The sequence below is a fragment of the Amblyomma americanum genome, chromosome 3, assembly GCF_052857255.1.
Source record: "Amblyomma americanum isolate KBUSLIRL-KWMA chromosome 3, ASM5285725v1, whole genome shotgun sequence".
NCBI classification, from domain to species: domain Eukaryota; kingdom Metazoa; phylum Arthropoda; class Arachnida; order Ixodida; family Ixodidae; genus Amblyomma; species Amblyomma americanum.
In genome coordinates this window covers 120,927,530-121,052,312 of record NC_135499.1, presented here as the reverse complement: position 1 = coordinate 121,052,312, position 124,783 = coordinate 120,927,530, and the positions used below count along the sequence as shown (strand labels likewise).

The 124,783-nt window shown below is 46.5% G+C and overlaps 3 protein-coding genes and 1 pseudogene across 6 annotated transcripts in view; 3 read left to right on the top strand and 1 right to left on the bottom strand.

Annotated features, from left to right (window-relative positions):
• Window positions 1-3,795: 3,795 nt before the first annotated feature.
• On the bottom strand, window positions 3,796-21,702 carry LOC144124068 (cystathionine gamma-lyase-like; annotated as a pseudogene).
• A 13,850-nt stretch (window positions 21,703-35,552) lies between these two features.
• On the top strand, window positions 35,553-47,753 carry LOC144124855 (cystathionine gamma-lyase-like). Its single transcript, XM_077657768.1, has 11 exons — window positions 35,553-35,830; window positions 38,224-38,305; window positions 42,027-42,122; window positions 42,238-42,347; window positions 43,856-43,987; window positions 44,104-44,161; window positions 45,050-45,127; window positions 45,633-45,785; window positions 46,300-46,474; window positions 47,370-47,508; window positions 47,608-47,753. The coding sequence occupies exons 1-11, from the start codon at window positions 35,639-35,641 to the stop codon at window positions 47,617-47,619; spliced, it is 1,227 nt and encodes a 408-aa protein (XP_077513894.1). The 5' UTR covers window positions 35,553-35,638; the 3' UTR covers window positions 47,620-47,753.
• An 11,526-nt stretch (window positions 47,754-59,279) lies between these two features.
• Window positions 59,280-73,786, top strand: LOC144124854 (uncharacterized). 4 transcript variants are annotated; one of them, XM_077657766.1, is made up of 6 exons: window positions 59,286-59,565; window positions 63,268-63,613; window positions 70,491-70,518; window positions 70,575-70,735; window positions 72,028-72,532; window positions 73,455-73,786. In XM_077657766.1, the coding sequence occupies exons 2-6, from the start codon at window positions 63,448-63,450 to the stop codon at window positions 73,687-73,689; spliced, it is 1,095 nt and encodes a 364-aa protein (XP_077513892.1). In that variant the 5' UTR covers window positions 59,286-59,565; window positions 63,268-63,447; the 3' UTR covers window positions 73,690-73,786. The 4 variants fall into 4 exon arrangements, with proteins under 4 accessions (XP_077513890.1, XP_077513892.1, XP_077513891.1 ...); XM_077657764.1 differs by having other exon boundaries at window positions 59,280-59,565; window positions 70,491-70,735; XM_077657765.1 differs by lacking the exon at window positions 70,491-70,518 and having other exon boundaries at window positions 59,289-59,565; window positions 73,455-73,785.
• Window positions 73,787-107,136: 33,350 nt separating this feature from the next.
• LOC144123271 (uncharacterized) overlaps window positions 107,137-124,783 on the top strand; it is an 80,754-nt gene continuing 63,107 nt past the window's right edge. The window contains exon 1 of the mRNA XM_077656126.1: window positions 107,137-107,480. Coding sequence (XP_077512252.1) covers window positions 107,167-107,480 — 314 coding nt within the window. The 5' untranslated portion in view covers window positions 107,137-107,166. The remainder of the gene's footprint in view (window positions 107,481-124,783) is intronic.

Sequence of the window (124,783 nt, the reverse complement as noted above, 5' to 3'; positions counted from 1 at the left end):
CATGTACAAAAAGATGCAACAGCGCGCCGAACCCTACAGACACGTAATGCCCCACAAAAAAAAAAATGAATGGTCCGCAGTTAGTTTTTTTTATTTCATACTTTTTTGGCATTTTGTTAATAGAGTTTGAAGCATAGGTGCTCGAAGGAAAACTTTTAATTCTATAGTTCAGTAGCGTGAAAAGAAACAGATATGCGCGTATTTCCAAAAATGATACTTTATTTTGAATGCTCTTTTCACGCTTTCAACAGCAGCACGTGCCACACTAGACGACAGCCATATACACGTTTTTAGCATGGGCGCCGTTTCTTTCGGTAGCTTGTGCCCTGTAGTGTCTAGTATGAAAACGACCGCCATGCTGGTGTGTGCGATTGGATTCGCGGTGCACGCATTAAACAGGACGCAGATGGCCCAAATCGACAGTTTGGAGCGTCGCATTAATTTTTTTTCGCGTGATAAAATTGCATACTGATAGAAAAAAAAACTTTTAAAGCAGAAGTGGGATCGTTCCGTCAAGAAATGGCCAGAACTCCAGCGAATTATGATGCCGCAGGCGCTTTCACCTTCGTGATGACGACTGACATATTTAAAAAGAAATCGGACGAGTTTGGTGTATCCTGCGTGGTGAAAAACGGCGTAGGCGTAGCGCTGATTGCAAAGCCGGTCGAGGAAGTGATGCAGGGCAACTCTCAAGCAACTTTTCGTGATATTCGAAAGAGTTTGGGAGATTGTTTAGAATAACCAGCTAGGAATATTGCTCTAAGCTAGTGAAACTAGTCATTTCTCGACGACTGTTTTAAGTTGGACGTTAGTCGCATTTAATTTTTCAAGTAGGTCTACTGTGAGACCCAGAGATTACTGTCCGAAAAGTTAACAGCGATAAATTTCTTTCGTGAAGGACGACGTGGATATCTGAGAAGCGAATTTTTCGCCCGTGTCATCACTCTTGCAATGAAACAGGTTGCGTTCACGAATCGATTGTCTCGCCGAATAACGGAAAACTAGACCTAGGCTCTAGGCAGGGAACAAAACTGTTTTCTTTAAAATCCATCAGCGACTGACAATACGGGGCAGTGAGCTCTGGCCCAGTACTTCTGAGATCTGAACACTGTGGCGGAATTTTGAAGTGACGAAAAAACACAATAAAATTTTTCTTGCAGACAATCACTAAGAACACGATGCCTTGACATACGAAAAACAAAACGAGGTCAGGGCATTTCCTTCCTTCTTTTTTTGTCTCCATGTGATCAGCTCTCACGGTACGCCTCCTGCAAATTTTGATCTGTATGAAAGTTGCCTTCATGCACGGTGATTTTTTAGCTCGTTTGATGCGGACAAATTTCTGTGTGCGAACGAGTGACCCCCCCCCCCCCCCCCCCCCATATCCGCATGCGCGCTTATTGTCGGCAGTAATAAACGGGGTGGGTGTTCTTGAAAAAAAAAATGTTCTATCTCTGCCTTGCGACCAAGTCGCTTTGAATTATTAACAGGGGGCAAAGCATGCATGTTCTCATACCTTCATAAATTCAAGGCGATCGGCTTACGTGGCTGCGTTTAAATAATTTTTTCCGCTCACCCTTTTTCCGTAAACTTCTGTTGCCAATAGTGCCTTCCCTGAAATTACGTTCTTTACCATCCGCTCTCACCAACAAAATGTCCGGAGCTCGCATGAGACTCGGCCGACAAGATGAAACCCGTTTGGCTGATGCTTGCAATCCAAAAACGCCCCTCATCTGCGAAGCGGCGCAAATGAAGCAGCCTGCGCCCACACTCATGCCGCGGTTGTCGGTTCTCTTCGCACTGTTCTGCAGGTCATTTTTCATGCTTCCGATAGTTGTTGCTAGAGCCGACAAAAAAAAAAAAAACGATGAAGCCGGATGGTGTAAGGACTCGATTAAGGGTGATATCTAGACGCAAAACGCTTTTCAACTCCGTCGTTGCGCAATGAACCACGCAGCCCACTCGTATACTGTGCACCACGCCTTGGTGCCCCTGCCGCCGGCACATACCTGAGTGGAGGAGCGGCGCTGCCCGTGCCGAGGTCAAGGCTATTTTCCTCCTCGCCGCGATAACGGTCTATAATAGATGCTCGCTGACAATGACAAAGAGTGCTGTGACTGCGCTAACTATTGCGCCCAGCGTACACAGCCACTACTGCAACATTGACAAGCGTTCGAGGCCCAAATCAGCGTTGTGACGTGAAAACTTCTGATTTTGCACTCTTTATTCAGAAGACAGAAAAAAACATTTAATTCTTTTTTTGCTCTACAGCCACCGATACATAACTTATGCGTTTCGCAGTTAGTTTTGAGATCATTCGACTCTTGGAGTCACACTTTGCTCTTTTGGAAGGCGTTGAAATGTTAACGCATTAAATTTGAAAGCGTTAGTGCTCAGAAGTATACATCGGTGCTAGCTGTAGGCTATATAGAACAGCGCTGCTCGATTTTATTTACCACATCTCCTAGTACGCTCCTCAAAACCGTTGTCGCAAGTGCAGTGGTTTTGACTCCCTGCATACCAATCTTATTCAAAGAAGGCGCAAGCGATTTATTCAAGGCTGGAGCGTATTGCTAAAGTTCGTTAGCTTGGAGAGCCTCGCTAACACTTCAAATAGCGTCAAGACCGTTTAATTTTTTATGTACAGCCAGGGGTCGAAATGTCACAGATTACAGTGTTTTCTAATTCTGGCTGGCCTTGAGTGTATCCACGTCTGATGTTCTTAAGCTCGCGGGTAAATGGCTGTGTTAACAAGCGATTGCATAGACATGAAGTCGTGCGTGTTTTTCTTGGAAAGAGAAGCTAGTAGTGATCGCAGTAAATGGCGGTATAAATTATGATCGTTAGTTGGAATAAATGAGCAGCCATTTGGATTTAACTAAGATAAAACCTAGATTTTGAAGCGATGAAATGAAGCTGAAGGAATTTATGTAACGTCTATTTAAACTGTCTGGGGCACTTGCGCATCGTTTGCCGCGACTTAACAGAAGTATCGTCTGATGGGCACAATTCAGTTCCGAAACATACTCACGGCACTTGTACAGCGCTCACGGTGGAGCCCCAATTCCCGGCCAGGGCTTCAATCTTGCAACTTGTGAGGTAAAGGGAGGCCTCTGTGAGGCCATCTTTGATCAGGAACACCACCATGCCGCTGAAGCGTGAACATTCACACTTGGCCACTTCATGCCTCGAGTGGCTGGTTAGAACTACATGTTTCAATGAGAATATAATTCGACAAAGCTTCACTGAGTTGCTTTTCTTCTCTTGTGCCTCAATATCTGACATACTCTGCAACGCCGTTCCTTCTCCAATGTTCTGGAATGGTAAGTTATTTTTTATGTTTTTATCTTTGTTGACTGGACTTCAATGACCGTGGAAAACTGAACTATTGCAAATCTTCCGATTTTAGTTTTACGCTTGAAGCTGTAAATGCTGCTTTTCGTCAAACCAAATCTCCTTTTTGTAAGGATTGTAGGTTACTGTAGGTAATTCATTCGGCTTGGTGCTCGGCTATTCTGGGGTGAGATGCTTGGGAAAAGGTGCTGGACCAAACTGTTCCTTCAGGTCGGGGATTTGTTCGCCATCGAACAAATGAAATATTTATCTGCTCTTACGGTTCATGTACTTTGTAAGAGACTGAACAGGAACATCAACTCCATGAAACAGACGTTTGTGTGAGCAAAGAGCCAAGAAATAAAATTAAGATTCGCTTTTACTTTTTGCAATTTAGACAGAGGCCAAAGCCAATGCGTCGTTTATAATAGGGTTCTGTGGGAGAAGCGCTCCGACCGGAAATTAAGAAGTCATGAAGGTGTTGTCCACGGCCACATTTGCCTTGCATTTCCTCCGTACCGCATCGAATACCGCATTTATGTCGGCCACTTTCAAACCCGGATTGCTAGGCATGTCCAACCGTGCGAACTTTGCAAGAAGGGAACAAGAGAGCTAAAGGCATGGAAGGAGAGAAAGTATGGTCAGCCGCCTGTAATGTTCGGTGGACTGCAATACACGTTCAAAACTAGAAGCGAGAAATGAAGACGAAATAGTGGACACAGCATAAACGTGGAGCCCGTCGTGGCAATCATCATAGGTCCGTCGTTAGTAGAAAATTTAGCCCTAATTCCGTCAACAGGGCAAGCTCAAATTTGAGCTTTCAAATATGGAAGCAGCCTTTAATGTCTTTTGGTGCTACAACTTACAACACAGTGCAGTACTGTTTGGATAGACACTTGTTGAGTGTTTAAACATAGATAGTGGCCGAGTACGTACTCTGTTGTTCTTTCCATGTGCTGGTTTTTCATGCTAGAAAGCTAATAATTCGTATCAAAAGAGTACATGGTATTGATTACCATGCTTAACATGAGGCGACCAAACAGCTGCTTCTCAGTATTGCCTGCAAAATAAGACCTTGCATTATTCTCGCATCGAAAGCACTTTCTCGTACGCGTTACTAATGAATCTCAGATCTTATCCTTATATTCACAATTTACTACGATTTATAAATAATTTTCTTCCTTCGCTTGACTTTATTCAGAGTAATTCTCAATAATATTCATATCTCAATAATTATTTTGTTTTCAAAAAGCTTGGAGTCGTGCATTGAAGTTCTCGTGCAATAACAAGCAGATAACAATTTCTTTATAGGAGCTATTTATATCTAAATTACTGGTTTGCTTGCATCAGGAGAATTTTTTGGTAATCGGGAGTGATGAACAGAAGATGTGAAGTAGATAGAGGCAGGAAACCTCTGTTAGTATTGGTTTCAATTACTGCCGCGCATCCGGTCCCTGCAGAAGAGCTGATGTCTAAGAATGGATAATTATTGCGCTTACACTGTGCACAAGAAGCAGCGGCGGCGACCGTGCTAGCTGAAGCACCGGGAAACTAAGCTGTTCTGTTTTCGCGGTGTTGGTTCGATTGCAGCTCGGTGATGTTTTTTTTATCTGCTAGATACCGCTGCCACAACAAAGATGCGATGCTGCAGTTAGGAGGAATGAGGAGGAATAGAGTTGGGAGGAATTGACGCTGACGTCCGGACTGGCTGGATAATTATTGTACGTAAAATGTGTCAATCAATACGTTTTTTTTACGACAATAAAATATATATAGCTTCCTTAGATGTCAGGACATGTAATACTTTTGAGTATCGGCGACTGCATAAGTGTTTTTTGATCTATTTGTCATCTTGTCGATCGGAAAAGTCGAATTTTTCAAAGGCTTAATTCGCATTTTTCTCAAAATAGTTTTTGGAGCATTATGCACCCGTTTCTCAGGAACTATTGGCACTAAGCGAAGAATCTTTTCCAGAAATGTAAACACTGACTTTTTCAGGATAAAGGCCAGAATAATTAGCTTACGTCTATTTTTGTTCTTATGACGTAGAAAATACAAATCATCGGTAACAGTTCAACTGCACCAAGAAATAAAATCATTAAATTATTTTTTTCAGAGGGTGCAAAATTTGATATCGATTGTGTAGAAAACCAATTTCTACTACCGTATAAAATTTGAACACCGCTTTCAGCAGATTTTTCGAGAACGTAACTTTAATAAAAAGCATATACAAAACAATAATAGAAATATTATAAAGCATTTCAGTCTAAGTTAGAGCTTTGATGCAAGCTGCATCAATTCATATGATTGCTAAGAAATTTGATAGCCATACTTATATTACTACTACTCTAAAGTATTTTTCAAAACCATTTTCGAAGCCTCACCTCACCTAAATGAGCACTCAGCAAAGAGATGTCGCCCTTCCGGTTAATAAATCTCATTTTGTGAAGGCTAAGGCCAGCCTACGTATACAGAAGTTGTACGCTAAACTTGCCCCTCAGATGAATTTGGTAATACAAATTTCTTCTTTTATTCTGCCGCATGCCAAGGATTGCACCAAAAATTTGACAGTGGTAGCCAGTTTTGTGTCAATAAGAAGTATGCGAATTCAAAAATGTGCAATCAAAAACGGCCTTTGATAGCCCAACGCAGACCAACAGCATGGTGCATACACCATCATACTTATCTTTGTATTAGGCTTTAGCGCAGCTCCAACTTTCTTCAGGTCCGTAATGTCGACAAACGTCACATCAAATCCCCGAGAGAGAGAGAATTGAGATTTGTACTTGTCGCATGCGATTTAGGAGCCGTGCTTGTCCAGCAGTTGCAGCAACCACTGCAGTAAAGAAATTGTACTTGATGAATCTCGTTACTTCAGTAAATTAAGTCGATGCTGAGCACGTGGTCGCCTGTATTTAGCAGATGCGTCAAATTGCATATAGCTGCTATCCCTGAAGCGTACGTCGAGGCGGCGAGAAAGAAGGGGTCAGGGAAAGGAAAAAAAGACAGCATCGTGCTGACGAGTAATTCCGCATAGAGAATGGGACATCTCTATCTATGCACATTCAGGACAAGGTCCACCTATGTCATATTATATCGGGATCACGTCAATGCAGCTGCGGAAATTCACCTTGTGGTTGTCAGCGCTTGCGGCGATTATTCCTGGCCATGCAGGGGGCTTTTCGAATAGCAGGGGTAGGACAACGTACCTGTGAGGAGGTCTTCCTGCGTCAGATATGTTCGCGATGAGCCTGGGTATCAGTACTTTTAAACGCGTATTTGCCCGGAGCGAATGTCGGTTACGGCACACGTCTTATCTATCATTACTTCGACATGTCTGCCTTGTGACTTGTGATTGTCTAGAGCAGTGCTTATTCTAAGTCGGTCTTATTCATATAGACGTATAAAGAAGCTTGTTTATCTGGTTCCTTATCACAGGTTTAAAATTAACCTGTAACCGACAACGGCAGCAGGCTTCTTGTACGACATGGCAGTACCCGCACATGTACTGAGCTGGCTTTGAACTTTGAAAGCACGCAAGTTGGCCCCGCGATCGTACTGTCTAACTTGCGTGGTTCAGGCTCTGCGATGATGACGTTATGCACTGTAGATCAGAGTGAAGTACCAACGTGTGGAGAAAAATGAAGTCTAAAGTGAGAGTAACACAAACTGCTTCCTAGCATTTAGTGACAAGACTGGTATATTATGTGCCTGTAGTATTTAATAAGAAAGAAGCTATTCGGACGTAAGCTGCGTATGCCACTCGAATTCTCTCACGGCATCCTCAGTGCGAACACCTTGTGCAAACACTCCTCCATTTGTAGCATGGTTAATTAAATTGCACCCGGCGTAGTCAAGGGTACTCTCTTCTTATTCTTCGTCACCTCCGACCGGCTGCTGTGCATATACATCACAGTGAACACGTTCTAGATGTCCGGACATCACCACATTTTTATACAAACCGGTCAAGTTTTTCACGGAAAATTTACGGCGCTGACCACAAGAAAGATGGCAGTGTTTCAGCTCCGACATGAGAGCCATGTTTAGGGCAGCGAGTTTTATGTTCAGTAAACTTTACGGAACTTGGCTTGCAAGCAAACTAAGTGAAAGAGGTGAATCTTTAAGGCACAAGGCAAATCTACTGTGTCGAAGTTGACAGCTTCACGCTGACAAAAGAAGTCCCCCCCCCCCCCCCCCCCGTTGCTTGATACACATGGTGAGCGCGTCGGTCGCTCTTTAGGACATCGAGCTGGCGTGGATAACTACTCTGCAGTGAAAGTGCTCCAAAAGCGACCACAGACATCAATATGGTCGTTTTGCGAAACAGCTTTTTCCTAGGACTGAGCCAGGCGCCATTGGAAGACTGAAAGAGTGTTCCTTTAGAATGGTTCGCTCGAAAGGGAGCGCCTTATACCCCAGCACCAGGCCTCTTTCTAAGCCCCTGGTCAGACCTAATGGCTCCTTTTTTAACCATACGAAGTGCGGGTCCAAGAGGACGACGCATTTAACAGGCCCGGTACGGTTCGGCCCCTTTAACCCGAGAAGCTTGGTAAGGTGATAAAATTTATTAGTCTGCGAAGCACATAATTACCTGTCAGTTCAGGAGCAAACTGAGTACAGAAGCCCATACGAGCTTCATGCAGCGGTCACTAATGCCTCGAGAATGTCTTTCATAGAAGAGAATATATATAAAATGGTGAGTTATACTGCGCAGAGAACTAATTCAACAAACACAATTTCATGTCTCTATAAAACTAACTGCCAAATATATTGTCACGCGCCTTCGTAGAATTCCACAGAAGTACATCAACGGTTAGACAAATCGGTGGAAGAAAAGGAAGAGGAACAGCAGAAAGACGCTTGTAGGCTTCGTCACGGTCCTGCTTCGATTGATCCCTTTGTAACGAACCTCCGTGCGTGCTAAGCACGTAACAGTTTTGGTGAGCGGTGCCGGGTATCCATCACGGAGCGTTCCATCTATCAACGAAGCCGTAGACTCGCTGGCTTGCCCCCTATGCCATTGGACATAACTGGAGGCTACAATACCGAGCCACATGGACCATCCAACAACTGACCACATAATCGAGAGCCCCGGACATTCTTTGGAAAACTTGAGGAGGACGTTGACGAGTGGCTGAAACACTACGAAAGAGTGAGAAAATATAATCGCTTAAACGCTGCTACTAAACAGGCTAACGTGGTGTTCTTCCTTGCCGCCACTGCCTACGACTGGTTCAACGATCACGAGGATTCGCTCAGTACATGGGCTACATTTACAAGCGGGATCAATTTTGGGGACGAATCGGCAAAGAAGGAGCATATGGAACAGACATTACTTCACCGGGATCAAGTACCCGGAGAAACTTTCACTGCATACATCGAAGCTATCTTAAAGCTGTGCAAGCTAGTGAATTCCAGTATGCTTGAACAAGACAAAGTCAGCCACCTACTAAAAAGAATGGCGGAAGACGTTTATAATTTCGTGATTAGGAAAGACAGCCTGAGCACCACCGCAGACGTTATAAATCATTGTAGAACATTTGAAGCTCTCAAGCTGCGTCGAATCACTCCTGAATTCGGGAGACTGACACCAATGTCACCTCTGTAGCCAGTGTTGAAGCCTGTCCTTCACATTAAATGGCTGATATCATACGGGAGATTGTTCGCGAGGGATTGTCCAGATCCAGGGACACCTTCCGCTGTGCAGAACATCTGCGGCACAGTTGTGCACCGCAGGCAGATGTCGCCGCCCTGTCCACTCCGTGGGCTCAACCTAGCGGCGCTTCGCATATGGACGATCGGAGCAATTATGCCCAACGTTATGCCCACCAGCCGACGGGAAGCCCGCCTACCCTCAAGACGTGGTTTGTCAGCAGCGAGAGCCTGGCTACAACCAACGTCGTGACTTTGTTCGCAAGGACTCTTATGGCGATCCCTGGCGCTCTCAAACTTTTTGTTACTGGTGTGGCATTGCGGGGGCTATCGCTAGATATTGCTGCCGCCGTTTCTCTAGTGCTCAAGACTACCGACCCCCGGCGAATATTCACGGACAACTGGACACCGAACAGCAGCGATCGCCGACTATGTCCGCTTGGGACACGTACCATTCCACACATTTGCGGAGTTCATCACCCGCATTTGATCGCAGTGTGACGCTGCCACCTCAGCGCCAACGGCGGTCACCTTCCCCTCGACGTCGTGCTTCCCCTCCGCCTCCGGGAAACTATGAGGCGCGGCCGAAGAAGGTGAGGCCGCCGGCGAGTCGATGACGTTCATACCTTTACCCGTGTTTATGTTGAAGAACAAATTGAAGGTGTTCATTGATGGTGTGAAAACAATGGCTCTTGAAGACACTTGTGCTACAGTATCCGTTATGAGTTTGAGGTTTAAGAACCATTTAGGCAGAAAAGGAATGTTTAGTGGTGACCGTTCAGCGTTATTCCGTGGTGCCGGTGGTGAACCTTTGGTCCCACTTGCTTGTGTGCTTGAGATGTTGTTATTGGTGGCCCAACGTCTCGAACAGAATTCGCAGTGCTACCTCGGTCAACGCATAATGTGATCCTTGGGATTGATTTTCTGCAAGAGTTTGGCGCAACTTCAGACTGTCATACGGGAGAGATTGCTTTCAATTCGTCACTACTTTCGGCTCTTGTGGATGACTTGGCACCTGATTTTGAAGCATATGCGGTGGAAGAAGACACTATTGTACCAGCTTTATCTGCAGCATTCAGGCGGGCTTCGTCTATTCGCAATCAGTGCGAACCTTTTGAAGCTGTACTAGAATCTATGGCACTCGCCTGCTTTAAGAAGAGCGTCCTCGTGCCTCGTTGCGTCGTTCCCGTGGTCAGAGGCCGCACCGAGCTGTGGACAGTCAACCCCTTTGAAGAGCCAACTGTGTTGCCTCGGGGCCTAAAACTCGCCCGTTTCGAGGAAGGCGTGTCAGGTTTCGTCCCGGCGTTAACCAGCTCTGTCACTGAGCAGCCCGTGCAACGAGATATGAAGACCCAAGTTGAGGCTATGATTAATCAGTCTCTTTCTACAACCGAGTGTCGGATTCTAGTGGACTTACTTCTGAAGCACGTGATCGCGTTCGACTACGCAAAGGACGTCTAAACACCACTGCCTACCGGTCGTATTCATCACACGATCACCTGCGATACGCCAGAAGCCCTACCGAGTCCAAGCAACTAAACGTAAGTTAATAGATGACGAAGTTCAAGAGATGCTGAAGCGCCGCATTAGTCGAGAATATTCTAGTCCTTGGGCAGCTCGGTTATCCTTGTTAGGAAAAAATATGGCACATAGAGGTTTTGTGTTCGCTACCATCGCTTAAATACAGCCTCGAAGAAAGACGTCTACCCACTTCCCCGTATAGATGACGCAATTGGCTGTCGGAACTCAGCTTCATACTTTCCTTCTATTTATCTGACATCAGGCTACAGGAAAATCCCCATGCACACTGCAGATAAAGAAAAACGGCCCCAGGCGGCATTTATGAATTTAACGTTGTGCCTTTTGGCTTATGTAACGCGCCTGCAACATTCGAGCGGCTCATGGATACAATACTGCGTGGAATAAAGTATCAAATTTGGTTATGTTATTCCGACGACGTTGTAATCCTTGGCAAAACATTTAGTGAGCACAACAGCCGTCTGGATATCGTACTTGATTGCATGGAACCAGCTGGTGTTGTCCTGAAGTCAAAGAAAGGTCGTTTTGAGAACCGCGAAACAATTTGGTCACTTAGTTGATAAAGTAGGTGTTCGGCCACATCCCAAGAAAATTGAGGCTGTCAAAAGTTTTACGATGCCCCAATCAGTAAAAGAGCTGGAAAGCTTTTTAGGGCTCTGCTCGTACTTTCGGCGCTTTATACCAAGGTTTGCGGACATCGCTTACCCACTCACGTGTCTGCTGCATAAATATGCACCATTCAATTGGACCAGCGAATGTGACGCAGCTTTCTGTCATATGAAATTTCTTTTGACCTCGGGCCCCATCCTACTCCACTTCTGCCCATCTGCACCAATTCAAGTAAACACTGATGTAAGTGGTATCTTTGTTGGCGCTGTACTTATACAACGCCATGCCACGATCAGCACGTGGTAGCATATGCAAGCCAGTCGTTGAGTATGTGCGAAAGGAATTACACGGTTACCGGGCAAGAATGTCTCGCCTTTGTTTTCGCTGTACAGCGCTTCCGCTCCTATGTGTACGGGAATCCTTTCACCGTCGTAACCGACCACCATTCGCTTTGGTGGCTAGTGAGTCTTCGTGACCCCTGTGGAAGGCTCGCACGATGGGCTTTGAGCTTACAAGAATTCAACTTTACTGTGATGCATAAAAGCGGCCGTAAACACTCAGATGCTCATTGTCTCTCGCATTTGCCGCTTCAAACAGCTGATGACGACAAAGACAACTTCGATGAATACTTGGCTTCACTTTCGCTAGCCTTCCCGATCTTCGAGTTATCCGAACTGAGCAACGCAAAGACCAAGCATTAACCTCTTTGCTTGATGCCGCCAAAGCTTCTCTAAGGAGAACTTTTTCCATTTGCGAGGGACTCCTTTATAAGAAGAATTTCACTTCTGGGGGAGCCTGCATGCTTCTTGTCGTGTCAGAAAGCCTACGCGACAGAGTTCTTGAAAATGCACGACGACGCCACGTCTGGGCACTTGGGCGTGGCCCGAACACTCCACCGCACACAGCAACGATTTTACTGGCCTAAGATGCGTTCAACAATCCAGCGCTATGTGGCCAGCCGTTTCCAATGCCAGCGAACCTGCCGACTTCAAGTCCACCGGGAAAACTGCGGACAGTCACACCTCCAACAGCCCCGTTTGAGCAAGTTGGCATTGACATTGTTGGACCTTCCCCACGGTCCTCCAAAGTAAACAGATGGATTCTTGTGTGCGTAGATTACTCAACCCGTTATTGTGAGACAGCTGCGATACCAGCCGCTACTGCGTCTGAAGTCTAACACTCTCTCCTACTAAATCATATTTCATTTGAATCGGAAATAAAGCCGGCTTACGGAAAGCTCGCCCTTTAAATTTTACGGTACATAATTCTCTGATTCCTCAGGTAGAAACTGTTCGTATTCTTGGTCTTCTCCTCCATACATATGGGAGTGGCACCCCGTGGCTGAAAGCCACCCGTAAATCGGCTCATGCTACTCTAGGTCTGATTCGTCGCATAGCTATGCTCTCTGGTGGTGCACGTGCTCATACGGCCCGCCAGCTTGTGCGCTCTATCCTTCAGCCACGGATAGTATATCAAGCACAATTTCAACGTCTCACCCGCTGACAGTGGGACTCCCTTGAAGCTATGAATCGTGAGGCTATGCGCGTCATTACATATCTGCCTCGTTTAACCCCCATGCCTGTGCTACAGGAGTTCGCCCAACTTAATACACTCAGTGAACTCATCGACCAACGGGTGGCAAATAGAGCTCGAAAACAGTCTCTCCAACTTCATGGTTTAAAGACAGTTCCGCCGTTGTCCTATTGCCAGCTCACTGACAATCACCCCACTGTTTTCCCGTCGGTATCAGCAGCGTATCTGCCTGAACGATGCATATTATACACGGATGCATCACATTCTGCGGAGAGGGGAGTTACTGCTATGTATAGTCCATCTCATCCGCATCTCAACTCTCGCGCGACGTATACTGCGGATACGTGCACTCCCCTGGCATTGGAACTTCAAGCCATTTATAATGCCATTGGTTCTCTTCCGCTCGTTCCAACATTCAATACAGTTCATATTTACACCGACTCCCGCGCCGCCCTTAAACAGCTTAAGGCTGCTCGACGGACATTCCAGATTTCACAATCAATTCATGTGCTCCGCGCAAAGTATCCATGTCCTGTGCGCATACACTGGATTCGCGGCCATGCCCAGGATCCACATAACATTCAAGCGGATGCTATGACTCATCTTCATACATCAGACGATCTACCACCTTCCCCCTCTTTCTCCAGATCCGTTCCTGTCCCATGTTTCCGATTCCGAAGTTCTGCGCCAGCGAACACGCGCTCTAATTCCTCCGTGTTCGCACCCTCTCCCCCGTAGTCTTACTCGGCAGGAGGAGGTATCCGTGCGCCGGATTCAGGCAGGGGCGGCTCTTACACCATCTGTCCGTCATCGGTGGCGTGACAAAGATGTGCCAGCACATGACAGGTGCCCTCACTGTAGCACTGCACCGGACATTTGTGATGTGCGGCACTTGTTGCGGACGTGCCCAGCGACGGCTGCTATCAGAAAACGGCTCCTCAGGGAGGTGAGCCTGCGGTGGAACCGCGAAAGTGACTACGTGAAGTGGACTATGGACAACCGTTTCATTAGCAACCTCTGCGACTACCTCAGCGCAACGGTTCTTCACTCCTTTTAACTTTCAATCCCGTGCATTCCTTCCCCTCTTCCTTTTTCAACTTATGCCTCATGGCACACTTCTAGAATAAAAAAAAGTATCTCATTTCCTACTTCGATTTGGCATTCTTCGCCACGGCCCTCCTGCAGTTCTCATTAGTGGCCGTGGACGCCAATTCACAACGGACATTGTCGAAGAACTTGTCCACCTCAGCGCCTGCAGTTTTTGCTCCTCGACCCCTTATCATCCCCAAACGAGCGGTGTTGTAGAACGTACTAATCGGACGCTCACCGCCATGTTGGCTGTGTACGTCGCTGTAGATCATAAAGACTGGGTTGGTGTACTCCCGTTCATTACTCATGCATACAACACAACGCAATATGAGACAACTGGCTACAGCTCCTTCTACTTGCTCTACGCTCGCTCGCCTCGCTGTGACCTCGACACCAAACTGCCATTTTTTATTCATAATAAACCTTCTCTTGCTACCCCATTATGCAGAGCTGAAGAAGCTCGCCAGCTTGCCCGCGTTCGAATTTTATCTGCGTAAGAGCGTTCTCAGAACCGCTACGACGCCGGGCACCAACAAGTTTTTTATGTTCCTGGTGACATTGTGTGGTTGTGGACACTTCTACGCAAGCGTGGTCTTTGTCAGAAGCTGCTGTCACACTACACTGGACCGTTTGTTGTGTTAGAGTGCATAAGCGACCTCAATTATGCTATATCACGGCTAACTCCAAGTGGTCGATGGCCACGCCAGTCTGAGGTGGTGCACGTAGCCCGCTTCAAGCGATTTCATCCGAGAAGCTCTATTTAACTCGCCCGACGAGAATTGTCTACGCGGAGGGAAATGTCACGCGCCTTCGTAGAAACTCGAAGGAAGAAAATCAGCGGTTGGACGGAACGGTGGAGGGAAAGGAAGAGGAAGGGCAGAGGGACGCTTGTAGGCTTTGTCGCGGTCCTGCTTCGATCGATCCCTCTTTAATAAACCCCCGTGCGCGCCAAGCACGTAACAATATGTTTCGTGGTGTTAGTAGTTTAGCGGCCCCAACTACATGTTGCCTATAAAAAGTTGCGTACTGGAGAACTCCGGATTAATTCCGACTACCAAATGCTCTATAACGCGCACTGCCATCACGAAATTGCTAAATCTGGAGAAGAGCTTAGGAGGCCACTTCTTTTAAGAGCGTTAGCTCTTATCACGTTTCGAGATTTCGTGGGGTCTGCTACCACTCTTGATCACAGCGCCATCTGTGGCAGCAGCTACTCATCACGTTTCGATATTTCGTGGTCTGCTACCACCCTTAGTGTTCCTGTATATGCTCCCGCAGGGAGCAGAGTTGCGCGACTGTTTTCCTCGCGCCGCTCTTGACGCCATTCGCCAAGCGGCCGTCACGTGATTCCGCAGACGACATTTGTTCCATTTTGAAGTGGAAGAGCCGACTTTCCAGGCGCAACGCCGGTTCCTCGCCAGCCCCAGTACCCTCTCGGCTGCCATCGTGATCGGACGCGTCCGGTGCGGTGTGTTCCCGCCTTTTCCGTGCGCTCCAGTTGTATAAATTTTGATAGTGTCAGTGACAGCAGCCTCCAACTATGACGGGGTTCAGTGCGGAAAACTGCAAGAACCGTACCGAAAGCGGCAAAGCTTTTTACGCAGTGCCGTCCGGACGGTCAGTCGTACGTCAGCGATTGCGCTGGCTTTTGCGTATGGGACGCAGGAAAGCAGCTCCGAAAGGAACTCGAATATGCGAGGTAAGAGAATGAGCAGCACAACTTTACCGTATTTGCATGACTCACTTAGCCACATAACCTCCATTGTCTCATACCTCCCTCCGGCGTTGCGACCATCATTTGGCTATGTGCCTAGTCTGATAAAAATTACAGTTCAATATAAATTATAAATTGTTCAGCAGGCACGCTCAAACTCCATGCGGCGACTCATGTTTGCCATCAACAAATCATCTTCATTCTTCCTGCAACGCTACAAGTTCCAAATGAAAATGTGAACAAAGGTTCTGTTCCTAACCTGGCTGCACGTGACAGAGCATTTCTCATGTGCAGCCGCTGCCAGCCCGTCTGCTTATTCTGCTGCCACATCCAACATTTTGCAGAAATGGTTTCTTTTGTGAAATAATGTTTGACAAGCAAACTGTATGTGAAATTTTGTTCTAGTCCCAGTTTACTACACAGAAGTAGGAGGCCAGTCTCTCGCATGACAACAAGCTTTGCCTAGACTTTTTAACTATTTTTATTCTTAAGAATACCCCTAATGTTCCACTGACATGGATGTTAACACTGGAGGAGAGGGGAACAAAAATAGCATTAAACACTTGAAAAAGCAAAATTGGATATTCAGATAATTATTTTTCCTTGAGTAAAAGCATAGAGCAGTCCAAAACCAAGATAATTCAGAATGCAGTGAAGGTACATTTAATTCAAGTAGGTCAAGAGAAAACGCAATAGTGCTTAGGGAAAAACGAGCAATTAAATAACAGCACCAGAAAGAGATATCACGTTTCGAGATCCTTGGAAACTGGTATACCACAATTCAGCTGCAGTGACTTAAGGCAGGCTTCTCTAACTTTTGGATATTAAAGAAGTACGGCACGTGATGTGTTTGGCCTGAAAAAATGACCATGACATAGGAAAAATGCAATGCAGGGCTCGAAGTAAGAGCGACAAATTATACGTATATTTTGTGAAAGATAAGCGCGCGAGTTTGCGATATCTGTGCCTTTGGTGGGTTCGATTTACTTGCGTGCAAAATGCATAGCTTTAGACTGCCCGCATTCACATCGTATGCAGCGTGGTTTCACAAGCTTCGTACCACATCGGCGGTTGAAACCCTATAGAATAATGTATTTCAATGTGGTTCTGCAGGGAGATGCATTACCGCAGTTCTCTTCATCGCACAACTCACGCAGCTTTTTCATTTCCAAGCATTTCTGTGCCATTATTGTCCGTACTGCGAGCTATCGCTGTCATTCCGCGATCTTCCTGTCATGCTCTATGATATTTCCGGAAAATCAGATTATTTTTCGACGTTTTTTTTAACGAAGTATGATGGCCTTAGCATCGATCCCTGAGCACAGAGACAGTAAAACGAAAAAAGGATGCCCGCAATCTAGCGCCGTTTGTAAGCTTCTCAAAAAAAAAAAAAGCGAACTGCTCTACAACGCCAGCCCCGTCATAATCCCAGTGCCTGTGCGCTTGAGGAGCTGCTGTCCCGCACAGCTTGGAACAAAATGGCGGACCTTCGCGCAACTCTGCTCCCTGCGGGAGCATATACAGGAACACTAACCACCCTCAGATCATAGCGCCATCTGTGGCTGCAACTAGGAAACAGCGCATCTCGCATTGAGAGTTGTAGCGCCATCTACAACAGCATTGTAGAAACAACCACCTGCTGCGCGCCAAAAATCACATCACGGTTCAATACCGTTTATAGAGGTGCAACTATGTGATTATGACGACAGGGGACGAAATGGCGGGATATTTTGCTTTCTCGTATCCAAGATGGCGGCCATTAAAATTGGTTGTGCCCTTTCATAGCTCCCCCCCCCCCCCTCTCACCAAACGGGCAGGGAAACTATACATGTGTACATTCGTTCCGATATATTTACTCGGACAACAACGGGCACCCATCCGGGGACAGTTGTATACCGAATTTGGTAGGCAAATAAAACCCTATGGGTTGTGGTATAGAAATAAAACCGCAATTAAATAATAGGTAAATAATGTATACTTGCAATTATTAATCGAAGCGTTACCATATCGCACCGCAAGCCGAATTCAAGGCCCACTTTGACCCCCCAAACAAAGCTAATTTCGCTTGGGACGTATCTTGAGGGGTGGTGGTAGTGGTTTTATTAAAAATAATAGTAAAAAGGAAGGAAAAGATTTTTGCTAGCCCCGGCATCTGCCATCGATACTGAAGCACCTGAGCTGGGGCAGCGGAAATAAAGGACAGCAGGCAGAATGGAGAAATGAAATGAAAGAGGTGAGGGGACAGGAATAGAGGACAGGGGGAGAAGTAATATGTACAAACTATTTACACAATAAGAAATGTGTCCAGGTTGTGCGCGTGATTAGTTCATTTTAGAGGAATTAAATCACACACGCGCACAGCACTGTGTTGGTTACAACTGGAGTGGGGCGTCCAGTTATTAATCGTTCAAGGTAGAACTCGCGGAGCGTTCGGTCACTGCGTGTAACTACCTGACGGAGAACAGACGGGACGTCAAGCCCGTGTGTTCGAGGAATGCACAGAGGCTCACCAAAGTTCGCTCACGAGTGCGCGCACTGCCCTGCGGCCACATTAGCGTCTTGATGGAGTCTGGTAGTATGCCCTGCGCCCTATAGGCCGCGAGCATATCGCGACGAGCATCGGCGAACGCGGAGCAGCGAAGGAGCAGATGTTCTAGTGTTTCCACTGAACCGCATCCGTCACACACATCACTCGTCGCGATTCCGTGACGCACCCGTCGTTCCCCGGGCCACACGCAGCCAATGCGCGCGCGGAGGATCATTGCACGTTGTGACCATGTAAGCGCGCGACAGCCGGTGACACTGTCGATGCTCTCACCTCCCGCGATGCGTGGGTCGGGGTGCTGCTTTCGGAGATGGTCGTGGATGGCCGCACGCATGTCCTCCAGCGCAAGGGGCAGATCGCTGGCAGGTAGTTGGTGTGCAGCGGTCGCGAGGTCGTCAGCTTCTTCGTTGCCGGCGATGCCGCAGTGACCGGGAACCCACTGTGCACGCACGGCACAACCTCTCTGCGCGAGGCGCTCGATGCGCGAGCGAATTTCCCGCACTAGTGGGGTACCGCGGCCGTTAGATTGCAGGCGGCTGAGGGCGGCGCGGGAGTCGCACAGCAGAGCACTCCTGGGCGGCGGAGGGCCGAGAGTGAGCAGCAGGTCCAGCCCGAGCCGGATCCCCATCAACTCCGCCGTGGTGGAGGAGCCCAGGAAGGCTGCGTGTTGCTGGCTGTGCAGTCGCAGGGCGGGGATGGTGGCCGCCGCAGCAAGGGAGCAGCTGTCGCGGGCCACTGAGCCGTCGGTGTAGACGAGGAGATGGTCCTGGAGCAACTCGATAATGGGTAGACGTGCATCGTTATTTCTCTGATATATGGCGCTAGGCGGCAATCGTCCCGCTAGGCGACGCGCGTGCACGCGTAGCCGAGCATGATGGCAATCCACCCCGTTTCAAAGGGTATTACATTCCGTTTCTCGAGAGGAGCGGCGCGTTCGTCTTCACTTTCTTCATCTAGTAAACCAAACAGCTAACGCTCGTTACTTCGTCTTCCAGACGGCGGCTGCCGGTGGCGGCCTTTAGCGCCCGCTCGGAGCGCAACGAACATGGGCGAATATCCATGAACGAGCGATTCGGGGACATCAGGCTGTTTTTAGTTAGAACTTCTCGAAAGAGCTTAAGAAGGATGGCTGCCCGCATTAAGTGCTTCCAACAACGGAGGAAATCTGCGTGCTGTCGGGCAGGCCTAATGTCATGATGTGCTGGGATATGCGTGCGATATGCTTGGCCCTTACACCACATGCACGTACCGTACTTGACCTGCTACAGGCTAATCAGGCATTCTTCGAGGCACTTGCGCGTCCGGTTGCTACATCTTTAGCAGTAGAATCGCTGAAATGAGGAAGCACTGTACATATAAGTTGGCGTCCGCTATATTCACGTGCCCATTGAGCACTTGTGCAACTCTTTTCTATCTATCTGCTTTGTTCAACGGGTTTCATTTAGTTACTGCGCCATGCAGCTCCTAAACAACTTTCTATCGACTCTATATTGTAGAGCACTGTTCTATTATATATAGAAGTGACACCACATTTTTAGGCACTTTGCGCGAAACAACCAGTGTATGTTCTCTATTTAATCTCATGGTGAGATGCTTCGTTACGAGAGTGCCTATTTAGTTTACGTTCTGGTTGTGAGTGAACGATCATCAAGAATCTTTAGAGTGTGGTGATGAACATGATGTGTCATGAGCCTTCGCTTCAAGGTCCAGAGACTCGAGTGCCACGCTTCCATTTTGCTGCACACTTTTGCAGATTTCCCAAAAAGCGCCCAACTGTGCAGCTATGGCGGAAAATGGAGAACGAAACGGCACATGGCACATGAACGCAGCATATCGATTTTAGGTTAAGGCCCTGCGCTCATACCAGTGAAGACAAAGATTAGAGAATGTTAGATGGAAGATAAAAGCAAAAAAAAACGAAAGAAACGCGCGGACAGTGACGGCGATAACCGCACCACACGTTCGGTCACCCGACAGCCCTAAAGCTCAAACACACTGTAGGCGAATGCCCGCATGGATATCAGCAGAGAACGGCACACTGCAGTGCATCTATCCCATGGTATACTTTGTGACGCGCCCATCCGCGGCGGGAGAAACACAGTTTTCATTGCAGACATGCCAAGTCGCTGGCAACGACTCCGGTTTCAAAGGCAAAGGAAAGGCTGTTCTTCTTGCTGAAAGTTCTACAAAGCGGTGTATTTTAAAATATGTTTGAAATCCAAACAGTCAACAGGCCGACTTGAAAACACGCGACACAGAGATCAAGCTGCGCCATCTACTAGTTCAGCAAATAAACGTCAGTACTATGCAGGCGCCTTAGCGCTACTTGTAAAACCGCAGTCTTTGAAAGAGGTGTTACACATCACGAAGAATGTCTGGAAACGCGCCTAGTATCGGAGGGGCTATGATCTACCAACGCAATACTAAATGAAGACGAATACCTCTGTCAATCTTACGGCCGTTTTCTTTGTTTTTTAATTTGTGCTCAATCTCTTTTTAACTTTCTTTCGCTTGTTTTGCCCTCTCCATTTCGCTCTCTCATCGATAGATCTCCTTTTTAAAGAAGCCATGCTATTCAATGTCGAAAGATAGTATTCCATGTTTTGGAAGCTAACAACAGCAGGTAGTTGTAAACCCCTGGCGTATGCAACAGGCAGCTGAAAGGTGATGAAACAAATATGTCTGATGCACATCGTTTGTTTATTTGAACGTTTCGTTTATAGGGCTTAACGCCCCAAAGTGACTCGGCTAAGAGGAAAGCCGTAGTGGAGAAAAAAATTCAAACCTAAAATTGGTTTTTAGGGAAAATAAATGACACAGTATCTGTCTCGCATATCTGCGGACACCTAAACCACGCCGTAAGGGAAGGGATAAAGGAGGGAGTGAAAGAAGAAAGGAAGAGGTGCCGTAGTGGAGGGCTCCGGAATAATTTCGACCACTGGGGACCTTTAACCTGCACTAACATTGCACAGCACACTGGTGCCTATGCGTTTCGCCTCAACCGAAACGCTGCCGCCGCGGTAGGGTTCAAACCCGAGAACTCCGGATCAGTAGCGAAGAGCTTCGGATGCTTTCGACCTATTAGGGTTCTTAACGTCCACTGACATCTCACGCGACACGGGCGTCTAGCATTTCGCTTCCATGGAATTGCAACCGCTGCGGCCGGAATCGAAACCGCGTCTTTTGGGTCAGCAGCCGAGCGCCGCAATCGCTGAGCCACCGCGGCAGCTTATAGAAAGTTTCATTACGCATGCCATATTCAAATAGCGAAGAAACTAATACCAAATTTAGCATTTAACGGATTGTGACCTTTCTCTTTAGTAGCGCAGTGTTAAGAAAGGTACGTTGCGAACCATTTCGGAGTGTGAATTGAGAGTGAATTTTGTTTTTTCTCTATAGCATTTTTCGTGTCGGTTAAGTTTCGCTGAATACGAGAAAGCGACGGATCCCTACCTATGCACATAACCAGACGGCTTAGTTTCGTAGCTGAAACAAGAATTATTCGAATTTCGCTCACAAATGGCTGTGCCGGTTCAGTCCGGTTGAAAGTGGTGGCCAAAGAGATGGGCGGCACGGCGGCTCGGCAGTTCCACTGTTCTGGCTTCTGACCGGTGTGGATGGCGTTGGTGGAGACTTGGAGTTTGGCGTAGTCGACACGGCTCTCATCGAAGCTCTCGGTGGTGCCCATGCCGTTGTATTTTCTACCTACTGCGCACAGTGTAATGAACACGCTCACCAGACTCAATGCTTACTGACTGGTGCGTCTCTCCTCTCACCGTGAACGTTTGCAGGCTGCGTGTTGCGTGCTGCCGGGGTGGTTGCGGTGTTACACCTTATGCTCTCTATGAGACGCCTACGTGCTGGAAGATAAAAAATAACAGAAAGAGCTAACGACGGCGTAGATGATGACGAGAGAAGGGGAGCTTGTATCGCTTGAAATATTGGCACTGTTCTATATGCACACCAATGCCTCGCTAATTTCTGATGCTCTTCTGCTGCCTCGGTGGCTCAGTGGTTATGGCGCTTGGCTACTGACCCGGAAGACGTCGGTTCAATCTGGACCACGGTGGTCGAATTTCGATGGAGGCGAAATTATAGAGGCCCGTGTACTGTGCGATCAGTTCACTCCAGGTGGTCGAAATTTCTGGAGCCGTTCACTACGCCGTCCATCATAGCCTCAGTCGATTTGGAGCGTTAAACCCCATCAACCTAATTCTCTTCTGCGTTAATTCTTACTACGTCGTCCTCAGAAAGCCTGTGCATTACCCTGAATTTCTTTCACTCTTTATTGGTCAGCCGTTTTTTAACCGGTGAAAGTTGTGCGCCAAACTTTTTCTTGTCTTTTATCTTATCTCCGAACACAAACCCCTCTGACGAAGGAACTACAAAAAGCAAATTCTATCATTCAATTTGGGCCCCGCCGCGGTGGCTCAGTGGTTAGGGCGCTCGACTACTGATCCGGAGTTCCCGAGCTCGAACCCGACCGCGGCGGCTGCGTCTTTATGGAGGAAAAACGCTAAGGCGCCCGAGTGCTGTGCGATGTCAGTACACGTTAAAGATCCCCAGGTGGTCGAAATTATTCCGGAGCCCTCCAATACGGCACCTCTGCTCTCCTTTCTTCTTTCACTCCCTCCTTTATCCCTTCCCTTACGGCGCGGTTCAGGTGTCCAACGATATATGAGACAGATACTGCGCCGTTTCCTTTCCCCCCAAGACCAATTATTATTATCATTCAATTTGGCGTCCGAAGCACAAAGCGTGATATTTCATATTTCGTGGAACGCCGATGCAAGTGCTTATGTTGCTGTTTAAACTAAAGGCACGCTCTACCTGTGGTAATGAAAAATTAGTAAATAATACAAACTTTATTGAGTTTCCGTCGTTGCGCAGATAGTTCTCCTTAGTCCAGGATTCCAATGACTTGGGCTGCCTCTTAATAAGATCGACATGCATGCAAGAACCGATCGTGGTATTGACGTGGAGTGTCTATGTTTTTAGTGAAGCAGTTTCCTAAAAACAGTTGACAAAATTTTTCCCAAGAAACTGCGTGCACATGCCACGATATCTACTCATGATGAGCAAAAAAATGTGCGACCTACCCATGACTTAAACTGTATCACCAACGGGTCCGCGCCAAAGCATACCTCGCGCCGTAGCCGTTACGTTAATGTTCGCGCTGTCGACGTGAAGCTAAAAGCAGGTCACATCGGCACGCTGGCACACCGGATCCCAAGAAGAAAAATGAACTGGGCGCATTCTCCAATGACTTTCTTTTGCAAATGCCGATGGGTTGTTATCTTCTTTGCGCGCTTGTGATCCTATTGTTAATGTTAGAAGGCGAAACCCGCTATGACTGCTTTGTATATCCTTAAAAACACTTTTTAGGTAGTTATCACTGACGAACTATGCGACATTTGCCTAAACCTAAAAGAATCTGGTATAATTCTCATTGTAGTAGTCACCGTGTTGCTATGTACCAGGCCACCGTACGATGCTAGTAGACCTTCGTTCGAGCACAGTTTCGCGATGATTTGACAGACTGCTCGAGGAATGTTTCAGCAATGTAGGTTTGAGATACCCAGACAAAGGCGGCAGTGGCTGTAGCTCGGCGGTCAAATCAAATAGACACGTTCGCAATAGGAAGGAAGGCCATCTGGGTACTGTTTCGACATGCTTCTGCTCTTTCTACTTTTCTCGAAGCGCCCTGGCTTTAGCATTGAAGCACCCAACGTTGACTAACCACGTAGTTATATTTAGATAGTGAAAGTGCTCAAATAGACAAGGGCACAGAATGTGACGGATACACAAATGCACTGTTTATCTGTTTCTTTTCGTGTCCTTGTGTATATGAGCACTTTCATGGCAAAACACCGTTCACTATCAATCCCAAATGCTGCCGTTGTTGAATAACCCCCTACGCGTCTGTTCTTTTAAACGCGAATTGGCTTGTCCAACAAAGTCCAACAATTACCCAATAATTTGAGGAAGTGTAAACTGCAAGAGCAAGGTTGAAAAAAAAATTGTGATGACAAATGCATGCACATAACCGGCGCAAAATGGGAGGGGGGAGGCAATTACTGAAAACAATACTTAGCAATGACACAATGAGGTTATGCCAAAAATGGAGCGTGAAATCAAAAGAGCTTCCCAAGATCACCGGTGTTCATTTGTTGGTAAGCAGCAGTCATAATATTGCGGTAGAATTCGCAATCAAAAGTGCAATATTTGCACGCTTTTCGCTCCAGCATGCAACCAGCTGCTGGCCACCACAATTTTAGAACGCGAACAAAGCACAGAGAGCCCATCAATATTAGGAACATGGATCAAGTGGGCTTAATAATCCTCGCAAGGCAAATGAGATCAACATGATTCAAGCAGTTGGCCTCCTTTTCGTTTGATAATTTCTTAAAACAGATTATTTTCCTGAAATAATTCTAGAATGACAGATGAAGGAAAAAGACAGTTATATATTAAGTTTAAGGCAGACTCGTTGCGGAACTTTGCCAAGGATTCATACGCATAATAGAGAGGCAATGCGTTCATTGTGTATTCTAACAATTCCTAATAAGCTACGTCATATTTTCTTAAAATCTAAAAACCCAACATACAGCAGCCGTTCCACAGCTTGATCACGGATGTGGTCCACCGGGACATATATGCTATTTTTTCCGATAGATTATGATTATGGCGATGCCCTTTGTATATTTCACACTGATGCCGAGCGTTGAACAAAAAGCCAGCATAAGGCTTAGATATGCCCGCATATGTATAACGCACACTGAATTCAATGAAGTCACACTATAGATATTGCCCGCTATCTGCTTTGCATAAGATGGGAAATGATTGTCTGCATTGTTCCGACTGAGGCAGCCCAGTTTCCTCACATTGTTTCCTGGTAATTTCATCCAGGAATTTCGCAGGTTGCCTGAAACGTTATCTAATATAGCGAACCGATTTTTGCATGATAGCTTAATGCCCAGAGGCTCTCATCTCCTTCCTACCATCAGAAAAAATCCCATTCATCGAGGGAGGAAAACTACGAATTCTCGCCGCGTCATGTGCTATAAAGAGATCTAGTCTCCCTCGACAGCAATGTTCAAAAAAAGCAAAAGAGCAAGTGAGAAGTTGCCCACACAGCAAGCGACGCATAGCCGCAATCCTCTTCTGTCGCCAGCACGTTCACGGTATAGTCATAGCTGTCGACTAACCCCTTCTCGCGCCCCGCTGTTGACGTCCACGCTATATGTCTACCATCTTTCTGGGCGCAACATCCTCACGTCTGGCTTTTATTTTTAATAAGATTTGACGGGCTAGTTGGTTGAACCGGGCCGGGCCAATTAAAGGACCGTAACCAGCCTTCGCCACATGCTGCCGGCCCTGTCGGCGACTGCGCAGCCCCCTTTGCCATCTAGTTTTGAAGGAAGTTCTTCCTGCTTCGACATCCGCCTTTGTTACTCATGCCACGGGCGACGGCCTATGGAGTGTCTTATCCGACTTTGAACACGCGTACACTGTAATGAACAAGGTAGCAAACACCTGAGTCGGATAACTATGTTATTTGCTCGGTGCCCAACCCCGACCACTCCGACGGCGCCTGTTTTAACATCATGCGTGACGTTTCCTTAAGAATGTGCAGAACGGCGCCAAGACAAGGACCAACTTTAAGATCTCGCTTCCACCGTCCTGCGGTCTTCCAGGGAGCGCGGCCCTAGTCCCTACTACCGTGATTGTTGGCGTCCACCGTGCATCCCCCGCTACAGCTGCTCTCTTTTGCCTTCATTGCGTACCCAATGTCACACAAAGCCTAGTGAGTGCGTTTCTTCGAAGTCATGACTTCGTGACTTCCCCTTTTTGTTATACCTTCTTTTGATGTCACTCTGAGCCTGAGCTGTCAGAACTCTAAACTTACTTGTTCTTCAAATAAACCTCAGTCGTAAGTGTGCGCTCGTCCCGTCTTGTCTTCACTTCTGATTGTCTTTTTTTGCGCGACCTATCTTTCCATGGCCATGAAATAACTTTCTTAACAACATATCCTGCTGAACACAAAGCCTTGTCCCGGCGTGCCGTGCTGCTGGTACCACCGGCGTTTTGGGCCCGTCGCGGAGCGTTGCACATGACCCTGGCTCTGGCAGAAAAAAACGATGAGGGATCACTAATGGCAACTAGTTCTGAATGTGAAACAATAATCGTGCGAAGCATGGATTTCTAATCATTTTTCTTGTTTCTGCTCCGGAAGAATGTGTGCTAATATTGCTTCCTTTATTCATAATGCCGCGAATATTTGCAGTGTTTGTTCGTTTTTCAAATCTGCCGCGACACCGCCTTATCGCTTTGTTTGCGACGCAAGACGCGACTAGATTTATCTCGATTGATCGCAGCCAGGCAAAGCTGATTCTACGTTGTTCCGGAATGTTCTAGTAACTTTGCGCCCTTTATCTCGAATGTTCGCTATTAGCTTTAAATTGAGCACGGCCGACAGCGGCGGGCATTCTGTTCGACGACCGCCGAGCACGCTTGTCGCTTCGCCGCCGCCGAGTGATTCAGTCCATTTTGGGTGCAAGTCAGCCCAATAAACAGTTCTTTTAGAAGACCCTTTCGTCCGTCTTCATCGCTGCTTCGACTGCCGTCACCACTACGTGACATCTGGTGGAGGTGCTGGGTAGCAGCGTCTTTTCGCTGTCTGGTGCGGTCCGGCAGTTTCCCGAACTCAGGCTCCTCTCCCTGGAGACGTCGGCTGGCTCGCTGAGCTGCTGGTTCGTCCTCGGGTGTGAAGCGCTCAGGGCTGGGTTCACGACTTGAAGGGGCCGTCCGGAACATGGAAGTTACCCCGCACCTCCACCAGATGTCACGTAGTGGTGACGGCAGTAAAATTTCACAAGACATGGCTAGGTGGCTTGAGCCAACGCCCGATGTAAAGGGTTCAGCCGTATCCATCCATCCATCCATCCATCCATCCAGTCGAAGCAGCGATGAAGTCGGACGAAAGGGTCTTCTACGCCCAGACCCGCAGAAAACAGCTGCTATTGAACAGTTTCAACCGCCGGCCGATAAGAAAGCAGTGCGCAGATTTCTCGGACTATGCGCATATTACCGACGATTTGTGAAAAACTTTTCGCGCATCGCCGAGCCCCTGACCCAACTGACGAAGGCAGACGTGCCGTTTAAATGGGAAGCGCCGCAAGCAGAAGCCTTCAAGGAACTTCAGCGTCGTTTACAGTCCCCACCGATCCTTGCGCATTTTGATGAAAACGCCGATACTGAAGTTCATACCGACGCAAGCAGCGTGGGACTAGGCGCCGTTCTCGTTCAAAAAAGTGACGGGCTGGAGAAGGTCATCGCATACGCTAGCCGTTCCCTTTCCAAGGCCGAGACTAACTATTCGACCACTGAGAAGGAGTGCCTTGCCATCATCTGGGCTACGTCGAAATTCCGCCCCTACCTCTACGGACGGCCGTTCAAGGTGGTCAGCGACCACCACGCGCTCTGCTGGTTTGCCAATTTGAAGGATCCCTCTGGCCGACTCGCTCGATGGAGTCTGCGTCTCCAGGAGTTTGACGTCACCGTCGTTTACAAGTCCGGACGCAAGCACACTGACGCCGATTGCCTCTCACGAGCCCCTGTAGATGCACCGCCGCTGGACGACGATGAGGACGCCTTCCTGGGACCCATCAACCCCAGCTCTTTTGCACAGCAGCAACGCTCGGACCCCGACCTAAAAAGCCTCATCGAGTATTTGGAAGGCAACGCTTCTCCACCCCCGCCTCATTCAAGCGAGGATTGTCTTCCTCCTCTCCTGTGTACAGACAGATGTCCTCGTGAGACCTTCGCAGCTACCAAACAGCCTATCCCCTTGTGGTACCTGCTTGTCTGCGCGAAGAAGTTCTACACGCTTCACGCGACGAGACGACAGCTGGACATCTCGGGTTTTCTCGCACCCTCCGCCGCATTGAAGACAAGCATTACTGGCCCCGACTGTCTGTCGATGTCGCACATTATATGAAAACCTGACGAGGTTGTCAGCGACGAGAGACCCCTTTTCCACGACCAGCAGGATTTCTGTACCCCATTGGGCCCTTTCAAGAACCTTTCAGCAAATCGGCATGACTTACATGGCCCTTTCCCACAGTCAGCGTCTTCCAACAAGTGGATCATCATACCGACCAACTACCTGACCCGCTACGACGAGGCAAAAGCCATACCGAACGGAACGGCAGCAGATGTCGCGAAATTTTTCGTGGAGTGCATTCTTCTGCGGCATGGTGCCCCCGATGTGGTCATCACGGACAGAGGAACAGCATTCAAGGCGGACCTCACGCAAGCCATCCTGCGTTACAGCCAAAATAGCGACCGGAGGTCAACTGCATACCATCTGCAAATCAACGGACTGACCGAGCCCCTGAACAAAAGTATCGCCGATATGCTAGTCATATATGTCGATACCGAACACATGACCTGGGACGTCATCCTGCCTTACGTCGTCTTCGATTACAAGACCGCCGTGCAGAGGACCACTCAGATGAGGCCTTTTAGGCTTGTCCATGCCAGGGAGGCCACGACCACGCTAGACGTCATGCTGCCCAACGTCACCGAAGAAGAGAACGTCGACGTCGCAGCCTACCTTCAACGCACAGAAGCCCTGCTAGAATCTCACCGACTGCCATGCTAAGTGTCACAAAATTTTCTTTGATGTCAATTATTACATTTTGACTTAATAATTCTGTTTCAGTCCCTCTCTTTATTATTATTACTAATTTTGGAATCAAAACGTTTATCCCTTTTTTGTTCATGAGGAAGAATCCTCCGGTGTTGCTTTCCCGCGTGTTTTTCATTTTAATTACCCGAGTACAATAGCCACCTGATTCTTGGCTGATCCTCCAGTGTGGGTAGGTGCCATCTTTTTATAGGCTAACAACCACAACAAGCCCGAAGACTTGCCCGATTAAAGATCAAAGACCAGCAGCGGACCTACGCCAGACGCACAACGTACGAAGACAGCGCGGAGTACAAGTCAGGAGATTAAGTCTGGGTTTGGACGCCCATTCGCCGCCGTGGATTGAGTGAAAAGCATTTGCGCCTTGCGCTACTATTTCGGCCAGAACAAAGTTTTTCGTAGGCTAGGTGAGCTGGATTATGTAGTCATTCCTGACGCAATGACTGCATCCCAGCGACGCCGCGTACGAACAGAAGTTGTCCATGTCGTCCGTCTAAAGCCCTATTATGCGCGCTAAAGGACGCTGTGTTTCCACACTCCGTGTTTATTTTCGCACGATCCATTTTATTTGTTGCTAGTCGCCTTATTTATAATGCATCGGGTCGATGCTTCTTAAGAGGGGATGAATTCCGCGAGTCTTTGCAGTGTTTGTTCGTTCATTCTTCAAAACTGCCGGCATGCTTCTTTACCGCTTTGTTTGCGATGCAAGACGCGACCACAATTATCTCAATTGATCGCATCCAGGTAGAGCTGATTCTACGCTTTTTTAGAATGTTCTAGTAACTTTGCACACTTTATCTCGACAGTTCGCTATCAGCTTTAAATTTCGCAATGCCGACAGCGGCGGGTATTCTGTTCGACACTGCCGAGCACACTTGTTGCTACGCTTCCGCTGAGTGAATCAGTCCATTGTGAGCGCAAGTCAGCCCAAATAAATAGTTTTGTTTAGACACCATTTTCGCAGCCTTTTTGTTCTCCAGACTGCAGTCACCACTACGTGACACTATTACAGCATTGGAATTATGTGCTATAGCACTGCTTGCATGTAAGGAGGTCCGGCATTGTGTATAACAACGCGGCGCATACCCGCTCTGGTGTTAGAATTTCTTTTGATCGCGCTTTTATTTGTGCGAAAAATATAGTGCATCACGGACGATTCTAGCGTCCTTTTGGTACCGCCGATGCAAAACTGTGATGAAAAAAAAATGTGAACAGTATAGCGCCTACTCTCTGCTATGTTCGAGTTTTTTTTTGCATTGCCCCAGTACATATTTTTCATGTCTATAGTTTGTTAGACATATTCATTATCTGCCTATTTTGCCTGCGTAATATCTGCGTGTTTTTTTTCTCAGTATCTTTGAAACACAGAGAAGTGCTGCTGCACTGTACACAGAGGGACTGGGGCCTTTGCAATGCGTTCTATGAGTCTAGTGGCTGCCTCTCGAATGCCAAGGAACCAAACAAAATCAAATCATATCAAAACTCGGCGGCTCTGCCGTTAACGCGATCGCAAGCCCAAACCGTAAGGTAAAATCAAAAGGACGATCTCTGCTCCGACAAGCAACGCGAAGGTAATCGGGCCTCGACTCTACAGGAATGACAGGGCCACCGCTGTTGCAGCCACTTACACCAGGTACCTTATTACAAGGTACCCGCCGAGCCTTATAGGTGCGCCGTGGGCCCCAAATTACTTAAGCATTTTTCGATACGCTCATTTACGCTCATCGACCTTCAGTGTTTAGTTACGGCGGGAGTCAACGCTGTGTAGTCGATTAATAAATGTGCGGCCTTGATAAGTACTTAAGTACTCGCAGGGTGGTTTCATATATACCATATATGCACTTCAGATTTTCCACTACAGCTTATAGGTTTGGTTTAGCCAGCTAACTTTCCATTCTACCGAGAAATCTCCAGTGTCAGCCGTAAGACCCTGACCCATAATTAATTAATTTATTGGAACGTTATTAAGTTGAATTTTGTGGGTAATTCAATTTATTTTCCACCCGCCATGGCGGGCAGGTGGCAGATTTCTGTATGTCCCTCTCTCCACTTTAAGGGGAGAGGAAGGTGAGGGCAAGTGGGAGATCGGAGAGAGGGTAGGAGGAGGCGCTTAGCCTAAGTGCTTGGGAGTCTATGGCGAGAGGAGAGCAATGCACAACTGCAAGGTGGCTGTCACGAAAAGAAACCCAGAGGTTGGCTACCGTGGTCGGAGAAGCCCATGAAGAGGTCGGATGAATGCGCAACCTGATGGTGGCTCCACGGTAGACTGCTATTCTATATGGTTAAACTAAACCCCTGACAACTGTCTCTTATTTTGGGACTCACCGAGTGGATAAGCTTTCTCTGTTGGGTTCTTTATTCCGCGTGATATACCGGTAAATGCAGCCAAAAGTTCAAACTCATATGAGGCCCAAAGCAACTATATGTTTCAATAAACAGAAAAGCATTAACTCGTCAGAAGCTCTACGGGTGTGAAATGGCAATAACCTAATCAGGGGTAGTTTATTTGACACCCGCGGAACCCTTTTCAGTGCATTCCAAAATTTATATTTCTCCCTTGGACCTCCGGTATGACTCGATGATAGACTTGTCCCAGGCCATCATGGATGCAGGATCAGTTATGAATTCTTGCACTTTGAGTAAGGCTCGCTCAACGTACTTCCTCGACGCAACTTTAAGCCTTTCAGTTTCCTCCTCGCTGAAAAGCCGGTTCGTGTATCTGCCAAACACCTCGGCTAAGGCCCCGATAATGGGAGTAAGTACGTAGGCGTCCATCCGTATGGGAACGGTGAAGTTGAGCTGGGAGTCTTGAATCTTGAGCGTCTTGTCACTCCTGAAAGAAATGCCAGAATCATCATGCACAATACTCAGTCATGAGAGTTTACGAGCTTTCATTTTATGCGACATCTTAAGTTCGAAGAAAAATAACAAACTGTATGCCACAGAAATGATTTTTGTATCCAATAAGGAACATATATCCTGCAGTTCTTCCGCGACTACGCTTCAAGAGATCTGGACATCTTTAATGTCACCGTAGTTACAAGCTAAATGCAATACTGACACCATTCGCGGCTCTCACCAGTGCGTACTGTATACATATCACATGACTAAAGATTCAGTGCGCTTTTCAGAGATAGCGCTCTCTGCTTTGAAACGCCTACCTATTCCATTTTGCTCATCAAAGAAGGAGGACACTGGTAGGCATGCGAGCACCTGTAGAACAGGGCAACCTGATAAGGCGGAAATGAATGGCCAGTAGCATGGCGCTTTGCATAAAACAATCACGCTCTAAACAATTAAAGGGGTCGTATTTTGCTTTTTTGAGCAGCATCTCACACCCATTGGCTGTTTGTGTAAATTACACCTGTTCGTTTTCATATCACCGTATCACTCAAGTGTATTCATTAGGGCACATACATTAACACACAAGTAACTTCGTAATACCTAAATTGAACACTTCCACAGCATCGTCTGTATGGTTGGGATTTAATTAAATGACAAAATGGGGCATCAACTGTATCCGTGATTTTAATTTAAAACCACATGTTTCAGAACTGGTTCGGTGATCGATTCGGGGATGACAGCAGACAGCTCGAAGTGCAGCTCGAAATTCTTGTAGAAGCACCGCAGACTGGGCGAGTTGGTGCTCCATGACATCAGTTATTTTCAACAGCGCTAAACAGCAGGGCCAGACATTGGAAGAGTCAAACACACATAGCTCTGAACTTACAGCTAGTTTATTAGAAGATAGGAAGTCAATTTGCACATGCAAACATGGGCGCATATGCGCGCTGTGATACATTGATGCTCAGATTACAGAAAGCCAAAACACGGTCATTTCTTTCGCACACAACACTAGAGACGTTTTGCTAACACATCCAAAACGCATGCTTTAGCACAATGTCTCTACTTTTGTCTGCAAAAGAAATTACCTTACTACACAAAGCGTAGCATGGAAGGCGGGTACAACACGTGTGGATGTGCGCCAATGTTTGTATGCACAAATGGACTTTCTATCATCTAATAAACAAAATGTAAGTTCAGCGTTATGTTTGTCTCTTCCAATATCTGGTCCTGTTGTCTAGCTCTGTTGAAAATAAATCTTGCCATTGAATTCCTGACAGAGATTGCAATAAATTGGGGGTGGAGGGTGGGAAGGTAAAAGGGGCGAGGTCGCCTGTGCTGAGAAATGATGGAGGGGGCAAAGAGGAGCAACATTGTGGCCTCCTTTATCCGGACTAGCAAAAAAAGACGTCCTCAGACTTTCGCCACCCCCTCCCTCACCTCAGGCTATCCCTCAGCTGGTGTCTCTTACCCTTTTCCCTCGCTAATATCTCCTTTTCTTTACCTTCCTTTCATAAGCAATTAAAGTTGCTCTCAGCTCTTTTGCTCAGCAGCAACGCTCGGACCCCAACCTAAAAGGCCTCATCGAGTACCTGGAAGGCAAGGTTTCTTCACCCCCCGCTTCATTCAAGCGAGGACTGTCTTCTTTCTGTGTGCAGAATGAGGTCCTTGTGAAGAAGAACTTTACAGCGAACAAAACAGCTTACCTCCTTGTTGTACCTACTTGTCTCCGCGAAGAAGTTCTACAGGCTTCACACGACGAGCCGACAGCTGGACATCTCGGGTTTACTCGCACCCTCCGCCGCATTCAAGACAAGTATTACTGGCCCCGACTTTCTGCCAATGTCGCACACTATGTGAAAACATGCCGAGATTGTCAGCGACGAAAGACTCCTCCCACACGACCAGCAGGATTTCTGAACCCCATTGAACCTCCCTCAAGACCCTTTCAGCAGATTGGCATGGACTTGCTTGGCCCTTTTCCAACGTCAACATCTGGAAATAAGTGGATCATCATAGCGACAGACTACCTGACCCGCTACGCCGAGGCGAAAGCCCTACCGAACGGAACAGCAGCAGAAGTGGCCAAATTTTTCGTGGAGTGCATTCTTCTTCGACACGGCTCCCCCGATGTGCTCATCACGGACAGAGGAACAGCATTTACGGCGGAACTCACGCAAGCCGTCCTGCGCTACAGCCAAACCAGCCACCGGAGGACAACTGCATACCATCCGCAGACCAACGGACTGACCGAGCGCCTGAACAAAACCATCGCCGATATGCTCGCTATGTATGTCGATGCCGAACATAAAACCTGGGATGTCATCCTGCCTTACGTCGTCTTCGCCTACAACACCGCAGTGCAGGAGACCACCCAGATGACGCCTTTTAGGCTCGTCCATGGCAGGGATGCCACGACCACGCTAGACGCCATGCTGCCCAACGTTACAGAAGAAGAGAACGTCGACGTTGCCGCCTACCTTCAACGCGCAGAAGCTCGAAGGCTTGCCCGATTACGGATCAAAGATCAGCAGCGGTCCGACGCCAGACGCTACAACCTTCGAAGACGCAACGCGGAATACAAGCCAGGAGACCAAGTCTGGGTGTGGACACCCATTCGCCGCCGTGGATTGAGTGAAAAGCTTTTGCGCCGCTATTTCGGCCCGTACAAGGTTCTTCGTCGGCTGGGTGAACCCAGCGACGCCGCGTACGACCAGAAGTTGTCCATGTAGTCCGTCTGAAGCCGTATTATGCGCGCTAAAGGCCACTGCATTTCCATGCTCTATTTTCGCAAGATCCGTTTTTTTCCTTACTAGTCGCATTATTTGTTTTAATGCATCGGGTCGATGCTTCTTTGAGAGGGGAGTAATGCCGCGAATATTTGCAGTGTTTGTTCGTTTTTCAAATCTGCCGCGACACCACCTTATCGCTTAGTTTGCGACTCAAGACGCGACTAGATTTATCTCTATTGATCGCAGCCAGGCAAAGCTGATTCTACGTTGTTCCGGAATGTTCTAGTAACTTTGCGCCCTTTATCTCGAATGTTCGCTATCAGCTTTAAATTGAGCACGGCCGACAGCGGCGGGCATTCTGTTCGACGACCGCCGAGCACGCTTGTCGCTGTGCCGCCGCCGAGTGATTCAGTTCATTTTGGGTGCAAGTCAGCCCAATAAACAGTTCTTTTAGAAGACCCTTTCGTCCGTCTTCATCGCTGCTTCGACTGCCGTCACCACTACGTGACAATAACTTCTTACTGCCAGCATATGACGTAATGAATCTGACGAGGACGGAACAATTGCATAGTCTTTGTGGTGCATACAAAGCTGCAGTTATGTCTCACACGTTTTATCAAAAGCATCAAAAAGAGTCATGCAATGCATATATATTCCATGAGAGAGATCTCAGCTGCACTTCGCAGAAAACTTTTTTATAATTTTTAGAAAAGGCCTCTGCGCTTCAAAACCTAAATGTCGTCGTCGATATCTGTTACTGTCATAAATGCAGCAACAGCAACGCTATACAACACGGATCTGTTGCAGACATGCGCGAGCCAAGGCAGTTGCAAAAGCGACAAGTGAACGAGTTAATAAAATTTCGCTTTTAGATCTTCTCCAGATGAGTTTTTCCAGACCAAAAATATATCTGCAGATTTTAGCTGTTGTAATTTACTAGAAATAATTGTAATTTACTCTCACGGTACAGGAAGGAAAGAAATGACAAAGAAATGCACAGGCGGCATGCAGATGACACGAAAGCTAAAGCCTAAATGACAGTAGTTGGAGGTATGAGAGGCAAGTTCAAGGGTGAGTGCGCGCCTAGCAATTGTCCACATTCAGCTCAATGCCCTTATCTCATCTGACAACAGCGCCTCTTCCCCCGCACCCCCAACGCGGACTTTATCTTCGTTTTTCTTTTCTGGTATTCTATCACATGGGCGTTTCCAGATAATACAACCTAAGCTCCATAGTCGGCGCGGCAGCACACAGCCTGGAGACGCTTGAGGTTAGAGGGGACAGACAACAAGGAGTCATCGTTGAGAACGGTAATCGTGTCCAGCACTTATTACGCAATGGCTACCGAAGACAGCAGCAAAGACACCATCCAGGGCCTCGACGATTGCCGGCTCGACTATGCCGAGCTGCACTTTGACACCAACGCCATCCACGCTGGTCAGGAGCCGGAACAATGGAACTGCCAAGCCGTTGTGCCGCCCATCTTTTTGGCCTCCACTTACAAGCAGCCAGCGCCAGCTGAGCCTATAGTGAGCGAAATTTTATTGACTCTCGTGTGTACGCAATTAAGCTGAGAAGGTATGTATGGAATAGAAGTCCGCTGTTTCCTAATGTTCGTAAAAAAAATCGTGGCTCCAATCCGCGCCGTGAGGGTGGTTGGACAGTGAAGCTGTAAAACGACACTCAATAACGCATTGCGACGTCGAATGAATATTCACACATGTGGCTCTACAAAGAGTGAAAGCCGGGACAAGTGAAATGTACTTGAGCTCTTTGCTGTATGTTTGATTTCAAAGCAGATAAGCTGTTTGCACTCAGCTTTTAGCCTAATATTTACCCGAACGCCTCGGATGGTGTTCCCATTGTTCACACGCGCCTGATCAACCAGCATGTGGTTTTGACGCTTGTTGTGTGTTTTTTTCTTAATTAAAAAGAGTACTGAGATGTTTGCTGTATGCCTGGTTTCAAAGGAAATTTACCCTTCATATATTTTTTCATTTGATATTTTATTTTTATTCCTATATTCCCCAAGTGAACTTTTTCTGTTTGTTATATATTTTTATACATATCATTGCTTATTTTGTATTTGTTTTTTATTTTATTTCATTTTACGTGCAATTCTTATCTTTATTTTTATTTTTGTATATTTTCTAAAAAATCATATTACGACTGCTTTATGATTAGTATGATGTAAGATTTCTATGATGTTGGGTACATTTACAACTGAAGTAGCATTCAATTTTTAGCCCGGCGTTTTTCGCTGACGACGCCGACGACACGAAAATTTCCTTGGACGGTTGAAGTACGCAGCTTCGGTGTAAAACTTGCCCGAAAGGATAAATGGAACAGATAAAACAAATTTTTCACTGTGACTGCACTATGTGCAATGCTGCAAAACACTATCATCTAAACACTGTCCAAGTTAAGCGAAGTATTGCAATATATGAACGGCAAGCTTTGTGTAATTTTCTGCGCTGCTTTCAAAATTCCATAATGAAACCTCAAAGAAAGTAATGAGGCGCACAATACAATTTCTAACAGCTGCTTTCAGTCTTTTGGAGGTTACGTTACGGCAAAAGTTCCAGACAGTTCTGTGAGCTTCCGGAGTCCGGAATGCGATATGTTTCAAAAACGAATCCTGTAGCTTCTGCAAAAGTAAGATAATGGGGCAAGAGAACAAAGGAATGAATGGAAACAAACGAGGATAGGTAGAAAAAAGTAGATCATAAATCGAAAAGAAAGGAACCTGCCTACGATAGTGGAAGGTGGACCCAGAGGCAGCACCGCTGACTTCACGACATAAAGGTAAGGAGTGTTTTGGGACCGTTTCTGTGACACGTAACAGGTGTCTCTAACGTTGAAACATTTCACCGAGCGCTAATGCCTCTGACGACTTGGCGACTACCAACGGTTGTTTGCGAAGCTACGGTGAATCGGGCAGCTTTACATTTGCGACACGTGTATTCAACTGGGCTTGTTTAGAGTATCGGTTTAAAGTCGTTTCATTAGCGGCGAGAAAAAGCACTGCTATGGGGGGTGGGGTAACTGTAGGCGACGTACGAACGGAAAGTTCACCGGCTTCCGACGGGAGCATTACTCAAGTCTACCAAGAGCTGGGTGCTCTTAAGTGCTCCTCACTGTCCTGCTACCTAGGCCAGCATTCAAAAAGCTTCAAAAAGAAACTGTTTATTGGGCTCGCATAAAGAACAGGATGAATTGGCGGCTCCGATAGGCACAATCGTGCTCGGCGGTCGTCAAGAAGAGAGCCTGCAGTTCTTGGCCGTGCTCGATTTAAATCAGCCAAGAAACCTCCCATATAAAGAACCAAAAGCGACTATAACAATCTGAAAAAATCTCAATGCAGTTGCGGGTGACCGCGATCAATCGAGATAAGTCTCGTGTCATCTGACGTCATAAACAAAGCGATAATCCGAATGCCGGCGGCTTCGAGCGTGAACGAAGAAATAGTAGAAAGACTGCCGGCATTATGTAGCGCTACTTTCCTATGCGAGTAGCACACCACCTCATGTAGAATAGATGGATGTTGTTGACAAAACGAAGGAGGTGGAAAAGCGGGGAGGTTAACTGGTAGATGAAACCAGTTTGCTACCCTGCACTTGGGTGGGGGTGGTGGGGGGAAGAGATGAGGGGATACAAAGGTGACGGAGAAAAGCGAGTGATAAGGAAACGCAGAAAGCGAAAAGGCTTCGGCAAAGTAAGCAAAGTAACAGCCTCTTGTGCAGGCCCGGCACCGTTAAGAACCGCGGGAGGGCCTGACATTAGTAGTTACTAATGTAATCCGTTCGGTGAACAACATGCCGCAGGACAAAGCAGACGCAAGGAGAAGGGTCATGAAAAATGCGAAATGTACTGGAGAATCTGAGAGGTTCCATCGTAAATATACAGCCATTTCACATTTCAGCAATTCTTCTACTCAAGGTGTGGCAACCCGACACGCAAATGCCTTGAAGAATGTCTGGCCAGCCTGGAGCACGCCAAGTACGGTACGTGGAACATTAGCTAATGCCACTGACATTACGTGGGTGCACTTCAGCATATCAAGGTACTTGGCCAGCACGAAAGTACGAATATTTGATCTGGGCTAAGCTTCAGTAAGAACTCTTGCTTGGGCTAGCTGGTTCATGATTCACAAAGAAAACGGCGCGAAATACGGAGACGAAGGAGAAACAATCACGACAGGACCAGCTTCAGTGTCGTCCTGTCAAAGGATTAGTGCGGTATGGTACCCATCCCAAGATCTTTTAGAAAGTTGTAGCTAAAAGCAGCCTTATCCAATATCACTCGTTCATACCTTGTCGCTCATCTTTGTTCAGTTTACAGAGGGCGCTGAAGACATGTAGCCTCCCACGCATTACTCCCCATCTGTCAACGTCGGGGTGCCAGTGAGCATTAAAGGATAGCTGGCAGTCGGAATTATTCCAGAGCTCTCCTCAACGGAGTGCCTCATGAGTCACGTGAAGCTTATGACCGTTAAACACCGCTTACCACACACCGTACCGTCTTTCCGGCTTTTTTATACAGCAGCGTTACTTAAACAACGAAGTGCTTGTTCGCTTATTTATGCGGACAATAGAAGTCGTAATTTTAAATAAATGCGCCGCTATACAAGCCGCTCGAGCAAGGTCGTAGTACCCGCTGCAAAGATCTCGCACACGCTTCGGTACTCAGTTTGTTCTAAACATGACAAAATAGAGGTTGCCACATACTAACCAACTAATTACCTCTGTATCTTTATCCAGCTTCCTGAGCTAACCGCCGAACCAAACCGGGCCTCTGTAGAGTGACCTTCTGTAATACCCGGCCGGCGTCTATTCTATTATGTCACATAGTTTGCTTTGGTTTATGGGGGTTTAACGTCCCAAAGCGACTCAGGCTATGAGGGACGTCGTAGTGAAGGGCTCCGGAAATTTCGACCACCTGGGGTTTTTTAACGTGCACTGACATCGCAAAGTACACGGGCCTCTAGAATTTCGCCTTCATAGAAATTCCGCCACCGCGCCGGGATCGAACCCGCGTCTTTCGGGTCAGCAGCCGAGCGCCATAACTACTAAGCCATTGCGCGTGCCTGGCGTGAAGTTAAAGTCACACTCAGCGGGCCTGGCGTGAAGTTAAAGCCACACTCAGCGGGCCTGGCGTGAAGTTAAAAAAAGAAGGCCCGTCCAGTAGTGTACTCAGGTACCGCACGGAGAGCGAACACACCTAGGCGAACGGCATTTCAATCTCCAATAGGCGTCCCATGACGAAAGCACCTACTCAAACTGAGGAGGGGGCTCTTCTGCAAAACGGCCGCATTCTGATCGGTTCGCTCTGATAGTACGTCCGCCGCAAAGAACATTCGTAGTAGCAATTTACGGCAGCTATATGTCTTTAAGCCCTACAGACGCGCACACCATGTGTGTCGAGAAGCGGGCGGCACATGCTTTCGCGAGCGCCACTAGGGTTAAAGTGCAGGCTAGTTGATGATGCATCACTACAGTAATACGGCGCCGCACAGAAAAAAAATACGATACACAGACAAGTTTACAAACATTCGCTTAGAATGCTTATCAACAATAGCTTGTGAACTTCTCCCCGGATGTCGTTTTTTTGCGTGTGCCATTATATTAGTGTAGACATGTATTTCTCATTTTGAAGCGCTGAACATATAAAAAAATGAATTCACTGTGCGCCTCCACATTCTCCTCACCCCACCAATGCTCTGTACGCATTCTGTACTCAGGTAACACTTTCATTACTTCATCTTATTTCCCTTACCCCCCCCTCTTATTCCAGGTGTGGTTTGCTTAACTTGGGCTTAGAGACTTTTCGTATAGGGGGACCCTATAGGTTAGGGCAATACGGGAATAGCGATCGCCAGTGCGCACAAGCAGGACAATAACGCCCCTCCGGTCATTGTCCTGCGCATACGCACTGGCGCCGTACTATTCCCCTATGCCCCTACCGGATGGGTTCGTTGCATTTTTAAAGTCTCAATTATAAGCGGGCCTAAGCGGTGCAAGAGCTCTTCTTCACTAGGCCTTAGTGCTGACCTTAAATAATTAATTTTTTCTCCTCCTTCTTGCAGTTCACCTCCGCCACTTGTCTTCCCGCAGAAGTATATTACAATCTGGCCCCTTAGCATAAAACGAATGTTTTTTAGCAGCAGGAGCTCATTTTCTGATATCTAGAACGTATCCACACAGCTCTACGTCTGAAGCTGGCAGACTGAGGCGACAAAGATTGTGGCGGGAGAACCCTTGAATACGTGAGGTACACATCTAGTAAGCAAGCTACGAATTACAGAGTGTTTGCAGGACAATTGCACAGGATATGCGGTGACAGATGCAAGTGACAATAGGCAGCTTATTTCCTGGTACCTCATTTCTTTTGAATTCCTACTGGCGCATCATATCGACTGCTGTCATTGTAGCGCGTGTTTCAGGGAAGACTCATTAATTCTGAAAATGGGTTCTTTCTTTTTTTGGTAAAATATGGCTTTTTCAGCCTATTATTACGAGGGTTGGCGGCCACCAGAAAAGCGGTGAGTAGTTTTAAGTAATAAGCTGCTTAGCTAATCTTTATTAATTAGATTTATAACTATTAGATTTAGGCGCCAAGTTGAAAATAGAGACTTGTAGCCATTCGGAAGTAACAGCCATATCAGTTTTCAGAATTTAGAACACGCGATTACCCTTGGAGCTGTGGCTGGACAAAATCTGTATTTTTTACTAGTTACGTGCAACTGTACGGTTGCTTTGATTGCGTGCTTTTCGAAAGCGCATGTATTTTCTCACGACGTAGCCACATTTTGTCGAGCCGCAGTGCCAAGGGTAATAGCGTGTTCAAAAATTCTGAAAACTGATATGACTGTTACTAACGGGCGGCTAGAAATTTCTAATTGCAACTAGGCGCCTAACTCGATAGTTAAAAAACCAATTATTAAAATTAGTTAGCCAGTCTACTAAACGATTCACTGGTTTTCTGGTGTTCATCAAAACTGGTAATAATATGCTGAAAAAGCCATATTTGTAGCTCAAAAAACCCATTTTTGAGAATTACTGAATGTCTTACCGAAACACCAAGTATGCTTGGAAGCAATAAATGTCCTCATTTGCAGAATTTCGTTTTCTCCTGGCGTTGGCATGCGGCCCAGCTTCACGACATAAAGTCACGATCACAGAGCCAGAAGCACGAGTGGTGCGAAATACGATAACAGCGCCAACCTTCAAGCGTTCAAAGCTCAAAGTCGGCTCCGTGCATGCGCAGCTGCTGTCGTACTGTGCCAGTAAGCGTGCTGCGATTCTTGGTTGCACATTAACTGGGAACCGATACTAAGGATTCAGACGAAGTTGTTTGTACGTACACGTGGATAAGACCACCTTATGATAGTGCGTGCTTTAGACAACCACAGCAGCCGAAGGAACGATAGATAAGTTGTGTGTCGTAAGCCACATGAACGCCCGGCCAACACGTCCTTCACAATCGAGCGCTATTTTTGCCACCGCTGTCCTTAAAACAACACCCCTCATGGCCAGAAATAATCGGCGAATGCGCTGTGGATCAGAAGGTCATCTTGTGCATTTCTAGCAGAGTAAACTAGCTCCATAACGACATAGGTGGTTCTTTAACAAAATGTGCATCAGTATGACTGGCCCATTTTCGATACGGAATATTGCTGACATCAGAATGCATTCTTTTCTCTCCCCAACCCCATCTTTCTCACAGCCCTGACGTACGCTTCAGGCCTAGCAGCTATACACAATGTGACGCATCTGGTAAATGCAGGCGACCACGTGGTCACCTGCGACGCCATGTACGGAGGTAATAAGCTTAACCAAGTAATATTTTTCATTGTTGAGCTTTTTGCCACGGCTTGCGCCAAGGACAAACATGATGGCTTTATTGACTTGCGGTAAGTTCATCTTTCATCTTTCAGGCACAGACACGTTGTTTAGGAAGTGGCTCATGCCTCGGGGATATGATGTGACGTTTGTCGACGCTACGGACATCAAGAAAGTTGAGACTGCACTAAAGTCTAGCACGAAAGTAAGCATCATGTTATATGCATCAGACAATTGTTTACTTGGAGCTAATAAATGTCGGTTTTAGTTCGGCACGGTTGTAGTGGACTCAGAACTGGCTACCGCTAACAGACCGATTTCACCGTGAAGGTTGGGACGAGGCATTGTAAACCAGCGTATACAATTGCACAATCAAATTATCGTGAGGTGCAAGTTTCGCGCAGGACTTTTGTAGAGTTACATTGCTCACAGCTATTACAACATCATTTATTTTCACCGAAATGGCCCCATCCCGGCACTCAGCACCCACTTGTTGTTGTTGTTGTTAGCCTATCAAAAGATGGCACATACCCACACTGGGGGATCGGCCAAGAATCGGGTGGCTATTCACCTGAACGCAGTTAACAAAAAGGAAAAGCACGTGGGAGCGTAACACCGGTGAATTTTTCGTCATGAACAGAAAAGGGATGAGTGTTTTGATTTTAAAATTATAAGAATAATAATAAAGAGAGGGATTAAATATTAATAATTTAGTCAAAATGTAATAATTGATAGAAAAGAAAAGGTTGGAACACTTAGCAAGGCAGTCGGTGAGCACCCACTTGCCTTCGGTTCAGCACTTTTTCTTTTCAACCGTTCCGAAAAGCAGCAACGTTGTCCTGATGAAAGCAAAGTATGAATTTGTATATATTTTCCCATAAAAATGTCGTAATGTGCTTATTGTTGCAAGGAGAGCTTCGATGCTTGCGCGCAAGGTTTTAGCAAATAAAATGACGAAGCTGTATGGTTTCGAAGTACGTGAAATTTCTATTTGAATAATTCCTATCAATGCAATGAATATTACAGCGTTTATAAATATTTATGAAAATCTTCGATGTTATAGCGTTTGAAGTTATCACAACTGACCACCCTGAATATAATGTACGAGTAATCATTTTTCTATGCGAGCCTATCTTAAAAACGATAACGAAACGAAAAGAACGACGGCGAGTGAAGTGGTAGGTCTCAGTTTTGCCTGCACTGATCAGAAGCAACTATCTTTGGTCGCCTCATGTTGGAAATGGCGTTCAGTAACCGCTTTTTTTGTCTAATTTGGATGATTTGCTTTCCATCATGCTACTCCTATACCTGGGAAGGAAAAACTGAGCACCTACTTGGCCACCGTCGATGCTTCTTCCTCAAAAAGTCACTTTCAAAGCATCAATAAACTGGTTGGCTTCTGTTACTGAAGAAAGTTAACAGCCTGAATTTCGGCGGCATCAGAGGGAAGCGAAGGCAGCTCTTGTAATCAGGCGCAAAATTAGAGTGCCCCACCCATTGAAGGAATTAAGACTAAATTGTCTGCTAACAAGCGATGAACGACCATGACAACGACGAGTTCAACGTTTATTTTGCTCTCTGCTTTTTCACCCTCTTCATTACTCTTGTTTACTTTAAATATGTAGAGCAACCCACCGAACATTACAGACGGCTGATCTCCCTTTCTCCCTTTTCTTGTCTCTTTCTCTTGCTTCTTTCCGTCTTCTTGCCAAGCTCGTATGGTTGGAAACTCCGAGCAACCCGGCTTTGAAAGTGGTCGACATCAAAGCGGTCTGCGAGGAGGTGCGGAGGAAATGCAACGCAATTGTTGTTGTGGACAACACTTTCATGTCTCCCTATTTTCAGGTAGGTGTGCTTCTCCGACGTAGCTGTAATATAGACTTCGCGTAGGCTTCTGCGTCTTCCTACTTCACAAAAAGTAAAAATGAATGTGCCCTTGATTTCGTTTCCTTTGCTCGCAGAAACCTCTCCTGCTTGGAGCTGATGTTTCTGTTTACTCTCTGACAAAGTATATGAACGGTAAGAACTGTTTTCATATGCTGAGAATTGGGTGCACTGAAGAGCTCAGTGATATTTTTGTTTTCGCCTATGATAACTCCAGCTGCGCGCCCTGACACTGGAGTTTTTTTTTTTCATACATGTATACACTGAAGTATAGATGGCGTATTCTCTGTAAGAGAGGATCAGCGCAAAAAGCTAAAGACAAGAGAAGAAAAGAAAGAGACAACGTCTGCCTCTCTCTTTCTTTACCTCTTCGTTTGTTTTTTGTGCTGTTCCTCTCATCCAGTATGCGTAACCATCTCGCCCACTACGCTACGTTGAAGAAGATTCGTGTTCCGAGCCCGTGTCACCGAGCGAAGTGTGTGCAACCATATGCGTCGACGAAAGATCCGGGCTCGTCAGCTCCCGAAGAAGAGGAAGCCCGGCGCGAAAGCCGGCGCGCCGCTACTCGTGAACGGATGCGACGACTTCGGTCAGATCCCGCATATCGCGCAAGTGTAACGGCGTCGAAACGTCATCGAGTTGCAGAAGATCCCGAGTTACGAGCTCGCGTTAACGAGCAATGTCATGTGCTGTTGTGTGTGTGTGTGTGTGTGGGGGGGGGGGTACTATAGACGACAACAGATAGAAATGAGGAGTATAATCACGGTTAACTTAGTCGAACCAAACTCAAACAGCATCGCCGTGCAATCAGTCTTACACGAGAGTGTAATCTGCCCTACTATATTTTTTTACTCATGATGGCTCTTTGCGATTTTTTAACGTAACGAATCGACCAATGTGATCGCGCGATGCCTAGGGTCGCTGGTGGACATTCTTTACAACTACTAACAACTGCATTCACTGCTTTTTGTATCCAATATATCATTGCTAGAGAGTACAGTGATTTTTCTTTTGAAATTTCAGGACACGCGGACGTGGTCATGGGTGCTATATGCACAAACGACAATGAAATTTACGACAGATTGCATTTCCTTCAAGAAGGTGAGATTTTTATCGTGGCAAAGTATAGCCACTCATAATGTTACTGATGTTGCATCGCTGCATACAATTTATAGAGAAACGGCATCATTATTTGAACTGAATTTTGCTTCAAATCCGGCGCCAGTTCTAGATCGTTGTATCGCTAATAAAGGATGATGAAAAATTCTAATACAAGAGTTCAGGCTTTGTTTTGCACGCAGCAAAAGTAGCTTCATTTCCGAAGCTTTGAATCTGCTATTTCAGGCGGAAATCAGCCTTCTGTTCCAAACGAAAGCAGAAAATAACGAAATATGTTAGCATTAAGGAATCAAGATTGTTTTTCAACGGGTTGTCCTAAAAAGTATGCACGCGCTGGATCAGCTAAAAATCGGATGCATTTTGAAAGACAGTTCATGAGCGCAGGCTCTTTCCTGGGTAAGTAATATGAACAGGTGAAAAATGAGCGGCATGAGGGAAAAGAAGCGAAACGCAGTCACCAAAAAATCTCTGCGCGATTGAAATGCAGCTGTTGGAGCCGTCCCGTCGCCCTTCGACTGTTTCCTTGTGATGCGCGGCCTCAAGACCCTGCATGTTCGCATGGACCGCCACATGGAGAACGGCCTCAAAGTGGCGAAATTCCTTGAAGCCCACCCTCTGGTCGAGAGAGTATTCCATCCAGGTAAGAGGGCTGCATGAATGCCTGGTCCCCTCTTTGCGGGTGCTTGCTCATTCCAGAAATGTTCTGTATGTAGGCAGTCGCTTATTACTGAGAACCACGTAGGCATTGTCGATAAGTATTGGCTGCTCGACCCAACTAGTCAGCACAGCGCCGGCCATGACTTAAGTTAAGGAATCTGATTTTGAAACGCCAACAGGCGGATATCTTACAACAATGTTTTCCGTGTAACCTTGGACCAAACAAATGCATGCGGTATCTTACTTGCAAAATGAAGAATTGTCTTGTATAAAAACGAATTTAAAGCTCGAAGCGAAAGAAAAGAACCTAACACTTACGAAAGTTCAATTTTTTTTCGACTCACTAGAGTGGAGCGAGCAACGACAAAAAAATAAAACCATCACGTATCGTAGCAGAACACTTGAGGAGCAAAAGTGTTGTTGAGTCAGCAAGGAAAGCTCACGTGCGCAAAAGCTGTCTGTGGGACGGTACGTTACATTAACATTATAACGCGCAGGTCTGCCGAGCCACCCGCAGCATGAGGTGGCCAAGCGTCAATGCTCCGGCTTCAGCGGCATGGTGGCGTTCCGGATAAATGGTGGTCTCAAGGAGTCCTCCCTTTTCCTCAAGAGCCTCAAAATTGTCGCCCTGGCCGAGAGCCTCGGTTCCACGGAGAGCATTGCTCAAGTGCCGTGAGTGTTTGCCAGCAGTGTTCTGCTCAACACGCGATTCTCAGGTTCAGTCGAACCGAAAGGCATGGAAGCTCCCCTCGTAGTTTGATATGCAATGGCACGAGATCCTTCATTTTATTTTATTGCTTCAATATCTCTATTTCACGCATGTAAAATTGGCATGGTGCGTTTTCGTTTCTTCCAGCAACGAGTGAACATTTACAGCGCTAACACTTCGATCACTGTTAGCTTCTACTCCTAAAAAACGCCAGGCACTACTTGACGTCTATCGGCACCCTTGTTGACATAGATATTGATCCCCTCACTTCAGAAGCGTCGGACACGTATGCAGCCTACGCCAGCCGTAATTAAACACGGAACCAAATTTTGACGTCAGAAGAATTTGCTGGCACAGGAAAAGATTGTGAGCTTCAAGCTGTTTGGAGAGTTAACGAGGTTCGCCACTGTGAAATTCCTTTTTGCTACGTTTTTGAAGAGAGCGCAGAAAACCTGAAGGGTTCACAGCAAGAGCACGTGATGTGAGTATTGAACGCTTCTCAGCTCACCAGTACTGACCACCGCTGTAGGCAGCACATATTAACGAACGTCTAGAATTGGTAAATGCAACATTTCTGAATTCAGTATAAAAGTTCAACTACCAGCCTACACTGGGCACCAATAAGATCATTGTTCTCTTTGAAGACAGCAGTAACGAAGTCTTTAGAACGAACTGTTCCATTCACTACATATGGGCTTTTAAACGAGTCTGCGTTGCCAGTCATCGGACGCAAAATTCAACAAACGCGTAAATTTTCTGGATAACTCCAGGTATTTTTTAATCCCAATGTGTATGGAAGCAGCCAAAATCCGTGCTAAACAATTGGGCCACTGTATGAAAACACGTTTTTCTTTTTAGTGCACTTATGGCTTCCTCAAATGTGCCAGAGGAGCAGCGAAAGCTACTGGGTATCACGGACAATTTGATAAGGCTCTCCGTTGGCATCGAAAACTGCGACGACCTCATAAACGACCTTGATCAAGCCCTCAAGAAAGCAGTAAGTCATATTTATTCACTGCGAAGTCCTTGTTCTTCAAATGAAATCCGAGTCTACACTATGAGTGCATCCTCTAAGATGTATGTTTTTCTTTTTCAGGTGCGTGCCTAATTCAACAAAATACAATGAATTCCCGCTGGCGTTGCTTTTCTATTCAAACTATTTTTTGCTTCATATTTGCAAATAAAAAACTGTGTATCTGAGCAATTCTTGGCACACCTGAAGAATGCAATATTTTGCCTACTGTGGAAAAAAAATGAATACAAGACGAATGGGCTAAAAATAGTAGCAAAGCACACCCCAGTGATATTGCTAGTTTTCAAGTGCCGTCTTTGCCAAAGTAACCAGACTTAGTGTTTTCCTTCTCAGTTGTTTTGTGTACACCTTACGCCTCCACTCAAGCTATAAATTTCTATAAGCTCAGGAAACCTCGGTCCTCATGTTTGACGAGCGTTTAGTAGGGAAGCCTTAAGGGTTCCATAACACTAAAGGAAGACAAACAATGCTGCTTGGTCACTTATATCAAGAACGAAATATGTTTTCATTTCTCAAAAGCAGAGTGCTTTTAATTTTCGATGTCATCAGTATCAGAAGCATTCTAGAAGGGAGTCGTTTAAATAATAAAATGGAACACAAAAGCAGAAAAATATGCTGTTCAAATGCAAGAATAAGAGATGGGTAAGGAAAAGAAAGCATATGTATAAAAAACCGTTCAGGCCTCATTACAGAATGGCATCAAAATAATTGTCTAAAAAGTGTTATAGATGTTATAGATGATATATCTGTGGAGGCATGGTTGCTATTTGAAGGAACTTAGTAAACAAGAGCAAATAATTACTGCTGAAGTTCTTCAATTCCTATTGGGCACAAAAAAAAAAATCGGTCGGAAAGGAAGCATTGCGCCCTTAAAACAGACACTAAGCCAACACGAAGTGCACCAATAGAACCACCCCAAACTCAAAAAAGTGCTTTGAATATTTACTTTAATAAGACATCAAATTGAGAAGAGTTAGCTGGCATTTGATAAGCCCATACGTGAGGCTGCTACAAACAAAAATGAGTTGACAACGTCAACAAAGGGAAACAAGCGCAAAAAGTGATGTTTGTATAGCGACGCACAATCAGTTTCGCTATAAGCGTACGTCACTGCTCAAGCTGTACAAAACTCTGTGAGGTCTGTAACTGTAAAGACAACTGTAAAGTGTCTTTTTCAACCTAGTGAGCGCCGCGACCAGCGTCGACGTGATTTCATTTTTTCCACGCGTCACTAAATGCATCTCTCAAATAGTAATGAAACCTGTGTACCGGAGCCGTTGACAGAATCATTTCTTCGTTGTTTCAATTCTCTCCTAGTCACCGTTAGCCTGCCGAAGCAGCCGCAGTCATTATGAACGACAAGCTAGCTATTGTCCATATCTCATTGCTGGTACGCCTCAGGGTACCAAACCACCTCACGACACATCCTCTTTCTGGGTTTTGAAGCCGAAAGTACAGGTACCCCATATGTGAAACGGAGCACGCTAGCGCAGAAAAACTTTCATCGCAGCGTTCTTTAGTTGTTTACGCGCATGAATATAGTGACGGCGTACGTGGCGTTTATGGCGGAGTAATGCTCTACTTATGATCTCCTTATCCGCGGCGCAGACGATGCTGCGCAATGTTTAAAAGGCGCACGCTCCATTTCACTTTTCGGGCACCTGTACTTCGAAAAGACATAGAAATAGGTTGATTACCGTACACAAATGAACTAGACATGGTGAACCATGCTCGCTAATGTACCATGCGCACATCAAGACTTTACCACATTCTGCGCACCCGGCTCCAGTTTAAGATACGTGCCCAGCCATCGTCTGCAACGGTTCGCAGCGATCGAAGTAGCTGGAAGTAACCACTGTGAACTAAGTTTTTGCCACCGCTTTTAGAAGGAAGTTTACACGGTGGCCTTATATGCTTAGTATTTAAGCGAATGCCTTTAATGGCTCATGCTCGCGTCCGTCCGTCCGTAACGCTCTTCAACTCGATAAGAAAATAACCCCTGTGCACGATGGGATTCGAACCACCATCCCTCCGTTCCGCAGCCGAGCGTGCTAACGACTACGCTACTTTCTACCAATGCGTATGTAGTTCTCCTTGTCTGGACGCTGGATAGTGTTTGCAGAAAGGCGTAGAATCAGACGGATGCCTTCCAAATGCCCTCCAGTGTCTCCAGCATTTAAGATTCACACAGAATTGTGTGCTTAATTAACATCTTAACCACACACACATCAGTGACACAAGCATCAACACCGCGCTAGAGGCTTTCGCCTCACCACGCTTTTGGTCAACAAAGTGCCCCCTCATTTTTTTTATTTTAGGCTCGTGAATCATTGCTTCTGTTGTTTGCTCCTTAAAAGGGCGAATATCCTTTAAGAAGACTTGCACAGGTGCTTGCAGACCAAACCCAAACTATTGTGTAGAATTTGGCTAAGGTTCAGGTTAATGTTATTTTGCGCCTCGAAGCGATCCATACAACGAATCAGAGAAAACATCGAAAGTATATCTCATGAAGTCTGATGACAAGAAGTCATCCACCGATATTGAACAACTTAAAGATTTAGATGCACATGAACTCAACAATCCACGAACTTAGGACTGAAGAGTTGAGCGCGAGCAGCGAACTTTCTGAGGTAAAGAGCAACACTAAAAGATACCCGAGACATGAACGAGTCAGAATTGCAAGTAAAACGCATGAGGCAGCCAATGGCAGCGCTAAAGGAATATATCCGCGGCGGAACAACCTGTAAATCAAAAGCGTGCCTGCACTTCGGAAGAATCTTTACCCAACATGACGCTGAACAATGTCACATGCCTGAAAAGAGAGCTTCCTGTGGAAGACATTGATATGATGCACCGGGTCCTCAAGGGACAGCTGTGAAGACCCTTTCGAAGTTCTTAAAGGACTCAGCGCCGAGTTCAACGTTATAAACTTTCAGTGTGTGACATCTGTGCCCACGTGAAAAACTGATCTCTCATTCTTCGGTTCCTGTCCTCTCCCTCCGTTCCGCTTCCCACGTGTAGGGTAGCATAGTGGGCGTCGTCTACTTACCTCCCTTCCTTTCTGTTTCTTCTTTCTCTCTCTTTCTTTGTTTTCCGAACAGTACGTAACCTAATATTGCATAGTGCTAAACGAAACACGTTCAATGCATGCTCACATGGGCTTGGAAAGGATAAACCTGTTTATATTATTGAACACATCCATCCGGCGAACAAGTTCTTGCTTGGCAAAACAATACAAACTAAGCGGGATAAGAACTGAAAGTGTGCCTGCGTTCCACAAGCTAAGATCCTGATGGGGAATACTGAAAATACCACAATACTGCATAAAGAATTCATGGAGACCTTGACAACGTTGTCAGTTTTGCTAGCTTAACCTTTTCCACTGCTTTCTCAGTTTAATCGCATACTTTGTTTTGAAGTTAATGCCAAATTTTGTGCAAAGCTGTACATATCTATATCCCACCATCTCACTGCAACAACTGAAGCCTGCGTAGAAATGCGCTATCTCAGGACAGCATCAGTTTTCCTACGATATCATTTGACGTCTTCAACACCTGGCTGAGAGACAGCGGACACATTTCGGGTTTCTGGTTACACTTTTCTATCTAAACCAAGACGTAATCAGTCGCGTGGTGGAGGCATTGCTTTAGATATTCGACAGGACTTAACCTTCGGTGAAATTCCCCGAATGCGATTAAGTTATAATATTGAATCACTTCTATCGCACTGTGTACAGGCATGGTAGTAGGCATATTATACCGACCACCCAGTTCAACTTTCAAAATTTTTTCCTATACTGTGGAGACAGTTCCTCCTGCTTTGAAAGGCAGAAATGCTAATTTTGTAATAATTACCGGCACTTTAACGCAGATGCGTACGGTGACCCATTTATTCATTACACTCTTATATAACAATCAGACAAATACAGATGCACGATCTTAAAACCGATGACGACCGCAACGGCCCCAGCAACCATCATAATATCCTTGCAGGTGTTATTATCTTGTTATTTCTGTCTAGGTCAGTATTTTTAATTTTATCGCTAGCTTTGCCAGCCTGTATGCTACAGGTATTTTAATTGGCCCAATGACCGATTTTGTCCGTTGTTTTTGTTTGTGTCGTGTGTAATGACATCGGCCGATATGTTATAAAGGAACATGCCGTTTTTTCGTACTCACGATAATGAGCAAGCTTACACTGCTTTTCTTGTGTAGGTTTGCAGAACGAATAAATTTAATTATTTCCGTGATTAGGAGTCCACAAGGGCCTGCGAGCGGAGTTCAAGACACGAAAATAATCGTGATAGTACCCCGCACACCGCATAGCATTGAGCGTAATAGAACACGGCTGCGCGACGAGGCACGGCTTCTAGTGAAAAAGAAAGATAACAACCATATTACGTCACACGGCGCACACTTCGCGAACTTGCTATATTTGCGCCTGTTCTATTGTAGCTTTAAAATATCTAATACGATAACTTGAACAGAAGAAGTCTGGGTATGACCATCTAATATAAAAGTATTTTAAGCAGGTAGTGCTAACTAGCTCGAATATAGCTTATGTTAGGGAACTATTTTAATAGTATCGGTAGTCTTTAGACAGTATGAAAAGTTAAAAAAACTGTCAATACTATCCCTAGCCAATTTCTCGATTGTCTAGCATCGTTACAAAAAGAGCATCCTCGATATTCACTCTTATTTATTCACTTATATAACCTCTGGGCCCGAAGCCATTACAAAGAGGAGCAGGAAGACATACATTTCGTAGCATACGGTGCAGCAGGGAGAACAATAGCTGGTGTAAGGCCGCAAAAAAAGAGGAAAGCAAAAAAAGAATATCGATTAACAAGGCAAAAAAAATCACTTTGAGACGAAAAAAATGACAGCGAGAACAAATGAATGGGATGTTAACAAAATTTATAGCGATATTACCTAAAGTAGTCTGAGAAGTATTAAAGTCAGTAATGTCGGCTACAAAACTGGGTAGGTGGTTCTAACTCTCAGAAGTCCTAGGGACAAATGAATGAAAACATTGTTTAGTACAGCATGAAGGAACGCCTACTTTATGGCGATGGTGAATGTGGCCTGACACGTATGTATAGGGAGTTAGTAGCCGGCTCTTTAGGACAGAAGTGTTATTGTAGTTCTTATCAAATAAGTACAAGCGTGAAATTAATCTGCGGCATGAAGGCGCTGGCAATGACAAGGTACTTTTCATAGCAGTGACACTAGAGGTACGTTGATAATTGCAAAATATAAAACCCGACGCTCTTTTCTGAACAGGTTCAAGGAAAGATGATATAGATTCAAGGCCAGGGTTCCAGATAGATGCTGCATATTCCATTTTAAGTGGAATGAGTGTTTTATAAATAAGTAATTTCACGGGACCAGAAGAAAGGCGGAAATTTCGGCAAACCCAGTGTACGGCTTGCATTGTTAGCAATGAATTGAACATGCAGCTTGCAAGGGATATTAGAAGTTATATGCACATCGAAGTATTTGTAAGAAGACGGGGTTTTGTGGCATAAAATCGGGAAACACGCATATGTTTACACATTTTAACGTTGAGTTCCACATGCCAAAACAACACCAATCTGAAAATTAGTTAAAGCGTCAGATTGACTATTAAACTCACGGTAAATTCATCAGCAAAAAGACACACAGAAGTAGCAATAAAATTAAGTAAGTCATTTGCGCAAACGAGAAAAAAAATGCCCTAGAACCGAACTCTGTTGAACGCCAGAACCAACTGGAGAGGAACGAGAGTTAGTACTACTAGTAGTACTACTACTAGTAGTAGTAGTGAGAACGATTAGTAAGGAAATATTCCAGTCATGCAATCACCTTAGAGTCTCGATTATCATTACTCAAAATGAAACGAAGTAATTGGTCAGAAACTTTATTGAAGACTTAAGACAAATCCAAGAATATGCAGTCTGCAAGAGAACACCGGTATAAATGAAATAAACATCTAGCGTAAAACGCAGAAGCTTTGTCTCGCAAGAAAATATTTTACGAAACCCGTGTTGGCAATCACTAAAAAAGAAATCTGACTGAAAAAAATGGCAAAATGTGAGTAGACATGTTCCATGATCTTACACGGGAGGCTAACAAATGAAATGGGGCGATAGTTTTTAGGTGAACGTTTGTCCCCAGACTTCTGCAAAGGAACCACATTGCCCAGTTTCCAGTCATTGGGGACCCAACCGAATTCGAGAGATTGTTGGAATAAATTAGAAACGATAATGCCTCTATACACTTTCGTATTTTTTAATTCTATTGAATTGATGTTTTCAAAGCCATACGATGATGTTATTCTTAGCTGATCAATAACTTTTTCGATGCCAAAAGGATCTATAATAACAGGGACCTTTATAAAGAAGTTGCCGGCTGGGTAATGAGGATCAGAAATATTTATATTTTTAGTAAAAGCAGCCGTGAACACAACGTTTAGAACATCAGCGCACATTGCATTAGGAATTAATTGGTCACCGGAAGTTTTTAGAACAGTGGTTGATGGATTCATTTTCTTCACAACATACAAAAATTGTTTAGGGCTATTTATTATCTTTGAAGGAAGAGTAAGACTAAAAATGACTTCTTAGTTTGTTTTAGGGTTGATTTGAAGCCAGAGGCAGTGGAGTTGTATGCATCCCACCGGGCAGAAGATTGGAAATTTTAGTGGAGCGAAACAGGCGTTTTTTTCTTGTTAGAGAGCCTTTTAATTAATAATTAAGCAAGGTTTAGCGTCGGTTATTATTTTTCTCAGTGGTACTTAAGAAGTAGTCAAGGACGCAATTTTAAACAAAAAATGATTCCAGTTAGTGTTAATTGATCGGTCGTGCAATGAGGGCAAATATTCATCAATAGAAGACGCAAGTTGATGATTTAAGGACTCGAAGTTTGCACTTTTTTAGTTACGGATAAATATGGAAGTATTACTCAGTGGAGTGTCAGGACTTTCAGCGAAAATGAAGCACAGAATAGTCAGTCAAGCCTGGAAAACAAGATATGCCAGCAAAAAGGTAAGGTAAAGTTGTAAGATCAAGGTCTAGCAAGTTGCAGGAAGGTGATGTAATACAGGTAGACTCAGTGACATGTTGTGGTATTAATATCAGCACACATACGCAAAAAGCCATCACACTAAGTAGAAATCTGTTACCAACATGAACAAGCGAAGAAAAAAAAGTGTCAGCAACGGCTATCAATATGCCACCTCCGAATCCTTCACGCCTGCCACGCCGGTAAGTGAGAAAGTGGTTGCAAGCCGCCGCGGTGGCTCAGTGGTTATGGCGCTCGGCTGCTGGCATGAAAGACGCGGGTTCGATCCTGGCCTCGACGGTAGAATTTCGATGGAGACGAAATTTTAGAGGCCCGTGTGCTGTGCGATGTCAGTGCACCCTAAAGAACCCCAGGTGGTCTGAATTTCCGGAGCCCTTCACTACGGCGTTTCTTATACCCTGAGTCGCTTTGGGACGCTAAACCTGCATAAAACCAAAAGAAAAATTTCACAGCTGTGAACTTTCATGGAAAGCCACGTTTTGATAAGGCAAACAATGTCCGCGTCACATGAATCAATAGTCGCACAAAGTTCACCACGTTTAGGCAAAACACTTCAAGTCTTAGTATACTAAAACGACAATGAATTCCGGTGGGCAGATTGGTGCCCACCATCTCTCAAGTATCCCTAAACTGTGGAAGTTTCGGACGAAAGGCTGAAAACACTACGATTTTCAGAAACGCTGCCACTAAGAACGTCTGGTCTATGCCACTTATGGAAGCAACTGCCGCGAGCCCTTGCGCAAGCGCTCTAGCTGGGGTCAAGGCGGCGCTTCATCTTTGTTTAAACATCCTCCCGCTCCCGATAGTGATGGTTATGGGTTCGCCTCCAGGATGTACAGCCACTGAACCGGGCGTTTTATCTCCTGCCGGTGGAAACCAGCAGAGCTCAGGATCGAACTATTCCGTCGCAGCCTCGCGGGCACTCTTCCGAAAATTGGCGGGCATGTGGTGATCGTGGAAGAGGACGACATCCCCCACCAGGAGCCGAGTCGGAGCACAGGAGGCAGCTTGATGGGGGAGCGCGAAAATGCTAAGTAGTTACGCCGCCATCGAGTCGATAAACGGCCGGTGACGGCCTGTCGATGGAGAGCGCAGCTTTCTGGACCTGCTCTTGTGGATGATGGTTAAACTGCACAAAACGGCTGCGGGAGGCATGTAGCACGCATGTGAAGCAAGAAATGAGCCGGAGTAAGGGGGGCCGGCTCGTCTGGGTCGCCGACCAGGGACATCAAAGGCCGGTGGTTGAAGTTGACTTCTACCTCGCACAACTAAATGTACAGCTCCTCGAAATTTAGAGAAATGCTTCCAAGATTACACTTTAGTGTGCACTACGTGAGCCGAATCATCCTCTCCCGCCAACCGCCCCACCAGGGTGCTCGCTCAACGTTAACTTCCATGCGATGTGACACTCTCTGCAGAAGTCTCGCACAAGAGCGTCGGGAAAAGTGCGGAATGCACGGGTGCAGAGATGAAAGGTGAGGGCGTTGTCAGAGGAGATGGTGGAGTGGATTGCACGTCACGCAATGAAGCGCCGAAAGGTCATAAGGAACACGAAGGCAGTCACATTTAACGTCACTCCATAAGGATGGCTCGTGTGGAGCCGCATAAAAACACTGTGATTTAAGCTTTCGAAAATCCTGGTTTTGATAGACGATGATATAGAGGGTCACAGACTTCAACGCTATTTCAAATGGATGCGCTTCGGCTACACGGTCGCGAGGGAGAGGGGCGACAGGGGCTGTTTATGGAGTAAGTCGCGGCCGGCGACAAAGAAGGCAGGAACCCAGAGCGCTCTTCAGTGACTGCCGTCCTCTGAGAACCCAGAACCGCTCCCGAATCTCCGTCAGAGTCGCTTCTATGACCGAGTGCAGTATTCGATTATGAGTGGCCTGAATGAGAAGCCTTACTACGTCGTGGCGAGAGGGAAGGATGATAGGATGCTTGATCTCAGTGGTGCCTGGTAGTTCGTGTACACGGCCACCTACACGATGAATTGCAGCTTCATCAAGAAAAGGGCGCACCTGAACAATGTGGGACGATGGCGTCACACGCTCTACGGCCACCAGGGTCTCTACTTTTCTGTTCGGAGAAACACTGGCGAGGAACCCGCTGGTTGCATTAGCCGCGGACGTCAGGGTAGAGGCGTGGCCACTGGAGTGCATCTCTTGGCATCGTATCCTTGGCGGCTCTGTTCTTGTCCAGTAAGTAGAGAGGCTACCCGCGACGTGAAAGCAAGGTAGCAGAACACTGTTAAATGGTTCCTCGAACAGCGGCTGCACGCAAAGTTCTTTGCAGAGCAGCATACTTTGGCAATATTATTCTGCTAGCCGCACCGAAAACAGCGCCCACAAGCTTGCAGTCTCGTCCGTTTCTGAGCTGGGAAAAGGTCGACTTGCCGTCTGAATGCGAATGGCTAGGGTCAGCCCATGGCGGACATGGACTACCATCACTTAATTGCTGAACAATCGTGGCTTCATGTTTACCGTGATTATTTGTGTAGGTATATTTATAGCACACGATTTTATTTTGTTTGCTCCACTTAACACTGCGTGTAAGAATCTTTGGGCTGCTTGGTTGCTGCTACATTTTTGTATGGTTGTCCCAGGTAACACTCAACTGCCAGAGTTTTTTAGTGCACATAATATTAGGAACAATAAAAGTGAAATAGCCCCGAGTAGAGTTGCTTGTCCATAGGTGTTGCCTGTTCGGTGCCGATCGAGTTATGATACCAGCTGCTATGCAGCTATGCCCTATGGCGAGGTGGCTGACATGGAAGCTTCCACAAAACTCCACTAAACGTACATAAATTACGTGGTCAAGAGCTGGGCACTAATTCCCGAATACTGTGCGTGGTCGTGCTTGGTTTCTCAGTCACTGGTCCATGCCATTGTTTGTCCCGCAGCCCGACATTCCCAGCAGGCGGAATCCTGCGCGACATCAAGAGAAGTGTAGCCCACATAAAGTCCTACATTGTCAGAACAGCATATTTCTCTTCACGCACAAATCTCTCACTTCAAACAAGGACATCACAGGCGCAACACGATGTATGGTTTTCCACGAAGTTGACCCTCAACATGAAAATTTTGCAATCACCTGAAGCGCCCACAACCAGAAATGTGGGTTGCCAACGTCAGGAGCAGAAATCCTCTAAAAAAGAAAGTTGAGCAAGTTGGTGCTTGGTAGTTATGTGCCATTTTGTATGACAAATGTAACAACAAAACAACAAGTGGCATTGTCACTAGCGTGAAGGTAACAGCGCAAGACACAGCAAAGAAAATAGACGGGACACAGCGGGCGCAGTGTGCCGTCAGATCCTTCTCACTGTCTGCGGTGTTTTCTTGCACGCTGGTAACAAAATCGAAGAACATCTCTCTGCCTTCCGGCCTGTATAGCTGACTTCATATCCACAGCTTTACCAGATCATGCAATTTTAGTCAAACATAAGAAATAAGCAAACAAGTAAGCCCTGACAAAAGCTATGGGCCATCGACCTTGCGTACACTGTCGCTTCCAAAGCCTCAACAATATAATAAAATTTTATTCTTCCATACTGTTTGGTCCGATATGCTACGGTCTACGTAGTCGAGCAGACCGGTCGTTGCATTAACGATAGATTAAGACTATATGTCTACATGACTAAGAAATATGTGAATACATGCGGTTCCATTCCTCATTTCGGGCAGTGCAAAGTGCTGCGCACGTATGGCAGCCAGATACAAAGGGAGATCTATGGAGCCTTTATCATCTATCACAGAGGAGGTAATGCTTGAGCGAACCGTCTCTTCAGTTATCAAAGAAAGAAGCAGCTTTCTTAGATACTACCAAAAGATATGAGTAGTGTGTTGTGTTTTTTTTTCTTATGCTTTCTTTCTGTATTTATTGGTTTCTCGCACGAAATAAACCCACTTGTAAGTCACCGCTGTGTCTGTGTTCTTCCTTTCTGTAGTCCTGTTTTCGCGCTGTTTCCTTCCAGTATTACGTATTATTTTTTGTCAGCTTTTCACTCGATGATAATCATTCGTTCCTCCTGTACGTATTATCACGTTGTTTCTGTCCCCAATGTGGTTCTAAGCGCACACATTCTTGGTGTGCATTAAACAAGACTTCTTACACAGCGCGTCGGCATGACCTCCTGAAAACCTAATAAATTCACTCCTACAAAATTGCTTCCAGCGCATGGCTGTTCTTGCCATCCATCTGGTAGTACAGAGATCTGTAAGTTTACTGTGAAGTACATTAGAAGCGTTTTTTTTTCTTGCTGTCTCTCAACGACATCTTTTTAGTAGACCACCACGCTTTGCAATACATTCCTGGTGATAGCCGCCGCGATGGCTGAGTGGTTACGGCGCTCGGCTGCTGGCCCGAAAGACGCGGGTTCGATCCCGGACGCGGCGGTCGAATTTCGATGGAGGTGAAATTCTAGAGGCCCGTGTGCTGTGCGAAGTCAGTGCACGTTAAAGAACCCCAGATGGTCGAAATTTCCCGAGCCCTTCATTACGGCGTCCCTCATAGCATGAGTCGCTTTGGGACGTTAAACCCCTATAAACCAAACCAAACATTCCTGGTGACGTGTTTTACGTTTCCAAATTGTCTTCTGGTAATGGTTACACTTTCCCCCAAGCATTTCGTCTTCGCGTCGCGAATTTCTCGGCCCTTTGAAAACACGTGTAACTGGAGACACGGCATCCGCGTGTTACTCAACGCCGCCTTCGCGTAATCTTCGAAGAACTTAAGGCCGCATGCGCTTGATTCGTTATCATCGCCCTGCTCAGACAAGTTCAGATTAGCCCGGCGACTAGAGCCAGTCTGTAGAGGAGTTTCGCTGAGGGCATCACGCGTGAGCTGACTTAGCGTCGTAACGTGCTTTATTCGTAATTACTATTAAGCTATACTGAAAGCAAGGAAATGTTCTTTGGATTACTGTTGATCCTGCTCTTTCAGTTAATGGAAACAAGGAGCGGTGAGTAATTTCTTGGTTATTATATTTGCGCGTTAAAACTCATTCGTGGTGTTTTCGCACTACGTTTGTGGCGGTGCGAGGTTTTCAGGCGTTTCTAAGAGCAGATGGCCATTTTTGAGCCTATAAGCTTATATTATCTTGGGTCGGAAGAATTCAAAGCATATTAAACCCCTCGAGCTTCTCTGGAAGGCGAAATTGGGAGAAATTTGTTTAAATGTTAGGAAATGTAGCTACCCTAACAGAGTTGACAGCAAAGTGTACTAGCCACTCCTTGTAGCTTATATATAACATAAATTATTAATTAGAAAAGGATTAACTGATTTCATTACTGCCGGCTATACCTGTTACTTTGGAAACCTTTACGATAAAATCATTATTATTATTATTAAATTATTCATTCTCATCATTGTATCACCACGTCTCAGAAGTAAGCGCTTTAGGCGGGGGCGAAAAAGTTGTAATAACACTAAAAAGGGAGGTCTGTCACTTATATTAGTAGGCAATGTTAAAACTTTAATGGAAAGAAAAGAAAGAGAGACATTGTTAACTCAAGCCACGAACTAGAGCCTTCGAGAAATTACTCACTCCTCAAGCAATGCGGGAGGCAGAACTTGCTCGTATTTGGGCATGGTGCCAAAAGAGTGGCATTTCTTTACTTCCTGCAGAGAAGCGAACCACTATCTTTGCTACCAGAGGGTAAAGCACTTATCTTTTTGTACGATGTAGCTCACGTGTTAACGAGGCTTTATTTTTCTGAGAGTTTCTACTTGAAAACGCAGTGGCGTACCGTCGCGGACAAAAGCATATGGACCACACTTCGGCGGTCCAAGTCTTCTCATGGGTTACCTTTTTAAGAGTTACCTATGTAAATAAGTGAAATTTAATTTTATCTATCATATCATCGCTGCTTCGACTGCCGTCACCACTACGTGACATCTGCGACAGGTACGGGGATCGATACCCTGCACCTCCATCAGATGTCACGTAGTGGTGACGGCAGTCGAAGCAGTGATGAACACGGACGAAAGGGTCTTCTAAAAGAAAACTGTTTATTGGGCTGACTTGCACCCACAATGGACTGAATCACTCGGTGGTCGTCGAACAGAATGCCCGCCACTGTCAGGCGTGCTCAATTTAAAGCTGATAGCGAACTTTCGAAATAAAACGTGCAAAGTTACTAGAACATTCAGGAACAACGTAGAATCAGCTCTGCCTGGCTGCGATCAATCGAGATAAATCTAGTCGCGTCTTGCGTAGCAAAGAAAGCGATAAGGTGGTGTGGCGGCAGATTTGAAAAACGAACAAACACTAAATATTCGCGGCAATATAAAGGCAGCAAATATTTCTATTTCAGTTCCTCAACGCGACAGAAGAAATTGAACACGGCAGCATGTTATTATTATTCAGTCCACGAATGTACACTTTGTACTGTCGACTAAAAAACAATACTCGCTTACAGGACAGAAGTATGGAGACACCAGTTTCTAAATGTATGTTTCACCAAGAAACATATTTTGAAAATACACAACCGCATTCATATACAGAGTGTTCCACCTAAGACTTTGCACAATATTTAAAAATACTCTTTCCGAGTTAGAAGACCGCTTTTTCCGGCACAGCATTGTCAGCGGTGTAGTACATCAGAATAGAGCTAAGACGTGCTAAGTAGCAGCCTGGTTAACTAGTATCGAATAATTAGCTTTTTACCTACTACAGTTGGCTTTTTAATTATAAAGTTGCGTGTAGCTCACTGTAATTAATATCTATACCAGTTTTTAGAATTTCGTAAACATGCTTACCTTCAACACTGTGACCTATAAAGGTTTGGCTAATTCGACGAGTTATGTGCGCTGGAGAGATGGCTTTGCTTGCAAGCTTCTGGAAAGCGCATATATTTTGTCGCGACGTAGTCAAATTTTGTTGGGCTACAGCATCGAGGGTATCCTCGTTTTCGAAATTATAAAAACTGCCATCGATAATAATTAGCCTCTAAGGAACCTCACAGCAATATCTTAAAAGTTATCTGTTTAATATTACTTAACCAGCCTCCTAGTTAGCACGTCTTTGCTTTATTCTGATGTAGTACACCACTGACAATACTTTGCCAAAAAGAGCGCTCTTCTAAATAAAAAATCCTATTTATCTACCTTGTGTAAACTCTTTGGTGAGACACCGTGTATATTTATAACGCCTCTCCGCCTGCTCTCTCGCCGTAGCAGAATTATGAAACTATAGATTTCGTATAGTTGATGCTCCAAGCATATTTTGAGAACTACCGCCAAGAGTACTTATAACGGCCGGATATTCTGCGAGCGATGCCGGTGCTATCGTCAAAGTATGTATTACAGCAATGGCACAGCGTCTCAAGTACAACAAAAACACTTGGCGTCATCACTCGATTATTGTGAACGAGGCGCCCTAAACTCATCCCCACGGTCAAATTGCTCATGTCTCCCACCAGCGCGGATAAATTGAACGTCTTCACCCTAGACCTCATCCTCACAGTGTTGGACACACTTTTATTGTGCTTTCATGGATAAATAAAGAATTTGAATTTGAAACTGAACGTTGCCGCCCGTAAAGAACAGCAAAAAAGGGGACACTAAAATTGCAGGTAATTGCAGACACAGCGCGCCGGAGGGCTGCAAGATTAATCAGTGTGTGGTTGCGAGTGGGACGGCTCGACAAAGCGGGCAAAGTCGAAGGAGAAGCGGGGTGAAGGCAGCGTTGGAGGTGTAACTATTACACATGGATGGGCATCAACAATGACAACCATTTGAGAGATTTCAATGCAGTAAAAAATATGCCTTGCTAATTAACGCGGTTACGAGGCGTGCTTCACTTGCGCAGCCCCCCCCCCCCCCCCCCTCATTATACGCTGCACACATGAGACTACACATGCTGCGCGCAAGTGCTTTGCACTAGCTTCGTTGTGGCAGCTCAACGATTTTGGCGATAATCGGTGATGACGATGCATGACTGCAGATGTGCAGGGAGTGGAGACCTTATGTGCACTACTGAGCGGGCGTACAGGTGCAGGATAAGGGTGGGTGGCAGGTGTCACTATAGGCCACCACACTAGGAGCAGCTGGCCCTAGTGACGGCTCCGCGAGGACGTCAGCCTACCGCCAGTTAACGCCAACACTTCAACCACAGTTAGTTAAATCACGTCACTTGTAGGCAGGAAACGCCTTGGCAAGGAGCACATGATGACGCTTGAGTGCTTGGAAGGCGACTTGATCGGGCTGTATTTGAAGAGACAGACATGCATAATAAACTTTTCAAAGAAATGTGCGAAAATAATTCAGACTGTATTTTTGTCAAAGATATAGAAAATACACTTACTTCCGACTCCGAATACAACGAACAGATTGCCTGTGACCGTCACGTTCGTTATAAGAAGGCTTGACTTTTATACTCCGTGATATACATAACGTCCGTATTGCTGAAAGCAAAACGGAATTTATCTCCAAATTTCCTTCGGCATTTAAGTTTCTAGCATTACTTTCTCACTTTCTCACTCTACAATTACTATCTATACTGCACCTTTTAGCGGCCTTTTAAAAATATTTAGCTTAATTCCAATTACCCGAATCCCGTTTAAAAAAATGCCTGCATCAAAATGCTTACTGCGAAAAAAACAGACGAGAGTGTAATACCTTATAGCGCCTTTGATAGTGCTTCTCATTCGCTTCCTTTCAGAATCCTGCACCCCGCTTGACTCCTTGTTTGACAAAGGACTGAGAAAAGTGCTGCGTTCCGACAGATTTGTTGAAATCACGCTACCCGACTTCCTGAATAGCGAACCGGAACAATACGGCTTTAGCATAGGCTTTTCCGATGGCACGCTGTGCGGCCTGAACACAATCCAAAGGCGCGGTCATGCTTTTCTCAATGTTGACAATTCCGGCAGCCAGCTCAGCCTGCACGTTCAAGGAGGGCCTATCAGCGTTCGTTATGATGCTGGATTCAACTCGTCGTTCCTGCGGCACAAATTGGGCGTGGTTGCGCACGTCGCCCAATTCCGGGCTTCCTTCACAGCCGAAGAGTGAGTGTATTTTGTCTGTGCGTAAGGTTTGCTTTGTTGTCAGTCACCTACTCTTCATTGTTGAAGTTTCTTTCCCAATGTCTTGTTTTCATTGCTTTTTTCCAACCAATCTGCATTTTCTGGATGAAACGATAACTCATGCAGTCCATTGCAGACAATGCACTTTATCTTCTTTGCAGCGCAGTTGTGTTGTACGTCTGCGGCAGCGGAGAGCTTATATATCTCAGTTCTATCTGTATGAAATCACAAAATGCTTACGGAAGAATTTTTTCCGGAATTTTATCAATTCGCGGAACTCGCTCCAATAGTATCCTAGAAAGAGTGACAACAGTTCCGTTAGATCAACACCACTGGGCACACTATGCGACGCCGCTCTTAAAGCCTAAACGTCACGCATTATTTTTATGGCTTCCTTTCAACACAAAAGCGTGCACGTTTGTAACACACTTATTGGGTCAGTCTTGATATCATGCAGCATGCAAGATTATGCATGGTCCGATGCGGTTGATTTAGAAATTCATGACACGTAAGTGTACAGAATGCGCAGATCCGTCAGCGCTAACACTATAGACCACCTAGTATTACATGGGCTCTCTCTCAAAGTTCTCCTTCGTTCTTTTATGTCACCTAAATTCCACTATGTGCGGCACACGATGTCCGCAAACACAGGCAAGCGTTCCGTGTTATAGCTGTTGCACGGGGACTTCTTCGGATTCGTGATGATTTCAGACAGAACGCAACGTCATGCACTTCGAGCGCAGTGTGCGTGCACGCAGTGCTATTGCTTTTATGAACGCTTACTTTCGCTCTGTACTTAAGCCGAATTGAATCACTTTCCTTCACCGCTCGGAGAAGGCCGGAGTGCATCGTACACTTTGACGGATCAGGTGGAACAAGCATTGGCATTTATTAATTTCATTAATTGCTATTTATATACTTATTTATTTATTCAAAATACCTTACAGAGCCCAGAAGGGGATTCAGCAAGAAGGAGGGGAATAACGGATTAAGTACGATAGGAACAATCTGTTAAATACAACAAGCAGTAGAAAACAAAAAGTAAAAACAATTATATATATATATATATATATATATATACGGGGAAAGTTGTAACGACAAGACATACATCACCACGAGCAACAATAAAGTACATAAAAAGTAGCAAGAATGCATCGCGTGTGCCCAATACATATCTAAAGAGAAACCAGTAGCCATCACAAAAATACAAATGGTTGAAACTGCACAAGGAACCTAAACATAATACATTAGCAACGAGGAGAAAACGAACTTATGGGACAGAACAGTCTATGACAAGACACCATGTCATTAAAGAAAATGTTTGTGCAGCTGGTCTTGGAATGGTTGGTGGTACCAGATTGATGCGATACTGTCGGGAATATCATTCCAAAGAACAATGGCACGTGGAAGTACAGATGAATTGAAGGCTTGGGTTCTTCAGTATATGTGCTTAATGCTATACTGATTATGTAGGCGGCATGAAATGCGTGAAGGCTCATCAAGAGGCAAGGAAGATGGCCCGGCGCTGTGACTATAGTTATGAAGTAAGCATAAAAGAATGATGGAGCGTCGAATATCTAATGGTTCGAGAGAGATATCAAGTTTGATTTTAGTGATGCTGAAATGGTGATTGTACTTTTGTGTGAGGAAACGAGCGGCTCTATTTTGTACGGATTCAAGCATGTTGATAAGGTAGTTTTGATAAAACGACCACGCAGGTCAAGAAAATTCTAGTTGTGGACGCACAATTGTTAAATAAGCCAGTTTTGTCACGTTATTAAGGGCGTTTCGAAGTTCCTGCGCAAGTACCCAAGTTATCTTGACGCTTTGGCGCATATGGATTGAATGTGCTTGGCACATGAAACATTATCCGTGAGGTGAATGCCTAAATACTTCTAAGATGGTGCCCGAGACACTACAGTACCATCAATGGAGTACGAGAAATTAGAATTAGGACGCTTGCGGGTGAAAGAAATAACCTTGCATTTAGTTGGGTTTGGAATCATTTGCCATTTATTACGCCAATTTGAAATGAGGCGCATGCCAGTTTGGAGAGCGAGGTGATCATCTGTAGAATGAATGGGGCCGTAAATGACGCAGTCGTCAGCAAAGAGTTGTATGGAAGAAGATATGTCTGTGGGCAAGTCGTTAATGTATATTAGAAACAATAATGGGCCAAGAACACTGCCTTGAGGTACGCCAGATGCTACATCACCGAGTGGGGAGGTGAAATTGTTAACTGTAGTGAACTGCTGGCGAAAAGTAAGTTACGAAGCCATGACAATGTTAAAGAATCTAGGCACAGAGCAGACAATTTTGAGAACAAGCGGGAATGGGCAACGCGGTCGAAGGCTTTGGCAAAATCTAAAAAAGATAGTCAGTTTGTAGGTTAGCGTCTATGTTGAAATGCAAGTCAGTCGTAAATTCTAACAGTTGGGTGTGGGGAGAAAAACCTTTCCGGCAGCCGTGCTGATTAGGAAAAAAAGAAAGAATTTAGTTCCAGGGGGCAGTAAATGTACGAAGCGATAATGTGCTCGATTAATTTACAGCAAATGCAGGTTACCGAAATGGCGCGGTAGTTTTCCCGGTGCATTTCTGTCTCTGCTTTTGAACACTGAATGATCTCAGCAATTTTCCAATCTGTACGAAGCAAACCAGATGATAATTACTGCTGATAGATGAGGTAGAGAATTTCACTGGAGATCGATACAGTGTTTTTCATTATTTTAGAATTAATGTTTCCAACACCAGCAGGTGAGGAAACCTTATGATTGGCAATGAGACGAGCGATTACTTCAGCAGCAATGGTATTAGGGGCCATATATTGGTAATCATGATAAGGAACAATGAGTAAGTTGTAATGATCTTCCCGTGTGAACACTGATGCAAAATATTTAAATGCGTGAGGACATTCACTCTCCGAAAGCGGTACGTGATCGTCATTTCACAATGGAAATTGGTTGGTAGTACAGTCGGGAGATATCACACGCCAAAACTTTTTGGGGTTAGATTTTAGGAGGGTGGGTAAGTCATGAAAAAAGTATTTGTTCTTTGACGCGCGAAGGGTCGAACAGTAAGATTTCAGACAGCCGTTGTATTTTTCCCAAGCATGTGATGTAAATACCAACTTAGCTTTTCTGTACAAACGCTTGTTTGTTTCGATGGCGACGGAGAGATCTATTGAATCATGGATTAGTTTTATAGTTTGAAATAGAAACAAAGAGAACATACTTATAAACTAGATTAAACATCATTTTTTATAAAGCACCCAGTTCTGTTCGACAGACCTGTCCGCAAAATAAGAGACAGAACGTTTGGATAAAAAAATCATTAAGAGCAACATTCATATCTTTATAAATGGCTCTATTGTAATCGCGAATTTTCCTGGATGGAAGACCTTGAAATGCTAATGGGACATTAAGTTGTAGATGAATGAGCTTATGATCACTAAAACCCTCAAGGAGTAAGACTTCGGTAATCGTTTCAAGCGCATTGCAGAAAGCTAAATCTAAAATGTTTGAACCGCGAGTGCATTGGCTAATCATCTGAAAGAAATTAGAGTCTAAAATAATGTTGACAAGCCCTGTTAAGGCTCGCACGATGATGATAAATGTGACCAATCAATCGGAGGAAAGTTGAAGTCACCAACCAGGCAAATGAGTTGAGCTGGGCATTTTTGAATAGCTGAAGTAACACTGCTATGGAGTTTAGTAACGAAGTAATGGTCCGAATGAGACGGACGGTAGCAGACACCAACCAGTACTTTCACCGATGCTATTGTATAAGCAGCCCAGGCTATTTAAAGGGTCGGTATTAATGTGGATGAATTTAATGCTCTTTTGATGGCGATAAGGGTACCATCACCTCTTTTACCGGAGCGATCATAGCGATATATGTTATAGTTATCTCTACTGGGAAAAATTTCTTTATCCGCTTCGTCTGGGTGCAACCAAGTTTCTGTTAGTGCAACAATATCACTGTCAGTATCATCTAAACAGGAACACACCTCGTCACGCTTAGGCAGCAGGCTTCGGATATTAGTAAACGATAACGATAACCGTGGACTAGGGCCACATGACCTTGGCAGAGCTTTTGTGGGATAACCACTGCTGAGCTATCTGGTTGATAGGATGACATACCTTATCGCTCTATTATATACCTAAGTTTTTTTGTCAATGCGCAGTTTATCAACGACCAGTTTGCCTTTCTTACCTTGGAGCTTGGCGAACTCAAGTAGCTTTTGCCGTGCTTCCCTGGTTGGTAAAGAAAAATCCTCTCGAACTGAATGCTTCGAACCTTTCAGTTTATACGCCGAAAAATAATCCGCTGTTTATCTTTTAAAAAGTTAATTCCGCGATAATGGGCCTGTGCTTGTCGACAGCGAACTTTCCCTACCTATGTACACCTTCGAACTGGGAGTTTTTGACCGTAATTCCTAGCTTTTCGTAGCAGAAGGTAATTATTTTCTATTCCGAATCAACCCAGTTTTCATTATCATCGTCCGTGAACCCAAAGAACAGCAGATTGGACCGACGCAGCCTGTTTTAAACCTCAGTACACCTTTCTGTAACTTGAACCAGTTTTTTAGCCAGTTTTTTTTTTAATTTCAGTAATGCTATACAGACCGGGATCACGAGTGCTGGCGTCAGGTTGGCTAAGCGATTCTACTTTGGCCTCCAGTGTTGTAACTCTGTCGGAAAGCTGTTTAATCGTCACATCTGTAGCATCTTGTTTCTCTTTAACGCTCTTAAGCTCGTTCAGTAATTCTGCTTGACCAAACTAGAGCCTCTGCACTGCTTCTAAAACCGAGGAAAGCAGGTCCTCAGGGGAAGGACCTGGGTTTGACTCAACGTCACCGGCAAATAAAATCAACAAGACAATGGCAAAGGACCAACATCGCGACACTGACAATAGAAAGCCCTTAACTTTGTCGTGGAACTCTGTGGAGCACGACACCGCTAGTAGACAGTACTCCGCTGGTGGGACCAGTAGCACTGTCGCGGTAACTAACCTTCACAATCAGGATGGGTAAGCGGTGCATGGCTGACGCGGTGTGGAGCCCAAATGCACTGGCAGCTCTGTCGCTGTTATATTCCTGGCTGGCTGTGACTTGGGCCTTTGTAGACGATGGATGTTGCCAGGTGAAAGTGTCGGTGTCGTCCAAAAACAGCGAAGGCGGCAGTGAACCAAGACAGGCGGTAGCGATTCTTCATGACCAGCCTCGCGGTAGATGGCCGGCCAGCAAGCGACGCCATAGAGGAAAGCACCCTGCACAATCAGGACGGGTAAGAGGTGCATGGCTGACGCGGTGTGGAGCCCAAATGCACTGGCAGCTCTGTCGCTGTTATATTCCTGGCTGGCTGTGACTTGGGCCTTTGTAGACGATGGATGTTGCCAGGTGAAAGTGTCGGTGTCGTCCAAAAACAGCGAAGGCGGCAGTGAACCAAGACAGGCGGTAGCGATTCTTCATGACCAGCCTCGCGGTAGATGGCCGGCCAGCAAGCGACGCCACAGAGGAAAGCACCCTGCACAATCAGGACGGGTAAGAGGTGCATGGCTGACGCGGTGTGGAGCCCAAATGCACTGGCAGCACTGTCGCTGTTATATTCCTGGCTGGCTGTGACTTGGGCCTTTGTAGACGATGGATGTTGCCAGGTGAAATGTCGGTGTCGTCCAAAAACAGCGAAGGCGGCAGTGAACCAAGACAGGCGGTAGCGATTCTTCATGACCAGCCTCGCGGTAGATGGCCGGCCAGCAAGCGACGCCACAGAGGAAAGCTACCCTGCACAATCAGGACGGGTAAGAGGTGCATGGCTGACGCGGTGTGCAGCCCAAATGCACTGGCAGCTCTGTCGCTGTTATATTCCTGGCTGGCTGTGACTTGGGCCTTTGTAGACGATGGATGTTGCCAAGTGAAAGTGTCGGTGTCGTCCAAAAACAGCGAAGGCGGCAGTGAACCAAGACAGGCGGTAGCGATTCTTCATGACCAGCCTCGCGGTAGATGGCCGGCCAGCAAGCGACGCCACAGAGGAAAGCTACCCTGCTCAATCAGGAAGGGTAAGAGGTGCATGGCTGACGCGGTGTGGAGCCCAAATGCACTGGCAGCTCTGTCGCTGTTATATTCCTGGCTGGCTGTGACTTGGGCCTTTGTAGACGATGGATGTTGCCAGGTGAAAGTGTCGGTGTCGTCCAAAAACAGCGAAGGCGGCAGTGAACCAAGACAGGCGGTAGCGATTCTTCATGACCAGCCTCGCGGTAGATGGCCGGCCAGCAAGCGACGCCACAGAGGAAAGCACCCTGCACAATCAAGACGGGTAAGATGTGCATGGCTGACGCGGTGCTGGGCCCGTTAAATTTCTACTTCAACAATCAGCAAGATAATAGAGAGGCAGATCAGGTTGTGTTTGGGGCACAGGGGCATGATTTCCCTGGCGCATTGTTGAGAAACAACGTTTCATGACAAACAATTTAACTTTCATGCCAGAAAGGGGCACTGCAATTTTTTGCTCACCCTTTTTGTTTGCACTTTTTGTGGCGGCACGGGACGATTTCAGTGAAGCGACGTGTTCGCTTATGCAGCCATTTATGAAACAACCCGTCACCAGACGTAACAATAGGCGCCTGTTTAAACAAACTACCACGCGTTCCAAGCATCCCGCCACCTTTTGTGAAAGTGATAAGGGATTCATTTCTTCGGTTCGTTTTCCTACGCCCTCTTCCGTGCATGTATTCTGCATCGCAGAGTATTTCAACTTGTTAGGTCGAACTAGAGCAGTGGAATCTTACAAAAGGAGTGCATTATTTTACAAATGTTCACAATATAAAAATAATTTAAAATTACTGCTGGTTTTCCTTACAGGCCTTCACCAAACCATCTCCGACTGGAGGTATACGGCCTACGAATGTCGAGAATTCGTCTGCACCTTAACAATGTCACTTTCAGCGGAGGCGTCTACGACTACGTTATCGACTACCTAAGACCTTACATCGAGAGGAAGGTCGGCCAGCTGCTAGCTCGAGAGCTCCGCAACATGGCTGTCCAGACTCTCAAGGCAGTCAAAGTTTACGCCGCCAGCAACGAGGAAAATGATATATTCGCAGAAGGTATACGCCACGACGTTGCAGATAAGATTAAGTTGAAGGATAACAATAGCAGTGGACCCACAGACCTTGTCATGAGCAAAATAGCTTCAGACTTTATTCAACTCATTTTAAAGTCACTACAGGTGCAGTCTTCTCGGCACTCAGGAAACTTGGACGTGGTAATAAAGGCCTAGAAAAATTATGTACGTACAGCGCACAGAAGAGTCCTTATGTTAGTGAACACATTACAGCCAGAGCAGTCTGCTTCAGGATTTATGGACATCGATAACTACCAATTTAGTTTTAGGGGTAAGATACAAAAGCATTTGACCAACTTTGTTTTCCACAAAGGGTGCTAGATAAATTATAAGACATGTTTATTGGCTTGCACCTGTGTGGATGACATATGTTTAAATTAATGGTTATCTGTAATAATCGTGGATCGCAAGTGGAAAGAAGCAAATAAGAAAATACTATTTAAAACACTCGAGATCAAAGGCGCAAGTCTGTTACCTATTTTATGCATCAGTAGATTTAAACCCGGCGTGCACTACGCAGATAAGAAAAAAATTTATCCGGTCAATGAAATACCACGGACAGATATGCCACACTCTGCATGGAAAAAACCGTGTGTATTGGCGCGGTAAAAAATTGCAGCAATACATTTCCTCTGATCAGCTGATGTAGAAGTAAGTGCAGGTCTCTTGGGTAGCTCTACGGCACGTGGGTTTTGCTAGTGTAATGACGGTAACGAAGACCACGGGGACGCTGCTCGATTAAAGCACCAGCTGGGAGTAAAACTGCCTGCCACTGCTGTCTTCTGTTCTTAAAAAAAATTCTTTTTCATCCTCTGTCTTTCGTCATTTGACTGGTTCACTTGTTCTTTTTTCTAGGCTGCTTTTAGTACAAGCACTTTCTGGTGCAATTATATCCGAAGTTAAATTTATACTTCGTAATTAATGGACATCAAGCGTGGCAGCATCAAAACGCTCGATTCATGCGGTGCATTCTCAATGCTGCCTACTTTACGTTCCGCAGAAGAGGTGTGGCGTAATATTTTTTTTGCCTTAAACATGTCAAATTAACTCCAAAGGTTTTCATGCCCAAGCACTGCACTACGGTTTTTTCTTTTATTTTCATTACTTACCTTGGTAGCAGCGCCAGATATCAAAGCGTTCATGTAGTAATAACTACTATTTATAATTTAACGTTGGTATTTCTTTCAGCAGTGGCGCAGTAGACCATGTTAAACAGTGCTAACTGTAACGAAAGCAAAAAAAAACAAGAGCAGTTTACAATTCACCTTTTGTCAGAGTCGCAGCTCACCCGCGCATGGAGAAAGGCTCTTGGCAGCGCCTCCAGCTACTTGGCCCTAATACGGGGGCAGCATCCAGGCCGCAGCAGTGGTGGTGGTACTGATGAGGACTCGACGCCAAGGAGGCGGTTACCGGAAAGGCAACGGGAGCCTCGCAGCGCTGAGGTTGAGCGCGAGCGAGGAGTGTTCGACAGCTGTCTTCGGACACTCGTCCTGTCTACAAGCTACGACCCGACGCCGCTTCCGCACGACCTCGAAGAGTTCACCTTTTCCTTCGGTCGGGTGGTTGTGTCCGGTGGCAACGTGACGGGCCTGTCCAGTGTCCACAGGAGCGGCGACTGCGCCGTGATGCTCGGAGAGTGCGGCGCGGCTATTCGCATGGACCTGGGATTCGAAGACCTCACGATTAAAGCTGCGGCAATTGTTGAGGACGACCATCACGTGCGAAATGCAGTCTTCGACGTGCGTGTTCCTGCTGTAGAAGTGGCCTTGGACGTCACGGAGTACGCAAGGTTTTAGACATATAGCATGGGCGCTAGTGTTTATATTGTGGAGCGTATCGAAAGTGCCTCCAGGAACGCGAGTAATTAGTTTTACGAAGCATTTGAAAAGCTACACTGGAAGCGAGAGCATGACAACAACAGTGACCTATTGGCAAAAATTCAGTGAAGAGAAAAGGCGACTGCTCATAGAATAACAGGTGCTTAATGTGCCCGTTCATCTTTTTTTTTGTCTTGGCATGTTTTACTAAGTTGTGGTGGAAATCATACGCAATCGTTTTTGATCACTAGGCTTCTAGTAGAGAAAAAGTTTCAAAACAAACCAAAGAAGTTTGATTCTGGAATGCGCTCCAAAGCCCAGAGCAGGTTGCTCAGAATGCCGGTTTTCAAAGTGACGCTAAGCTCCTGGCTGAGGGGAAGTAGAATAGTTAGACTGTTCTTGACGCGTTATTCGAGTGTTATCCCGGTGAATTTTGCTGGCGTGTTAAGCATAAACTTTTTCGAAGTGAGAATTTTAGTGTGTTTTAGTTATTTTATTAAGCATGGCTTGTTTGGCATATATCTAGGCTTTTCTTGACATGCAAGCAATTCTCCTTTTCAGTTTGTTTCGTGTGAAGATGGGGGGTGTATTATGGATTTGCTATTCGCATCGAAATGCCTAGCTCAGGTTTCGTGTCACTCTGAGGAAAACCTTGCATGCATATCAAGCTTCTGGTCTCAAATACTCTCTTCGAGAAGGTGAACGCAAAGAGTGCTTGTAACGGCTACGCAGCTTGCAATGCATAAGGACGCAGAATCGCTGGTAATGCATGAGGATATAGTGCGATGATGCCAAAAATATAGGCCCCTATATGCTGCCGTGTTAAGTTCGGTTGGTTCCTTGTCTCAACGCCCATCTGCATTACATTCCTCTGATTGATTACAGAACAAACAACCAGTTCCAGATTATGACCTACCGGATGGCCTTCACGGCGCCCGTCACGTTGACCGAACTGCCGCCTGGTCGACGTTCCTTGGAACCACTCACCAATGGCATTTCAGAGCTTACGCTACGCGAAGAAGACTTGGAGCTACTGAAGATCTCCTCGCGCAAATACATTCAAAGACTTATCCAGAGCTTTGAGCACTTTGTTTCCGATCCTCCGCTTCTGGAGCCCTAGGCTATGAGATAGTTGGCACCTGTGATTTTCCAATAAATACTTTTTTCTAAGGAGTGTGCGTTGACACTAAAGGCTCTCTGAATAAGTTATTTGCGTTTTCTATTGACCCATATAAGCTGCTGAAAGCTTCTCGCGTTAATTTCCTCTTTTCTGCCCATGATTTCTGGGCACAAACATGACAGCTAGGGAGGGGACATATTGTGATAACCGCATAACCAGACCTCACCTGCATAAAATCTTATTGTATTAGTATACCTGCACAATATTTTTCTTTGTCGCGCCAAGGATTCTCACATTTAGCACACTTCCTGCAGTGTAACAGATACAACTTTTTTACAAATTTTGATCACTCATGTATACAGGGTATTTTACGTGGCTGAACCTATTATGCGGTCACGTACGGCATTGTGCCATTGACACTTTGTGCCGTTTTGATTAAGGAAGAAACGTATCTTGGAAACACCACATTGGAGTCCCATTGTGATTTTTTTTCACTTAAAAAAATTATGAAGTGCAATGCGCGAAAAGAACGGCCCTCCCCCTTCCTCCCCCTTCCTTGACCTTCAATTCAATGTAAAATCTGCGCCACCTTGGTTCGCAATTTCATTAAAACATGTGGACGTGGCTTGCACGCTGCCACAGTGCTTAAAAAAAGATATCATGCACTGAGACATTAGGAAAGATAAGTGGGTTTCAAAATGTCAGTAGTTATTAGCCTAGTAGCGAAGGACCTGCCATCCTCTGTAGAGCAAACGCCGCATGATGCCTTACAAACCGTAGAGCGGCAATGTATCCAGAAACTGCGCACCGCAACCCTGAAGCCCTAATTGCTTAAGTGAAGCACTTAATAAACGTGATCAAATAAAAATTCATAGTGGTGCTAAGTGTTACTTAACACCATATCCAAAAATGACCCACTCAGAAAACTTTAGCAAGCGTGGAAAGGGCTAAGGATTCATATTGGGTTTCAGCATTCCAACATTTACATGTAAAAGGAATGCAAACACAGCACGACAGATCATCTGTAGGTGTCTTAAATTCACGCATTGTCGAATAAACTGCAACACGTACTCATGTCAGATATTACTCTCTAAATTTTAGAGCATAACGCACACATTTGTTTACACACAGGTCATTTAGAAGCCTCGTAACAGCAGTTTCGTCGTTATAGCGGTCGTCTGATATCCCACAGAATTGTCGAGCGGACAGCACTTTCTCTATGGGCACATGTTACCTTCGTTTCCATTACCATATACTGAGGCACAAAGGCTTTAAAGAAAAAGCGCCCCCATAGCCGCCGCGGTGGCTCAGTGGTTATGGGACTCAGCTGCTTACACGTACAACGCGGGTTCGATCCGGACAGCGGCGGTCGCATTTCGATGGAGGCGAAATTCTGGAGGCTCGTGTACTGTGCAATGTCCGTGCACGTTAAAGAATTCTTGGTGGTCGAAATTTCCGAAGCCCTTCACTACGGAGCCCCTCATAGCCTGAGTCGCGTTGGGACGTTAAACCCCACAAACCAATCCAAACCAAAAGCGCCCAAAGCCCTGCCTTTGATGGAACAGGGCATGTCGTCCGCTTGTGTACTGCAGCTCTCACTAAAGCCTTCGCCCTAAACGTACGCGTCTGAGAATTGAGGACTGGGCTGGTGTACTAGAAAAGAGCAATGTAAATTGGCCAGCGACAGTTTTGTTTCCTGCTCGTTGTCTCCCTGATGCACCGTTGCCCCGCGGTGGTGAATGGGAGTGTTGATAGCATGTGCGCGTCTGCTCTAGCGGCGTACAACACCTCTGATGCGGTCCCCTTTCGACTGGCAGGTGCCGTGGTGGTGTTTGCTCCGGTTCAGTCCTAGGTTTTTTTCTTAACTATCATAGTGTCAAACCCTGAGGTGGAGTGGGGTGTTGAGTTTCATTTGTATGGAAGTTCCGAAGTCGTATATATTGCATTTTCGCAATACCGAGCTAACACCTGTGTGCCTTATTCAGCAAATGGCATTTTATAGTGCACTTGAAGCGTTTGTCAACAGTCACAAATCATGGTTCCTCATATTTATTCCTACAAATATTGTAGCATCTTCGGAATTTTCTGTATCCGCTCTAGAGCAAATAAGAGAAACATACTGTGTTCTAAGGCTGCTGTGGCAAATGTTGCCAAAATCAGCAGCAACATTATGGACAAAAAATGGGACAAAATGTACAGCAATAAACAAAGCACATAACCACTTTCTTTCCACTAGTGTAGATATTCTAGGCGTATGCGTTATGCCGATGAAGTGACGACTTTAGCTGGCGAAAGATACTGCACTGAAAATCGCAGACCATAACAGAAGACATAAAGATTCCATATTCAACAAAGGCTCACCACATGACACCATCCGCATCATTACCCGAAGGCATGTGGCGCTTCACCAACCAGGCTTTCGAGCAGCTGGTGGCAATACTGCACTCTTGATTTCAGCTCGTAGCTTTGATTGGGCTTACCACACCCTACTACTACTCCTACTCCTTAGGACCGTGTGCGTGTGGACTGCTGGAACAACTACACTGCTTCCGTAGTGGCCCTAGTGCGCGCGGTACTAACTGCGACAACACAGAGACTATACCTCATATTTTCTGTGAATGGGCAGGACTCACCAGTGCTTGCGTCTTGCTAAAAGCTGCTTTTTAGAAACAGCGTCTCCCGTGCGCACCATTGAAGGATGTCCCCTTTCTGGCCCCACATCCTCGATGTGTTGTCCCTTCAGAGCCTCGCTCGCATTCGTCGATGAGGCCAACCTGCGCTACAGACTTTAAGGCCTCATTTGTGGCCATATTCTGTGACTGCCCTTTCCATGTGTAAAGCCGCATGCGACACCTGGACACGCCTCCTCTCCACTGTTTCGAATACTACCCATTTCCGTGCACAGAGCCTTTGAGGCGTCTCTCAAAGCGACAGTTTTAGTGCTGCGCTCCCCTCAATTCTTTGCACACCGTTCCCCCCTGCGACGTGAAAGCGTGCTTCCAAGTTGGTATAGAGTAATCGCTTTCCGCAGAAAGGTCATAATGTTTTCATTTCATGCGCTTCATTGTGTCTAGGGGCTCAGACCTAATTCGACCTTATCACAAATGTTTTATTTATTAAATTATGCCTTACGAGCTTCCGAAAGTTGTGCCTGGTTCCGGTAATCAGGCCTAAATCCAGTGCTGCGACCAGACTGTAGGAGGAACCGGCCGCAGGAGCGAAGGCCGATCAACGTATTTTCTGTCACTGTGACGTGAATTGGCTGATTCACACTCTGCAACTCATATATCTTTTTTTATGATGATACATTTTCTGTAAGCACTGTGCGCGACCCTGGGCTTCATCTGTAAATATTCTTCATCATCATCACGCATCTTCGTCTTCGGAGGAGTGGCCGCCATACTTCCGAGTGGCAATAAAAGCTAGCCCCGTCCACAATCTCACAGGTGGTGGAGGCTGCTCTCGATCCTGCGTCCTCTCCGCCGCAACACTGCAGCTACGTTCCGGTCGTCACCTGGTCGGACCATCTCCAAAGATGAAAATCGTCGACCAACATCGCAGTGAGGCTTCCGCTGGCTTTGCCGGCGACTCAGCAGGTGTACTTCCCCTTCGTGCTGGTCCCTCCGCCCGCAGACCTGACTCCAACGCACCTCCTGCCCCTCCGTCATTTGGACACCCGACATGGACCGTCACCACCCTTCAGCGCGAGCCTCCTACATTTGCGGGTCTCCGCGGTGAAGACGTCGAGGACTGGCTCGACGAGTACAATCAAGTGCCTACAATCGTCGGGACACTGCCATGAAGCTCATCTACGTCTCATTCTATTTAACAGCCGTGGCCACACGTCTCATTCTATTTAACCGCCGTGGCCAAGACTTGGTTCATCAATCACAAGGATGCTATCCCGAATTGGACCCACTTTACATCGCAGCTTCGGCAAATTTTTGGAACTGTTGGTGCAAGCCCGGCCATCTACAAAAAAAAGTTAGATGCGCGTGTCCAGCTGCCCAGGGAATGTTACACGTGTTACATTGAAGATGTATTAGGCCTGTGTCGACGTGTCAGCACTGGAATGTCTGGGTACGATCGAGTCCGTCATATTCCTAAGGGCATCGGCTCATTTGCTTTTATCACGCTTGCTAGCCAAAATCCTACCTCAGTCAAAGATATCCGCACCGCATGTCACCGTCTTGCCGACCTCCAATCGCTCCGCTTGCAAGACGCCTGGGACCCCCGCCTTTCAACCGATGTGGACTTGCGCTCTCTCATTCGCTCCATCATCCGAGAGAAGCTCCACGGCTCCACCCTACAGCCGGTGGAATCCCCTCAGCACCGGCTTCCGACCTCGTCATTGCGTGATCTCATCAAGGATGAGCTTGCTTCCGTCCCTCGCCCCGCGGCACCCGAACCACCTGTACCCCTTTGTGTGCCCACATATGCCCAGGTTGATGCGTCTCCTGCTGCTCCCGTCTATCCTTCACATTCGCCGCCCGTCCAGCAGACCGTCGCCTCCTTATCCCAGCGACCCGAAATGTATCCAGCGGTTTGGCGGCCGCCTCTGCCTCGTCCTATCTGCTACTATTGTGGAATTCGTGGACATGTTGCCCGTGTTTGTCGTCGGCGTCAGCGCGACGAGCGTAACCAGTTTGGTCACTTCCGCAAAGACGAAACCCACTAATCGTATGGTTACCACCCTAATTTTGCCGCTCATGCTCCTCACCACGACGACACGTACTCATCGCATCCTTACCGGCCAACGTTTCTCCCCAACGGTCATCCCCGCTTCTCTCCGTCGCCCTCTCCAGACAGCTCGTCGAACGTCCGGTCGTCGCGCCGCCGCTCCCCGTCACCGTTCCGCCGCTCCTCATCGCCTCTACGTCCAGCCTCTCACCCTTGGACGGCATACGGAAAACTAAATTGTGCAGTTTCCGGAGGTAAAGCTGCACCACGTGTCTTAATCAGTCAACGCGGCAAATCATTCCTCTCCAGCGTCCTTGCCGAAGTTCTTCATGCTTCCTGGACCACCCATAAAAAAGCTTAAGCCTATCACCGCCAGACCAATGCGCTCTCCCAACGGTTTCATCACACCCTGTCAGATATGCTGTCCATATACATCTACCCGACCACACAAACTGGGACGCCATGCTCCCCTTTGTAACCTTTGCCTTCAATACTGCCGTGCAACGAACAACCAGCTTCTCCCCGTTTTCTCTTGTGTATGGTCGCCCCCCTACCTTCACTCTTGAAGCATCTTTCCCTCTGTCTCCACAACCTCTTCCGGGCTCTCCTATGACGAATTTACTTCCCGTCTTGTCTCCTGTCGCGCTATTGCCCGCCTGAACACTGACGTCTGCCAAGCCTCCCGGAAAAGCACCTATGACTGCCGCTCTGATGTCGTACAAATTTCAAATGGAGTGCCACAGGGTAGTCTCTTGGGTCCTATACTTTTTAACTTATATATAAATGACATCACTAATATAAGCAACGAGGTAAAATTTACTATTTAGGCTGATGACACCACTTTGTTCTGTTCCTCCACTGACATTAAAAAATTAACCGGTTCAGCGAACTTAGTATTGACTGCTCTGAAGGAATGGTCATCCTCAAACTCCTTGACAGTAAATAAGGAAAAAACAAAGGCGATAATATTTCATGCTAAGGACAAGTTGGTAGAGAATGCACCGCCTCTCTTTTTCAGTGGCGCACAAATTGATTATTTTGAATCATTCATATCACTTGGCGTAGACTTTACCCCGTCAATGTCATGGGATGCTCACATAAACAAGGTCTGCATCAAGCTCTCTAAATTCATAGGTATCGTCTCTCGCCATAAATATATCTTACCTACAAAGACGAAACTTGACCTTTACTATGCATTCTTTTTTTCATACTTAGGGTACTGCTATTTGGTATGGGGAAATACTACAGTGTCCAATTTGCAAAAGCTTTTTCTTCAACAGAAGAAAATGCTACGAGTCATTACAAATTCTTGCTATGACGCCCCAACTCGCTCCATTCGAATAAAATACAAAATAATTCCAGTTCCTAGGTTGTTTGAGTACAGGCTTGCCTGTTTTTATAAAAAACAGACTGCAAGAGATGACCCCTTTTTGTCCCGTAATGTGCAGCTGGTACCATACAACACGCCTTATACCACTAGAAACGCTGAAATGTTTTCGGTACCCAGATGTAGAACAAACTATGGTTTTGCTATGCTGAAATATATACTACCAAGATGTTTGAACTCTTCTCTTTATAACAATATAAACACAATGTCTTTTCCTGCACTTCGTGAAACTTTTATTGATTAGGTTATATCAGTACTGAAATACATATGTCGACCGTTTTTTCTTTCCTTGTCATTGTTTAATATATCTAACCCCCTACCTGCATTATAGCACAATCTGTTTTGTTTGAGATTTGAATTGTTATTTGTATGCCGCAAGCACTGCCGCTGCTGTCATCGTCGACTTTTTCGGGTGACGAACCCGTCAAGCGGTTATTGTGGACCGCTTTCATTTCGTCACCCACGCTTTCTGTAATGGCAAAAAGCGAAATAAACAAAAAAACAAAAACAAACAATACTTCAAACACCATGCCGTGTGTTTCTTTTCTGGTGACGGAGTGTTGCTGTGGACTTCCGTGCGCACACCCGGCTTGTGCGAAAAATTGCTCAGCCGCTTTATTGGTCCGTACACTGTACTCGAACAAACCTCCCCCTGAACTATCGCGTTGCCCCTGTCCATCCTGCCAATGACCGACGTTGTCACGGTGTAGAGATTGTTCACGTGTCGCGCTTAAAAGCCTTCGCCCGTCGCCCTATTTCGCTCTAACGTGCGCCCGGGCCAGTCGCTTTCGTCCGTAGGGGGAGAAAATGTAAGCATAGTGCGCCACCCTCGTCTTCACTGTAAATATTCATCATCATCATGCATCTTCGTCTTCGGAGCAGTGGCCGCCATAATTGCGAGTGGCAATAAAAGCTAGCTTCGTCCACAGTCTCACAATTATTGTACATAATTCACATTGTTTGTCCTCACATGATGGTTCAAAATTAAATTTTTAATGGTACAGTTCCATTCGGAGGATATATTTAAATATTATGATTCAGCAGTTAGCTACGCCACTGTTATTCTCTAAGATGAATACCAACGCTGTCAGCTGTGCTTTAATGTGACAATACCAGTTGTTGGGCTAGTTAGTGTGCACGGTGATCCATAAGAGGCGACAGACTTGACAGGCAGAAGGGACAGCACTCTGTTTTCTGTCCCTTCTCCCATGTCCCATCTGTTGCACTGTTATGGATCACCGCTTTAATGCGATTTCAAGAGTATTTCTTGGCAGGCGAAGTCTTCCTCGGCCTGCATTATTTACGGAAACAAATGTGTCGCCCTCTACTCCGAGCAGCAAGGTTACTTGAATAAACGTGCCCAACATTCTTGGACAAAATTTTTAAATAGCGCAAAAAATGTAAGTTACTGGTATACAAATATTGAAGGTAATGATCAATTCTTCGGTTATGTAGCAAAACATTTCTTTATAGGGTTTCCATCGCTCACATTGAGCAGTTAAGGCTGGCATAGAAAACCGATTTTGCCAATAGTGTAATCTTACAATGATAAAATTGTGCTCCAAACCCGTTCTCGTTCAATTTCCTTCCATTTCTCGTTCAAATCTAATTTTGCCCAGAAATGTTGGGTGCGTTGCTGTTGGCAGGCACGGGGCACCACTAGAGGGCAGTGGATGTAGAAGTCGTAGGAAATATTAGCCAGCCGGCCAGATAGAACGAAGAAGAAGAATCAAAAACATGAACTCCTGGGCGAAACGAGCTCGCTCACTGCATTACAGCTGTTCTGCACCGCAGCTTTCTTCCACGACTACGTCGACTGCCAGGACGGTCCGCTATCCATCCACGGCATCATCATCTTGCGGACTCCGCCTGAGCGACATCGAAGACAGCGATCCACATGGCGAAACTTCACCTCCGCCATCAGCAGCGACTGATATCGCCCTGCCTGAGCGATCGCCGAGGCCCAGGGCCAACGACAGACACGTCGGCAGTCTCAAGCAGGATGAAGAACCATTCCTGGCGCGCGTCGAAGTCAATCGCGCGGCTTCACCTCTTCATCGGGACATCGTGTCGGATGTGAGTGTGCCCAAGGTTGTGTGCGTCTCCATCTTCACGGTGGCCTGCTGCGTGGTGGGCATGCAGCTCGTTGTGCACAAGGTGTCAGGTTTAAGAGAGGACGCAACTGACACCGGCTCGGACGAAGGCAACACGACAGAAGCCGTGCTCGATCTACAGCATAGCAAAGACCATGAACTGGGGATCGTGGTGAGAGCCTACAAGATATTAGAGGGCACGGAGAATGAAACGCGAATGAGAGGAAAGTGGATCACGACACTGCCATCGCCAGTGCCCACCAATGACCGAGATAGGAAGGAAGAGCGAAAAGAGCAGGAGATAGCTGCTTTTGATAAAGCTACTGGTCTGACATATGGCGTACAGTTAGGCCCATCAGCGCCGTTGCTCATACAAAAAGGGACACCAAGCAGTCAAGTGCCCAGTACTGCCGATGCAACATTTGATATTCTTGGGTACTTTTCTTATCCAGAAAAGCATCGACAACCTGCAAAAGAACAAACCGCTCCCCGCTTTCTCCACTCGAAAGTTACCTCTGACTAGAATTCATCACTTACGAAGCACCATTGGGGAAGCACCCTACGCGCCAATATCAGCATGATCAAGAACAGCGGAAGATCGCCCAGCCGCAGACGCCACACGACCGTGTTCGCTGTCGCTGAGAAGAACAACTCTGCTTCCTTGTCAACTTTATCTTCTACAGTTAGCGCGGAGAACAGTGGGTACGATTCCGCTAATTCATTTCATGAGAGCAGCCCCCAGGCTACAAAAAAAGTTTCGGTATTAGACGATGCGCGATACAACGTAACGCAGGCTGCTGCGATTTCTGCTGAGGGGCGTCGTCGTGCTGTAGCGCTTGCATTGAAGGCTCTGAAATACAGCGATTAGGTCTGTATAGCAAAGGTTGGTAAATTCCTTTCGTTAATTCCTACCCACGCGCGTGTGCGTGCGCCGGTGTGCGTGTACCACTGCTCGCAAGCCTAAAACGAATGCTTGAGCGCGGAGCTTGGAGTAAGATTGCAAACAGTGAGTGCTGGACGCTAGGTCCGAGAGTCCTATACTGTTGAACCGAATTCTATTTTAGGTGTGACAAAAGTTTGGTAAGGTAATAATTTAATGGAAGGGGTGGTGGTGGTGGAAACGGTTATTGCCAAATACAGAGGGGGGAAAACCCTCTAACATGACACGAGGCAACCCTTAGGGGCTGTCCTTACAGGACAAAGGACAGCCCTTAGAGGCCTATCCGCTTCAGGGTGTCGGTAATTATCCGGCGCTGGTCAGCAGCAGCGGAGCCGGCCAGAAGAGTCTCTCAGTATGATTCCGCCGTGGTGGGGGAGGGAGGGTGTGGGAACGCATGACACGTGAGGAGGACACGAAGTTTCCCGGGTTCCCGCAGAGCTTACAAAAAGAAAGGAATTGATCGGGGTAGCGTGAATGAAGGAGAATAGGGTAGGGAAATTGAAACAAAGACTAAGACGTCGAAAGCCATGGTCGAGGTTAGCGTTATTAGCGATGTTCGCATTATGTGAAGACCATGTTAGGCTATGAGTTAATGTAATAATAAATACTTCATTTCAGAACCTAAAAGAACATATTTAAAGGGAATGTGAGATTGTATGCGATGAAAAGAATTCGTACATGTTTCAGCAATATTGAGGGACGTGCACGCGCGCGCGCACGTGTATGTGTGCGTGCGTGCATATGTGTGTGTGCGTGTGTGTGTGCGCGTGTGTGCGTGCGCATGTGTGCGTGCGTCTGTGTGGGTGTGTGTGTGTAAGTGTACGGCAAAGCTTTCCAAGCAGCTTACAATAGTAGTGATTTTAGTTTTTAATAATGCCTCTGAATTTTTCCATGCAAGGGGATTTATTCATGCGCACATCGTAGAATTTCTCCCTAAGCAAGATACTTTTTCGTCAAACTAAGTTTTTCGGCATTAAAAAATTTTAAATTCGCGTCCGAGTGCTGCAATTTTCTTCCGTGTAAAGCACTCGTATTTACCCGTCACTGTACTCTCACATAATATTTTATATTCCTAAAATTTTCCAAACCTCTTTTCTTCTTGGAGTAGAGGAACGGGAAGGCTGCAACCTAAACTGATTAAAAAGCTCATCGCCTTCTCTCTCCTAGTAACCTTCGCTGTAGTAGTGTGCTTCCATAACCATAAAAACACTCGGGTGATTTTTTCGTACACTTTTGTCAAGCGGTTTGAGTGCGCCACAAAAGCAGCACTCCGTCTTGTATTTGAAGTCACTTTTGTTACTTTGTGCTTGATCTTGCGGATCAAATCGGCGTAGCGTTATAACATAGAAACTAGATGTGCCGTCGAAGGAGTTGGCAAGCACTATAGTTGCTTAGTGGCTGTGCTACGAAAGGTTTTGGGCGGAGAGAAATCAAGGTGAGCGAAGCTTTCCAAGTCATTTTATTTTGTCAACCCACTTCTAATTTCATTCGATGTTCATATGCATTCTAAACCATTTTGGTATATATAATTTCAATAAATTTTCACGGCATCTATCGCCGCCAAGAGAACCAAGCATGTCACAGTTTAGAGTGGAGAACTGAAATACATACTAAGGCGTGGTTCAATGTCAGGAGTTAATTATTCAGTTTTTGAGCGGAGCGGGTACTGGTTCGTTTGTTGAATGCGGGTGATGACAGTGGTGGCTTAACCAGATCACGTTACCGGAGAGAAGAGTGCTGGGCTTGTTTTTGGATGATAGAAATGCGAAAACGCTCAAGCCTCCTCTCAGCTATCCTCTGCAAACGCGCCTTTTTCTTCTGTGCGATTGTCGAAGGAACATAAAGAGAAATAAAATACCATAACAACAAAATACCTGCTCCCTATTTGCGCATTACTCCGTATCTTAATCGTCCTTTGGGTATTTTTTTATAGGTGGACCGCATCAAATTAGTGCCTCGGTATTTTTAGTGGACGCGTCATTACTGTGCAGCCTAGTTATTCGCTACCTTTTATGATGGGCTGTTTTTGGTCACTTGGTCGGTCACGTGTTTGATGAAGTCATCGTGTTCTGACGATGAGAATAGTTGAAAACCTCCCCATAACAGTTTACTCCAAAAAAATTATTAGAGCGAATACCAGCTGTAACGCGAATTTTAGCGACACCTTAGCGGCCAAATTCGCGGTACAGCTGCTGATCGCTCTATTAATTTTTTTAGAGGAAACTGTTGTGAGCAGGTTGCGAAAAATTCACGTCGGCCGAACAAGATGACTTCTTCAAGCACGTGATCGACCAAATGATCATAAACAGCTCATCCTTAGCGTCTATTACCCGCCGCGGTGGCTCAGTGGTTAAAGCGCTCGTTTACTGAAGCATGAGTACCCGGGCTCGAACTCGACCGAGGCGTGGTGGTGTTGGTAAAACTTTATTTTTGTCAAAATTCATTCAAAGGTGTTCTTCCGTAGATCGAGTGGGGTCTCTGTTTCGCTTTTATTCTTTCCCTGCTTCACTGCTGGTCGCGTGATGTGGCCAGGAGCGCTTGACGCTCGGCGACTTCCAAAGCTCGGCTCACGGCCTGGAATTGGGTCTTCGGGTCGGAGCTGAGCACCGCAACCTCCCACCCTTCGCGGTTCGAGAGCTGCAGGTCGATCGGCGGTGTGTCCCGTGGACATTCATGCAGTATATGAGTATATGCAGTATATGTATCCGGGAATGTATGTATACTCCCGGATACATAATTGAATTTTTATAAAGGTTGGGGAAAGTGTTTGTCCGGAGTTGTCTCCAGACCACCTGCTGAGGTTTGGTCAAAGACTTATCGGGCGGTGGTTATTTAAGTCTATTATTACGATAGTGCGTAGTTATGTCGTGATAGGTGACCATGCGCTCCCTGGCCGACCTCCAATTTGGGCAGGCCACAGCCCGGTTGACGAATCCTCGGGCAGAATTGTGGGCTGCTTCGTTCCTCGGGTGGGACGAGTGCGCAGGCACCCAGATAATTTGAATCTTGCGGCTAGGTGCTAGATTGGAATGTCTCTCAAGAATAGACATGGTGGCAGCGTGGACTCTACCTTGCGCAAAATTTCAAACGGCTGTCTTGGAACCGCTGAGAATATATTCAGCTTGCATTGAGGCGATGGCCAGGGCGATCGCGACGGCCGCGTTTCGATGGAAGCAACACGCAAAAGGCGCCCGTGTGCTGTGCGATGTCAGAGCAGGTTAAAGATCCCCAGGTAGTCGAAATTATTCAGGAGCCCTCCACTACAGCACCTCTTCTTTTCTCCCTTCTTTCACTCACTCCGTTATCCCTTCCCTTACGACGCGCTTCGGGGGTCCACCGAGATTTGTGAGGCAGTTACTGCGCCATTTCTTTTCCTCCAAAACCAACTTTCATTTCCCTTAGCAGCCACGCAGCGCTTAAATTGCGCGTCTAGGTCGTTCAGCCTCGATGTTGGTGGCACGTATGCATTTAGATCCTGGGATCTGTGAGACCTTGAGACGCAGCTCGTTTGCGGCCAGCATTCTCGGCGCATTAATCCCACAAGATTTAATGAAAACGGCTTGAAGAACGAAGCCAAAAGTGAAGCACAAATGACAAGACCAGCGCCACGAGGACTTCAGTATTTTGCATACGAACCTGGCGTGTTTTGAAGATGGCTCCAAAATCCCGAAGACTATACTGTACTTCCAATGGCACTAGTTTTCTTCTCAGGCAATACGAAACCACCAGAGAATGGCAGCTTGATACCACGGCATTGAGACATAGACATCGTCTTTGACGTGCCACAATATTTGTACCTCGTCAGCATACATAAACATATTGCGTTCTTTAATGCCGCGAGTGAGTGAGTGAAAACTTTTATTGATCCAGTCAAGAGATTCGTGGATTCGAAAGGTCCGTCGTCCTCGTTCTTGGCGCTGGCGATCGGAGTCTTCTCTTCAGCATGGGTGGGCCCTATTCCAGGGCTCCACTGAGCCGTGCTGCATCGCCCGCGTGCCTCACTAAGGCCCGTTGGGCCGTGAGCTCGCTGCTGGTGAGACGGCTCTCCCATTGCTCCGCACTCGGGTGTTCGTGTTTGTGGAATGCTTTGTTGCGTTCGCACTCCCAAGTAATGTGATAAAGTGTGGGTGTGGCTCCGCACCACGGGCAGGTGGCCCTGTATTGTGATGGGAACATTTTGTTGAGTATGTGTAGGTTGGAGACGGTGTTTGTAGTCTACGCCAGATGGTGGCCTCCTCCTTTGTCAGAGCTTTGTGCGGTGGTGGATATTTGATTCTGATCCCCCTGTGTAAGTTCTGCGTATCCCCCCTCGCAGGCTTGCAGATGGAACTCCGGGGTGTTAGACTGTCCTGCTCGCATTGCTTCGCCTCGAGCTAGGCTGTCTGCACTTTCGTTTCCCTCTACCCCCGCGCGGCCTGGCTGAGTATCCTGAGGGCCGTTTTGTTAATTCTGCCCTTCGTGTAGTTTTTGCACGTTTCTTTTGAATCTGTTAGAATATTTAGGGGGTGGCCGGTCCTATTGCCTTCTGCTGCCGCCAGCGCGACGGCAATTTCCTCGGCCTCCGCTGCGCCAGCGACTTTCGCCGTGGCGCTCGTCACTAGGTTTCCTTCGTTGTCTACTACCACCATTGCGGCTGCATGTTCTGCTCCGCATGGATAGACGGCAGCGTCTGCGTAGACAGTGTTGTCTTTTGGGGCTAGCGTTCGTTCGACGTATTCTGCCCTAGCCTTGCGTCGGTTTGCGTGGAAATTAGATTCCATGTTCTTTGGCATAGGCCCTATGTTAAAGGATTTTCTGAGGTGGTCCGGAACCTCCGCGTATCTATCGACTAGTTCGCGTGTGTCCCGACCCAGCCTTTCCAGGAGCGCTCGTCCTGCGGAGGTGCCTCCGAGTCTAATGGTCTGTGCACCCAGCAGCGCTTCCGCGAGTTCGCTGAATGTGTTGCTGACGCCCAACTGCCGGAGTTTCTCGTTGGACGTGTTTCTGGGTAGGTGGAGGGCTGTCTTGTAAGCCGTTCTGAGGATGGTGTCGGCTTGCTCTCTTTCCGTCTTGGTGTTTGCGTGGTACGGCAGGGAGTACGTGACTCGGCGGACGATGAGGCTATTGACGAGTTTGAGGGTGTCTTCCTCTCTCATTCCGTGTCTTTCCTGGGAGACTCGGTTGATCATACGGCCCACCTGTTCCGCTGCCTTGCTTAGCAGGCTGACGGTGTGGCTGCACTTGCGGCTGCTTTGCAGCCACATTCCCAAAATTCTAATCATGTTCTTCTCGAGGATGTGTTGTCTCTCGAGGGTGACTTCTAGAGTAGCCTGGGTGGGATGTTTGCCAATTCTGAGGACTTCCGATTTTTCCGTCGAGCATCGTAGGCCCCGTTCTTTGGTGTAAATTTCCGCGCAGGTGGCAGCCTCTTACAGCGTCTCTTGCTTTTCACCGAGTGATCCCTGAGTGGTACAGATTGTGGCGTCGTCGGCGTACATCGCGTGCTGGAGACCTTGGATCTTGTTTAGTCTGTTTGCTAAGCCGATCATTGCCACGCTGATGAGGACGGGCGATATGACGGATCCTTGGGGTGTGCCTTTGCAGGGGGTGTGAAAGACGTCGCTTCTCAGCTCGCCCAGGCCCACTGTTGCTGTTCTGTGTATTGGGAAGTCCCTGATGTAGTCCTGGGTTCTCTTCCCGCAGTTGGTATTGTTTATGTCCTCCATGATGGCCGCGTGGCTCACGTTGTCAAATGCCCCTTTTATGTCGACGGCCATGACCACGTTTTCGCCCGCTTTTGGCATCGTCTCGAGCACTTCCTCCTTGAGTTGGAGTAGCACGTCTTGTGTAGAGAGGTTGGCCCTGAATCCAAACATACTGTCCGGGTACAGTTGCTATTTTTCCAGGTAAGATTGAATTCGTTTGGTGATTACTTTCTCATAGAGTTTTCCCAGGCACGACGTGAGGGATATCGGCCTGAAGGTCTCTATTTGTAGCTTCTTGCCTGGCTTTGGAATCATTACGACGACGGCATGTTTCCATTCCGCCGGAACTCTTCCTTCTTGCCAGAGTGTGTTGAGGTATTTGGTTAGTTGGTCGATTGCATCGTCGCTGAGATTTCGGATCAGGGAGTTCCGGATCTTGTCCGCTCCTGCTGCCGTGTTTTTCGTTGCCGATCTGATCGCTTCTACTACTTCTTCCCTCGTGATGGGTCTGTCCATAGTGGGGTTGTCTTCTCCGCGGTATTCTTCTTTGTAGTTTTCGACCTGATCTCTGCCGTAGCATTTGATCTTGACTTCTAATAGTTGTTCGTCCGTCCCTTGGTACTGGTGGGCTAGCCGCTGTATAGCCTTGCTGCCTTCTGACTTGTTTCTGCTCGGATCCAAGAGAGCTTTGAGGATCTGCCACGTCCTAGCTGTGCTGAGGGTGCCGCTCAGCGAATTGCTGAATTGCTGACATCCCTATCTGGCCAGCTGGTTCGCGTACTCCTCCGTCTGCCTGGTGATGTCCGCAATTTTCTTTTTGAGTTTTCTGTTGAGTTTGTCTCTTCCACCGCTTGGTGAGTCCGCGTCTTGCCTCCCATAGCTTGAGGAGCCGCTTGTCCACCTCGGGTGTTTGCTCTGTTCTGTCGACTTCTTTAGTGTAAAGGTCCTGGATTTGCCTTAGTTGTTGGCTCCAGTCCTCTGCTGAGCTGATGGTGTTTCCCTCGAGCTGTCTGCAGTGCGCTCTGAAGGCGTGCCAATCTTTCAGCCGGGCCGTGCCAATCTTCCTCCGGACGTTGTCCGCCGTAAGGCTGATTCCTAGGATGCGATGATCGCTGCCAAAGTTCTCGAGCAGGTTCTCCCACTCCGCGTTCTTGGCGCTCCTTACAAATCTTAGGTCAGGACACGTGTCTGGACTCACGCTATTTTTCTGTCTAGGTTGGTTTTCGTCGGTTAGTAGCTCGCAACCCGCGTTTTCTGCCGCCGTGCATATGCCGCGCCCCTTTTTGTCCTCTTTAGGGTAGCCCCACCTTGGACTCTTGGCGTTGAAATCGCCTGCTATCACTAGGGTGTTTTGTCCCGCCATCATTTTGCCTCCGCGAAGAGCCTAATGAAGTCTCCTTTGGTTTGCCTAGGCGGGCTGTATAGGTTAATGATAAAGGTGATTTTAGCTTTCCTTTTCTTTTTGGGTATTATTTCCGTAATTACGTGTTCAATCTGGGTGTCCTCAATTGCTTTGTGTGTTATGGCTACTACTTGGTTACTTATAAGGGTTGCCGTACGGCCGCTCTCCTGACATGTGTAGCCCGAGTGTAGGCGTGGTGTTAGTTTCTTGTAACATGATTACGTCTGGTGGGGTTGTTTTGGTGTGAATAAACTGCTGTAGAAGGCCCTGCTTACGCTTGTACCCCCTACAGTTCCACTGCCAAATTTCTAATTGTTGTTGTTTGCGTTCTGCCATGTTTGGTTATTGTTGGGTGAGCTTTGGGTGTCTGTGCCAAACCTACGTTCGTTAAATAGTCTGTCTCTAGCGTCGTTAGTGGTTCTTTGGGTGTTTTGGTCCTTAAAGTAATTTCTGAAGCTCTGCTCTTGCAAGGCAAACTTTTGTTGAGTCTGTTGTATTTCGTTTTGCATTTGCTGCATTCGCTCAAGTATATGAGTCATGAAGGTTTCTACTTTGTCGTTGGGATAGCTCCCCTCACTGTTGTTTCGTTGCGTCTCCATAGGAGGACGGGTTGGTGTTCTAATTGGCGAGTAGCCTGTTCTCATCTCCTGTTTTTCTCTAATGAGCTTGTTGAGCTGTCTTTTCAGCTCGTTCAATTCTCTGCGACTCTGCTCGAGCTCGCGCCTAAGGTTTTTAATCTCTGCCGTTAATTGATTGTGTTGTGTTTGCGTGTTTGTGTTAGAGTGCGGAGCATAAAGCGATTTGAGAGGGCCGTCTCCCCAGTTCACCTTAACGTCGCCGCTCTTCTTCTGCTGTTGTTGTCGCTGCCCCGGCTTGCCGGCGTTGTCCAGTTGCGGGAAGGACTCGTCCCGGCCTTGCGGTCCCCGACTCCGACTCCGGCTCCTGCCGTGGCTGCGGCTCCGTGACTCGCTCCGGCCCTGGCTCTCGTCCCGGAACCACCGCGGCCGCCTTCCACGGCTGCGGCTGCGGCTGCGTCGCTGCTGTTGTTGAGGGCCCCATCTCAGCTCGTTCGCTGACTTGAGGCGTTGCTTGCAATCTTTGGTCCCTGCCGCGTGGCCGCCGCCACACAGCAGGCACTTTGGCTTGCACTGGTGCATCTCCTCCGGGTTTTGGCAGCCGCACTGTTTGCAGGTCCTGGTTTCCAGGATCGGGCAGACGTCCATTCGGTGCCCCTGTTGGCCACAGGCGTAGAACACCTGCCTTGTGGGCCGGTAGGGATAACACCACATCTCCCCGCCGTAGTACAGCACCTGCTTCGGGAGCGCGGGACCGTCGAAAGTGATGACGGCCGTGCTGGAGTTTCCCAGCATGCGGGCCGCCAGGATCTTCACGCCTTGCGGGCGGACTCGAAGGTTGGTCTTCAGTTCCTCCGGCGAGGTCCCTGGGACCACGCCGTGGATGACTCCGCGCAGCGTGCCTTCCGGCGCCGCCACGTGGCCGTTGACGGTGTAGCTCTTGCCACCGAAGCTCAGTTGCGTGATGCACCGAATCTTCTGGGCCGCAGCTTCGTTGTCTGTGCTTACGATGATAATATTCGAACCGTTGCGCAGTCGGATGATCAGGTCCTCCGCCTTACACCCTTGTCCGGTAGCCGCGACTACCGCCCGCGCCACTTGATGTGTCTGCAGGTCTTTAACCGCAAGTCACCTCGGTCGCAGGACTACCTTGATGTCGTCTCTCGGAAGCGGCGGGAGTTTCCTCCTCGGCGGTGCTCCTTCCCGCCCTAGGGAATTCCCTATGGAATTTCCGTTCCCTAGGCTCTGTCCCGCCAAAACTTGCTGCTGCTCGCCGCGTTGTTGGCGCCTTTTCTTTCTTCTCGACATGGCGATTTCCCAATCCGCGCTGGATCCGTCATTAGTGCTTACTTGTGAATGTTGCGTTGCTGGAGTGCTGCTTCCTAGGGCTTGGCTACCCGCCGCTGCCGCCGCCGGTCCGCCTCGGACTTGCTGCTGCTGCTGCTCGGGCATCACCTCGATGTCTTCCTCCATTTGCGATTCGGCCGAAAATCTTGTCGGGCCTGTTGCTGAGGGTCGGTCGTAGTTGAGGAGGTCTGTTCGGGACATCGTTCCGGGTCTTCTCTACCTCGGGCCGAGGCCGGGGAGGCCGCGGAGTCCCGCTCTCGTGCTAAGCCTCGTTAGGCTTAACGCCTGGTCGGCCACTTAGAAAATTCAAATGCCGATAAAATCCAAAATATTGGACCCACCGGCTTGAATTTTGGGTCCTCGTGGTCCTTTTCAATTCCTGCGTCGATCCCAGCCAAAATTGTGGTGGTCCAGTCGGATTATCCGGGTCCAAAAGCCCGACAACTGCGGAGCGCATGCGACACACTTCCGGTCGCTTCGGCTGCTCGCAGCGCCCCTCTAATGCCGCGAACAAATATTTGACAAAAAGAGTGAAGAGAAGAAATCTAGTGTTAGAACTATGGGAAACTTCTAGGTCGTTCATTGAAGGATCCAACATTAATGAAGGAGCACATGACTATTTGAATAAAATATACAGTTTCTCGGAGAATTACAGGAAACAAAATGCAGTTTGCAGCTAGTAGTCCTATTTTCAGCGTAAGCATAAGTAGTGGCAAACAGTAGTTAAGAAAATGATCCCAAATGACACTAGGTAACTACAGGGAGAAAAGAAAAGTTAAGTACTAAGAGATGTTCGGTTTTTATGAGTGTAGTATTTCAAAAATCTAAAACTGAGAAATCCTGTTGGCATACATTTTGAAAGAAGAGTTTTGAAAACACGCCAGTTCGATAGAGGTTACAGACAATAAAAGTTGGTTTGTTGGTTTATTAGTTGGTTTATAGAGTTTAACGTCCCAAAGCGACTCAACCTATGAGGGACGCCGTAGTGAAGGGCTCAGGAAGTTTAGACCACCTGGGCTTTTTTAACGTGCACTGACATCGCACAGTACACGAGTACCCTTTGTGTTTCGCCTCCATCGAAATTCGACCACCGGGCCGGGAGCGAACCCGCGTCTTTCGGTCAGCAGCCGAGCGCCATAACCATTGAGCCACCGCGGCAGACAATAAAAGTACGTGAACATACTAAACCTACAAAATGAACTCATATAATTACGTTGATATTTATATACGATATTTACCAAATTTATCCAATTTGAACATATTATTTTCCATGTCAGCTACAAGAACAAGATTCTTGCTGTTGAGCAGATACCTATCAAATAAATAGCACGGCTTGTTGCCTAAGACGTACTTGCCCAATCTACACAGAAACATATTACTTTCAACTCATTGTAGAGCATTCATGATGCCAGAATAAATATCTTGAGGCTACTCAGTCTTTCACTGCATGCTGCTACAGTCATACGAACATCATCAACATCCTGAGAGTAAAGGCTGTGAACAAGTCTTTATACATCCTCCACACAGCTCTCATTTTTCATTTTTTTATGTGGCTATGACACCGTTTGCGAAGGTTATGCTGGAACGAATTTTTCGCAGTGCTAACCACTTAACCTATAACGAAGACAAACAAGTCTGGTGGTGGTAAAAATATCACAGTATCTAAGAATTAGAGAAGCTCGCTAGAATTGATTCGGCTGATTTTAGGCTCGATGAGAACGACCCGGGATTCTGAAAGTATTCACTGATCTTTCGCTCAATGTAGGTCGCTATTAAAGACGGTTGAAAGCTTGGAACAAACCAAAAAGTTTGAGCAATGAAACAATTCGGAAACAAAAAAAAAGAAACCTAGCGTTGTCCATGAAGTACGAGCAGGGGTGAATGGCTTGCCGCAAATGCTGGCAACAGCGGTCTGAGGCGACAAGCATTATGACATTGTGTCGCTATTCGTGTATTGCTCGAAACGCGCAGGTTACGTCATCCGACGACTTTTTCCTTCCTTCAATACGGATGACTTTAGAAAGAGCACGAATTCCTCTTTCTTTCATAGGAAGATGAAAACGCATTCTCTTTACCAACCCTCGCTATCTGAGAAGGCTCTCATATCTATGTCCTGCTTTACCGCGTGTCAAGGTATTAACGTGCTCAGTTTTTTTGTCTGCTCCTCAGAATGTCCGCTCACAGCTTCAATTGGCACCTAACTTCTAGCTTCCACTAAAGCTTAACACTCACAACTCTAGCCGCAGCCTTTGAAGAGACTATAAGGAGCAATACAAAGTTCTGCTTGTTTCAGACAACCGTGGTTAAAAATTGCAGATATGTCATTTTACTTAGAAAATATCTATCATAAGCCAGAAGTTCACGTAAAAGCTAAATACACGTAGCGACATGCCTACAGTATTTGGATAACTGCTCCAGGTCGACGTCGGCACATTTAGCTCATCGCACATACAGCGCAATATCACCCGGAACCGCCGTAGAAGAAACCCATACAGCCTGGTAACGGTTACTGTGATTTAGATGCGAATAATCGCCTGCTTCGAATATCGCTCAGTCGGGCTGCCTTTATTTAGCAAGCGTGTTTCTGCAATTTCAGAAGCGCCAGCTGAGCCAAGCTCTTTCGGTCATTTGCCCTCAGTGCGAATGGCGAAGTCAATAATAGTGCTGCGGGTGATAAGGTTTGGTTCGTGGCGGACAGTATGATAGCACCATCTGTTGATAAATGTTACAACAAAGACCCGTCGGCTAGGCGTAAAAGGCGGCTTTGTATACCTTCGTTTCCCCGATTCGTCGAGAGATTCGCTGCTTTTAGCGATTCGCCGTTTGAATACAATTAAAAAAAAAAAAGAGTCGTAATGACGCCTGCGTATGGGCGGGTTGTAAACGGAGGTGGGAATCGAGGACTTCGCGATCTTCACAGCAACGCTGATGCAGTCTAGGAGCAGTAATCTATCAATTTACCTTTACTGCTTCCTATTTTTTTTTTCGCTTTAATGTACTTTTAACTTAGGCCCTCTTAACTTGGCGAATCGACCGATATGCATGGTTTTGTGGTTCTGCTGTGTACGGCAATCACGCTTCACCGCCTCCTTCCGCGCTAAAACACTACACCCATTGTGTTCTCGGGAACGTCGGGCGCAAATACACGAGATAAGAGACGGCTACGCTCAAAGGCTTGAGATTGAAGTTATCGGTGATATGCGGAATTTGTCCTTTTGCGAAAGGGCAGCACTCCGGCAATGAAAACCGCATTCTTCGGTATACTTTTATACCACTGAGTGTCGAGCACGACCAATCTCCGCAGTGTAAAACAGCCAGTCCAGTGATTCTACCGGCGCAAAACAATGAACATATGCGTCAGCACCTTGTGGGTTTCGCTGCTGGCAATTACACGCATGGACGTCACGGATGGTAAGCTAATTTTTTTAATCCTCACCTTAGAGAACATCCAGGCCAAACGCGTAGCATGTTATTAAAATTTTAATTGCTTGAAGCTTCAGTCTTCTGTGTATAGAAGTGCATTCAGCAAACAATGAGGTTCCTACTGGATTTCTACTGACGGCCGTGTCACTGAGATTGTTCGAGGCTGTTACCTCGTTATAATGAGTGGGCTGTAGCAAAAACTGCATTATTTCATAAAAGTGGTTGCACTAGGCTTGCTTCTGTTCATCGGCTGTGAAAAATTGCAGTTTGTACTGCGTGTTGGAGGAAAAACTCACACTTGCTGTACTGTAGTCACTGCCAGTTGTGCGTGGAGATAAAAATAAATCCTTTCTGGTTAAGGAGATGAGCCGGATTCAGTTGTTGCTGTTAGTTTTTCCGTTCTTAACAGAGGTAGAATCACAAAAGAGCGCGATAAGCTTCTATGACAAAATAGGAGACCTAGTGGATTGTGCGAGGGGTCGTCAGTCCAGGACTCCAGTAGCCTCCACCGACGCTTTGGCCACGGCATCTAGAGCATCCTGGTCTTCCACGGTGCCGCAGGCTAGCGCTACCTCCTACTGCTCCAGCGCCGCGCTGGGCGGCTTTAAGTGGTTGGGTTTAGTTGTGCAAGTGCATATAATGTGTGAGAATGTAGGTATATTACCACACCAGGGACATGTATTGGCGTATAGTATTGGGTTGCAGGTTGCGGAGACTGGGGAAATTGAGTGTTTAGATGCATCTTAGGTCATAGTTGTCCGCCGGGGAAAGTGCTTATGTGGCGGGGGGTAGAGACGCCGATTTAGGCAGAGGGTCTCTTGACGTGTAGAAAAATGGGTTGAGATGGAGTAGAGGATAGAGTCGGTGTGCCCAGCTAGCTAGGTATATTCTCGAGCTAGGGTGCCGGCCCGGATATTCCCATCGAGACCAGCATGTCCTGGTACCCAGGTAATGACGTGATCATGTTCGAGACGAATCAGCAGAATCAAGAGTTGGACTGCATTTTGTACAAGGTAACACAGGATAGCAACAGCGGATCAAACGCAGAGAGTAAAGAGCACAGACCTAGCGTCATCCTGTGTTCTTTACTAGCTCGCTTTCGCTAGTTCTCTTTCATGTAAGAGAAGAGATATAGTTTTACTTTTACTGCCCTTCACCACTTTTATATTATTAAATGACTTCATTTTAACTCTTGCCGTATTATTTACTGTGACTATACTGTTTGTTAGAAGGGGCTTTCCGATTTTACTATTGTTTCCTGTGCTTAGCATATTTTAAAAGTTATAAAAAAATTTAAGACTACTGAAATACAATTTTCATTATCATTTCAACGCAGTGCATTTGGCGTTGAGCGTGTGAGTATTTTCTGTTCACATTTACTATTGTCCACAAACGCACAGCTTCAATTCATTCATGTATGCTCTCCAAAGTTTTATTTCTCTCCTTAGTTTTCTCTTTGATGTTCAGGCTTTTCAATAAAATAGGTGCGTCCGAACGACTTTAAAGTAATTCAGGGAGTGCAAAGTATTTCTTTGGTAGGAACGCTAGCTTTATTCCGGTTTCCGTCATTGTAATCTGCTCTGTGTGGACGATTTTTTTGGCGAATTTATGTTAAGAACAAATCTGTAACGTACGGAATAATCATGTTTTTTGAAAAGGCTGCGTCTGATTACTATTTCAGGTGTTTTGTGCAGTTATCACGATACGTTGGCTGACATGGGATTAAAAAAAATTCTGGCATCTCCTCTGCTCGAGAATCTTCCACTTGACGATATCTACGAAAAGTTTAGCGACCTTTACACCGTTTGGGTCTCCCTGACCAAGGGCAGGCTATCCGGATTAGCAAACCTGCGCAGAGGCCACCGGAATTTTTTGAACGCCACGGACTGTGGCTTGTCCACCGTCCTTCAGGTAGAAGGAGGGCCCTTGGTCATCACCTACTACGGCTTCGCGAGGTCGGCGCTCCTGGATGCTCGATTTCGACTCCGCATCATCATTCGCCACTTCAAGATGACGATATACGTGAAAGAGTGAGCACGTCAATTTGTTTTCTCAAAGATCGCAGTTTTTTGGCCAACTTCACTTATACCGTTAATTCACGCTAACATGCCATTGAACGGAATTACGAACTCTGTCCTTAAAGAGAGATTAGTGTAAGGTTATAAGTCGGTCATTCTTGCCCAGAACAGAGCTTAGACAGAGTAATTGCATAAATGGGAAGTGTGTGCCGACAACTCCCGATGATTTTTGATGACTGCGCCTATAGGAACCAAGGAGGTTATATAATAACAGGAACGTACATATTTCTCTCATAACGAATGGCTCAACGCGTGCATTTATAAAGCTATTTTGACTTGGCTGAGAAGCACCCTCAAGAGAGCAACCGGGTTATTTGCGTAAGGATTTATTTCGCATAAATAACATCACAGCACGGCCGTTTCGTTCGGAGAGGGGACATTTTTTTTGGCGGTTTTCTCGGCAAGGCAGGGACCTTTTCGCTGATTAAAAATGCGGGTTGTTTTCCCGATGGGTGACCTACCAGCTAAGCTTATCTTCGTGCTTATCTACATTTCCGCTTTAATGCCCGTTTGAAGAGGTCACTTTTTGACAAAAGGCTTATTTTTCTATAAGACGGGAGGAGAGTGGATCGGGTGATAGGACAATAAGTACACCCAAACTATATCTTAATTTTTCATTACTTTTGAAGAATTTAATACGGGCGGAGCTTGTAAAGTGTAAGACTGAAATGTAGTGGTCTTTTAGAGTGTCAAATTATATATCAAGAAAATAAAAGCGCAGCTGAGGGCAGCTGAGTGACAGATTTCGAAAATATCACGTAATACCGTCGACACGACCGGCACAAAAATTGCAAATAATTGGACACCTTTGTCCTGCAGTGGGTTCAACTCAGCTGACAAATGAAGGCTGACGCGTTATTGCATATGAACCACCTATTTCCTTTTACTTTCTTTACTGTATGTGTCCAAAGAAACTTCGGGATGAGGTAAGCATCCGTAACTGCCCGGAGCTTGGCTATTCCTAGCAGGCACGCGAAGCGAATTCGTCTTTTACGGGTCATGTTCTTCTCAGACCAGGTTTTTCTGAATATTCCTTCAGCGCCGATCCCACGACCTGCCCGAACAAGTAGTAAATATGTTGTTCCTATTCTTCAGCTGTAATCGTGACGCTAATAGCTAGCGCATTTACGCGTTTAAAGTAAATATCTCGGCTTCTGCACAGGTCTCGGCTAAACACTATCGGCCACTATACATGATGACGAAGAACATGGATTAAGCTAACTTAACGGTTACTGCTGTTGAGCGCACACGCGCTCAACAGTTGAACAGGTACATTCCACGCAATGCGCAACACATTAGAGAGTTTTAGTTTCACGTACGTAGAGGCTTCACGTACGTAGAGCATGTCTGGAAGGCAGACATTAAGTCTGCCTTCCAGACATGCACATTTCAGAATTGTAGTGTCAGACGCTGCACATTTGCGGTATTCGTGAAGTCATCCCATCATATCATCCCGACCAGACGGGTTTCCGTCATACTCTAGACTTCACGAATACCGCAAATGTGCAGCGTCTGACACTACAATTCTGAAATGTGCATGTCTGGAAGGCAGACTTAATGTCGTGAATCGCCGATACGGGCCAGCATTCTTGAATAAAACGCCCATTTTTCATATGGTTTTGTTGCGCACCACAAGATTCGTAGCTTTTCGAACAAATCAACTTAAAGGCGTCGCTCTCGGAAACAAATATGAGAAAATGCGAAGCGCAAAGAGCATTGTGCATGGTTTCCAAGTCTCCACTCAAATTAAAAGGTAACGTTCGAAGTAGGTACCTAATACTTAAGAAATAGCATGCTTCACAATACCTTAGAACAGCTCAAAGAAAAGGCGCCAGCGTTCAATGAACAATGTATTCTGCTTTTCTGGCTAGGCCTGACAGGTTTAAAATTTAGCTGATTTTAGGAAAACTAACTTTTGCTTTCAACATTACTCAGTCTAGCAGATACGAGTGAGTGCAAGCTCTGAAGAAATGTGGTAGGCCCGCTTACCACTTGGTTTTGAAAACCGGGATGTTTTTGCCTAGTAAAGGGCAGAAAAGCATGTGACTCGGGGAATAAAGATCAGGAAGTTTTCGGCGTAGGAGATTACAGGAAAACCAGGCAAATTTTTTTTCCTATTAATTCTTCCGTGTGATTTAGATGCGAATAATCGCCTGCTTCGAATATCGCTCAGTCGGGCTGCCTTTATTTAGCAAGCGTGTTTCTGCAATTTCAGAAGCGCCAGCTGAGCCAAGCTCTTTCGGTCATTTGCCCTCAGTGCGAATGGCGAAGTCAATAATAGTGCTGCGGGTGATAAGGTTTGGTTCGTGGCGGACAGTATGATAGCACCATCTGTTGATAAATGTTACAACAAAGACCCGTCGGCTAGGCGTAAAAGGCGGCTTTGTATACCTTCGTTTCCCCGATTCGTCGAGAGATTCGCTGCTTTTAGCGATTCGCCGTTTGAATACAATTAAAAAAAAAAGAGTCGTAATGACGCCTGCGTATGGGCGGGTTGTAAACGGAGGTGGGAATCGAGGACTTCGCGATCTTCACAGCAACGCTGATGCAGTCTAGGAGCAGTAATCTATCAATTTACCTTTACTGCTTCCTATTTTTTTTTTTCGCTTTAATGTACTTTTAACTTAGGCCCTCTTAACTTGGGGAATCGACCGATATGCATGGTTTTGTGGTTCTGCTGTGTACGGCAATCACGCTTCACCGCCTCCTTCCGCGCTAAAACACTACACCCATTGTGTTCTCGGGAACGTCGGGCGCAAATACACGAGATAAGAGACGGCTACGCTCAAAGGCTTGAGATTGAAGTTATCGGTGATATGCGGAATTTGTCCTTTTGCGAAAGGGCAGCACTCCGGCAATGAAAACCGCATTCTTCGGTATACTTTTATACCACTGAGTGTCGAGCACGACCAATCTCCGCAGTGTAAAACAGCCAGTCCAGTGATTCTACCGGCGCAAAACAATGAACATATGCGTCAGCACCTTGTGGGTTTCGCTGCTGGCAATTACACGCATGGACGTCACGGATGGTAAGCTAATTTTTTTAAACCTCACCTTAGAGAACATCCAGGCCAAACGCGTAGCATGTTATTAAAATTTTAATTGCTTGAAGCTTCAGTCTTCTGTGTATAGAAGTGCATTCAGCAAACAATGAGGTTCCTACTGGATTTTTACTGACGGCCGTGTCACTGAGATTGTTCGAGGCTGTTACCTCGTTATAATGAGTGGGCTGTAGCAAAAACTGCATTATTTCATAAAAGTGGTTGCACTAGGCTTGCTTCTGTTCATCGGCTGTGAAAAATTGCAGTTTGTACTGCGTGTTGGAGGAAAAACTCACACTTGCTGTACAGTAGTCACTGCCAGTTGTGCGTGGAGATAAAAATAAATCCTTTCTGGTTAAGGAGATGAGCCGGATTCAGTTGTTGCTATTAGTTTTTCCGTTCTTAACAGAGGTAGAATCACAAAAGAGCGCGATAAGCTTCTATGACAAAATAGGAGACCTAGTGGATTGTGCGAGGGGTCGTCAGTCCAGGACTCCAGTAACCTCCACCGACGCTTTGGCCACGGCATCTAGAGCATCCTGGTCTTCCACGGTGCCGCAGGCTAGCGCTACCTCCTACTGCTCCTGCGCCGCGCTGGGCGGCTTTAAGTGGTTGGGTTTAGTTGTGCAAGTGCATATAATGTGTGAGAATGTAGGTATATTACCACACCAGGGACATGTATTGGCGTATAGTATTGGGTTGCAGGTTGCGGAGACTGGGGAAATTGAGTGTTTAGATGCATCTTAGGTGATAGTTGTCCGCCGGGGAAAGTGCTTATGTGGCGGGGGGTAGAGACGCCGATTTAGGCAGAGGGTCTCTTGACGTGTAGAAAAATGGGTTGAGATGGAGTAGAGGATAGAGTCGGTGTGCCCAGCTAGCTAGGTATATTCTCGAGCTAGGGTGCCGGCCCGGATATTCCCATCGAGACCAGCATGTCCTGGTACCCAGGTAATGACGTGATCATGTTCGAGACGAATCAGCAGAATCAAGAGTTGGACTGCATTTTGTACAAGGTAACACAGGATAGCAACAGCGGATCAAACGCAGAGAGTAAAGAGCACAGACCTAGCGTCATCCTGTGTTCTTTACTAGCTCGCTTTCGCTAGTTCTCTTTCATGTAAGAGAAGAGATATAGTTTTACTTTTACTGCCCTTCACCACTTTTATATTATTAAATGACTTCATTTTAACTCTTGCCGTATTATTTACTGTGACTATACTGTTTGTTAGAAGGGGCTTTCCGATTTTACTATTGTTTCCTGTGCTTAGCATATTTTAAAAGTTATAAAAAAATTTAAGACTACTGAAATACAATTTTCATTATCATTTCAACGCAGTGCATTTGGCGTTGAGCGTGTGAGTATTTTCTGTTCACATTTACTATTGTCCACAAACGCACAGCTTCAATTCATTCATGTATCCTCTCCAAAGTTTTATTTCTCTCCTTAGTTTTCTCTTTGATGTTCAGGCTTTTCAATAAAATAGGTGCGTCCGAACGACTTTAAAGTAATTCAGGGAGTGCAAAGTATTTCTTTGGTAGGAACGCTAGCTTTATTCCGGTTTCCGTCATTGTAATCTGCTCTGTGTGGACGATTTTTTTGGCGAATTTATGTTAAGAACAAATCTGTAACGTACGGAATAATCATGTTTTTTGAAAAGGCTGCGTCTGATTACTATTTCAGGTGTTTTGTGCAGTTATCACGATACGTTGGCTGACATGGGATTAAAAAAAATTCTGGCATCTCCTCTGCTCGAGAATCTTCCACTTGACGATATCTACGAAAAGTTTGGCGACCTTTACACCGTTTGGGTCTCCCTGACCAAGGGCAGGCTATCCGGATTAGCAAACCTGCGCAGAGGCCACCGGAATTTTTTGAACGCCACGGACTGTGGCTTGTCCACCGTCCTTCAGGTAGAAGGAGGGCCCTTGGTCATCACCTACTACGGCTTCGCGAGGTCGGCGCTCCTGGATGCTCGATTTCGACTCCGCATCATCATTCGCCACTTCAAGATGACGATATACGTGAAAGAGTGAGCACGTCAATTTGTTTTCTCAAAGATCGCAGTTTTTTGGCCAACTTCACTTATACCGTTAATTCACGCTAACATGCCATTGAACGGAATTACGAACTCTGTCCTTAAAGAGAGATTAGTGTAAGGTTATAAGTCGGTCATTCTTGCCCAGAACAGAGCTTAGACAGAGTAATTGCATAAATGGGAAGTGTGTGCCGACAACTCCCGATGATTTTTGATGACTGCGCCTATAGGAACCAAGGAGGTTATATAATAACAGGAACCTACATATTTCTCTCATAACGAATGGCTCAACGCGTGCATTTATAAAGCTATTTTGACTTGGCTGAGAAGCACCCTCAAGAGAGCAACCGGGTTATTTGCGTAAGGATTTATTTCGCATAAATAACATCACAGCACGGCCGTTTCGTTCGGAGAGGGGACATTTTTTTTGCGGTTTTCTCGGCAAGGCAGGGACCTTTTCGCTGATTAAAAATGCGGGTTGTTTTCCCGATGGGTGACCAGCTAAGCTTATCTTCGTGCTTACCTCCATTTCCGCTTTAATGCCCGTTTGAAGAGGTCACTTTTTGACAAAAGGCTTATTTTTCTATAAGACGGGAGGAGAGTGGATCGGGTGATAGGACAATAAGTACACCCAAACTATATCTTAATTTTTCATTACTTTTGAAGAATTTAATACGGGCGGAGCTTGTAAAGTGTAAGACTGAAATGTAGTGGTCTTTTAGAGTGTCAAATTATATATCAAGAAAATAAAAGCGCAGCTGAGGGCAGCTGAGTGACAGATTTCGAAAATATCACGTAATACCGTCGACACGACCGGCACAAAAATTGCAAATAATTGGACACCTTTGTCCTGCAGTGGGTTCAACTCAGCTGACAAATGAAGGCTGACGCGTTATTGCATATGAACCACCTATTTCCTTTTACTTTCTTTACTGTATGTGTCCAAAGAAACTTCGGGATGAGGTAAGCATCCGTAACTGCCCGGAGCTTGGCTATTCCTAGCAGGCACGCGAAGCGAATTCGTCTTTTACGTGTCATGTTCTTCTCAGACCAGGTTTTTCTGAATATTCCTTCAGCGCCGATCCCACGACCTGCCCGAACAAGTAGTAAATATGTTGTTCCTATTCTTCAGCTGTAATCGTGACGCTAATAGCTAGCGCATTTACGCGTTTAAAGTAAATATCTCGGCTTCTGCACAGGTCTCGGCTAAACACTATCGGCCACTATACATGATGACGAAGAACATGGATTAAGCTAACTTAACGGTTACTGCTGTTGAGCGCACACGCGCTCAACAGTTGAACAGGTACATTCCACGCAATGCGCAACACATTAGAGAGTTTTAGTTTCACGTACGTAGAGGCTTCACGTACGTAGAGCATGTCTGGAAGGCAGACATTAAGTCTGCCTTCCAGACATGCACATTTCAGAATTGTAGTGTCAGACGCTGCACATTTGCGGTATTCGTGAAGTCATCCCATCATATCATCCCGACCAGACGGGTTTCCGTCATACTCTAGACTTCACGAATACCGCAAATGTGCAGCGTCTGACACTACAATTCTGAAATGTGCATGTCTGGAAGGCAGACTTAATGTCGTGAATCGCCGATACGGGCCAGCATTCTTGAATAAAACGCCCATTTTTCATATGGTTTTGTTGCGCACCACAAGATTCGTAGCTTTTCGAACAAATCAAGTTAAAGGCGTCGCTCTCGGAACAAATATGAGAAAATGCGAAGCGCAAAGAGCATTGTGCATGGTTTCCAAGTCTCCACTCAAATTAAAAGGTAACGTTCGAAGTAGGTACCTAATACTTAAGAAATAGCATGCTTCACAATACCTTAGAACAGCTCAAAGAAAAGGCGCCAGCGTTCAATGAACAATGTATTCTGCTTTTCTGGCTAGGCCTGACAGGTTTAAAATTTAGCTGATTTTAGGAAAACTAACTTTTGCTTTCAACATTACTCAGTCTAGCAGATGCGAGTGAGTGCAAGCTCTGAAGAAATGTGGTAGGCCCGCTTACCACTTGGTTTTGAAAACCGGGATGTTTTTGCCTAGTAAAGGGCAGAAAAGCATGTGACTCGGGGAATAAAGATCAGGAAGTTTTCGGCGTAGGAGATTACAGGAAAACCAGGCAAATTTTTTTTCCTATAATTTCTTCCGTGTGATTTAGATGCGAATAATCGCCTGCTTCGAATATCGCTCAGTCGGGCTGCCTTTATTTAGCAAGCGTGTTTCTGCAATTTCAGAAGCGCCAGCTGAGCCAAGCTCTTTCGGTCATTTGCCCTCAGTGCGAATGGCGAAGTCAATAATAGTGCTGCGGGTGATAAGGTTTGGTTCGTGGCGGACAGTATGATAGCACCATCTGTTGATAAATGTTACAACAAAGACCCGTCGGCTAGGCGTAAAAGGCGGCTTTGTATACCTTCGTTTCCCCGATTCGTCGAGAGATTCGCTGCTTTTAGCGATTCGCCGTTTGAATACAATTAAAAAAAAAGAGTCGTAATGACGCCTGCGTATGGGCGGGTTGTAAACGGAGGTGGGAATCGAGGACTTCGCGATCTTCACAGCAACGCTGATGCAGTCTAGGAGCAGTAATCTATCAATTTACCTTTACTGCTTCCTATTTTTTTTTTCGCTTTAATGTACTTTTAACTTAGGCCCTCTTAACTTGGCGAATCGACCGATATGCATGGTTTTGTGGTTCTGCTGTGTACGGCAATCACGCTTCACCGCCTCCTTCCGCGCTAAAACACTACACCCATTGTGTTCTCGGGAACGTCGGGCGCAAATACACGAGATAAGAGACGGCTACGTTCAAAGGCTTGAGATTGAAGTTATCGGTGATATGCGGAATTTGTCCTTTTGCGAAAGGGCAGCACTCCGGCAATGAAAACCGCATTCTTCGGTATACTTTTATACCACTGAGTGTCGAGCACGACCAATCTCCGCAGTGTAAAACAGCCAGTCCAGTGATTCTACCGGCGCAAAACAATGAACATATGCGTCAGCACCTTGTGGGTTTCGCTGCTGGCAATTACACGCATGGACGTCACGGATGGTAAGCTAATTTTTTTAATCCTCACCTTAGAGAACATCCAGGCCAAACGCGTAGCATGTTATTAAAATTTTAATTGCTTGAAGCTTCAGTCTTCTGTGTATAGAAGTGCATTCAGCAAACAATGAGGTTCCTACTGGATTTCTACTGACGGCCGTGTCACTGAGATTGTTCGAGGCTGTTACCTCGTTATAATGAGAGGGCTGTAGCAAAAACTGCATTATTTCATAAAAGTGGTTGCACTAGGCTTGCTTCTGTTCATCGGCTGTGAAAAATTGCAGTTTGTACTGCGTGTTGGAGGAAAAACTCACACTTGCTGTACTGTAGTCACTGCCAGTTGTGCGTGGAGATAAAAATAAATCCTTTCTGGTTAAGGAGATGAGCCGGATTCAGTTGTTGCTATTAGTTTTTCCGTTCTTAACAGAGGTAGAATCACAAAAGAGCGCGATAAGCTTCTATGACAAAATAGGAGACCTAGTGGATTGTGCGAGGGGTCGTCAGTCCAGGACTCCAGTAGCCTCCACCGACGCTTTGGCCACGGCATCTAGAGCATCCTGGTCTTCCACGGTGCCGCAGGCTAGCGCTACCTCCTACTGCTCCAGCGCCGCGCTGGGCGGCTTTAAGTGGTTGGGTTTAGTTGTGCAAGTGCATATAATGTGTGAGAATGTAGGTATATTACCACACCAGGGACATGTATTGGCGTATAGTATTGGGTTGCAGGTTGCGGAGACTGGGGAAATTGAGTGTTTAGATGCATCTTAGGTGATAGTTGTCCGCCGGGGAAAGTGCTTATGTGGCGGGGGGTAGAGACGCCGATTTAGGCAGAGGGTCTCTTGACGTGTAGAACAATGGGTTGAGATGGAGTAGAGGATAGAGTCGGTGTGCCCAGCTAGCTAGGTATATTCTCGAGCTAGGGTGCCGGCCCGGATATTCCCATCGAGACCAGCATGTCCTGGTACCCAGGTAATGACGTGATCATGTTCGAGACGAATCAGCAGAATCAAGAGTTGGACTGCATTTTGTACAAGGTAACACAGGATAGCAACAGCGGATCAAACGCAGAGAGTAAAGAGCACAGACCTAGCGTCATCCTGTGTTCTTTACTAGCTCGCTTTCGCTAGTTCTCTTTCATGTAAGAGAAGAGATATAGTTTTACTTTTACTGCCCTTCACCACTTTTATATTATTAAATGACTTCATTTTAACTCTTGCCGTATTATTTACTGTGACTATACTGTTTGTTAGAAGGGGCTTTCCGATTTTACTATTGTTTCCTGTGCTTAGCATATTTTAAAAGTTATAAAAAAATTTAAGACTACTGAAATACAATTTTCATTATCATTTCAACGCAGTGCATTAGGCGTTGAGCGTGTGAGTATTTTCTGTTCACATTTACTATTGTCCACAAACGCACAGCTTCAATTCATTCATGTATCCTCTCCAAAGTTTTATTTCTCTCCTTAGTTTTCTGTTTGATGTTCAGGCTTTTCAATAAAATAGGTGCGTCCGAACGACTTTAAAGTAATTCAGGGAGTGCAAAGTATTTCTTTGGTAGGAACGCTAGCTTTATTCCGGTTTCCGTCATTGTAATCTGCTCTGTGTGGACGATTTTTTTGGCGAATTTATGTTAAGAACAAATCTGTAACGTACGGAATAATCATGTTTTTTGAAAAGGCTGCGTCTGATTACTATTTCAGGTGTTTTTTGCAGTTATCACGATACGTTGGCTGACATGGGATTAAAAAAAATTCTGGCATCTCCTCTGCTCGAGAATCTTCCACTTGACGATATCTACGAAAAGTTTGGCGACCTTTACACCGTTTGGGTCTCCCTGACCAAGGGCAGGCTATCCGGATTAGCAAACCTGCGCAGAGGCCACCGGAATTTTTTGAACGCCACGGACTGTGGCTTGTCCACCGTCCTTCAGGTAGAAGGAGGGCCCTTGGTCATCACCTACTACGGCTTCGCGAGGTCGGCGCTCCTGGATGCTCGATTTCGACTCCGCATCATCATTCGCCACTTCAAGATGACGATATACGTGAAAGAGTGAGCACGTCAATTTGTTTTCTCAAAGATCGCAGTTTTTTGGCCAACTTCACTTATACCGTTAATTCACGCTAACATGCCATTGAACGGAATTACGAACTCTGTCCTTAAAGAGAGATTAGTGTAAGGTTATAAGTCGGTCATTCTTGCCCAGAACAGAGCTTAGACAGAGTAATTGCATAAATGGGAAGTGTGTGCCGACAACTCCCGATGATTTTTGATGACTGCGCCTATAGGAACCAAGGAGGTTATATAATAACAGGAACGTACATATTTCTCTCATAACGAATGGCTCAACGCGTGCATTTATAAAGCTATTTTGACTTGGCTGAGAAGCACCCTCAAGAGAGCAACCGGGTTATTTGCGTAAGGATTTATTTCGCATAAATAACATCACAGCACGGCCGTTTCGTTCGGAGAGGGGACATTTTTTTTGCGGTTTTCTCGGCAAGGCAGGGACCTTTTCGCTGATTAAAAATGCGGGTTGTTTTCCCGATGGGTGACCTACCAGCTAAGCTTATCTTCGTGCTTACCTACATTTCCGCTTTAATGCCCGTTTGAAGAGGTCACTTTTTGACAAAAGGCTTATTTTTCTATAAGACGGGAGGAGAGTGGATCGGGTGATAGGACAATAAGTACACCCAAACTATATCTTAATTTTTCATTAGTTTTGAAGAATTTAATACGGGCGGAGCTTGTAAAGTGCAAGACTGAAATGTAGTGGTCTTTTAGAGTGTCAAATTATATATCAAGAAAATAAAAGCGCAGCTGAGGGCAGCTGAGTGACAGATTTCGAAAATATCACGTAATACCGTCGACACGACCGGCACAAAAATTGCAAATAATTGGACACCTTTGTCCTGCAGTGGGTTCAACTCAGCTGACAAATGAAGGCTGACGCGGTATTGCATATGAACCACCTATTTCCTTTTACTTTCTTTTCTGTATGTGTCCAAAGAAACTTCGGGATGAGGTAAGCATCCGTAACTGCCCGGAGCTTGGCTATTCCTAGCAGGCACGCGAAGCGAATTCGTCTTTTACGTGTCATGTTCTTCTCAGACCAGGTTTTTCTGAATATTCCTTCAGCGCCGATCCCACGACCTGCCCGAACAAGTAGTAAATATGTTGTTCCTATTCTTCAGCTGTAATCGTGACGCTAATAGCTAGCGCATTTACGCGTTTAAAGTAAATATCTCGGCTTCTGCACAGGTCTCGGCTAAACACTATCGGCCACTATACATGATGACGAAGAACATGGATTAAGCTAACTTAACGGTTACTGCTGTTGAGCGCACACGCGCTCAACAGTTGAACAGGTACATTCCACGTAATGCGCAACACATTAGAGAGTTTTAGTTTCACGTACGTAGAGGCTTCACGTACGTAGAGCATGTCTGGAAGGCAGACATTAAGTCTGCCTTCCAGACATGCACATTTCAGAATTGTAGTGTCAGACGCTGCACATTTGCGGTATTCGTGAAGTCATCCCATCATATCATCCCGACCAGACGGGATTCCGTCATACTCTAGACTTCACGAATACCGCAAATGTGCAGCGTCTGACACTACAATTCTGAAATGTGCATGTCTGGAAGGCAGACTTAATGTCGTGAATCGCCGATACGGGCCAGCATTCTTGAATAAAACGCCCATTTTTCATATGGTTTTGTTGCGCACCACAAGATTCGTAGCTTTTCGAACAAATCAAGTTAAAGGCGTCGCTCTCGGAAACAAATATGAGAAAATGCGAAGCGCAAAGAGCATTGTGCATGGTTTCCAAGTCTCCACTCAAATTAAAAGGTAACGTTCGAAGTAGGTACCTAATACTGAAGAAATAGCATGCTTCACAATACCTTAGAACAGCTCAAAGAAAAGGCGCCAGCGTTCAATGAACAATGTATTCTGCTTTTCTGGCTAGGCCTGACAGGTTTAAAATTTAGCTGATTTTAGGAAAACTAACTTTTGCTTTCAACATTACTCAGTCTAGCAGATGCGAGTGAGTGCAAGCTCTGAAGAAATGTGGTAGGCCCGCTTACCACTTGGTTTTGAAAACCGGGATGTTTTTGCCTAGTAAAGGGCAGAAAAGCATGTGACTCGGGGAATAAAGATCAGGAAGTTTTCGGCGTAGGAGATTACAGGAAAACCAGGCAAATTTTTTTTCCTATTAATTCTTCCGTGTATTCTGAACCATACAATCGAAGTCTGCACCCCTTGTGTGACTAGAGCTTTGTGAATAGGAATTATAATTTTGTGGTAGAGCGAGAAAATGCATCCCAGTTGCATGAATTTATGAAGTGTAGACGCAACGGAAGGAAGACACAAAAATCAGAAACAATTTTGCGCGCTACTAAAAATCAGGTAATAGAGAGTTTTAGTTTCACGTACGTAGAGGGTTCACGTACGCAAACGTGAGAAGTCTACGTAGCCTGCACGCAGGTGGTTTGAAACCCTTATAGTTACACGTACGCGAAACACGCCGCGCGTTACGCCTAGCGTCATCTACTAAGAAGCACAGACACTGGTTGTAGCCAAAATCATCCAAGACAAGTCATTAAGCGAAGCCATTCATAGCGAGACCGTTGCTATGACGACGACCAACGCTACTTCGTCAGGCTTAGCAACTGAAAAATCACCCTTCTGTCTGAAAAACAAAAGCTATTTGTCGCTTGAAACCTTATGCGAGGGTAAGAATGGGCAAATCAAAGGCGAATACAGCAGTTTAGAACACCATATCTCCTCGAGGGATTAGCGACGAAGCTGTTATCGCCGTGAAGCGGCGGGCAGGGTGCCGCCATGTTTGTCAACGCTACGTACGCAAGCAACGCAAAGACCGCAACGTAAAAATCCGAATCTCACGTACGTACGTGAGACTCGCTCATACCCTTTGCGTTCTGCGCATGCGCACTGGTCACCCGTAAGACCTCTACGTACGTGAAGCCTCTACGTACGTGAAACTAAAACTCTCTAATGTGTTGCGCATTACGTGGAATGTACCTGTTCAACTGTTGAGCGCGTGTGCGCTCAACAGCAGTAACAGTTAAGTTAGCTCAATCCATGTTCTTCGTCATCATGTATAGTGGCCGATAGTGTTTAGCCGAGACCTGTGCAGAAGCCGAGATATTTACTTTAAACGCGTAAATGCGCTAGCTATTAGCGTCACGATTACAGCTGAAGAATAGGAACAACATATTCACTACTTGTTCGGGCAGGTCGTGGGATCGGCGCTGAAGGAATATTCAGAAAAACCTGGTCTGAGAAGAACATGACACGTAAAAGACGAATTCGCTTCGCGTGCCTGCTAGGAATAGCCAAGCTCCGGGCAGTTACGGATGCTTACCTCATCCAGAAGTTTCTTTGGAAACATACAGAAAAGAAAGTAAAAGGAAATAGGTGGTTCATATGCAATAACGTGTCAGCCTTCATTTGTCAGCTGAGTTGAACCCACTGCAGGACAAAGGTGTCCAATTATTTGCAATTTTTGTGCCGGTCGTGTCGACGGTATTACGTGATATTTTCGAAATCTGTCACTCAGCTGCCCTCAGCTGCGCTTTTATTTTCTTGATATATAATTTGACACTCTAAAAGACCACTACATTTCAGTCTTACACTTTGCAAGCTCCGCCCGTATTAAATTCTTCAAAACTAATGAAAAATTAAGATATAGTTTGGGTGTACTTATTGTCCTATCATCCGATCCACTCTCCTCCCGTCTTATAGAAAAATAAGCCTTTTGTCAAAAAGTGACCTCTTCAAACGGGCATTAAAGCGGAAATGTAGGTAAGCACGAAGATAAGCTTAGCTGGTAGGTCACCCATCAGGAAAACAACCCGCATTTTTAATCAGCGAAAAGGTCCCTGCCTTGCCGAGAAAACCGCAAAAAAAATGTCCCCTCTCCGAACGAAACGGCCGTGCTGGGATGTTATTTATGCGAAATAAATCCTTACGCAAATAACCCGGTTGCTCTCTTGAGGGTGCTTCTCAGCCAAGTCAAAATAGCTTTATAAATGCACGCGTTGAGCCATTCGTTATGAGAGAAATATGTACGTTCGTGTTATTATATAACCTCCTTGGTTCCTATAGGCGCAGTCATCAAAAATCATCGGGAGTTGTTGGCACACACTTCCCATTTATGCAATTGCTCTGTCTAAGCTCTGTTCTGGGCAAGAATGACCGACTTATAACCTTACACTAATCTCTCTTTAAGGACAGAGTTCGTAATTCCGTTCAATGGCATGTTAGCGTGAATTAACGGTATAAGTGAAGTTGGCCAAAAAACTGCGATCTTTGAGAAAACAAATTGACGTGCTCACTCTTTCACGTATATCGTCATCTTGAAGTGGCGAATGATGATGCGGAGTCGAAATCGAGCATCCAGGAGCGCCGACCTCGCGAAGCCGTAGTAGGTGATGACCAAGGGCCCTCCTTCTACCTGAAGGACGGTGGACAAGCCACAGTCCGTGGCGTTCAAAAAATTCCGGTGGCCTCTGCGCAGGTTTGCTAATCCGGATAGCCTGCCCTTGGTCAGGGAGACCCAAACGGTGTAAAGGTCGCCAAACTTTTCGTAGATATCGTCAAGTGGAAGATTCTCGAGCAGAGGAGATGCCAGAATTTTTTTTAATCCCATGTCAGCCAACGTATCGTGATAACTGCACAAAACACCTGAAATAGTAATCAGACGCAGCCTTTTCAAAAAACATGATTATTCCGTACGTTACAGATTTGTTCTTAACATAAATTCGCCAAAAAAATCGTCCACACAGAGCAGATTACAATGACGGAAACCGGAATAAAGCTAGCGTTCCTACCAAAGAAATACTTTGCACTCCCTGAATTTCTTTAAAGTCGTTCGGACGCACCTATTTTATTGAAAAGCCTGAACATCAAACAGAAAACTAAGGAGAGAAATAAAACTTTGGAGAGGATACATGAATGAATTGAAGCTGTGCGTCTGTGGACAATAGTAAATGTGAACAGAAAATACTCACACGCTCAACGCCAAATGCACTGCGTTGAAATGATAATGAAAATTGTATTTCAGTAGTCTTAAATTTTTTATAACTTTTAAAATATGCTAAGCACAGGAAACAATAGTAAAATCGGAAAGCCCCTTCTAACAAACAGTATAGTCACAGTAAATAATACGGCAAGAGTTAAAATGAAGTCATTTAATAATATAAAAGTGGTGAAGGGCAGTAAAAGTAAAACTATATCTCTTCTCTTACATGAAAGAGAACTAGCGAAAGCGAGCTAGTAAAGAACACAGGATGACGCTAGGTCTGTGCTCTTTACTCTCTGCGTTTCATCCGCTGTTGCTATCCTGTGTTACCTTGTACAAAATGCAGTCCAACTCTTGATTCTGCTGATTCGTCTCGAACATGATCACGTCATTACCTGGGTACCAGGACATGCTGGTCTCGATGGGAATATCCGGGCCGGCACACTAGCTCGAGAATATACCTAGCTAGCTGGGCACACCGACTCTATCCTCTACTCCATCTCAACCCATTTTTCTACACGTCAAGAGACCCTCTGCCTAAATCGGCGTCTCTACCCCCCGCCACATAAGCACTTTCCCCGGCGGACAACTATCACCTAAGATGCATCTAAACACTCAATTTCCCCAGTCTCCGCAACCTGCAACCCAATACTATACGCCAATACATGTCCCTGGTGTGGTAATATACCTACATTCTCACACATTATATGCACTTGCACAACTAAACCCAACCACTTAAAGCCGCCCAGCGCGGCGCTGGAGCAGTAGGAGGTAGCGCTAGCCTGCGGCACCGTGGAAGACCAGGATGCTCTAGATGCCGTGGCCAAAGCGTCGGTGGAGGCTACTGGAGTCCTGGACTGACGACCCCTCGCACAATCCACTAGGTCTCCTATTTTGTCATAGAAGCTTATCGCGCTCTTTTGTGATTCTACCTCTGTTAAGAACGGAAAAACTAATAGCAACAACTGAATCCGGCTCATCTCCTTAACCAGAAAGGATTTATTTTTATCTCCACGCACAACTGGCAGTGACTACAGTACAGCAAGTGTGAGTTTTTCCTCCAACACGCAGTACAAACTGGAATTTTTCACAGCCGATGAACAGAAGCAAGCCTAGTGCAACCACTTTTATGAAATAATGCAGTTTTTGCTACAGCCCACTCATTATAACGAGGTAACAGCCTCGAACAATCTCAGTGACACGGCCGTCAGTAGAAATCCAGTAGGAACCTCATTGTTTGCTGAATGCACTTCTATACACAGAAGACTGAAGCTTCAAGCAATTAAAATTTTAATAACATGCTACGCGTTTGGCCTGGATGTTCTCTAAGGTGAGGATTAAAAAAATTAGCTTACCATCCGTGACGTCCATGCGTGTAATTGCCAGCAGCGAAACCCACAAGGTGCTGACGCATATGTTCATTGTTTTGCGCCGGTAGAATCACTGGACTGGCTGTTTTACATTGCGGAGATTGGTCGTGCTCGACACTCAGTGGTATAAAAGTATACCGAAGAATGCGGTTTTCATTGCCGGAGTGCTGCCCTTTCGCAAAAGGACAAATTCCGCATATCACCGATAACTTCAATCTCAAGCCTTTGAGCGTAGCCGTCTCTTATCTCGTGTATTTGCGCCCGACGTTCCCGAGAACACAATGGGTATAGTGTTTTAGCGCGGAAGGAGGCGGTGAAGCGTGATTGCCGTACACAGCAGAACCACAAAACCATGCATATCGGTCGATTCGCCAAGTTAAGAGGGCCTAAGTTAAAAGTACATTAAAGCGAAAAAAAAAATAGGAAGCAGTAAAGGTAAATTGATAGATTACTGCTCCTAGACTGCATCAGCGTTGCTGTGAAGATCGCGAAGTCTTCGATTCCCACCTCCGTTTACAACCCGCCCATACGCAGGCGTCATTACGACTCTTTTTTTTTTAATTGTATTCAAACGGCGAATCGCTAAAAGCAGCGAATCTCTCGACGAATCGGGGAAACGAAGGTATACAAAGCCGCCTTTTACGCCTAGCCGACGGGTCTTTGTTGTAACATTTATCAACAGATGGTGCTATCATACTGTCCGCCACGAACCAAACCTTATCACCCGCAGCACTATTATTGACTTCGCCATTCGCACTGAGGGCAAATGACCGAAAGAGCTTGGCTCAGCTGGCGCTTCTGAAATTGCAGAAACACGCTTGCTAAATAAAGGCAGCCCGACTGAGCGATATTCGAAGCAGGCGATTATTCGCATCTAAATCACAGTAACCCTGACCAGGCTGTATGGGTTTCTTCTACGGCGGTTCCGGGTGATATTGCGCTGTATGTGCGATGAGCTAAATGTGCCGACGTCGACCTGGAGCAGTTATCCAAATACTGTAGGCATGTCGCTACGTGTATTTAGCTTTTACGTGAACTTCTGGCTTATGATAGATATTTTCTAAGTAAAATGACATATCTGCAATTTTTAACCACGGTTGTCTGAAACAAGCAGAAATTTGTATTCCTCCTTATAGTCTCTTCAAAGGCTGCGGCTAGAGTTGTGAGTGTTAAGCTTTAGTGGAAGCTAGAAGTTAGGTGCCAATTGAAGCTGTGAGCGGACATTCTGAGGAGCAGACAAAAAAAACTGAGCACGTTAATACCTTGACACGCGGTAAAGCAGGACATAGATATGAGAGCCTTCTCAGATAGCGAGGGTTGGTAAAGAGAATGCGTTTTCATCTTCCTATGAAAGAAAGAGGAATTCGTGCTCTTTCTAAAGTCACCCGTATTGAAGGAAGGAAAAAGTCGTCGGATGACGTAACCTGCGCGTTTCGAGCAATACACGAATAGCGACACAATGTCATAATGCTTGTCGCCTCAGACCGCTGTTGCCAGCTTTTGCGGCAAGCCATTCACCCCTCCTCGTACTTCATGGACAACGCTAGGTTTCTTTTTTTTTGTTTCCGAATTGTTTCATTGCTCAAACTTTTTGGTTTGTTCCAAGCTTTCAACCGTCTTTAATAGCGACCTACATTGAGCGAAAGATCAGTGAATACTTTCAGAATCCCGGGTCGTTCTCATCGAGCCTAAAATCAGCCGAATCAATTCTAGCGAGCTTCTCTAATTCTTAGATACTGTGATATTTTTACCACCACCAGACTTGTTTGTCTTCGTTATAGGTTGGGTGGTTAGCACTGCGAAAAATTCGTTCCAGCATAACCTTCGCAAACGGTGTCATAGCCACACAAAAAACTGAAAAATGAGAGCTGTGTGGAGGATGTATAAAGACTTGTTCACAGCCTTTACTCTCAGGATGTTGATGATGTTCGTATGACTGTAGCAGCATGCAGTGAAAGACTGAGTAGCCTCAAGATATTTATTCTGGCATCATGAATGCTCTACAATGAGTTGAAAGTAATATGTTTCTGTGTAGATTGGGCAAGTACGTCTTAGGCAACAAGCCGTGCTATTTATTTGATAGGTATCTGCTCAACAGCAAGAATCTTGTTCTTGTAGCTGACATGGAAAATAATATGTTCAAATTGGATAAATTTGGTAAATATCGTATTTAAATATCAACGTAATTATATGAGTTCATTTTGTAGGTTTAGTATGTTCACGTACTTTTATTGTCTGCCGCGGTGGCTCAATGGTTATGGCGCTCGGCTGCTGACCGAAAGACGCGGGTTCGCTCCCGGCCCGGTGGTCGAATTTCGATGGAGGCGAAACACAAAGGGTACTCGTGTACTGTGCGATGTCAGTGCACGTTAAAAAAGCCCAGGTGGTCTAAACTTCCTGAGCCCTTCACTACGGCGTCCCTCATAGGTTGAGTCGCTTTGGGACGTTAAACTCTATAAACCAACTAATAAACCAACAAACCAACTTTTATTGTCTGTAACCTCTATCGAACTGGCGTGTTTTCAAAACTCTTTTTTCAAAATGTATGCCAACAGGATTTCTCAGTTTTAGATTTTTGAAATACTACACTCATAAAAACCGAACATCTCTTAGTACTTAACTTTTCTTTCTTTTCTCCCTGTAGTTACCTAGTGTCATTTGGGATCATTTTCTTAACTACTGTTTGCCACTACTTATGCTTACGCTGAAAATAGGACTACTAGCTGCAAACTGCATTTTGTTTCCTGTAATTCTCCGAGAAACTGTATATTTTATTCACATAGTCATGTGCTCCTTCATTAATGTTGGATCCTTCAATGAACGACCTAGAAGTTTCCCATAGTTCTAACACTAGATTTCTTCTCTTCACTCTTTTTGTCAAATATTTGTTCGCAGCATTAGGGGGGCGCTGCGAGCAGCCGAAGCGACCGGAAGTGTGTCACATGCGCTCCGCAGTTTTCGGGTTTTGGACCCGGATAATCCGACTGGACCACCACAATTTTGACTGGGATCGACGCAGGAAGTGAAAAGGACCACGAGGACCCAAAATTCAAGCCGGTGGGTCCAATATTTTGGATTTTGTCGGCATTTGAATTTTTCAAGTGGCCGACCAGGCGTTAAGCCTAACGAGGCTTAGCACGAGAACGGGACTCCGCGGCCTCCCCGGCCTCGGCCCGAGGTAGAGAAGACCCGGAACGATGTCCCGAACAGACCTTCTCAACTACGACCGACCCTCAGCAACAGGCCCGACAAGATTTTCGGCCGAATCGCAAATGGAGGAAGACATCGAGGTGATGCCCGAGCAGCAGCAGCAGCAAGTCCGAGGCGGACCGGCGGCGGCAGCGGCGGGCAGCCAAGCCCTAGGAAGCAGCACCCCAGCAACGCAACTTTCACAAGTAAGCACTAATGACGGAACCAACGCGGATTGGGAAATCGCCATGTCGAGAAGAAAGAAAAGGCGCCAACAACGCGGCGAGCAGCAGCAAGTTTTGGCGGGACAGAGCCTAGGGAACGGAAATTCCATAGGGAATTCCCTAGGGCGGGAAGGAGCGCCGCCGAGGAGGAGACTCCCGCCGCTTCCGAGAGACGACATCAAGGTAGTCCTGCGACCGAGGTGACTTGCGGTTAAAGACCTGCAGACACATCAAGTGGCGCGGGCGGTAGTCGCGGCTACCGGACAAGGGTGTAAGGCGGAGGACCTGATCATCCGACTGCGCAACGGTTCGAATATTATCATCGTAAGCACAGACAACGAAGCTGCGGCCCAGAAGATTCGGTGCATCACGCAACTGAGTTTCGGGGGCAAGAGCTACACCGTCAACGGCCACGTGGCGGCGCCGGAAGGCACACTGCGCGGAGTCATCCACGGCGTGGACCCAGGGACCTCGCCGGAGGAACTGAAGACCAACCTTCGAGTCCGCCCGCAAGGCGTGAAGATCCTGGCGGCCCGCATGCTGGGAAACTCCAGCACGGCCGTCATCACTTTCGACGGACCCGCGCTCCCGAAGCAGGTGCTCTACTACGGCGGGGAGATGTGGTGTTATCCCTACCGGCCCACAATGCAGGTGTTCTACGCCTGTGGCCAACAGGGGCACCGAATGGACGTCTGCCCGGTCCTGGAAACCAGGACCTGCCGACAGTGCGGCTGCCAAAACCCGGAGGAGATGCACCAGTACAAGCCAAAGTGCCCGCTGTGTGGCGGCGGCCACGCGGCGGGGACCAAAGATTGCAAGCAACGCCTCAAGTCAGTGAGCGAGCTGAGATGGGGCCCTCAACAACAGCAGCGACGCAGTCGCAGCCGCAGTCGTGGAAGGCGGCCGCGGTGGTTCCGGGACGAGAGCCAGGGCCGGAGCGAGTCACGGAGCCGCAGCCACGGCAGGAGCCGGAGTCGGAGTCGGGGACCGCAAGGCCGGGACGAGTCCTTCCCGCAACTGGACAACGCCGGCAAGCCGGGACAGCAACAACAACAGCAGAAGAAGAAGAGCGGCGACGTTAAGGTGAGCTGGGGAGACGGCCCTCCCAAATCGCTTTATGCTCCGCACTCTAACACAAACACGCAAACACAACACAATCAATTAACGGCAGAGATTAAAAACCTTAGGCGCGAGCTCGAGCAGAGTCGCAGAGAATCGAACGAGCTCAAAAATACAGCTCAACGAGCTCATTAGAAAAAAACAAGAGATGAGAACAGGCTACTCGCCAATTAGAACACCAACCCGTCCTCCTATGGAGACGCAACGAAACAACAGTGAGGGGAGCAATCCCAACGACAAAATAGAAACCTTCATGACTCATATACTTGAGCGAATGCAGCAAATGCAAAACGAAATACAACAGACTCAACAAAAGTTTGCCTTGCAAGAGCAGAGCTTCAGAAATTACGTTAAGAACCAAAACACCCAAAGAACCACTAACGACGCTAGAGACAGACTATTTAACGAACGTAGGTTTGGCACAGACACCCAAAGCTCACCCAACAATAACCAAACATGGCAGAACGCAAACAACAACAATTAGAAATTTGGCAGTGGAACTGTAGGGGTACAAGCGTAAGCAGGGCCTTCTACAGCAGTTTATTCACACCAAAACAACCTCACCAGACGTAATCATGTTACAAGAAACTAACACCACGCTTACACTCAGGGGCTACACATGTCAGGAGAGCGGCCGTACGGCAACCCTTATAAGTAACCAAGTAGTAGCCATAACACACAAAGCAATTGAGGACACCCAGATCGAACACGTAATTACGGAAATAGTACCCAAAAAGAAAAGGAAAGCTAAAATCACCTTTATCATTAGCCTATACAGCCCGCCTAGGTAAACCAAAGGAGACTTCATTAGGCTCTTCGCGGAGGCAAAAAAGATGGCGGGACAAAACACCCTAGTGATAGCAGGCAATTTCAACGCCAAGAGTCCAAGGTGGGGCTACCCTAAAGAGGACAAAAAGGGGCGCGGCATATGGACGGCGGCAGAAAACGCAGGTTGCGAGCTACTAACCGACGGAAACCAACCAACTAGAAAGGGAAATAGCGTGAGTCCAGACACGCGTCCTGACCTAAGATTTGTAAGGAGCGCCAAGAACGCGGAGTGGGAGAACCTGCTCGAGAACTTTGGCAGCGATCATCGCATCCTAGGAATCAGCCTTACGGCGGACAACGTCCGGAGGAAGATTGGCACGGCCCGGCAGACAGATTGGGACGCCTTCAGAGCGCACTGCAGACAGCTCGAGGGAAACACCATCAGCTTAGCAGAGGACTGGAGCCAACAACTAAGGCAAATCCAGGACCTTTACACTAAAGAAGTCGACAGAACAGAGCAAACACCCGAGGTGGACAAGCGGCTCCTCAAGCTATGGGAGGCAAGACGCGGACTCACCAAGCGGTGGAAGAGACAAACTCAACAGAAAACTCAAAAAGAAAATTGCGGACATCACCAGGCAGACGGAGGAGTACGCGAACCAGCTGGTCAGATAGGGATGTCAGCAATTCGGCAATTCGCTGAGCGGCACCCTCAGCACAGCTAGGACGTGGCAGATCCTCAAAGCTCCCTTGGATCCGAGCAGAAACAAGTCAGAAGGCAGCAAGGCTATACAGCGGCTAGCCCACCAGTACCAAGGGACGGACGAACAACTATTAGAAGTCAAGATCAAATGCTACGGCAGACATCAGGTCGAAAACTACAAAGAATACCGCGGAGAAGACAACCCCACTATGGACAGACCCATCACGAGGGAAGAAGTAGTAGAAGCGATCAGATCGGCAACGAAAAATACGGCAGCAGGAGCGGACAAGATCCGGAACTTCCTGATCCGAAATCTCAGCGACGATGCAATCGACCAACTAACCAAATACCTCAACACACTCTGGCAAGAAGGAAGAGTTCCGGCGGAATGGAAACATGTCGTCGTCGTAATGATTCCGAAGCCAGGCAAGAAGCTACAAATAGAGAACCTCAGGCCGATATCCCTCACGTCGTGCCTGGGAAAACTCTACGAGAAAGTAATCACCAGACGAATTCAATCTTACCTGGAAAAATAGCAACTGTACCCGGACAGTATGTTTGGATTCAGGGCCAACCTCTCTACACAAGACGTGCTACTCCAACTCAAAGAGGAAGTGCTCGAGACGATGCCAAAAGTGGGCGAAAACGTGGTCATGGCCCTCGACATAAAAGGGGCATTTGACAACGTGAGCCACGCGGCCATCATGGAGGGCAAAAACAATACCAACTGCGGGAAGAGAACCCAGGACTACATCAGGGACTTCCTAATCAACAGAACAGCAACAGTGGGCCTGGGCGAGCTGAGAAGCGACGTCTTTCACACCCCCTGCAAAGGCACACCCCAAGGATCCGTCATATCGCCCGTCCTCTTCAACGTGGCAATGATCGGCTTAGCAAACAGACTAAACAAGATCCAAGGTATCCAGCACGCGATGTACGCCGACGACGTCACAATCTGGACCACTCAGGGATCACTCGGTGAAAAGCAAGAGACGCTGTATGAGGCTGCCACCTGCGTGGAAATTTACACCAAAGAACGGGGCCTACGATGCTCGACGGAAAAATCGGAAGTCCTCAGAATTGGCAAACACCCCCCCCCCCCCCCCAGGCAACTCTAGAAGTCACCCTCGAGAGACAACACATCCTCGAGAAGAACATGATTAGAATTTTGGGAATGTGGCTGCAAAGCAGCCGCAAGTGCAGCCACACCATCAGCCTGCTAAGCAAGGCGGCGGAACAGGTGGGCCGTATGATCAACCGAGTCTCCCAGAAAAGACACGGAATGAGAGAGGAAGACACCCTCAAACTCGCCAACAGCCTCATCGTCCGCCGAGTCACGTACTCCCTGCCGTACCACGCAACCACCAAGACCGAAAGAGAGCAAGCCGACACCATCCTCAGAACGGCTTACAAAACAGCCCTCCAGCTACCCAGAAACACGTCCAACGAGAAACTCCTGCAGTTGGGCGTCAGCAGCACCTTCAGCGAACTCGCGGAAGCGCTGCTGGGTGCACAGACCATAAGACTCGGAGGCACCTCCGCAGGACGAGCGCTCCTGGAAAGGCTGGGTCGGGACACGCGCGAACTAGTCGATAGATACGCGGAGGTTCCGGACCACCTCAGAAAATCCTTTAACATAGGGCCTATGCCAAAGAACAAGGACCCTAATTTCCACGCAAACCGACGCAAGGCTAGGGCAGAATACGTCGAACGAACGCTAGCCCCAAAAGACAACACTGTCTACGCAGACGCTACCGTCTATCCATGCGGAGCAGAACATGCAGCCGCAATGGTGGTAGTAGACAACGAAGGAAACCTAGTGACGAGCGCCACGGCGAAAGTCGCTGGCGCAGCGGAGGCCGAGGAAATTGCCGTCGCGCTGGCGGCAGCAGAAGGCAATAGGACCGGCCGCCCCCTAAATATTCTAACAGATTCGAAAGAAACATGCAAAAACTACACGAAGGGCAGAATTAACAAAACGGCCCTCAGGATATTCAGCGGGGTAGCCCCTACCGAGTTAAATAAACCCAGACACAATCTGATTTGGATTCCAGGCCGCGCGGGGGTAGAGGGAAACGAAAGGGTAGACAGCCTAGCTCGAGGCGAAGCAATGCGAGCAGGACAGTCTAACACCCCGGAGTTCAATCTGCAAGCCTGCGAGGGGGGATACGCAGAACATTTAGACTTACACAGGGGGATCAGAATCAAATATCCACCACCGCACAAAGCTCTGACAAAGGAGGAGGCCACCATCTGGCGTAGACTACAAACACCTTCTCCAACCTACACATACTCAACAAAATGTTCCCATCACAATACAGGGCCACCTGCCCGTGGTGCGGAGCCACACCCACACTTTATCACATTACTTGGGAGTGCGAACGCAACAAAGCATTCCACAAACACGAACACCCGAGTGCGGAGTAATGGGAGAGCCGTCTCACCAGCAGCGAGCTCACGGCCCAACGGGCCTTAGTGAGGCACGCGGGCGATGCAGCACGGCTCAGTGGAGCCCTGGAATAGGGGCCCACCCATGCTGAAGAGAAGACTCCGATCGCCAGCGCCAAGAACGAAGATGACGGAGCTTTCGAATCCGCGAATCTCTTGACTGGATCAATAAAATTTTTCACTCACTCACTCGCGGCATTAAAGAACGCAATATGTTTATGTATGCTGACGAGGTACAAATATTGTGGCACGTCAAAGACGATGTCTATGTCTCAATGCCGTGGTATCAAGCTGCCATTCTCTGGTGGTTTCGTATTGCCTGAGAAGAAAACTGGTGCCATTGGAAGTACAGTATAGTCTTCGGGATTTTGGAGCCATCTTCAAAACACGCCAGGTTCGTATGCAAAATACTGAAGTCCTAGTGGCGCTGGTCTTGTCATTTGTGTTTCACTTTTGGCTTCGTTCTTCAAGCCGTTTTCATTAAATCTTGTGGGATTAATGCGCCGAGAATGCTGGCCGCAAACGAGCTGCGTCTCAAGGTCTTACAGATCCCAGGATCTAAATGCATACGTGCCACCAACATCGAGGCTGAACGACCTAGACGCGCAATTTAAGCGCTGCGTGGCTGCTAAGGGAAATGAAAGTTGGTTTTGGAGGAAAAGAAATGGCGCAGTAACTGCCTCACAAATCTCGGTGGACCCCCGAAGCGCGTCGTAAGCGAAGGGATAACGGAGTGAGTGAAAGAAGGGAGAAAAGAAGAGGTGCTGTGGTGGAGGGCTCCTGAATAATTTCGACTACCTGGGGATCTTTAACCTGCTCTGACATCGCACAGCACACGGGCGCCTTTTGCGTGTCGCTTCCATCGAAACGCGGCCGTCGCGATCGCCCTGGCCATCGCCTCAATGGAAGCTGAATATATTCTCAGCGGTTCCAAGACAGCCGTTTGAAATTTTGCGCAAGGCAGAGTCCACGCTGCCACCATGCCTATTCTTGAGAGACATTCCAATCTAGCACCTAGCCGCAAGATTCAAATTATCTGGGTGCCTGCGCACTCGTCCCACCCGGGGAACGAAGCAGCCCACAATTCTGCCCGAGAATTCGTCAACCGGGCTGTGGCCTGCCCAAATTGGAGGTCGGCCAGGGAGCGCATGGTCACCTATCACGGCATAACTACGCACTATCGTAATAATAGACTTAAATAATCACCCCCCGATAAGTCTTTGACCAAACCTCAGCAGGTGGTCTGGAGACAACTCCGGACAAACACTTTCCCCAACCCTTATAAAAATTCAATTATGTATCCGGGAGTATACATATACTCCCGGATACATATGCTGCATATACTCATATACTGCATGAATGTCCACGGGACACACCGCCGATGGACCTGCAGCTCTCGAACCGCGAAGGGTGGGAGGTTGCGGTGCTCAGCTCCGACCCGAAGACCCAATTCCAGGCCGTGAGCCGAGCTTTGGAAGTCGCCGAGCGCCAAGCGCTCCTGGCCACATCACGCGACCAGCAGTGAAGCAGGGAAAGAAGAAAAGCAAAATAGAGACCCCACTCGATCTACGAAAGAACACCTTTGAATGAATTTTGACAAAAATAAAGTTTTACAAACACCACCACGCCTCGGTCGGGTTCTAACCCGGGTACTCATGCTTCAGTAAACGAGCGCTTTAACCACTGAGCCACCGCGGCGGGTAATAGACGCTAAGGATGAGCGGTTTATGATCATTTGGTCGATCACGTGCTTGAAGAAGTCATCTTGTTCGGCCGACGTGAATTTTTCGCAACCTGCTCATAACAGTTTCCTCTAACAAATTAATAGAGCGATCAGCAGCTGTAGCGCGAATTTGGCCGCTAAGGTGTCGCTAAAATTCGCGTTACAGCTGGTATTCGCTCTATTAATTTTTTTGGAGTAAACTGTTATGAGCAGGTTGTCAACTATTCTCATCGGCCGAACAAGATGACTTCATCAAACACGTGACGGACCAAGTGACCAAAAACAGCCCACCATGAAAGGTAACGAATAACTAGGCTGCACAGTAATGACGCGTCCACTAAGAATACCCACGCACTAAGTTGATGCGGTCCACCTATAAAAAAATACCCAAAGGACGATTAAAATTCGGAGTAATGCGTAAATATGGAGCAGGTATTTTGGCGTTATGGTATTTTAGTTCTATTTATATTCCTTCGACAATCGCGGAGAGGAGAAGAAAAAGGCGCGTTTGCAGAGGATAGATGAGAGGAAGCTTGAGCGTTTTCGCATTTCTATCATTTAAAATCAAGCCCAGCACTCTGCTCTCCGGTAACGTGATCTGGTTAAGCCACCACTGTCATCACCCGCATCCAACAAACGAACCAGTAACCGCTGCGCTCAAAAACTCCCGATTAATTAACTCCTGACATTGAACCAAGCCTTAGTATGTATTTCAGTTCTCCACTCTAAACTGTGAGATGCTTGGTTCTCTTTGCGGCGATAG

Bases quoted from the DNA above. Each gene is read 5' to 3' on its own strand.
- LOC144124855 (XM_077657768.1), top strand. From the start codon at position 35,639: ATGGCTACCGAAGACAGCAGCAAAGACACCATCCAGGGCCTCGACGAT. The intron at 42,348-43,855 runs GTAAGCATCATG...CTTCTTGCCAAG, and splicing joins CACTAAAGTCTAGCACGAAA to CTCGTATGGTTGGAAACTCC. The intron at 44,162-45,049 runs GTAAGAACTGTT...TTGAAATTTCAG, and splicing joins TCTGACAAAGTATATGAACG to GACACGCGGACGTGGTCATG.
- LOC144124854 (XM_077657764.1), top strand. From the start codon at position 59,511: ATGTTCTTTGGATTACTGTTGATCCTGCTCTTTCAGTTAATGGAAACA. The intron at 59,566-63,267 runs GTGAGTAATTTC...GCTTCCTTTCAG, and splicing joins GTTAATGGAAACAAGGAGCG to AATCCTGCACCCCGCTTGAC. The intron at 72,533-73,454 runs GTACGCAAGGTT...GATTGATTACAG, and splicing joins GTGGCCTTGGACGTCACGGA to AACAAACAACCAGTTCCAGA.